At 43.9% G+C, this 144179-nt stretch overlaps 1 protein-coding gene across 1 annotated transcript; it reads right to left on the bottom strand.

The window, feature by feature from the left end:
- Nucleotides 1-41319: 41319 nt before the first annotated feature.
- On the bottom strand, nucleotides 41320-77670 carry SMLR1 (small leucine rich protein 1). The gene is made up of 2 exons (XM_073576116.1): nucleotides 77456-77670; nucleotides 41320-42053 (listed from the first exon to the last, which is right to left on the bottom strand). Exons 1-2 carry the CDS (start codon nucleotides 77580-77582, stop codon nucleotides 41941-41943), a joined length of 240 nt encoding a protein of 79 aa, XP_073432217.1. The 5' UTR covers nucleotides 77583-77670; the 3' UTR covers nucleotides 41320-41940.
- Nucleotides 77671-144179: the final 66509 nt, after the last annotated feature.

Raw genomic sequence — 144179 nt, 5'->3', positions numbered from 1 at the left:
TCCAGTACGCAGCAGTCCCCATTTCTACTGATGTTGGACCCCACTCCCGGAGCTTCCCCATCTCCAACGGTCACAAATTCTTGTTCGTCTACCCGCGTCAACCTGTCTTCACCTTGTGGAGCACTGTCATTATCATTCACACTGTGGTACCTATCAGGTGACATCATGTCTGTAAGTTGGGCAAAGGTACCCTTCCCTCTGGTCACTCTATCTGACCTGTCACGGTTGGAAGATGTCACTGCCTTTATGTATGCACCCCCCTCAGCCAAGAGCCCTTCATCCTCCTGCTGTAGAGCCGCTCCCCTCTCCCACAAGTAAGAGAACAGCCCAGAGTCCTGGCCTATGACTACCAGACAACATAAATTCGGGACTATAGCGACATCCTGTCCGGTACTGTCCCAGATCGTCTCAAGGATCACCCTGGCCACTGGATAGTCCCTAGTGCTCCCATAGAATCATAGAATCGTAGAGTTGGAAGGGGCCATCTGGTTGAACCCCCTGCTCAAAGCAGGATTTGCTAAATCATCCCAGACAGATGTCTGTCCAGCCTCTGTTTGTTGACTTCTATTGAAGGAGAACTCACCACCTCTCGTGGCAGCCTGCTCCACTCATTGATCACTCTAACTGTCAAAATGCTTTTTCTAATATCTAATATGTGTCTCCTCCCATTCAGTTTCATCCCATTGCTTCTAGTTTTTCCTTGTGCAAATGAGAATAAAGATGATCCTTCTACAATGTGACAGCCCTTGAGATATTTGTAGACAGCTATTAAGTCTCCTATCAGTCTTCTCTTCTGCAAGCTAAACATTCCCAAATCCTGCAACCTTTCCTCATAAGACAGGGTTTGCAGACCAGTCACCATTCTAGTCGCTCTTTTCTGAACTTGCTCCAGTTTGTTGATGTCTTTTTTAAAATGTGGCGCCCAAAAGTGGACACAGTATTCCAGTTGAGGTCTGACCAAAGAGAAGTAGAGGGCAATAATGACTTCACGTGAGCTAGACTGTATGCTTCTGTTAATACATCCTAGAATTGCATTTGCCTTTTTGCTGCTGCATCACACTGTTGACTCATTCGGTCTGTGATCAATTAGTATACCCAAGTCTTTTTCACATGTGCTGTTGCTTAGCCCTATTCCTCCCATTTTGTATATGTTTTTTTCATTTTTATTGCCAAGATGTAGTACTTTGCATTTTTCCCTGTTAAAAACCAATTCTGTTTGTTGCCCACTGCTCCAGTTTATTTATATCTTTTTGAAACCTTTCTCTCACTTCTCTAGTATTAGCTATCCCTCCTAGCTTTGTGTCATCAGCAAATTTAATCAGTTTACCCTCAATTCCTTCATCTAAATCGTTGATAAAGATGTTGAACAATACAGGGCCCAAGAGAGAGCCCTGTGGTACCCCACTTGAGACATTCTTCCAACTGGATGTGCAGCTATTTATGACCACTCTTTGGGTCCGTTCACTAAGCCAGTTATGAATCCACCTAACAGTTGCCTTGTCCATTCTATACTTAGCCATTTTTTCAATAAGGATTGTGTGAGATACTTTGTCAAATGCTTTGCTGAAGTCAAGATATACAATATCTACAGCATTTCCCTGATCCACCCAATCAGTGATTGTGTCATAAAAGGAAATTAAGTTAGTATGACATGACTTATTAGTTACAAACCCATGCTGACTCTGTTTAATCACTTCATTCTTGTCCAGGTACTTACATACATGTTGTTTAATAATTTGTTCAAAGATCTTTCCTGGTATAGAAGTCAGACTCACCGGCCTATAGTTGCCTGGGTCCACCTTCTTCCCCTTTTTGAAGATAGAAACAACATTTGCTCTTCTCCAGTCTTCTGGAACTTCTGTTCTCCAAGAATTTTCAAAGATTAAGGAGAGGGGTTCAAAAATTTCTTCTGCTATCTCCTTCAGAACTCTGGGGTGTAATTCATCTGGTCCTGAAGACTTGAATTCATTTAGGTTAGCTAAGTGTTTCCTCACTAACTTTCTGTTTATAGATATCCTGGATTCCTCTATTCCCTTAATAGGACAGTGAAGAATAGTTGATGTTACATTTCCTTTCTGAGAGAAAACAGATGCAAAATAGGAATTTAAAAGTTCGGCCTTCTTAACATCCTGTCTTACCATTTCATCATTTTCATCCTGTAAAAATTCTATAGCATCTTTGAATTTTCTTTTACTTTTGACATATCCCCAAAATCCTTTATTATTGCTTTTGACATCTCTTGCATGCCTCAATTCATTGTCCGCTTTAGATTATCTGATTTGTGCCCTGCAAGTTCTGCAGACAGCATTATATTCTTCTTTAGATATACCTCCCTCTTTCCATTTTGTAAACATTTCTTTCTTCCTTTTTAGCATGTGCTTAAGTTCTGTGTTCACCCATCCTGGTTTCCTTAAACGCTTCCTATTCTTCCCTCTTTTCAGAATTGTTAACGATTGTGCTTTGAGAATTTCATTTTTCAAGATTTCCCATCCTTCCTGGACATTTTTGTCCTTAACCCCTTCGCACCCGAGCCTGTTTTTGCCTTCGTGACCGGGCCAATTTTTTCAATTCTGACCAGTGTCACTTTATGAGGTCATAACTCTAGAACGCTTCAACGGATCCTACTGATTCTGACATTGTTTTCTCATGACATATTGTACTTCATGATGGTGGTAAAAAATTTTAGATATGATCTGCGCTTATTTGTTAAAAAAATCAAAATTTGGCGAAAATGTAGAAAATTTTGCAATTTTCAAACTTTTAATTTTTATGCCCTTAAATCAGAGAGTGATATCGCATAAAATAGTTAATAAATAACATTTTCCACATGTCTACTTTACATCTGCACAATTTTGGAAACATAATTTTTTTTTTTTAGGAAGTTATAAGGGTTAAAAGTTGACCAGCGATTTGTCATTTTTACAACAAAATTTGCAACACCATTTTTTTTAGGGACCACCTCACATTTGAAGTGAGTTTGGGGGATCAATATGACAGAAAATACCCAAAAGTGACACCATTCTAAAAACTGCACCTCTCAATGTACTCAAAACCACATTCAAGAAGTTTATTAACCCTTCAGGTGCTTCACATGAATGAATGGAATATGGAAGGAAAAAAAAAACATTTAACTTTTTTTCACAAACATTTTACTTCAAAACCATTTTTTTTATTTTCACAAGTGTAAAAAGAGAAAATGAACCACAAAATTTTTTGTGCAATTTCTCCCGAATACGCCAATACCCCGTATGTGGGGCTAAACCACTGTTTGAGCACACGGCAAAGCTCAGAACGGAAGGAGTGCCGTTTGACTTTTTCAATGCAGAATTGGCTAGAATTGAGATCGGATGCCATGTCGCATTTGGAGAGCCCCTGATGTACCTAAACAGTGGAAACCCCCCATAAGTGACCCCATTTTGGAAATTAGACCCCCCCAAGGGACTTATCTAGATGTGTGGTGAGCACTTTGAACCCCCAAGTGTTTCACTAAAGTTTATAATGTAGAGCCGTGAAAATAAAAAAAATCATTTTTTTTTCCACAAAAATGATCTTTTAGCCTCCAATTTTTTTTTTCCTAAGGGTAACAGGAGAAATTGGACCCCAAAAGTTGTTGTCCAATTTGTCCTGAGTACGTTGGTACCCTATATGTGGGAGAAAACTACTGTTTGGGCACACGGTGGGGCTCGGAAGGGAAGTAGTGACGTTCTGAAATGCAGACTTTGATGGAATGGTCTGCGGGTGTCATGTCGCGTTTGCAGAGCCCCTGATGTACCTAAACAGTGGAAATCCCCCACAAGTGACCCCATTTTGGAAACTAGACCCCCCAAGGAACTTATCTAGATGTGTGGTGAGCACTTTGAACCCCCAAGTGTTTCAGTAAAGTTTATAATGTAGAGGCGTGAAAATAAAAAAATAATTTTTTTTCCACAAAAATGATCTTTTAGCCCCCAATTTTTATTTTCACAAGGGTAACAGGAGAAATTGGACCCTAAGAGTTGTTGTCCAATTTGTCCTGAGTACGCTGGTACCCCATATGTGGGAGAAAACTACTGTTTGGGCACACGGTGGGGCTCGGAAGGGAAGTAGTGACGTTCTGAAATGCAGACTGATGGAATGGTCTGCGGGTGTCATGTCGCGTTTGCAGAGCCCCTGATGTACCTAAACAGTGGAAACCCCCCACAATTGACCCCATTTTGGAAACTAGACCCCCCAAGGAACTTATCTAGATGTGTGGTGAGCACTTTGAACCCCCAAGTGTTTCAGTAAAGTTTATAATGTAGAGGCGTGAAAATAAAAAAATCATTTTTTTTCCACAAAAATGATCTTTTAGCCCCCAATTTTTATTTTCACAAGGGTAACAGGAGAAATTGGACCCTAAGAGTTGTTGTCCAATTTGTCCTGAGTACGCTGGTACCCCATATGTGGGAGAAAACTACTGTTTGGGCACACGGTGGAGCTCGGAAGGGAAGTAGTGACGTTCTGAAATGCAGACTTTGATAGAATGGTCTGTGGGCGTCATATTGCATTTACAGAACCCCTGATGTACCTAAACAGTGGAAACCCCCAATTCTAATTCCAACCCTAACCCCAACACACCCCTAACCCTAATCTCAGCCCTAACCATAACCCTAACCACAAACCTAACACCAACACACCCATAACCTTAATCCCAGCCCTAACCCTAGCCCTAACCTGTGTACCTGCTTTTTTTTTCTTTACTTTTTTTTATTTTTGTGACAAGATCGCTGCCCTGCGATCTGACTCATAGTAACGCCACTTCTCCTCTGATCTCACACTGACAGATGATCAGAGGTGAAGCAGCTTTACTATGTGACAAGATCGCTGCCTGGCACATAATAACGCGACTTCTCCTCTGATCTCACAATGACAGATGATCAGAGGTGAAGCAGCGTTACTGTGTGACAAGATCGCTGCCTGGCACAGCTGTGCCAGGCAGCGATCAGCTGTGCCAGGCAGCGATCTAGTCACACAGTAACGCTGCTTCACCTCTGATCATCTGTCAGTGTTAGATCAGAGGAGAAGCCGCGTTACAATGAGTGAGATCGCCGGGAAACAAGCAGCTTTCCCAGCGATCGCTCCCATTGGCTGCTGTGACGCTGACGTCATCAGGACCTGAACCAATCAGGTCTCGATGACGTCGGGGGTCCCAGCATGCATTGTGCACTGGGATCCCCGCGTTGTAAGGTATGTGGGGGTCCCGGGGGGCACAAAACCGCCGACAGTAGATAAACGTCGGCGCTGCACAAAGCCCAGCAAGCGCCAACGTTTATCTACTGTGGGCGGTCGGGAAGAGGTTAAGGATATCAAGCCACTGGATCCCTCCAATTCTCTTTCTGAATCCCTTAAAATCTGCCTTTCTGAAATCTAACCTTGACGTCTGAGTCTTCACAGGTCTTCCTCCTCTAGTTATCCAAAATTCTAAAATAGCATGGTCGCTTCCTCTTAGGGTCCCAGCCACTTTTACCTCCTCAACCATTTCCTCCCTGTTTATAAGGATTAGATCCAAGGTAGCAGTTCCCCTTGTTTTCTCCCCTACCTTTTGGAAGATAAAGTTGTCAGCAAGAGAGGATAAGAATTTCCTTGACCTGTTAGTTTTGCCTGAGAGAGACTCCCAACAAATGTTAGGATAGTTGAAATCTACCATGACAACTATGTCATAGTTTTTTGGAGAACTTGGCCATTTGATGCATAAAGAGTTCATCCATATCTTCAGCTTGCACAGGCGGCCTGTAGTAAATGCCTACAATGGTGTCCTTTCCATTGTTCTGTCCTTGTATTCTTACCCAAACAGTTTACACAGAACTCCCATTTTTCTGAAGCTTCAATCTCTGTGCAGATATACGCGTTTCTAACACACAATGCGACATTTCCTCCTCGTTTATCAAGTCTGTTTCTAGCAAATAAGTTGTATCCTTCTAGCCTTGTATTCCAATCATGTGTATCATCCCACCAAGTTTCAGTGATTCCAATGACATCATATTTCTTTTCCTGCGTTAGTAGTTCCAATTCTCCTTGTTTGTTGCCCATGCTTTGTGCATTAGTATAGAAACATTTTAGTTTGTGATTGGTTTCTCTTTCTCCAATATTTGTATTAATTAGATTCTTTTGTCTTTGTTCTTCCTTTCCACTTCTAATAGCAGAGTTCTCAATAGCATTTGTCAGGCGTATGGCTTTTTCTGGCCTTTTGCTTCCCTTCCCACATTGTTCTAGTTTAAATCTCTCCTGATGAGTTTAGCAAGGCGACTTCCAAATACATGTTTTCCAGTCTTTGTAAGGTGCACCCCATCTCTAGCAAGTAGTCCATTATATAGGTAATTCACTCCGTGATTCAGAAATCCAAATCCTTGCTGATGGCACCATTGACGTAGCCAGTTGTTCACCTGCAGAATCTTATTCCATCTCCTTGTTCCATGGCCATCCACTGGGAGGATGGAAGAGAAGACCACCTGCGCTCCCAGTTCTTTCACTTTCTTACCAAGTTTTCAAAGTCATTGCAGATGGTTTCCAGGTCGTTTCTTGCTGTGTCATTTGTCCCCACAGGTATTAGCAGCAATGGGTAGTCATCTGTAGGTCTGAAGAGTCCTGATATCCTGTCAGACACATCTTTAATTTTTGCACCTGGAAGACAGCACATTTCTCTTGAGGTTATATCCGGTCTGCAGATAGCGGCCTCTGTTCCTCTCAACAGGGAATCCCCCATTACCACCACTCTCCGTTTCTTCTTCATAACATTTTTCTTTCTCCATCCAGGAGGATTCTGAAGGCAAGTGACCCCGACCTTCCTGTTGGGTATTACAAATCCCTGGGGAACCACCCTCACTAGAGTCACCGGGGGCCCAGAATCGACCAGTCCATACATTTTCTCCTTGTTCACCTGCAGGGCACACCCCTGTAGCCTCTTGCCGGGTGGGTAGTTCACCAAGCAGACTGGACACCTATTGTACATTTGCCGCTGGCAACAATTTGTCTGCACCACCCCTTTTACGTCGGGATGCTCCTCCCCCTTTTGGGCCACTATCCCCTTTTGGGACTCCGCCTCCCTCTGGGACTCCACCCCTTTCTGGGTCACCACCCCGATTTGGGCCACCGCCACCTTTCTGGATTTCCCCATGTCTACAGGCCTTAGGCCAGAGTTCACTCTGTACAGTTTGTCTTTTGGGCTTATACTGGCCCTTTAAGAAGACAAATACTCTGATGTCCTCTTATGATACCACACCAGCTCCTGCTGGCATTGCCACTTCTCCTGCTGTAGCCGCAAATCACGGCACCTCCGGCTGCCACTCACAAACAGCTGCTGGCGTCACTGCAGCTCCTGCTCTGCCGTATTCGTGGACCCGCCGATCCACAGCAACCTTCGTAACCCCGCCGAGTTACAGCCAGCCGCTTGTCACCTTCGTAACCCCGCTGAGTTACAGGCTAGAGGCTTGTCACCTTCGTGACCCCACTGAGTCACCGCAAGCTGACTTGAGAGGGAGAAAAAAAAACAACACACAAAAAAACACGTGGCCTGTCCGTGTGCTATTCAGGACGTCCGTCCCAACTTTGGAACCGTCCAACACACAGGCCTCACCGGGTGCTATTCAGGGATCCAACCCTCCTCCCAGGGTTTCCCAACACACCGGCCACCAGGTCCAGGGACTCAGCGGGTGCTATTCAGGACGTCCATCTCCACCTGAGACCGTCCAACACTCACGCCTCACCAGGTGCTATTCAGGGATCCACCCTCCTCCCAGGGTTTCCCAACACACCAGTCACCAGGTTCAGGGCCTCAGCGGGTGCTATTCAGGGCGTCCATCCTCCTGAGACCGTCCAACCCTCACGCCTCACCAAGTCAATGGTCGTAGCATGTGCTCCAGGGATCTGATTCTTCTCCCAGAATTTCCCAACACTGACCCTCCAGGACCTGGCACCCTGAACCATTCAGGTACATAGTCTTTCTCACTGACCCCGGTCAGTACAACACGGACTCCTGTCCATTACCTGCTGGTGTCGGCCACACAGGTTTCCGGGTACCTCTTATCCACAGAGGCACCCTATATCGACTTCTCAAACAGTCTTTTCGCTGACCCCGGTCAGCATACCACAGACTCCTGTCTGTTACCTGGCTCAGAGTCGCCAGCACTGCAACATGTGCTTCTTGAAACCGTTGCCCCTAGCAACCGATTTTGTAGTCCTCGTCTGTTGCTCCTAGCATCAAGGCTACAGCAGTGCCCTTAGCATTCTCCACCATATGTAAGGTAGCACTCACTGAGTGTATTGGGGGACACTCACTTGGCTGCAGATAAACCAGGTCCGGCACAGGCTCTTCACATAATATAGTCCATACGGTTTATTGTACACAGCATAAACCATAGCAGCATGAAGAAAACGGTAACAGTCTTACACCAGACCAAGCGAAAGTTCACAAAGGAGCTCCGCTTTCTTAGCCCTGTGTTCACACAGGCTGTGCATTGTCCAGCAAACAGGCTCTAAAGTCTCACTGTTAATTCCCCCTTGTTCGGGGTTACCTCTTAGTTGCTTCTCACTCCATACATCCATTCCCTCCTGGGAACTGTCATACACTCGCAGGCCATTATACATAGGCCTCCCAGGGTCAGTGGCCTCCACATGTGCTCATCAGGAAGGCAGCTCGCCTTCCAGCACGTCGACCTTCTGGGACTTTCCACACGGACCAATCAGATCCATGCAATCTCCCCCATGTGACCTACCCTGGTCACCTTATATGGTCCGTAGCCACGCCCACCGGTGAGATACGGATCACATGGCTATGACCTCACCGCAGGTCCTATTTCACACAGCCACACAAAGGCTTTATCCTGGGCGTTCAGACCCACGCCCCTGGGTGGGTTTGTAGGTGACTGGTTCCGCCCATCTCACCAAGCCACCTGAAAGCCTTCCCTGATACATAGTAACAAACACTCAGCATTACCTCTGCTGATTACCACATATTTCAGCTTCCATCCCAGGGCCAACCACCCTGAGATACATAACAATCATTTACCATCCTGCCGTTCATCCTTTCTCCATCACAATAATGGAGATGCCTGTGTGCATGACCCAGACAGCGCCCCCTGCTGTCACAGGGGTCACTGCATCACAGTGTATATATATATATACTAGCTGAAGAGCCCGGCGCTGCCCGGGCATAGTAACTAACTGTGGTTAGTTATAGCAAATTATAATTATCCTCCATCCCATAGTCCCGTGCCCATATTCCCATCATACATATCCACGATCCCATAGGCCCGTGCCCATATACCAATCATACATATCCACGATCCCATAGGCCCTTGCCCATATACCCATCATACATATCCTCCATCCCATAGTCGAGTGCCCATATACCCATCACACATCCTCCATCCCATAGTCCCATGCCCATATACCCATCATACATATTCGCCATCCCATAGTCCCATGCCATATACCCATCATACATATCCGCCATCCCATAGTCCCTTGCCCATATACCCATCATTCATATCCTCCTTCCCATAGTCCAGTGCCCATATACCCATCACACATCCTCCATCCCATAGTCCCGTGCCCATATACCCGTCATACATATCCTCCATCCCATAGTCCAGTGTCCATATACCCATCACATCCTCCATCCCATAGTCAACCATTATGACATCATAGTGAGCGGCGGGGCTTGCAACCTATGATGACATCAGCGTCACCATGGCAACCATTATGACATCATAATGATGGGCGGGGCTTGATACACACACACTTTTTCCCCATTATGTAGATAGGGGTAAAATTGTTTGGTGATTTGTAACGCGCAGGGTTAAAATTTCACCTCACAACATAGCCTAGGACAATCTCGGGGTCCATACGTGTGACTGTGCCAAATTTTGTGGCTGTAGCTGCGACAGTGGGGATGCCAATCCCGGACATACACGCATACATACATACATACACACACTTGAGCTTTATATATTAGATATATATATAGTCCTCACGATGAAAGCAGCACACCAAGAAGATTCCAGTTAAAGTGCTATTTATTAGCCCATCTGGCTATTTGCCCATACAGCGACGTTTCAGTCCTAAAGGTTGTGGACCTTTTTCAAGCAGTACAATAGTGCAAAGTGAATGCTTTTCAAAGCTCACCAATTATACAGGTATTTTACAACAATTAGATGATAATTATCGTGCATATCAAAAATTCACAAATCATGAATAATGATTACAAAGTGCATATACAGTGCAATGTGCAAAAGTGCATTTACTAACAAACAGATGTTTTTCTTAAAATTCATTAATACACAATAATTATTGGTCAGCGGCAGCTGTATTAACATGCAAATAGACATGACTCACCCCATAGAAATCATTATTATCGCGCCGTATGTCGGCGTCCCAAGCTCCAGAATGCAGGACCGGAAGTCCAACATAAAAACATCAGCTTATTGCCGTTCATGCGCAATGACATACTGTCATGTCAGCGCCATTTTAGATGAGTTTTAAGCTAAGAAAAACATCTGTTTGTTAGTAAATGCACTTTTGCACATTGCACTGTATATGCACTTTGTAATCATTATTCATGATTTGTGAATTTTTTATATGCACGAAATGTATCATCTTGTTGTAAAATACCTGTATAATTGGTGAGCTTTAAAAAGCATTCACTTTGCACTATTGTACTGCTTGAAAAAGGTCCACAACCTTTAGGAACGAAACGTCGCTGTATGGGCAAATAGCCAGATGGGCTAATAAATAGCACTTTAACTGGAATCTTCTTGGTGTGCTGCTTTCATCTTGAGGACTATTTTTGAGGTTTGGTATATGCCTGGAAGGCCTGCACCAGCATTGTTAATAATTTTTGTGCTCCTTTTTATATATATATATATATATATATATATTATATAAAGCTCAAGTGCGTGTATGTATGTGTGTGTGTGTATGTCCGGGATTGGCATCCGCACCGTCGCAGCTACAGCTACAAAATTTGGCACAGTCACACGTCTGGACCCCGAGAGCAGATCCAGGGTGGGGGCTGTAGAATTCCATGGCATATCATGGTTGTCTTTCTCGCAGTCTATGATATTCGCTCACATACCGTGCTGCTATCTCCATAGCTCTCTCTTCTTCCCCCAGCAGGATATATGTTTTCTCTTCCTCCTTCATGGTGATGAAATCTGGGAAAAGATGTGAGAGTCTCATGAAGTGAGTTTCCCTCACTGCTGAGTATTTGGGGCAGTGTAGCAGGAAGTGGGTTTTGTCCTGCAGGGCCTCTTAGTCACAGTGTTGGCACAGTATTTCCTCACTGGGCTTGCAGCTCTGCCTGTGTTGGCCGTACTCGATGGCCAGACTGTGGGCACTGAGTCTATACCGGCTCAGGATCTTGCGGTCTCTGGGGTCTGGGAGTTTCTCCAGGTAAGGGGCCAGTCTATAGTCTCTCTGTAGACTACGGTACACGGTCAGTTTCTGTGAGCTGTTGATGTCGTTCTTCCAGTCACTGACATACCTCTCCTGGCCTTAGTCTACCATCTTCCTGATTCCGGCTTTTGTCAGGTTGTTGTGATTGGTGTTCTGGTCAGGTTGGGTTTGGGTTGGCTGTTCCTAGGGTCCTGGCTTTTCTGTTTCAACTACATGTGTCATGGCTTTATGGTGATGGGAGCTTGGATTGCTCCTATGTAGGTGAGCCCGGAATGACAGTGCCCGCTTTAGAACCATTAGGTGTAGAGGGAATCTGCCCTGCTCAGCCCGGCAAGCACTGTTCGAGGTGCTCCAATGGACTTGGAGAAGGTGCTTGCAGAATTCCAGGTGGAATATTTCTGTTGGGCTGGAATCCCCACCTTGACCAGTCTGGGTAGGTGTAAGAACCCAAGACTTCACTGCTATACAGGAGGATTGAGGCGATGATAGAGTCGAAGATTTTTAACCAGACCCTCACTGGTGGCTTCAGGTGGTAGAGTTTTCTTCGGATGCCATAGAAGGTTTTGCAGGCCTTGTCTTTCAGGGTCTCTATGGCTTGTTTGAAGCTCCCTGACCGGTGAATCTCTAGGCCCAGGTAGGTATATTTGTCCGTTCCTGTAAGGGCGCAGTTGTTGAGGACAAATGAAGGGTGCTGGTCTGATTTTCCCTTTCTCCTCTGGAACACCGTGATGTTAGTTTTCTTTAGGTTGACTGGTAGTGCTCAGGTGGAGCTGAATTTCTCTAAGATTTTCAGGTTGTCTTGGAGGCCTTTCTCGGTTGGTGACAGAAGCAGCAGGTCATCTGCATACAGCAGAAATTTTACCTGGGAGTCGTGGAGGGTGAGACCTGGTGCTGTGGAAGATTCCAGAGCGGTAGCCAGCTCGTTGATTTAAATGTTGAAGAGCGTTGGACTTAGGCTGCAGCCTTGTCTGACTCTACAGCTCTGCTGGAAATAAGCCGTTCTTTTACCGTTCACACTCACACTGCAGAGGTTCTCGGTGTAGGAGCTTTTGAAGACATCATAGATCTTTCCTCCTATTCCGCTCTCCGCTGGGTGCCACACCGAATCAATGGCCTTTTTAAAGTCCATGAAATAGGCGTATATCTTCCTATTCTTTGTATTGTGGACGTGTCTCTGAATGAGGCTGTGCAGGGTGTGCACAGCTCTGGCAAAAATTAAGAGACCACTGCACGGTTTTATAAAAATCAGCTTCTCTACATGTCTGACAGCCATTCCATTCCAGTGTCAGTTGAATTCCAACCAGAGTACACCTCATTCTACTTAATGTGCTTCTGATTAGGTGATCACCTGAACCAAATCTTATTTAACAAAGGAAAGTATAAAAAAAATCCCTGCTGTGGTGTTCACAATCCTCTTGCAATAGGACAAGCTGGATAGCAAAACAAGTGCTAGTAATATCTCAAAAGTAATGGGAATGAAAAAATAACTTTTAACCATGCCAAAGGAGTTGAAAAGAAAAGTCTTGCGTGAGGAAAAGAAGGGCTCGATTCATGTTGCCTCCATCCTTAAAATTTCTAAGACGGCAGTCCATTACAACAAGGTCACGCAGCAGACATTGGGGACAACAAAGCTGCAGACCACAAGAGGGTGAAAACAACTCTCCACTGACCAGGATGACCGGTTCGTAACAGGCTCCTGGAGGCAGGGCTCAAGTTATGCAAAGGTAGAAAAAAGCCTTTCATCAATAAGAAGCAAAGGAGAGCCAGGCTAAAGTTTGCCAAAGACATTAAGGATTGGACCATAGAGGACTGGAGTAGGGTATCCAGCCCATAATTTAGGCATGCGTCCTCTGCCTAAAGCGGTACACACCGCACGCCTGAAGGGGCCACCATCACAGCGCCATACCTCAGCGACGTAGGTCGCAATACATTAGCGCTATAATAATATATAGCTCATTCAGCAGCATTCAGTAAATCTTGTGACAATTCTCTGATGAAGGTCCTGTGTTGGACCGAAAACGTTTAGAATACATGTTATCTGGATGCCAATAAAATGGAATTTGATTTTTCACGCATTTGAGTGCCAAGTTCATCATTGTTATTGGTCAGAGTGCAATCCAATTTTTTTCTCGGATTGCACTCACAAATGAGTATGAGCCCTGAAGGATGTACTTGTGGTCCGCTAAAACAATGTATAAAAAAGACATTTGTCTGATGCAATTATTAAAAAATGTTTAATTCTGGCTGTTTAATGTAATTGTACATGAAGTTCATGCAGTCAACACCAAAAGTCAGGCGACTGTATAACTCGGATGGGTATCACAACGCAATGCTCGGACTGGCCATCGGCTTTCCCGACCCAAGTGTGACAGCCATTATTTATAAAAACATCACTGAAAGAGTGCAAAAGCAGCCATACGTGCAATTCCATGTCCAGAAACAATGTCCTCATTATCTTGCGAGTACATGCACTAAATTAAATTGCAATTAACTGAAAAAAGGGCTAAAAATCAACACCCTATGCTAGCCTGTGGGCTACTAGACTAGCAGCCACCCCACAGATATTTGGTGGGTTAGTAAGTGGTAGTTTTATTAGTATTTTGCCCCTGTGCAGCCTCCTTTATCATTAGGGACCTTGTTGTGAGTTCATTCTCTGGTTCACCAGTTGTGAGTTCTCCTTCCAGACTCCCTCTGGTGGTAACAGGAGGTAGTGAGGCTGATTTGATCGGTGGAGATCTGCCACCTGAGAATGAGGATGACGATTGGACCTCAGGAATCTCAGATTGGATTTAAGACAGCCGATGCCCTATTCAGTTGCTGGTGATTCCTTCTGGTTTGTCAGCTCTTGGTTTTCAGCTCTGTTCCAGTCATCTAAAGCTAAGTTTTCTGCTAATGTTCACACTTGATTTTGCTGGTCTATTCAGTTTTTTGGTGTGATCAGCCAGCCCCGGCTGGGGGCTGTGCTGAATTTCCACTCTTATTTATCAGTTTTTTGCCAATTTGCTTTTTGTCCCTTACTAGTTTGGTCTCTTTTTGCTCTGTCTCAGAATATTTCAGAGTGCTGATATAGTGGGAGAAGTCTAGTGACTTCAGGGTTTATTTTGCTATCAGAAGTGTTGAACATTATTTTTGTAGGGTTTTTTGCAGGTTGCAGACAGTGTCTTTCCTTTCCTTTCCTCTCTAGTTAGTTTGGGCCCCATCGTTTGCTCAGCCTATTTTCCTGCCTGTGTTTGTGCCTTCATCTTGTTTCACCATCAATACATGTGTGGGGGCTATCTATTCCTTTGGGGTCTGCTCTGGGGCAGTTCGTTTTCCCCTTTTCATGCTTCAGGCTTATTTAGTCCTCCGGCTGTGACGAAGCGTCTAGGAACATCATAGGTAGGCTCCACGGCTGCTGCTAGTTGTGTGGTAGGATCAGGGATCTGCAATCTGCATAATTACCAACCTCTCTGGTTTTCTGTGACTTAGCTTGTTTTGCTTTTTTCTCCTCGGTGACCCATTCATAACAGGACCTGCTGCGCATTTGTGTCTGGACATGGTATTGCAAGCATGGCTGTTTTTCCTCTCTTTCAGTGACATTTTACTGATTTTTTTTAGTCCTTTATCAGTTAATTCTTTTCTAATTTAGTGCAGGTACTTCCAACATAATGAGGACCCTTAGCGTGGGTTGTGATCTTGTGTATTTTGGCCACAATATCGACCAATACCTCGTGCATCATATACATCTTTTTTTTTTTTACTTTTTTTATGTAAGGTACAGTTCGGGTCCCTCCAGTTGTGGCTGGGTAATGTGGGGTGTCTGGCCTGTGGATGCACATATCGTATTAGCAGCCCACCTGATGTAATGATAGGCGTTGGTAATAGTCTGTTACACAGATGGAGGTGTATCTCACGTAATGGTGTGAACGGCACCCTATGCAAGCCTGTGTGCAATTAGAATACTAGGACGCCACCCCATGGATGTTTGGGGGGTAAGTAAGTGGTTGTTTTTAGTAAGTTTTGTAAATTGCCTTGAAAACATGAAAAATTACTGCTACATTGTTAAAGTTTCTATCATTCTAACAAAATAAAATAACATTTTACAGATGGTGCTGATTATTGATGAGTGCAAGTGCTCGTTACTCAAGTTTGTTGATGGTGCTTGGGTATGCACTGAGTATCGCGGGTGTTCGAGTGAGATGTTCATGTCCTCGTTGCCGCATGTTCCAGGACTGTGAGGCAGCCACACAACATGCGGAGATTTCCTGACAAACACGCTCAATTCCAGCATGTTTTGTGGCTGTCTAACAGCCACTAAACATGCGCCCGCGGGGACACGAACATCTCACTCGAACACTAGTGCTACTCAATGCATACCTGTGCACCCTTGGCAAACTTGAATGATGAGCACTTGTGCTCATCACTAGTGCTGATGTAAGGCAGACAAGAGCTAAATGTTTTTTATTAACTGTTTTGTGTGATATGACTATCTGGACTAAAGGGATAATTCACAGTTTCAAAATTGCTATTTTGTTTTTAGAAAGTTTTGTCAAATTTCTGATATTTTTAAGAATAAACGCAAAACATGTCTACCTAAATTTATAAAATATAAGGTTACGACAAAACAGTCTCAAAATCACTGGGACATGTTGAAACATTACAGAGCTATTGCTACATAAAGTGACACATATCAGATTTGGAAATTTTGGCCTGGTCACTGAGGGGCTAAAATGTTAGATTGTTGCCACCAGAAAAGATCTGTGCAGCTTAAAATCACCTCTGTGAAAAGCCCTGCCCAATACTGAGGGGGAGCCTGACTAGTAAGGCAAGCATTATAATTTGAGAAGCACTAGTATTTTTCTAATTTATTGTGAAGTTTCTGTATAGTAAAGATTTTTGATGGCTGGACAGGCTGTTTTCTCCCAGCCCTCTGAGGCTTGTCATACATTTATGAGAACGACATTCTTCCGAAGGCCGATATTTGTCGTTAAGTTGATCTGCCATGTTGAATTTTTTTCAGGTGATTGTCAAGTTAAAGTTTTTTATGTCCAACAGATCTACATTTAATCAATGGAAGTCCAAACTGATCATAGCAGAGATCAATGTTATTTTAAAAGGAACTTGTCATGTGAAAAAATGCTATTAACCTACTGATGTGAGGTAAATCTGCAGGTTATTAGCATTCTGAAGTCGTGCGCTCGTCCTACTGAAAGCTCGGCTTCAGGGAGAAAATGAACGTTATTCCTCCCGCCTTGGGCTTTCAGTCATAGAGATGAGGCTGATGCTGTTTCAGTCACCGCACAGTATATAGTGAACGACAGCTGTAACCATGCTTCGGCACTGATAGACAGCCAACTCAACAGTGCATCAGTTTAGAGCTGGCTGTCAGTCAGTGCCAAGGCGTGGTTATAGCCACCACTGACTATGTATTGACTGAAGCCATGTCTGTATGACAGAAAGCTAGAGGCTGTCTGGAGGAATAAAGTTAATTTCCTCCCTGCAGCTTCGGGCTTTCAGTCATAGAGATGCAGCTGCTTCGGCTTCAGTCAGAATGTACTGAGCGTTGGTTGGTTCAGCAGTACAGAGCTGAGGCATGGTTACAGTCGCTCCTCACTATGTACTAAGTGGTGACTGAAGCCGTGCCTCTATAAATGAAAGCTAGAGGTTGATGAGAGAAATAGTTTATTTCCTCCTGGAAGCAGGGCTTTCAGTGTGGCTACCAGGGAGCTTAAGAAGACTATTAAGCTGCAGATTAAACTCATATCTGCATGTTAATGTTTTTTAACATGACAGGTTCCCTTTAACCCGTTCGCGACATTGGACATACTGGTACATTCGGGTGATTGTGTAGACACAGGAGCGGTGTAAGCAATGTAAAATGGGGGTTCTGCCAATGTGACATTGCACTCTCAAACCATTCCAATAAAATCTGAACTCCTATATGGCGCCTATTCCCTTCTGAGCTTTGCACTGTGCCTCAAAAGTGGTTTCCGACCACATTTGGGGTTTTGGCGTACTCAGGAGAAATTATGTAATAAATTTTACAATTCATTTTCTCTTATTATCCCTTTTGAAAATTAAAAACTTTGGGACAAAGGAAACTTTTTTTCTTGGAAAAAAAATTGTAATTTTCCATTTACTCAGCCTAATGTTATACAATTCAGTGAATTGTCTTAGGGTTCAAAATGCTCTTTACACCCCTAGATGAATTCCTCAAGAAATATAGTTTTCAAAATGGGGTCACTTGTAGGGACTTCTGCTATTGTGGCATGTCAGGGGTTCTTTAAGTGTGACATGGCATCCACAATCTATTCCACACAAATTGTGAACCAGAATTCAACTGGCGCTCCTTCCCTGCTGTGTGCCCAAGCAGTAGCTTTCCACAACATATGCGCTTTCATCAGCGTACTCAGGAGAAATTGTGCAACAAATTGTATGATCCATTTTCTTCTATTACCCTTGTGGAAATGAAAAATTTGGGGCTAAAGCAAGATTTTTGTGGGAAAAAGTGTGTAGTTCAACAGGGATCCTCACATTACGCAATTTCTTGTTATAATGCAGATTTATTTTCATGACTATTCCATATATCAAACCTGCATATACCGTAAATGCATATGGAAATTATGCAGCCATTTTCAGTAACCGAGGTATGAAGAGAAAAGTGCACATGTCAAACCACACTTTATTAACAATGTACTTTCATGTTTAACATTTCTAGCAATTGTGTCCATTATACCAATTTACAAAAGTGGCTCTTCTAAAATAGCACTTTGCCAATAAAGCACTTATGCTGCTGCAAAACATTTTTTTTTGCAGCTTGTTTTTCTGGATAGAAACAATTTATTTTTTTTTTTAGTCCTGGATTACATCACCATAAACTATATTTATAATTTACACATCTTATCCTTAGCAATAGAATCATTAAATCAGAATGGGAGTTACATAGATCTTGAGATAGTGACAGCTGTTAAGAGGAGCAATGAACGCACCTTCCCCTAGCGTGATTGATGGCACTACAAGGAGCACTGTCTGTACTGAATCCATGACCCTGCATACACTGGCATTGCAGGTGTGGAGCGCATGGACACATAGTGTCAGTGTGCACAGGGGCCAAGTTCTCATTTCTCTTCTGAATATAACAGAAGCATACAGTCTAGATCACGTGAAGTCATTATTTCCCTCTACTCCTCTTTGGTCAGACCTCATCTGGAATACTGTGTCCAGTTTTGGGCACCACATTTTAAAAAAGACATCAACAAACTGGAGCAAGTTCAGAAAAGAGCGACCAGAATGGTGACCGGTCTGCAAACCCTGTCTTATGAGGAAAGGCTGCAGGATTTGAGAATGTTTAGTTTGCAAAAGAGAAGACTGAGAGGAGACTTAATAGCTGTCTACAAATATCTAAAGAGCTGTCACATTGTAGAAGGATCATCTTTATTCTCATTTGCACAAGGAAAGACTAGAAGCAATGGGATGAAACTGAATGGGAGGAGACACAGATTAGATATTAGAAAAAACAATTTGACAGTTAGAGTGATCAATAAGTAGAACAGGCTGACACAAGAGGTGGTGAGTTCTCCTTCAATAGAAGTCTTCAAACAGAGGCTGGACAGACATCTGACTGGGATGATTTAGTGAATCCTGCTTTGAGCAGGGGGTTTGACCAGATGGCCCAGGAGGTCCCTTCCAACTCTACGATTCTATGATTTCTATGATCTAATACACTGCATACAGAACCACAAAGCAGCGCTGCCACAGCTGAGAGGAGAGGGATGTGAGAGCATGCACAATGCCAGTGTGAGCGCATGTCCTCATCTCTCTCTGTGTAGTGGTCGCTCACTGCTCTGTGAGCCTGTGTGTGGCCACTACACATGAGAGGGCGGTAGCACCATGTGCACACACACTGATAAGCAGAGGTCAAGTGTGTGCACACTGCCACTGTGTGTTTGTTCTCATTGCTCTCTGGTCTACATCGGCCGCCCACTGCTTTGTGATCCTGTGTGCAGCGAGCAGCCGTTACACACAGGACAGAGTGATGAGGGCACATACACACTTCCGTTGTGTGGGATGAGAACTTGGCCCCTGCATACACTGAGGTTTTTTTCAGTCGCTCATTGTTACTGTGTGCAGGGCTGAAAATTTGAATACAAATCATCATAAAGATAAGGCCAGAGGATGGTAATTGAGGAAAAAAATGCATCGAGCCCTTGGCCACGGCACACCACGCTGACTGTGATAGACAGGTGAGAGAACACACAGTACATTGCAGCTTTCTGCATACTGTATAGTACTACAGTCATGGCCAAAAGTTTTGAGAATGACACAAATATTAATTTTTACAAAGTCTACTGCTTCATTTTATCTAATGGCAATTTGCATATACTTCAGAATGTTATAAAGAGTGATCAGCTTAACAGCAATTACTTGCAAAGTCAATATTTGCCTAGAAAATGAACTTTATCCCCCAAAACACATTTCAACATCATTGCAGCCCTGCCTTAAAAGGACCAGCTAACATCGTTTCAGTGATTGCTCCATTAACACAGGTGTGGGTGTTGATGAGGACAGGGCTGGAGATCAATCTGTCATGATTTAGTAAGAATGACACCACTGGACACTTTAAAAGGAGGCTGGTGCTTGGCATCATTGTTTCTCTTCTGTTAACCATGGTTATCTCTAAAGAAACACGTGCAGTCATCATTGCACTGCACAAAAATGGCCTAACAGGGAAGAGTATCGCAGCTAGAAAGATTGCACCTCAGTCAACAATCTATCGCATCATCAAGAACTTCAAGGAGAGAGGTTCCCTTGTTGCCAAAAAGGCTCCAGGGCGCCCAAGCAAGACCAACAAGCGCCAGGACCGTCCCTTAAAAGTGTTTCAGCTGCGGGATCGGGCTACCAGCAGTGCAGAGCTTGCTCAGGAATGGCAGCAGGCAGGTGTGAGTGCATCTGCACGCACTGTGAGGCGGAGACTCTTGGAGCAAGGCCTGGTCTCAAGGAGGGCAGCAAAGAAGCCACTTCTCTCCAGGAAAAACATCATGGACAGACTGATATTCTGCAAGAGGTACAGGGCGTGGACTGCTGAGGACTGGGGTAAAGTCATTTTCTCTGATGAATCCCCTTTTCGATTGTTTGGGACATCTGGAAAACGGCTTATTCGGAGAAGACCAGGTGAGCGCTACCACCAGTCTTGTCTCATGCCAACTGTCAAGCATCCTGAAACCATTCATGTGTGGGGTTGCTTCTCAGCCAAGGGAATGGGCTCTCTCTCAGTCTTGCCTAAAAACACAGCCATGAATAAAGAATGGTACCAGAATGTCCTCCAAGAGCAACTTCTCCCAACCGTCCAAGAGCAGTTTGGCGATCAACAATGCCTTTTTCAACATGATGGAGCACCTTGCCATAAAGCAAAGGTGATAACTAAATGGCTCAGGGAACAAAACATAGAGATTTTGGGACCATGGCCTGGAAACTCCCCAGATCTTAATCCCATTGAGAACTTGTGGTCAATCATCAAGAGATGGGTGGACAAACAAAAACCTTCAAATTCAGACAAAATAAAAGCATTGATTTTGCAAGAATGGACTGCTATCAGTCAGGATTTGATCCAGAAGTTGATTGAGAGCATGCCAGGGAGAATTGCTGAGGTCCTGAAGAAGAAGGGTCAACACTGCAAATATTGACTTGCTGCATTAACTCATTCTAACTGTCAATATAGCCTTTTGCTACTCATAATATGATTGCAATTATATTTCTGTATGTGATAAAAACATCTGACAAACACACATAAAAACCAGAGGCCAGCAGATCATGTGAAAATATATTTGTGTCATTCTCAAAACTTTTGGCCATGACTGTACATAGCTGGAAACTGGTGAATATTTTCATGTTGATTCCTATCCACTGCTCGGAGAGCACATGAGCATCAGAACTGGTCCGCTGAGTAACCCCCCTCTGCGGGTTTTTCATTTTAGACCAGACAACCCCTTTAATGCCTCGCCACTGCCCTCTTGCTTTGATCCCCTGAATGTTTTTTCTTGCGCCCCATACCGCTCTATTGAGCCATAGTAGTTTTCTCTATTTCCTAGCTTTTTTTTAAATTCCCATAGAGTATATGTTGTGGACAAGTCCTAATTAGGATGTTTATAAAAGTTTCCCATTTGATTTATGTAGTTTTTTTTTTAAAGCACAAATGTCCCAGTTTATGGCACTAAAATAATGTCAGACTTTGGAAATTTGCCTTCCTGAAGTTTAGTGTCCTTGTAGCCCCTCGACAAAACCTCTTATTAAAGGATAAGTTAAAACGTATTATATTTTGTGATCACTGTTACCCAAGTGACCCCGACTTTAACATCTGATATTCTATAGGTCTAGAAGTGCACCTCAATCCCCACTTGTTGGTCCCTGCACCAGTTTGAGAGGTAATTGCCTTATTTTTTTAATTACAAAAAAACTGTTTCCTTTGCTGGACCTGCAGGTTTCTGCACCCCAATTTGTATCAGGTCTTCCATAATTTCTTGTACACTATTTGCTAGCACCCATTGTGGATGTTTAACCCTTCTGATATCGCTGTCAATAATGACATTGCGGAGGATTGCGCATGGAGGGGGCTCCCTGTGTCAGAACAATGAGATGCGATCAAGTTGTTCTGATGGTCTCCATGTAGATGGCTGCCGGCTCCATTAGGGTCCTGCAGGGAAGGTGGCTTGTGAGCGCCTTCTAAGAGCAGGAGCTGACATGCCTTCTTCCCTGTCTGTCAGATGCTGATCTGATACTTTGCAGTGCAGAGTATCAGATCAATGATCTGTGACAATACAGTGATGTACTATCATGGGACAATGTTAACAAAAATATATATATAATAATAAAAAGTGTACAAATATTTTTAAAAAAGCCCCTAAATAAAGAACAAAAAAATAAATATTATCCCAATAAATGCATTTATTTATGTAAAATACAATTCGAAAAGTACATATTTGGTATCGCCATGTCCATAACTTACCCGCTCTATAAAACTGTCCCACTAGTTAACCCTTTCAGTGAACACCGTAGAAAAGAAACAAAAAACAAGGCAAAAAAACAATGCTTTATCATACAGCTGAACAAAAAATGTAATAACACACAATAAAAAAAAATGTAAATAAAAAGGGTACTGCTGAAAATGTAATCTTGTCCTGCAGAAAACAATCCATCATACAGCTCCATCAGCAGAAAAATAAAAAAGTTATAGCTCTCAGAATAAAGTACTGCAAAAATAATTTTTTCTATAAAACTTTTTATTGTGTAAAAGCGCCAAAACATAAAAAAATACAAATTTGGTATTGCTGTAATCGTACTGACCCAAAGAATAAAGCTGCCTTGTCAATTTTACCACATGCTGAACGGTATTAAGAAAAAAAAAATAAAGCAGTTGCTGAATTCTTGGTTTTGTTCATTCTTCCTTCCAAAAATCGGAATAGAAATTGATCAAAACAAGTCATGTGTCTGAAAATGATATTAAAAAAATTTCAACTCGTCTCGCAAGAAACAAGCCATCAAATTACTCGGCTGGCAGAAATATGGAAAAATTATAGCTCTCAAAATATGGGCAATTAAAAGCATCTTTTAGTGTGTAAGAGCAGCCAAACATAGAAACCCGATATAATTCTGGCATCGCTGTAATCACCCCGAAACAAAGAATAAAGTCATCTAATCACTTACACTATATGATGAACGGCGTAAAAAAATAAATAAAACCAATTCTTCACCTGCTGTTGATTTTTCCATTCTGCCTCCCAAAGATCACAGTAATGTTCTGCGCACATTTATCCTGTGTTGAGCACTTACTTTGGGGTTTCTGTGTAAATCTCTGAAATATGTGATTCAGTCGGAACTTCTTGAGGAAGATTCCCTATAATAAGGCAATTGGAGGCACTGTAGAATGCCGTCTGACCTGTGATTCAGCAGTGTCCATCTTTTTAGGCGAGTAAAAGAATGTGTACTTCTGAAAAGAATGACACCGTTGAACAGAGGCAAGACAGAGACCAGAATAACTCTGCTGCCTCATTATAGTGAATAATCTGAATCATGGTACTTGGAGAATTAGATGTAAACCCCAAAGTAAGTGCTCAGCATAGAACGTCGGATAAATGCGATCATAAATGTTATGTAAAATGTTCCCAATAAAAGTTTCAACTCAATCCGCAAAAAAAGCAAGTCCCCACTCAGATCTGTCATCTGTTAGCGGAATCATAGGGGGCTTCCACGTTACTGGTAGCACAAAGGCTCTGGAAAAGCAAAATGTCTCCTCGCGCCTCAAAAGAAATTCAGCAAATGCTGCGCACCCAAATCCAAATGCCCCCCCTCCTTCTGAGCCCGGTGTGTCTAAACCACATATAACGCCCACATGTTTGGCATTTCTGTAGTGATGAGAGCCCACCTAATTTACAGGTGTGTGTCTCCAGAAGCATGAGCTGGGCATAATGTACTGGTCACTACAACGTACTGGTCACTACAATGGCAGTTTGCAATTTTCACTCAGCAACATCCATTGCTGCTTGTTTGTGGAAACCAACCATGGGGTCAAAATCATCACTACACCTGTAGATAAATTCCCAAAGGGGTTAAATTTCCAAAATGGGGTAACTTGAGGGGGGTTTGTGCTTTTCTAGCACTTAGGGGCTCTGTATATGGAGTTTGCAAACTATTCTAGAAAAATCTGCGCTCCAGGAGGCTAAAAAATATTTTTGTGGGAAAAATGTAATTTTTTTTTATCACGACTCAACATTATAAACTTCTATGAAGCACCTGTGGTTTCAAGGTGCTCACCACACATCTAGATAAGTTCCCTGAGCAGTCTAGTTTCCAAAATGGTGTCACTTGTGGGGGTTTTCCGCTGTTTAGGCACATCATGGTTTATCCAAATGCAACATGGCGTCCGATAATTATTCCGGCAAATTTTACATTCAAACAGTCAAATGGGACTCCTTCCCTTCTGAGCCCGGCCATGCACCCAAACAGTGATTTTTACCCACATATGGGATATCGGCATGCTCAGGAGAAATTGCACCACAAATTGTATGGTGCAATTTCTCCAGTTACCCATATGAAAATAAAATAATTGGGTTAAAGGAACATTTTTGTTAAAAAAAGTTAAATGTTTAATCTTTCCTTCCACATTCCATTAATTCCTGTGAAGCTCCTGAAGTGTTAATAAACTTCTTGAATGTGATTTTGAGTACCTTGAGAGGTGCAGTTTTTAGAATAGTGACACTTTTGGGTGTTTTCTGTCATATAGGGCCCCCCAAAGTCACTTCAAATGTGAAGTGGTCTCTAAAAAAAGAATTTTGTTGTAAAAATGGGAAATTGCTGGTCAACTTTTAACTAGAGATGAGCGACTTTGCCTTTTTTAGGGTTGAGTCGGGTTTCATGAAACCCGACGTTCTCAAAAGTCGAGTCGAACGAAATCGGCCGACTATCGGGAAAAGTCTGAGGTCCGAGTGAAACGCGAAACCCAATGCATGTCAATGGGGAAGCAAAGTCGGCAGGGAGTGGAGGACACCTACATGCCGGACCGCTTTTTTAAAGTGGGCAAAATCTCTCTCTCCCCAGACGCTGCACATGTCATCTCGTTGCCCACAGTGTACGTCCTTGCTCATTGGCTGAAAAAAAAGTCACGTGCAAGAATTCCGTGAAATCCGACTTTGGTGCTTGGGTCGACGACCGCATGGCCGACCTCACGCTATGGTCGGGTTTTGCTTGGAGAAACCCGACTTTGGCGAAAGTCGGCGACTTTTGAATCTGACTGACCTATTTCGCTCAACTCAACTTTTAACCCTTACAACTTCCTATAAAAAAAGTTTCAAAAATTTTGCTGATGTAAAGCAGACATGGGAAATGTTATTTATTTACTATTTTGTGTTTCATATCTCTGATTTAAGGGCACAAAAATTAATTTTGAAAATTGCAAAATTTTAGCCAAATTTCCAATTTTTTCACAAATAGATGTAAATCTTATCAAAGAAATTTTACTACTATCATGAAGAACAATATGTCACAAAAAACAATCTCAGAATCAGTGGGATCCATTAAAGCGTTCCAGAGTTATGACTTCATAAAGCTACAGTGGTCAGAATTGAAAAAACTGGCCTGGTCAGGAAGGTGAAAACAAGCTTCAGGGTGATGGGGATAAAGGATAGCATTAATGTGATAAAATGTACAGGAGAAACATTTTCAAAAATACAGCACATTATATTATTGGGGACTGCACATGGAAGAAATATAACAAGTAAATATTCAAATAACTCCCTTCTATGTTCCCTGAATCCAAGCCATAGGCCGGGGTCACACTTGCGTGTGTAATGCGAGAAACCCGCATCAATACTCGGCACTGCCGCCCATCACTCGGGACAGGAGTGTATTTCTGTGCAGCTGCACACTCTGGTCCCGAGTGCCGATGGCAGTACCTTGTATTGATGCGAGAGACTCACGCTACACACACAAGTATGACCCTGGCCTTCGAATCACAAACCACATTTAAGACAAACCAAACTTAAAGCATCCACTAGACAGATCATTCACTCACTATTTAAAATAAACTTTAAAAAATATATTTGCTTTTCCTTAGCTGCAATAAATCATGCAACTCACCACAAAGTGTACAGCAGATTAAGGCATACTGCCACACTGCAGTGTTAAAGGTCTTGACTTTAACCTTTATCTCAGGTTTATATTTTACTAGCTGAAGAGCCCGGCGCTGCCCGGGCATAGTAACTAACTATGGTTAGTTATAACAAATTATAATGATTATATCTATATATAAAGCTGAGTGTAGAGCCCCACCCACTCCGCATAGCCACATTCACTATAATATCCCACATCATCCTGTCAGCCAGAGCTAACGGATTACTACCCCTAATATCCCACACCATCCCGTCAGAGCCAGTAAAAGTAGAATAGTGAAATTCCACAGAAACATGGTTCACTAAGATCCCAGGTTTTCTACTGATCAGGCTGATATTCTCACTTATCTGCCACCATAAATATCACAGTCATGCTTTTCACCAATGGACAGGGACAAACCTTATACATTAGTATAGTATAGAAACCTTTACAAACATTTTCATGCACCGTCAACTTGTAATTTGTCCGGCTGAATTGCTCATGGATGTACAGCATCTGTATGCAGTATAGTATCATATTTAATGGGTTGTTATGGGAAAAGCATTAGGTGTTATATGGGTATATTCATGTGAATTATGGGGAAAGTAGCACTTTAAAAAACTCACAGCATCAGAGCACAGTAACACATCAATAATGCATAAAAGTGTCTGTGAGAAAATATTAAATCCACATGACATTTAATATGTGCACTTTCCTACATTCATGTGTGTCACTTAATGATACCACACGGGAGGGGGGATTCATTTCTGTCATGTACTCACTGCTCCTTTCTGGGGGACAGATGATGGCTGGGAGCTTATGTTCCCAGGGATGCTAGATTTCTCCCACCATGTCAGTGTCTGCTGAAGTGTTGTCAAGTGGGAAAACTTGCGCATATCAACCAATCACAGCTCAGCTACTTTTAACCAGCTCTGGTGAAATGAGAGATGCTTAGTGATTGGTTGCAAGGAAAACTGTTGGTCATAGCAACCAATCACAGCTTAGCTTCTTTTGAACAGCTCTGGTGAAATGAAAGATGCTTCGTGATTGGTTGGTGATACACACACATTCATTTTTATACATAGAGATCAATGGAATGTGCTAAAAGTCTGATCGATGAAGACAAAACCTTCCAATTAACAGAGCTTTAAAGATCTAATGTTAATGTTTTTGGGTCAGATGCTACAGAACACTGTTGGTTGTCTAGTGTGGTCCATACCATGACAAGTCATAGATTTTTTTGGTGATACAAGGGGCCCTTAAAAATATTGAGCAGTTGATTTTTAAGCTGTGGCTGATCACTACATGTCATCAGCACATTCAGAGAATACATCATACAAGGATTCTCCCTAAATAAATTCTATATACTGTTCACAATTTTAGATATTTAGGTTTATATGGAAGTTTTGTACCAACAATTTAAGCATTAAATAAATGTTGGCCAGAGCAAGCATCACTTTCCATCAAGTTATTTGCTGTGAAATGAAGGCAGTGTTTTCAATAAACAATGGAAGATGTGAGTATATCATTTCTCATGAGCAAAGAGATCAAGGAGAGAGAGGTCACATTATTGTAAGAAGGTGACTAGGGCAGTAGAGAGAAGGTTGTCACTGATGTAGTGGAGCCAACATGCAGTGTGGTATCCATGAATTACAGAAGTTGGGATTTTTACTTAATTGGCTCCTTTGGTGTGATGGACATACAGTAGATGAGTTAGTCCGATCATTATTAGACCACAAAGGAGGAGCTGGGATTCTAGAAGCTCAATATACTTGCAATTTGATAGTCTCTTGTGTAAGGAAAATACAGACATCACACATGTTTTTCAGATGGATATGTCTTGATGACGTAAGAGTGTGCCTATGCACTTTAAGTAGGAAAGACATATTCATTGTATCCCCTTGGTAATGTTCTTAAAGAAGTACCCCCATCAAAATTTTTATTTTCTTAATATATTGCAATGATAATATTATATAGCACTGTGTACTTACAATTGCTCATTTTTCCATTCTACTCAGTTAATTATCTTATTCGATAGGTCTATGACATCACTTGATTAAAAACAGACTAGCTGAATCCTTCTAAGCTCTATGTAGAAACAGGATGTCAACTTTCCCTGTATGAGTCATGAGTCACCACAAATTCCCTGACATTCCGCTCTGCATCCATTACTACATTCCTTGTTCAGTTCAAAATGAAAAATTTGGTGAAAGATCCTCTTTGAAAGATAGGGCGATGGTGAACTGATGTTGGCAGAGAAGTACAGTATGGTAATGGGAGAAGACCGCGAAATGATGAAAAAGCTAAGTCCTCTCCATATTTAGTTTACGGAAGTGGGCAGACGTGTAGAGGAAGATGGCTTAGAGACCAAGAAATGAGGTGTTTGGCAGTGAAGAGAAAAATGTGGTCTTGTCTGTATATTGATGATGTTGTGCACTGAAATTTAGAAAGGTGAAAAATGAAGTAGTGCAGTGAAGCACTTGTGTATTAATGCTGATTGCAGGAGGAAGAAAGAGCTAAAGGTACTAAGTAATCTCACCTTGCAGAGTTGTAGCGATGGTCTGACATGTTGGACTTTATACAGAAAATAGTCCACTAGATAACATTTTTGGTGTGATATGTGTCAGCTAACTAGGATGTTGGGGAAATGGCTATTTCTATCTTATCTCTTAGTTGGTCCATTGATGTGCATTATAGTGGTTCATTATATCTTCTTTTTAATCTGGCCAACTCATAGTATTCTTACATAGAACGCCCTTTTGCAAACTGATTGAAAACTATTGACTGAGTTGCCCCAAGCAATACATATAGCTTGAGGAGTCGGCTGAGAACTGAGTATTGTGTTACGTTAACTGAAGAAGGGTGTAGAGAAGAGGTGAAATGAAAGGTACCGCGTTACAGATAAAAGGCTGGCTCTATTAAATGATGCTGATGTCCCTAATAAGTCTACTGGTAGTTAGACAAGCTGCTCCACCACTACAGTGCACATAATCAAGATTGATGTTTAAATAAGGGAACAATCAAGTAATATAGTAAAATGAATAAGTGCTTACCCAGCTTCAGATCAAGTCGCTGGATCCTGATTATCGTGTCATTCATGCGGGTGAACTGCCGTTACTAACGTGAAAACACATGCTGGTGGAGCGTGTGCTGTAATGGTTAGACACTCCGGTGTCAGAGTAGGAGCATTTAGACAAGCCGTGCAGAGCCAGAGACACCCCGGATGGTGGCATCGCTGGATGCTCTGTGAAAAATGGCCGACAATGGTTGACAGCGTGTGACGTCACTAAACTGCAGAGCCTCGCTGAGGCCGAAAAGCAACCCAACGCGTTTAAAAGGAATACGACCTCCTTCGTCAGGATTACCGCCCCCCCTCTAAATGCTGCCAAATATACTGTGTGCCCATTGTTGGTTGTCTAATTAACCCCTGGTGTGCCAAACCCACACGCAACTGGTGTTAGATAGTCAAGAAACCAGCTCATAAGTGTGAAAAGACCTCTAACGGGGTGACAAGTGTTGAATGTTGGGATTAATGAGTATTGCATGTTTTTATGAATGGAAGATAGTGGATACATAAAAGCATACTCCATGAATAAATAAATACATAGGTAAATAAAAAGGGAGGAGTATTTTGTCTCATACACATTTTACCTGTCAAGGACCGCTGAATAGATGTCAATTAACAAAGAAATAAGAAAATGAGATATTAAACAGATTTATAAAAATATATAAATTTTTATTAGAGCAAAAAGTAAAAATTAAAATATAAAAATTGTTCCCTTATTTGAACATCAATCCTGATTATGTGTACTGTAGTGGTGGACCAGCTTGTCTAACTACCAGTAGACTTATTAGGGACACCAGCATCATTTAATAGAGCCAGCCTTTTATCGGTAGCGTGGTACCTTTCATTTCACCTCTTGCATATCTAGTTGCTTGACAGGGTTGGCACAGCTTTTGTCTAGGTACCAGCAGCTTCTATACGCTCTCTACTTTCTTGGGCAGCGCCAGTGTGTTTTACCCCGGGTGTAGAGAAGAGTTTGTCTGGAAGTGGGAAATGCTAAACATACTGTTTGCGAAAGATAGGAAAAGATCTAAAAGAAAACCATATGTTGGATTCCTAGTAAGGAAAGCATCTAAAGGAGTAGAGTGTGATTGAAGATTATGCCATATCAATCTGTTACATCTTATTCTTCAGCTTTTTTAAATTAAAGACTGTGACAGAGTGGAAATAACTTTCTTTGCGAGATTTTCAGTGATGTTTTCCTTAAACGATTTCTTTTCCTTGACTGCAATATGAGAAATGTACGAGGGATATGCATTGTTTAGCTTTGAGCTTCTTACATTCATCAGCTATTCAGCATTTTATATAGTAGGGATATATATTTTCAGAAGATCTTGTTGGGCTGTGGTAATACCTAAAGTGGAAATAGAGCCAACATAGAATTCTCTTTACTTAAACAGGATCAAGAGAATATCTATTGGATAGGGGATAACTTGATGATTAGAGTTGAGCGACTTTTGTTTTTTTAGGGTCGAGTTTCGTTTCGTGAAACCCGACTTTTCCAAAAGTCGGGTCGAGCAAGATCGGCCAATTATAGGGAAAAGTCGGGGTCGTCCCGAAACACGAAACCCAATGTAAGTCAATGGGGAATAAAAGTCAGCAGTGAGAGGACAGGAAACACACCTACAGTGCTCATTTGAATGCCAAAAGCATCAATTCTTCTTACTTAAGCTTGTCAACCTTAATTAACTTCATAATACAATTTACGCACTGAAAAATGGGGGTTATTTGGCTAAAGTTGTGGGGGGGTAGGGCTGGCTCCAGGTTTTCATGTGCCCTGGGCGAAAGAGCGCCCCTTTAACACATACCACAACTCATCATGCTCCGATACGGCAGAGAAATAGCGGTATAGTACAATGAAAAATACTTCACTTTTTACATCTCATGACGAGGCCCATCTATTTCTCCATACAGAATCATTGGTCCCATATAATGTTTGAAACAGTATATGATGAGCTCCACATAATGCTACAGTATATGTTGGTCCCCATGGATGAAGCTCCACTGTCTTATGGGCCCAAATAATGCTCCAAACATAATGGGCCCCATTTCTAATGCTCTAGTGTATAATGGGCCCTGTAAATGCTGCTCCAGTGTCTGATGTCCACCTTTGGAATGTTCCAGTGTATGGTGGGCCCCATCTATCATTCTCCAGAGTATAGTGCTCCCCAAAAATTGCTGTCCCAACATTGAAAACAATCAAATATGTCTCCTCGCTAAGGAATCCCTGTACTAGTCTGGACTCCTCGTCGTCCCCATCTTCCATCTCACTGCACAGTATTTCAACCTTGCAAGTGCTGTGATCCTGAGCAAGCAGGGGGGGCCCACTCGTTGGCGACGGCACTGGCACAGGGCCCCTGATAGTACGGTGGTGTGTCTGATGGCGGGTGGGCCGAACCTGCACTTTCATCTGCAGCTTCCTCTTTGTCACCGTGTAAGATGGAACTGTATATGGGAAGGGTAACCTGAGTTTCATCAGGGTCAGATTCAGGCCGTGTAGCGTGCGAGGGGAATGTAGTGGTCTGGGTCAAAGTACCAGCAGATTCATCGAGCAGTGGCTGGGCATCAGTGCACTTGTGTCGCCCCCAGGAGTACGGTCGCCACAGTGGCATTACCTTCCTCCTAGGGAGTGTGATGTCATGCTTGGGAGCAACGAAGGATCTCTCTAGCAGGTTAACTGATTGGGCGGCGTTATTCCCACGAGTCATGACCCTCCAAACAGCGTTCATGAAGGCAAAGTGTTTGTTTTACGTGGGCAGTATGGTTGCAAAGCTGAACCTTAAAGGAATGTCCAGAAGGGCACCACCAGGAGTGGAGCCTATGGTTAAATTCGACTCCACCTGGGAAACCTCAACCATGCCAGCTACAGAAAAGATGCACATATTGCAAGCTTAATTCCGTTAACGAACGAGACTCCGTCATGCCCCGCGGTCCGAGTCCGGCTTACTAGAGGGACACGTGAGGCTCTGGCACATGAGATTGGCCAATAACTGGTGTGTCATGCCCTTACATGTCCGTGGCTGCATGTGCGCTACACTGAAAAGGCCAGCGTTTGTCGCTTACAGGTGCAGATAACCCGCTGAACAACGTTAGTGATGGGGATCACTGATTACAATTATTACCAGCGAACGATGATTTCCCAGTAAGTGCAGGTCAACCGCAGTTCCGGAATTAGGCCTAACCGTCATTCCTGAAAAAATGAAAAACTTACGTGTGCAAACCACAGGTGCTGTAGCTTGCTTAACAGCTCGCCAGCCGTTCTCACGCCCAGTATGGATTACACGTGATTGCACAAAGGTGAGAAAGGGTACCGTATCCCCAGATAACATGTATGGATAGCGTACACATTCAAAATATATGTCTATACATCAGGAGGCAGGCTCAGACGGTGTTAGGCCCAGTATGGCTTGCACGTGATTGCACAAAGGTGAGAAAGGGTACTGTATCCCCGGATAACATGTATGGATAGCGTACACATTCAAAATATATGTCTATACATCAGGAGGCAGGCTCAGACGGTGTTAGGCCCAGTATGGCTTGCACGTGATTGCACAAAGGTGAGAAAGGGTACCGTATCCCCGGATAACATGTATGGATAGCGTACACATTCAAAATATATGTCTATACATCAGGAGGCAGGCTCAGACGGTGTTAGGCCCAGTATGGCTTGCACGTGATTGCACAAAGGTGAGAAAGGGTACCGTATCCCCGGATAACATGTATGGATAGCGTACACATTCAAAATATATGTCTATACATCAGGAGGCAGGCTCAGACGATGTTAGGCCCAGTATGGATTGCACGTGATTGCACAAAGGTGAGAAAGGGTACCGTATCCCCGGATAACATGTATGGATAGCGTACACATTCAAAATATATGTCTATACATCAGGAGGCAGGCTCAGACGGTGTTAGGCCCAGTATGGCTTGCACGTGATTGCACAAAGGTGAGAAAGGGTACCGTATCCCCGGATAACATGTATGGATAGCGTACCCATTCAAAATATATGTCTATACATCAGGAGACAGGCTCAGATGGTGTCAGGCACAGTATGGATTTGACGGCCCAGACTACACAGCGGAGGAGCAGGGAGAGGTAAAGATTGCAAATGCTGGGGCCCTGCCCAAGCAAGGGGGGCCCACTCGTGGGCGTCGGTACTGGCACTGAGCCCCTCATAGTACGGCGGTGTGTCTGACGGCGGGTGTGCACCACCACCGTCAGAGACACTTGATTGCACTATGAGGGACCCTGTGCCAGTGCCCGCGCCCAAGAGTCGGCCTACCCACCTGTCCAGGGCAACGGCACTCGCACGGTGTCGTGCGCTAGGTGGTGACCCCGGCCATGGGGGGGAGGCAGCATAGTTAGGGAGTTTTAGAAAGTGGCATATGTTGATGTTGGACATTCAGCTGATGCAAAAGGCGAAATAGGTCAAGTCCCAGGAAGAGGTGGACCAAAGCAAGCCATTTTTCTGTCACCCTATGTGTCATCAGGGGAAGGTGGGACAAAATCCTTGGAAACCCATGCATGGTTCATTTTAATGAAGGTTAGATCATCCACATTTTGGGTTGACAGACGGGTCCTTTTTTCTGTCAGGATTGATCCAGCTGCACTGAAGACTCTTTCCGATAGCACACTTGCAGCTGGGCAAGCGAGCTCCTGTAAGGCATATTGTGCCAATTCAGGCCAGGTGTCCAGTTTAGCGGCCCAATAGTCAAAGGGGAATGACCTGTGTGGGAGAACATCGATATGGGAGGAAAAGTAGTTGGTAACCATAGTTGACAACTGCTGTCTCCTGTCACTTTCCATCGATGCAGTATTACCAGTTGTGTGAGCGGTACTTGAAAAATCAGTCCACAACATTGTCATGAAACCCCTGTCTCCAACGCCACTTCTGCTGTGTGCACCATGAACACCTCTGCCAAGCTGCCCCCGGCCCGTACGGCTCGTGTGAGAACCATCACCGCTGCTGTGTGCTGGGAATGCCTCAAGCAACCGATTTACCAGAGTTGCTTGTTTATTAGCCAATATTAGGTCAAGGTTCTCCTGTGGCATGATGTTTTGTAATTTGCCTTTATACCGAGGATCCAGGATGCTGGCCAACCAGTAGTCGTCATCGTTCATCATTTTGGCAATGCGGGGGTCCCTTTTTAGGATCTGCAAGGCATAATCTGACATGTGGGCCAATGTTCCCGGTGTCAATGATGCACTGCGAGTGCTGGTTGGAGGAGCACTTTCTGGCAAATCCACATCCCTCCAGTCACGCACAAACCCTGTACCAGACCTTGCCACGCCAACATTTTCACTTGCCCCACGAGATGCATCCTCCTCCTCTAAGTAATCATCCCCATCATCATCTTCCTCCTCCTCTTCTTCCTCCACCTCGTCCAGGAGAGGTCCCTGAGCAGACAATGGCTGAATGTCATCAAGGATTCCCTCCTCCTCTTCCTCCTCATCAACATTGGCTGCAGACGCCTGCTCCTTAAGGTGCGTCAAAGTTTGCATGAGCAGACGCATAAGTGGGATGCTCATGCTTAGGATGGCGTCGTCTGCGCTTACCGGCCGTGTGCATTCCTCAAAACACTGAAGGACTTTACAGAGGTCTTTGAGCTTCGACCACTGCACACCTGTCAATTCCATGTCTGCTCTCAAAGTGCCTGGCCGTGTATCCTCCCACAAATGCATTATGGTCTGCCTCTGCTCGCACAGCCGCTCCACCATGTGCAGGGTGGAGTTCCACCTTGTTGCAATGTCGATAATGAGGCGGTGGTTGGGAAGGTGGAGCAATCGCTGCAGCTTCTGCATACGAATGGAGTGTACAGGCGACCGGCGGATGTGCGAGCACAGTCTTCGCACCTTCTGGAGCAGGTCTGTTAACTCCGGATAATTTTTGAGGAAGCACTGCACCACCAGGTTCAAGGTGTGAGCCAAGCAAGGTATGTGGCTGAGTTTTGAAAGGGCTATGGCTGCCACAAAATTACGGCCGTTATCACTAACTACCTTGCCTGCCTCAAGATGTACACTGCCCAGCCATGACTCAGTTTGTCGCTTCAAGTACTCGGCCAGCACCTCGGCGGTGTGTCTGTCGCCCAAACACATCATCTGCAACACAGCCTGCTGACGCTTTCCACTAGCTGCTCGATAGGGGGACACCTCGTGTGCAACAGTGGCAGCTGCAGATGGAGTGCTTGTACGACTGCGCTCTGTGGACGAGCTTTCGCTTCTGGAGGAGGAGGAGGAGGATCAAACGTCTACAGCCAACTGTTTCCTATACCGTGGGCTAGGCAGCACTGTCCCACCACCGCTGTCCCCTGTGGACCCTGCATCCACCACATTAACCCAGTGCGCAGTGATGGACACGTAACGGCCCTGGCCATGCCGACTGGACCATGCATCAGTTGTGAGGTGCACCTTTCCACTCACTGACTGCTTGAGTGCATGGACAATGCGGTCTTTTACATGATGGTGGAGGGCTGGGATGGCTTTGCGAGAGAAGAAGTGGCGACTGGGTAGGTCATAGCGTGGTACTGCATAGGCCATGAGTTCGCGGAAAGCTGCGCTTTCCACCAACCGATAGGGCATCATCTCAAACGAGATTAGTTTGGCAATGTGGGCGTTCAAACCCAGTGTACGCGGATGAGAGATTGAGTACTTTCTTGACCTACTCATAGTGTCTGGGAGGGTGAGCTGGATTTGAGAGCTGCATATGGTGGAAGTAGTGGTGGACAGGGCGGACTGAGAGAGGGTTGATGATGGTGATGGAGTTGGTGTTCTTTCTGATGGCCTAGATTCAGTATTTCGTTGATATAACAGTGGGATTCCCTGACTGCTGTGGCCTTGCAACGAAACCTCAACATTTGCTGCTGTGCTAACCGGTGGGCTTACAGTGGGGGAAACAATGTAGCGTTGCTGACTACCTTCTTTGTGATCAGTTGCACATGTGGCACTTGAGGTTTGGTGTTGTGTCCACGCTTGCAAGTGCATGCTGGTTAAATGTCTAAGCATGCAACTGGTATTCAAATTTTTCAGATTTTTCCCTCGGCTAAAGGTCTTTGCGCACTTCTTACAGATAACCTTGGCCTGATCATGAGGATTTTGTTCAAAAAAGTGCCACACTGCACTCTTCCTACTTTGGCAGACATTTTGCGGCCTAGCACGCTGTGATCTTTTGACCCTCTGGACAAGCTGTCCAGCAACTCTTTTGATTTTTGGAACCTGTCTTTGGAGTGCTCCGGGCCTGCCAGATAACAGCTGTTGCGATGTCGATGTCTGCTGTGGATGCTCCTCATCTGAGCTATTGGAAGCAGCACCCTCTTCCCCCAATGGATGCCAATCTGGGTCAACAACTGGGTCATCCATCACCTCCTCTTCAATGTCATGTGCACCTTCCTCTGTGTCACCGTGTATGGTGGTATAGTGTGCGGGAAGGGGCACCTGAGTCTCATCAGGGTCAGAATCTGGCTCTGTACACTTCGAGGACAATGTAGTGCTCTGAGTGAATGTACCAGCAGAATCATCTATCAGCGGCTGTGCATCAGTGCACTCCATATCAGATTCATCTTGGCCTGGGTAATTCACCATTTCACTTGATAAGCCAGGCATGGTATGTGAAAACAGCTCCATGGAGTAATCAGTAGTATGGCCTGTGTCATCCTTCAATCTTGGTGGGGGTGAAGGACACAAGGAAAGGTGTGGTTCATGAACATGAGCCTCCAATGACGACTCAGTAATTTTATTTTTTACAACTTCAGAAGAGGAGGCGATAGAGCTGGAGGCTGAGTCAGCAATGTAAGACAAAACTTTTTCCTGAAGCTCTGGCTTTAAAAGCGGTTTGCCAACCCCTAGAAAACTAAGCCTTCGAGGCCTTGTGGAGCCAGACGATGACGCAGGCTCAACACCTCCTGCATTCGTTCCTATTTTGCTTTTGCCACCACCATCAGATCCACCACCAACACCATCATTACCAGCTGCCAACCCCCGCCCAATTCCACGGCCTCTTCCACCAGCCTTCCTCATTTTTGGTAGAAATGTAGACAAAATCCAACAAACTATATAGTAATGTAAAACAAGGTACAAGGTGTCTATAGGACAGGGGAGATTTTGAATTTCTGCAGACACTTGTGGACACTGGACACTTTTGGATTGTGTGAGGCCCACTGAATATCAGAGCGCTATGTCACAGGCTCGATGGCACAGGTGTGAAAAAAGTGACTACAGGATAAGGGAGATTTTGAATTTCTGCACACACTAGTGGACACTGGACATTTTTGGATTGTGTGAGGCCCACTGAATATCAGAGTGCTATGTCACAGGCTCAATGGCACAGGTGTGAAAAAAGTGACTACATGATAAGGGAGATTTTGAATTTCTGCACACACTAGTAGACACTGGACACTTTTGGATTGTGTGAGGCCCACTGAATATCAGAGCGCTATGTCACAGGCAGAAATTGGCTAGTGTATCACAAACTACAAGGTGTATGTAGAATTGGGCAGAATAGGAATCTCCCTAGAGTGTAGGTCTGTAAGAACGGAACAAGTCCTCCACTTATCCTTCCACAGTGACACACCAATAGCTTCACTGTGGCTGTGATAACAGCCGTTACACGGTACTGTGTGAGGAGTGTACACCGCTGTATGGTGTGAAAAAATGCACGCTCAGTACCTCAGCAGGACAAAAAAAAAATTGGGATTGCTTTTAAAAAAGCAGTTTGCAGAGCAGTGGGTAAACAGCAATGCAGCTGTCAGGAAGCCTTAGAAGGCAGCCTAACAACCAACACCGCTGATCCACCACAATATAGCCTCCCCTTGCACTGCACACACAGTGACTGGTGTGTTGTACAGGCAAAATCGCTAGCAGCAGAAGCAGTTTTTTTTTCTTCTTCCCTGCCTAACGCTCTCCCTACAGAATCAGCAACCTCTCCCTATGCCAAGATCGGCAGAAGTAAGATGGCGGTCGGCGTGCATGCTCTTTTATAACCCCTGTGACGCCCACCAAAGCAAGCCAATCACTTGCATGCCCTTCTGAAAGATGGTGGTGACCCCTGCCTATGTCATCACGTTGCCCACAGTGTCCGTGGATCCTGATTGCCTGAAAAAGAGCGCAAAACAAACTTTTGAAACGCGACTTTGGCGCGTAAGTCGCCGACCTCGTGGCCGACCTCATCCTAGGGTCGGGTTTCGTTTCATGAAACCCGACTTTGCCAAAAGTCGGCGACTTTTGAAATTTTTCGACCCGTTTCGCTCAACTCTATTGATGATTGCTGTTCGACCGCTGGAACCTCCAGTGATCCTAAGAGCAAAGCCCCGGTCATAAAAAAGGAAAACATGTTTTTGAGAGTAGTCTAGCCCTTTATTCCCTTTCCCTTTGGTGCCATGCTGTTGTAAAGGTACTTTTAAACACTTTTGTATTATCTGTTGATGCTTAAGTATAATGCCCCTAAATAACCTCATATACATTTTCTACCAAGTTTCATGTTGTTTTAAGCCGGTCTGATTTGCTTCCTGTGCCCTGGTACCAGATCTGTTGTCATAGCGATCACTTTCTGTTCAGAATTCTCCCTTCTTACTACATTTCCCATCATTCCTTGAGCTTGGCTGCAAGCCAGCAGTGAGGACAGCCTTGTAACTCCGCTTAACCCCCCCCAATCCTCCCCCATAGTCACACACCGTCCCAGCCTGATGCCCTGCTCAGGACAATACAGTGAATAGAAGTAATGGACAAAGCACCATTACACCAGCCCAAAAAAAATAAAGATACCCTACTCCCCTCAATAAAGATTATCGCCTACTCCCCTCACTGACATGGATGATAGGTCACAATGTAAAATAGACAGGTAAACATTATTTATCCATGATGCACAATACTACAAACTATGTCCTTATTCCTAATAACATAAAGCAGTTTGCATGGCTTTGGTTAAGGAGGTAAATTTATTTTTCTACTCAATATTGCTTACTGAACATACAGATTGCAAATGTATCTTTGTGTACATATCTAGAATTTTCTGTACCAAAAAAATTTGCCACTTAGAGATTACTAAGAGACAGGTCACGTTTTTTCACCCAAAATCAGGTTGGATAAGTTTAGGAGACACTCCAGGGTTTTGGCAACATAGAAAAGTCAATGAAAAAAAGTGTCATTCCTAATAAAATACATTTATAGAGGAAGGAAAAACAAATATTGTAATTGCTTAGCTTTGCTCAATTATTTAGTTGGGGTGGTGGAAATACACAGGAGCCCTTCAGTCACTAATGAGAGGAGCAGGATTAGGTGGTAGTGTACTTCCCTTGTAAATATAGCAGACATAACTATGTTTTCTGGCAATTGTCCTTCTTGTAACAATGTGCCCCATCAGTACTATTGTATTCAGTGGTTAAATTGTTTACATCAAATCAAAAGTTTATAATTGAATAACAAGGTAGATTTTTTTTTATCTTTATATACTTGATTCTGGATATCTAAATTGCTTTAGAATAATTGAACAGAATTTCACAGCTATATGTTAATTTCAAAACATTTTCCCATCATTAAAATAAACATTATGCTTTTGTATCCCCTTACACCACTATAACCCCTTGATAAAACGCACTACACAGTTAAAATATAAAAAAAATGTCAGAACAGTCTGAGTCTAATAGCAGCTATTAAGAGATAAAATGTTACCTTGTTGGTAAAGATTTTTAGAATATACAAGATGGGCTATTTATATTTATCAGGATACATCTAAATAAAATGGGAATGGTTGTTGATATCGCCTTCCTGTTTGTGGCACATTAGTATATGGGAGGGGGGAAACTTTTCAAGATCAGTGGTGACCATGGTGGACATTTTGAAGTCAACCATTTTGGATTCAACTTTATTTCTTTCATGGGAAGAGGGTCATGTGACACATCAAACTCATTGAGAATTTCACAAGAAAAACAATGGTGTGCTTGGTTTTAACATAACTTTATTTTTTCATGAGTTATTTACAAGTTTATGACCACTTATAAAATGTGTTCAAAGTGCTGCCCATTGAGTTGGATTGTCAATGCAACCCTCTTCTCCCACTCTTGACATACTGATAGCAACACCGCAGAAGAAATGCTAGCACAGGCTTCCAGTATCCGTTGTTTCAGATGCTGCACATCTCGTATCTTCACTGCAAAGACAATTGCCTTCAGATGACCCCAAAGATAAAAGTCTAAGGGGGTCAGATCGGGAGACCTTGGTGGCCATTCAACTGGCCCATGATGACCAATCCACTTTTCAGGAAACTGCTCATGTAGGAATGCTCGGATCTGACACCCATAATTGATGGTATGGTGTGGTATTTGGGGTACAAAGATAGTGGGGCCATTCTTCATCAATAGAAACTTCAATGCAACTGGATATCTGAAATTGCTACATGATGATGTGTTGCCCTCTTTATGCACTGAAGATGGCACGTTCCCTGAGTTTTTCCAGCAAGATGGTGCACGACCACATTATGGGTGTCAGGTCCGAGCATTCCTACAAGGAATCTGACCCCCTTAGTCTAGCATTTCTTCTGTGGTGTTGCTATCAGTGTGTCAAGAGTGGGAGAAGAGGGTTGCATTGACAATCCAACACAATGGGCAGCACTTTGAACACATTTTATAAGTGGTCATAAACTTGTAAATAACTCATGATAAAGTTATGTTAAAACCAAGCACATCGTTTTTCTTGTGAAATTCTCAATAAGTTTGATGTGTCACATGACTCTCTTCCCATTGGAAAAAATAAAGCTGGATCCAAAATGGCCAACTTCAAAATGGCCGCCATGGTCACCACTCATCTTGAAAAGTTCCCCCCTCCCATATACTAATGTGCCACAAACAGGAAGTTGATATCTCCAAACATATCTATATAAATGGCCCACCCTGTATTCTATCTATTCTATGTTGTCGGGTCAGGCTGTGGTTTTACTGTACACGGCAGATGAATTGCCGACATTTTAAAGGGACATGAGTTTTTATCACACCCAGTGACTTGCATTGGCAAGCTGTGATTTTTTTTCTCATCCCGATCTGAGCAGAGAAAAAAAATCGCAGATGAGCAAGGACTCATAGATTAACAATGGTCAGAGTGCAATCGGATTTTTTATTCGATTGCACTCGTTTTCCTCGCAGATGAGTATGAGCTCTAACATAAAAAACACGTCATCAATTCTGAATTTTTCACCCACTCCTGGTTTTTGCTTACAAATTACTAATGTAAAATACTGACCAAATACTGATTGTGTGAACGTGGTCTAAAAGTAATCATACTGCTATATTTCATATTTCCTAGGTTAGTGTTTGTGACACTCACATGCCAGATCATTGTTTCTCCTCCCACTCTTTGCTTTTATGATGTGATCCTAGGATAATACTGTTAGATCTGAAATAGGTAAGTGTGTCATGAAATCCATCGGGCTGCTTTACCAGCACATGAACGCTGGAAAAATACATGACGATCACTATAAACTATTACTAAAAATAACCCTGATGCTGTCCTTAGACTGAGGACGTAGCTTATAATAGCTTTGTTTTGTTCCTGTCTTCCAGCTATGGATAGTCTTATGTAACTGCAAAGAAGCCGATTTCAAATGACTTCAGCATGTCCTGGTCCACAGGCATCGCTAGTAACCTCGGAAAAATCACCATGTGTTCTGTTTCAGACAGATCCAGCTTTCAAGTCTCATGTGAGCAGAGTTTTTCCAGGAAAGACATCCTAATTGGCAACACCTTTTACTTTCCCTTGTTGATCTGAGCAGTCATTTTTAGATTCTTTTTTCCCCCAGTGATTTGTGATGTCTTAACAGCTTTACATTAGATATGCTGTCTTTCTGTATGAAGTAAAATCTGGATTAAGAAGTCTTCTTGAGACGTTGGCTCTTGGTTGACTTTAATCGCTTGTACTGAAGGTAGTAATCCCGCAGAGAATCTCTTGGGGCACGGACTTGAGCAAGCTCTTCATTAACTGTGGGGACAAAAAAATAATTTATGAGGCAGTTTGTAAATTAATATTCTGATCATAGAGAAATTACTTTTTCCTTGACTTATTTTACCAGGTGAAACAAATATCATCAAATATTTTTCTGATGGGCAAATGGTACAATAAGTATCCAGACGTCTATAGAACGCTTCCCTAGAAGCCTCCACAAACTCTCCCACCTAGCTGCACTTATCTGGAGAGCAGTTGGGAACATGATATCCAAAATCAGACTGTAATCATAAATATTATTAATCCTTGTAGTTGTTCCCTAACCTACTCAAAAGAATCAAGCCGTATGGCCCATTGGAAAATATTAATATTCAGCTTAAAATGGTTAACCAGGTTTGAAAGCAAAGTTTGCAGTCACTGTACAGCAGCAACCAAAAGTTTAGCATTTTTAAAAAAAATTGTGATTACTTCTGTCTGGTTGTTGTAATGCCATTTTCATGGTGATTTTAGTAAACCATAAGCAATTGTTTGTCAGATATAAGGATGAAAACTGTGTTTGACATTGTTTTATCTCTTTATGTGTTAGTTTTCAACATTTGCTAGTCTAAATGTTTTGCATATTTCATCATGGGTAGTCAAATTTTGCCTATTTTTTTTTGTTTGTGTATTTTTTTGTTAAAGCGTGGCAAAGACAATGACAAATTTATCACCAGATATCAAGAACCTTCTTATTCTGAGAGTGAAGTCAGGCAAAAGCCAAAAAAGAGGTAGCAATGGAACTCAACTGATCTCAAAATCTAGTGTCCCGTGTTATATGAATTAAGGTTTGCAAGAGATGTCAAGAGCAATAAAAAGGATTTTGGGAATATGTCAAAAGTAAAAGAAAAGTCAAAGATGCTATAGGACTTTTGCAGGATTAAAATGATGAAATGGTAAGAAAGAACGTTCAGAAGGTCGAACTTTTAAATTCCTATTTTGCATCTGTTTTCTCTCAGAAAGGAAATGTAACATCAACTGATCTTCACTGTCCTATTAAAGGAATAGAAGAATCCAGGATATCTATAAACAGAAAGATAGTGAGGAAACACTTAGCTAACATAAATGAATTCAAGTCTCCAGGTCCAGATGAATTACTCCTCAGAGTACTGAAGGAGATAGCAGAAGAAATTTTAGAACCACTCTCCATAATCTTTCAAAATTCTTGGAGAACAGGAGAAGTCCCAGAAGACTTGAGAGAGCAAATGTTCCCATCTTCGAAAAGGGGAAGAAGGTGGACGCAGGGAACTAAGGCCGTTGAGTCTGACTTCTATACCAGGAAAGATCTTTGAACAAATTATTAAACAACATGTATGTTAGTACCTGGATAAGAATGAAGTGATTAACCAGAGTCAGCATGGGTTTGTAACTAATAAGTCATGTGGGCAGCACCATGGCTCAGTGGATAGCACTGCAGCCTTGCAGCGCTGGAGTCCTGGGTTCGAATCCCAACAAGGACAACATCTGCAAGGAGTTTGTGTGGGTGTCCTCCGGGTACTCCGGTTTCCTCCCACATTCCAAAGACATACAGATAGGAAGATTAGATTGTGAGCCCCACAATGATGATGATAATGTGTGCAAACTGTAAAGCGCTGCAGAATATGTTAGCGCTATATAAAGATTATTTATTTAATAACTTAACTTCCTTCTGGACAGAATCACTGAGTGGGTGGATCAGGGAAATTCTGTAGATATAGTTTATCTTGACTTCAGAAAAGCATTTGAAAAAGTATCTCACACCATCCTTATTGAAAAAAAATGACTAAGTATGGAATGGCACAACAATATAATGTCCTAGAAAAAGTACAATTGGCACTTCAACTACAATGTTTATCACTTATGGGTAAAAAAAAATATAACTATTTTTTACCCAAAACGAAGTGAACCAAACAATATATATAGTAAAATGACATAATTTTATTAGGTACTCAAGAAAACAAATACAAGACTACACAGAGCACAGAGGTCAGACAAAACAAGTGAACAAGCAGGATCGGTAACAGGAGAGTCAAAACAAACATACACCTAGACATATTACTAGAGATAAACTAACCTTAGGGACCTATGTTCAGGCAAGTTGTGGTGGGAGGAGCTGCCTATTATATCTCATGCTGGCAGGGGATAGACCAGGAAAGCAAAACTCTGCAGGACACAGGGGGTTAAATTCCTTCAGAGTCTGGCCGTTTGTTCATAGCCAGGTGGAGACTTTGCAGCAGTGCTAGGAGAGTGCTAGGAGAGGTGTAAGAGGCAGTACACTGGGAGGAGCAGATCAGTGAATGCAGTGAGTAGAACTGAGCTGAGAAGTGTGTGAGTTACAGGCGTGACATCTGTAATGTCCCCAAAAGGACTCTAGCAAAAGTCGAGTCAAACTTCCAGGTTGCAGGATCCCAAAACTATCTGCAAACCCTCTCACAGTGAAAGATCAAGATCGCTGACTCTTTGCACTAACCAAGTGCTGCCGCATTCTTCACTAAGCTGTTAATGTTAATAGCTTAGTAATGTATGTGGCATCACTTGCTTTGTTTATTTGTGTTATTTAGATATACCACCAATCTGGTGCTTCTCACTCTTTGATTAACCCCTTAACGATCGCCGATACGCCTTTTAACGGCAGCAGTTAAGGGTACCTATTCCTCAGCGCTGCTTTTTAACAGCACTGAGAAATAAGGTTATATCACACCTCAGTGTTGGAAAATGATCCTTGTTGGTTTTTACCATCCCCAGTGATATGATCACCGTTTTTCACTGAATAACGGCGACCGCAAAAAAAAAAGAAAAAGTCTGGTTTCCCATTTATTTCTCTCTCCTCTGATATGATCTAGTACATCAGAGGAGAGAGAAATGGGGTCCCCCTAGCCCCCCCGGTACGTCCGATGTCCCCCAATCCTTGGCATCTTCTTTCAGGAAGAAAATGGCGGGTGCATGCGCACTGCACCCGCCGAGATCTGCCATCTGGCATCCAGCAACAATAGATTTTTCCTATTTGTTTATTTTGAGCACCGTGATAGTTGGCATTAGGGTTAGGGGTGTGTTGGGGTTAGGGTTATGGTTAGGGCTATGGTTGGGATAAGGGTTAGGGGTGAGTTGGTGATAGGGTTGTGTTAGGGTTGAAGTTAGAATTGGGGGGTTCCACTGTTTAAGTACATCAGGAGGTCTCCAAACGTGACATGGCGCCAACCATTAATTCCAGCCAATTTTGTGTTCAAAAAGTCAAACGGTGCTCCCTCCCTTTTGAGCCCTGCCATGCATCCAAACAATGGCTTTCCCCCACATACAGTGTATTGGCGTACTCAGGAGAAATTGCACAACAGATTTTGTGGTCCATTTTCTTCTGATACCCCTGTGAAAATAAAAAAGTTTGGTTCCAAAGTACATTTTTTTTGTGAAAAAAGTAAAATGTTCATTTTTTCTTTCCACATTGCTTTAGTTCTCGTGAAGCACCTGAAGGGTTAATGAACTTCTTGAATGTGGTTTTGCGCACCTTGAGGAGTGCAGTTTTTGGAATGGTGTCACTGTTGGGTATTTTCTGTTATATTGACCCCACAAACTCACTTCAAATGTGAGGTGGTCCCTAAAAAAATGGTTTTGTATATGTTGTTGAAAAAATGAGAAATCGCCGGTCAACTTTTAACCCTTATAACGTCCTAACAAAAAAAATGTTTCCAAAATTATGCTGTAAAGTTGACATGTGGGAAATGTTGTTTATTAACTATTTTGTGTGCACCACTCTCTGACTTAAGGGTACAAAAATTAAAAGTTTGAAAATTGCAAAACTTTCAAAATTTTGGCCAAATAAACGCAAGTTATGTCAAATAAATTTTGCCACTAACATGAAGTACAATATATCACAAAAGGATAATCTCAGAATTAGTGGGATATGTTGATGCGTTCCAGAGCTATAACTTCATAAAGTGACAGTGGTCAGAATTGTAAAAATTAGATTGGTCATTAAGTACCAAATTGGCTCTGTCACATGGGCAGACATACCGCCGGTTCAACCGGTGCGGCTGCACCGGGGCCCAGAGGCTCCAGGGGGCCCCTGCAGGGCTGTTAAAGGGAAGGTGCCATCCAAAAATTTTTTTCTCAGCAATTGAAAAAATGTGAAGAATTAATGTTTACATTTTCTTAAAAAATATTATCATTTGTTTTTAATTTTGTAAAATATGAAAAATAATTTTAAAAAGTTTGGCATTTCCACTTGTTAACACTAGGGGGAGCAGCTACTGAAATTTGGCACAAAAACCTAGTGTACAACTAGCTCACATTACTGCACTGCAGTAATTATGGGCGGAATCTGCTGACATGGGTGTGGTGTCACTCCTCTCCTCCCCTTCTGGGTGTTTGCTAAGAGATAGAGAGGATGACATCTAGGAACACAGTGAGCAGCCATTTTGATGGGGCCTGCAAAGTTACTGACTGTCTTTGCATGCAAAGTCTGGATCAGAACAGGTAATCAATCAGCAGAAATGTTTCCTGGATTTCTGTGGAGCAGACAAGCAGACGGTCCATCCATGTGTATATAACACAGCGCTCTATGTACAATTCCTGGCACCGAACAGGGCGCCCCCCCATAGACCAGCACACTGTTCTCCTGAAATACTCTGTGCTGCTGTCGCCCTGCTCCTTCCACCATATATCAGGCCCCTGTCGCCTCGCTTTCACACATCGCCAGGACGTGATCTGAGGAGAGGAATGGGGTCTTCGGTCACCGAGGATGGCAGGAAGCAAGGATTCTGGGAGTAGGGTGACAGCAGCACAGAGTATTTCAGGAGAGCAGTGTGCTGGTCTATGGGGGAGGTCACAGAGGGAGATATATGGCGGAGGAGCAGGGTGACAGCAGCACAGAGTATTTCAGGAGAGCAGTGTACTGGTCTATGGGGGGCACAGAGGGAGATATATGGTGGAGGAGCAGGGTGACAGCAGCACAGAGTATTTCAGGAGAGCAGTATCACACGGGATAGGATTAGATACACGGCTCAGCAGTCAGTATTACACAGGATAGGATTAGATACACGGCTCAGCAGTCAGTAGAACACAGAAGATTAGACACATGGCTCAGCAGTCAGTATCACACAGGATAGGATTAGATACACAGCTCAGCAGACAGTATCACACAGGATAGGATTAGATACTTGGCTCAGCAGTCAGTATCACACAGGATAGGATTAGATACACGGCTCAGCAGTCAGTATCACACAGGATAGGATTAGATACACGGCTCAGCAGTCAGTATCACACAGGAGAGGGTTAGATACACGGCTCAGCAGACAGTATCACATAGGATAGGATTAGATACATGGCTCAGCACACAGTATCACACAGGAGAGGATTAGATACACGGCTCAGCAGGCAGTATCACACAGGATAGGATTAGATACACGTCTCAGCACACAGTATCACACAGGAGATGATTAGATACAGGGCTCAGCAGTCAGTATCACACATGAGAGGATTAGATGTCCAGCAGATGGCCAAGTGTTTTGAAACAGCAGGGAGCAGCTCCTCCTATATTTTGCAAGAGCAGGGGCAGCAGCTGGTCGAGTGTTTTGGAAAGAGCAGCTCGGTCTCCAGGAGCTCGTCCTGGTTCTTCTCCTGCAGCTGGTATGTGCAGAGTGAACATCCAAGCCCCGTTATGCTGGAACAGTACAGCATCCAGGGCTTGCAATAGAGTGTAAATGAAGCTAAAAGAAAAGCAATGGGCTCTAATAAGATGGCGCCTGGCCACACCTACAGCTGTGAATTGAGCTGACCACAGAGGCGTGATCAGTTCACTCCTGATGCAGCTGCAATGAAAGAGATAGGGTCGGCAGCCGACTGTTCTCTCTTATGCCCAGGGACTGCCGTAAATGAGCATGGAAAGTGTCGTTCAGCAGCCAGAGAGGCAAGATGGCAGCCCCCAGTGGCTGCATTACTACAGAAAAAAAAAATCCATACACACCACTGAGTCAAGCTTAGGGGACAATATCTTTTTATACTATTTTCTTTTTTACATTAAATTATGAAAAAACACGGCACCTTCCCTTTAAGGCTTACCTCCCAACTGTCACAGGTGAGAGCTTATTTTTCCCACATTGCACTGAGCCGCCACACCCCTCCATGCACCGATCCCATCCTCGCCCTCCCAGAGACCCACCGGCCACCACAGCCCCTCACTGATAAATCCCAGCAATGATGTCACTGGGCTTCTTTGTGCACACACGACCTGTTATGAGGTCACAGGAGGGGAGGAGTCAGAGGTCACATGATCAAGGGCCTCTGTTTGAGGCCCCTGATCATGTGACCCCTGACACCTCCCCTCCTGTGACCTCATTACAGGTCCTGTACTCACAGTCCTGGGTGTATGCAGGACTCTGCTGTGCTGGTTGTCATGGTGCTGGATGAGGGCAAGTTTATGTGTGGGGTCAGGAGGCGGGGTTTACAGGGTGGATGTAGCAGAGCCGCACGTGTACAAGGTGGGTGGAGCGGAGACGCGCGTGTATGAGGTGAACGGAGCGGAGTCGCGCGTGTACGAGGTGAACGGAGCGGAGTCGCGCATGTACGAGGTGAACGGAGCGGAGCCGTGTGTGTATGAGGTGTACGGAGCGGAACCGCACGTGTGTGATGCGTACGGAGCGGAGCCGTGCATGTACTGGGTGTGCGGAGCGAAGCCATGTGTAGGGAGCGGAGCCGCATGTGTACGAGGTGTACGGAGCAGAGCCTCGTGAGTATGAGGTGTACAGAATGGAGCTGTGCATGTACAGAGCGGAGCCGTGTGTGTACGGAACGGAGAGGTGTACGGAGCGGAGCCATTGTGTAATGAGTGGAGCCGTGTGTGTACGAGGCATACAAAGCGAAACTGTGTGTGTGAGGTGTGCAAGGTGTATGGTGGAGAGAATTCGTACCGCCCAACCATCCCAGATCCAGTGGGACAGTCCAGAATTTGAGAGAGAGTCTGCCCCACTGCCCCGACTGGGAGCTTACTTTTCCCACAGACACAGGAGTACACGGCGGAGCCCTGAGGAGCACTTTAAAACTCGCACATGATGGTCCACCAGAAGTGACGTGCTAGAAGCTGACCGGGAATGAGGTAATTTCTGGAGGAGATTGTGACGGAACCAAGGAGGAACTACAGGGAATGCTTCAGATCCATCACGTGTCCTCCTCCGACAGCACGGACAGCTGAATCGCCTTGGACTCGGGGATGTCGGCCATGTGAGTGGATCATGATATGTCCTGCATTGGGAGGCTCAGGTGGGCACTACAATGGGAGCCAGGCTGCTATACTATCTTTATAGACTCTTTCTTTCTCTCTCTGTTTCTTTCTCTGTCTCTGTTCTTTCTTTCCCCTCTTTCTTTCTCTCTCCCTCTCTGTTCTTTCTTTCTTCCCCTCTTTCTTTTTCTTCTCTCTCTGTTCTTTTTTTTCTGTCCCCTTTTTCTTTCTTTCTTTTTCTCTGTTCTTTCTTTCTTTCCCCTCTTTCTTTCTCTGTTATTTCTCTTATTTCTCTCTCGCTCTCCTTTCTTTCTCTCTCTGTTTTTGATTTTTTTCTCTATCTGTTCTTTCTTTCTTTTCCACAGTACCAGCCACTGTGCCCATAATGCCAGGCACTGTGCCCTCAGTACCAGTCAGTGTGATCAGCAGTGCTAAATGGGTGTGGTTGAGGCATGGACATGGATGTGACCAGTTGTAAAATGGGTGTGGTCAGGGCATGGCGGCGCCATCGCTTCCTGTCTCTGACACAGAGAGCAGTGCCGCTGGATGACATTATCATTCAGTGGCCAGCTAGCCGCTGTGCCAGAGTGAGAAAGCGCGGGCTCCGGTGATGCTGCGGACAGGTGAGAAGTGCTGTGTGTGTGTGTGTGTGTGTATGTATGTGTGTGTGTGTGTGTGGGTGGGTGGAGGAGAAGGCAACGATGAGGTGATGGGGAGAAGGCAATTATGGAGGTGGTAAGGGCAAAGATGGGGTGGTGGGGGAAAAAGAAATGATGTGAGTGGTGGGGGAGAATGCAATGATGGGGGTGGTGGAGGAAAAGGAAATGATGGAGGTGGTGGAATGGGCAATGATGGGAGTAGTGGGGGATATAACAAAGATAGTGGTGGGGGAGAAGAAAATGATGGAGGTGGTGAAGAGGGCAATGATCGGGTGGGGGAGGACAATGAGGGGTGTGGGGGATTGGGATGGGAGTAAGGGGGACTTATAATGGCCTAAGCAACAGGGGAGGTGGAGGAAGATATTATCACTTATTATGTCTAACACAGTCCCTTAGTATATAGTATACTCACTTATGTCCAACACAGTCCCTTAGTATATAGTGTACTTACTTTGTCTAACACAGTCCCTTAGTATATAGTGTACATACTTATTATGTATAACACAGTCCCTTAGCATATAGTATACGTACTTATTATGTATAACACAGTCCCTTAGCATATAGTGTACTCACTAATTCTGTATAACACCATCCTTAGTTACATAGTAATATATGTAAGACAGGTTTCACTGTAATTGTAGTGACCCAAAGAATAAAGTAATCTTATCACTTATACCGGAAGGTGAAAGGTGTAATAAAATAAATAAAACAAATTCTTGAACTGCTGTTGATTTCTTCATCCTGCCTCTCAACGATTGCAGTAGAGCTAGATTCAAATTTATCCTCTACGCTCAGCACTTACATTGGGATTTCTGTGTAACTTTCAAATACATGATTCACACACCCCCAACGGCACATTCCCTATAATGAGGCATATGGAGTCATTTTGAATGCTGTCTGGCCTATGATCTTGCATGCAAAAAAGTACAGCCAGCCACAAATTTGAGTCCGGAGTAACTCTGTCTGACTCATTATAGTGAATGGATCCATCGGGGGTTTCATCTGAATCATGTATTTCAGAGATTTAGATGAAAACCCTAATGTAAGTGCTCAGCAAAATGTTCTGCATGCCAAAATGCCACCAATAAAAGCTTCAATGCAACCCACAAAAACAAGTCTCCACTCGGGTCTGTGTAGTGTAGGTGTCCATGTACGCTTGACCCTATTCCCCGACAGAGATGCAGTCTGACTCACTGCCGCGGCCCCTCCTATTATGTATAACACCGTCTCTTATTACGTACCATCCTCTCTAGTTATATATGGTGCCGTCCCTTATTATATAGCTTCCTCTGCTGTTATGTATATTGCTGTCTCTTAAATAGTGTATTCTTGTTAATTTTGTTATTCACAGTGCCCTCTTTTATTACATAGTCCCCTCTCTTTTTAGATATAAAATGACTGCTGATCAAGGAGCCGGTGACCAGACGACCAGTCCATCAGCTCCTCCATTAGAAAGGAAGCTTTCCCATGCTCCATCAGCCATCAGTGCATTATACAGCTAGCAAGACAGGGCGGTATGTAATAAATAACAGGGCTCTATATAATCCAATATGTAAGGGACGGTACTGTACATAATAAGAGAAGGCACTGTGTAAGGGACAGCAATATACATAATAAAGGAGACTATGTAATATATATACATGTATGTGTGTTTGGCTATATATATATGTAGCTTTGTCGCCATAAAAGGAAAGGGGCCCAGACACATTTCTTGCACAGGGGCCCAAAGCTGTCAGTGTCCACCCCTGCTCTGTCACTAAGGGGTTAAATAAAAAGAGCTTCCCAGATTGGGTAATCTTTAAAATTTGAAATAAATGCACTAAAATTAATGGGATTGTTTGTAAATCCACTCCAAAGAAGAAGAAGGTTATCATCGGTTGATTGCTAACCACAAATGCCTAAAGAAATATTAATAAAGGACATTCACAGATATCTAGTCCCACACCTCTAGCACTGGCATTCAGCTATTACAGAAAGTCTTCAGCTGCTCCCATAGGATCAATGGTACAAAACAAATAGAATAACCGAGGGGCTCAAAAAATAGGCTTCACTTAGTACATGCAAAATATAAAAAGGTAGAAGTATATTTAGTACAGTGTTGAGGGAATGGCTTATGGACAAAAACACAAGAGAATTTGGAATTTTGCTTCTTTACCTCTCCAGCTCCTCTTGGCAATGATCAGGCTTATTTATACCTGGCAACGTTAACATGATGGCATCAGTGCTGAGCAGCCGTTCTAAGGGTAGTGTAGAGCTGATGAGACCTCACATAGAAAAATTGTAAAAGCAGGAATGGATGGGTCTAAAAACCTATTTAATCTCAATAAACACTACATTTTCTTTACTATTGTCAATTAATAAGTGCAGATTACATTTATCCTTCTGATGTCTAATTACCTTGGGGGAAAAAATGTACAGTAATTCGATAATTGCTTGTTTCTCTTTTTGTTCCCTGGCTGATGTACACCGATCGATCGGCTATAACATTAACCCCTTCCTGCTGTGCTCTTTTTTTCTCCTTTCTTATTTCATCTCCTCTGTACATCAACAAGGCTGTATGTCGGCTTGATATTGGTGGAGCAAGGTGATTTTTAATGACACCATTAAATTCATGATATAATTTATAGGACAACAGAAATAAAATTATTTAAGGGGGGAAATTGGGAAAAATAAAAAATAATCCTACTATTCTTTTGTGGGTTATTCTTTTTATGGAGATCACTGTGTGGTAAAAAAGACAATTAAACCTCACAACTTTTTGATGGCTATTAAGTTTTTTTTTATCTTTTGGAGTCCAAAGTTGATCATAAAACAGCAATTCTGGCTATTTGAGTTTTTTTTATAACATTTTCAGTCAAGCCTATTAAATGTCTGAGTGCTTTCTGTATACAAAACAGGGTACCCTATGGATAGAACATTTACCAATGTAAGTCAAATGAACGTTTTTTCACACACGGACCTATGGTCTGCATGTAAAAATTGCTGACTGTGCTACTTTGATCCATGTATCCAATCAGACTTGCCAAGTCAAAAAAAGGATCACACATGGATTACCACCCAAATAGCATCCGATTTTATGGATCTTTTGCAATTATTAACATAGGAAACTGAAACTGTATTTTGTCTTTTATTATTTATTAAATTGTTGATGTAAAAAATGCACAAATGGATGGCATAGGTATGACGATATAAATGAAAAATTGTCTGAATTTTTCTGAATGTAAAACTGACTATTTTGCATACGCTTGTGTGAACCTGGTCTGACAGGAAGCAGAACAGAAAAATGTCTTATTATAAATATCTTATATTTTCACATACTGAGTAGCCAGCATCTTAAAGGAGATGTCCCCCATCAGAAAATGTTGGTTCTCAGGTGCAGTTTAATATTAAAAAAAAAACAAAAAAAAGGCTACTTACATCTCCCCATGTCCCCACCATTGCTCCCGCTGTCTGATACTGACTGCAGTGCTAATGTCATGTGCACAGTGCTGCAGCCAATCAGTGAGCTCAGCAGCTCTGCCCATGTAATTAGAACACCCCACTCAGAGCTGCAGAGCTCACTGATTGGCTGGCATGCTACTGTGATGTCAGTTCTGCAAATAATATCGGGCCCTGGGAGCAGTGGCAGAGTCTCCGTGCTGGACCCTGGAATGGTGAGCACAGCACAGTTTAGATGTTTTTAGAACACACTACAGGGGTGCAAGATTTTTTGAAAGGAGAGAACCCCTTTAAATTTCTTTTTCAGGTGGAACTTTCCTTTAATTCAGGCAGATGCTTTCTTTTTTCTGAAAGTTTGAACAGATGATCCATTTATATCAACCCTCAGCCTCCTTAATTTGACGTGGATGACTTTGGTTGTAACAATTGGAGTGTAATTACAGATTGTGGCTGAAGCACAGAAGAGCTTGATTACAAGTATAGATTGTTGTCCAGCAAAATCCCACTGCAAATGGCATCTTCTTTATGTACAATGCTCTCTGATTAAGGTCAGCAACTATTGATGAATGATCTTATACTAGAGCCAGAAGCTCGGAGCTTCATACACAGAATACTATGTCCTGTCATTTATGCTCTCTCTTTAGACAGTTTACATGCAGTCTAACCCTTTTAAACTGACAAACCGCTATTCTTCCGACCTCCCAAACACCTACATGCTCAGTATGCATGTTTCCATGCTCATTAATCTCTCAGACAACCACCTGATGGTGCCGCCAGTTCTTGTACTAAATCTTGTATCTTCTTCCTAAGATACTGTGTGGTATACTGATGCACATTGTGATATGTAGAATTACCCCGTATATAGCTAGTTGTTTTTTGTTGCAACAGCTCAGAAAACGTTTTTTCTGAAATAACTTACAAGATATAACCATGTGAGCTTTTCACTTTAAATAGGTTGTCCACTACTTTATCATTAATGACCTATCCTTGAGATAGGTCATCAATGTCTGATTGGTCGCGGTCCAACACCCGGAACCCCCCCCCCCCCGATTGGCTGTTCTCAGTGTCGGCAACCTCCTTCTGGAAATGCTCAATTGAGGAGTTGCTCTACCTTCAGACAGTGGCTGCAGCTGACTACTGCACATTCATCTCCCAAATCAGTGGAGGAGGACAGGCAGTACCCGACAGTGGACACTATCAGAAGGCGATGCAACTCCACAATTGGGCATTTACAGCCGGCAGCCACCGACGATGACACAGAGAGCAACTGATTGGTGAGGGAGCCAAGTGTCAGACCAGGACCGATCAGACATTGATGACCTATCCCATATGTGCAATGTTTAAAGAAAAAAAACAGAAAAATAATACCGGCAACAGTCAACATATAGAAATTCCCTGGAAGGCGGAATAGACATCCCATACGTAAAGCTACTGCGGTTAATCGAACAGTGTTTGATGCCCTGCATAAAGTGCTTAACAGTAGAGTTGAGCGACTTTTGGTTTTTTAGGGTCGCGTTTCGTTTCGTGAAACCCGACTTTTCCAAAAGTCGGGTCGAGCAAGATCGTCCGATTATAGGGAAAAGTCGGGGTCGTCCCGAAACACGAAACCCAATGTAAGTCAATGGGGAATAAAAGTCGGCAGTGAGAGGAGGACAGGAAACACACCTACAGTGCCCATTTGAATGCCAAAAGCATCAATTCTTCTTACTTAAGCTTGTCAACCTTAATTAACTTCATAATACAAGTTACGCACTGAAAAATGGGGGTTATTTGGCTAAAGTTGTGGGGGGGAGGGCTGGCTGCAGGTTTTCATGTGCCCTGGGCGAAAGAGCACCCCTTTAACACATACCACAACTCATCAATGATCATGCTCCGATACGGCAGAGAAATAGCGGTATAGTACAATGAAAAATACTTCACTTTTTACATCTCATGACGAGGCCCATCTATTTCTCCATACAGAATCATTGGTCCCATATAATGTTTGAAACAGTATATGATGAGCTCCACATAATGCTACAGTATATGTTGGTCCCCATGGATGAAGCTCCACTGTCTTATGAGCCCAAATAATGCTCCAAACATAATGGGCCCCTTTTCTAATGCTCTAGTGTATAATGGGCCCTGTAAATGCTGCTCCAGTGTCTGATGTCCACCTTTGGAATGTTCCAGTGTATGGTGGGCCCCATCTATCATTCTCCAGAGTATAGTGCTCCCCAAAAATTGCTGTCCCAACATTGAAAACAATCAAATAAGTCTCCTCGCTAGGGAATCCCTGTACTTGTCTGGACTCCTCGTCGTCCCCATCTTCCATCTCACTGCACAGTATTTCAACCTTGCAAGTGCTGTGATCCTGAGCAAGCAGGGGGGGCCCACTCATTGGCGACGGCACTGGCACAGGGCCCCTGATAGTACGGTGGTGTGTCTGATGGCGGGTGGGCCGAACCTGCACTTTCATCTGCAGCTTCCTCTTTGTCACCGTGTAAGATGGAACTGTATATGGGAAGGGTAACCTGAGTTTCATCAGGGTCAGATTCAGGCCGTGTAGCGTGCGAGGGGAATGTAGTGGTCTGGGTCAATGTACCAGCAGATTCATCGAGCAGTGGCTGGGCATCAGTGCACTTGTGTCGCCCCCAGGAGTACGGTCGCCACAGTGGCATTACCTTCCTCCTAGGGAGTGTGATGTCATGCTTGGGAGCAACGAAGGATCTCTCTAGCAGGTTAACTGATTGGGCGGCGTTATTCCCACGAGTCATGAGCCTCCAAACAGCGTTCATGAAGGCAAAGTGTTTGTTTTACGTGGGCAGTATGGTTGCAAAGCTGAACCTTAAAGGAATGTCCAGAAGGGCACCACCAGGAGTGGAGCCTACGGTTTAAATTCGACTCCACCTGGGAAACCTCAACCATGCCAGCTACAGAACAGATGCACACATTGCAAGCTTAATTCCGTTAACGAACGAGACTCCGTCATGCCCCGCGGTCCGAGTCCGGCTTACTAGAGGGACACGTGAGGCTCTGGCACATGAGATTGGCCAATAACTGGTGTGTCATGCCCTTACATGTCCGTGGCTGCATGTGCGCTACACTGAAAAGGCCAGCGTTTGTCGCTTACAGGTGCAGATAACCCGCTGAACAACGTTAGTGATGGGGATCACTGATTACAATTATTACCCGCGAACAATGATTTCCCAGTAAGTGCAGGTCAACTGCAGTTCCGGAATTAGGCCTAACCGTCATTCCTGAAAAAATGAAAAACTTACGTGTGCAAACCACAGGTGATGTAGCTTGCTTAACAGCTCGCCAGCCGTTCTCACGCCCAGTATGGATTACACGTGATTGCACAAAGGTTAGAAAGGGTACCGTATCCCCAGATAACATGTATGGATAGCGTACACATTAAAAATATATGTCTCAGGAGGCAGGCTCAGACGGTGTTAGGCCCAGTATGGCTTGCACGTGATTGCACAAAGGTTAGAAAGGGTACCGTATCCCCGGATAACATGTATGGATAGCGTACACATTCAAAATATATGTCTCAGGAGGCAGGCTCAGACGGTGTTAGGCCCAGTATGGATTGCACGTGATTGCACAAAGGTTAGAAAGGGTACCGTATCCCCGGATAACATGTATGGATAGCGTACACATTCAAAATATATGTCTCAGGAGGCAGGCTCAGACGGTGTTAGGCCCAGTATGGATTGCACGTGATTGCACAAAGGTTAGAAAGGGTACCGTATCCACGGATAACATGTATGGATAGCATACACATTCAAAATATGTGTCTCAGGAGGCAGGCTCAGACGGTGTCAGGCACAGTATGGATTTGACGGCCCAGATTACACAGCGGAGGAGCAGGGAGAGGTAAAGATTGCAAATGCTGGGGCCCTGCCCAAGCAAGGGGGGCCCACTCGTGGGCGTCGGTACTGGCACTGGGCCCCTCATAGTACAGCGGTGTGTCTGACGGCGGGTGTGCACCACCACCGTCAGAGACACTTGATTGCACTATGAGGGACCCTGTGCCAGTGCCCGCGCCCAAGAGTCGGCCTACCCACCTGTCCAGGGCAACGGCACTCGCACGGTGTCGTGCGCTAGGTGGTGACCCCGGCCATGGGGGGGAGGCAGCACAGTTAGGGAGTTTTAGAAAGTGGCATATGTTGATGTTGGACATTCAGCTGATGCAAAAGGCGAAATAGGTGAAGTACCAGGAAGAGATGGACCAAAGCAAGCCATTTTTCTGTCACCCTATGTGTCATCAGGGGAAGGTGGGACAAAATCCTTGGAAACCCATGCATGGTTCATTTTAATGAAGGTTAGATCAACCACATTTTGGGTTGACAGACGGGTCCTTTTTTCTGTCAGGATTGATCCAGCTGCACTGAAGACTCTTTCCGATAGCACACTTGCAGCTGGGCAAGTGAGCTCCTGTAAGGCATATTGTGCCAATTCAGGCCAGGTGTCCAGTTTAGCGGCCCAATAGTCAAAGGGGAATGACCTGTGTGGGAGAACATCGATATGGGAGGAAAAGTAGTTTGTAACCATGGTTGACAACTGCTGTCTCCTGTCACTTTCCATCGATGCAGTATTACCAGTTGTGTGAGCGGTATTTGAAAAATCAGTCCACAACATTGTCATGAAACCCCTGTCTCCAACGCCACTTCTGCTGTGTGCACCACGAACACCTCTGCCAAGCTGCCCCCGGCCCGTACGGCTCGTGTGAGAACCATCACCGCTGCTATGTGCTGGGAATGCCTCAAGCAACCGATTTACCAGAGTTGCTTGTTTATTAGCCAATATTAGGTCAAGGTTCTCCTGTGGCATGATGTTTTGTAATTTGCCTTTATATTGTGGATCCAGGATGCTGGCCAACCAGTAGTCATCATCGTTCATCATTTTGGCAATGCGGGGGTCCCTTTTTAGGATCCGCAAGGCATAATCTGACATGTGGGCCAATGTTCCCGGTGTCAATGATGCACTGCGAGTGCTGGTTGGAGGAGCACTTTCTGGCAAATCCACATCCCTCCAGTCACGCACAAACCCTGTACCAGACCTTGCCACGCCAACATTTTCACTTGCCCCATGAGATGCATCCTCCTCCCCTAAGTAATCATCCCCATCATCATCCTCCTCCTCCTCTTCTTCCTCCACCTCGTCCAGGAGAGGTCCCTGAGCAGACAATGGCTGAATGTCATCAAGGATTCCCTCCTCCTCTTCCTCCTCATCAACATTGGCTTAAGACGCCTGCTCCTTAAGGTGCGTCAAAGTTTGCATGAGCAGACGCATAAGTGGGATGCTCATGCTTAGGATGGCGTCGTCTGCGCTTACCAGCCGTGTGCATTCCTCAAAACACTGAAGGACTTTACAGAGGTCTTTCAGCTTCGACCACTGCACACCTGTCAACTCCATGTCTGCTCTCAAAGTGCCTGGCCGTGTATCCTCCCACAAATGCATTATGGCCTGCCTCTGCTCGCACAGCCGCTCCACCATGTGCAGGGTGGAGTTCCACCTTGTTGCAATATCGATAATGAGGCGGTGGTTGGGAAGGTGGAGCAATCGCTGCAGCTTCTGCATACGAACGGAGTGTACAGGCGACCGGCGGATGTGCGCGCACAGTCTTCGCACCTTCTGGAGCAGGGCTGTTAACTCCGGATAATTTTTGAGGAAGCACTGCACAACCAGGTTCAAGGTGTGAGCCAAGCAAGGTATGTGGCTGAGTTTTGAAAGGGCTATGGCTGCCACAAAATTACGGCCGTTATCACTAACTACCTTGCCTGCCTCAAGATGTACACTGCCCAGCCATGACTCAGTTTGTCGCTTCAAGTACTCGGCCAGCACTTCGGCGGTATGTCTGTCGCCCAAACACATCATCTGCAACACAGCCTGCTGACGCTTTCCACTAGCTGCTCGATAGGGGGACACATCGTGTGCAACAGTGGCAGCTGCAGATGGAGTGCTCGTACGACTGCGCTCTGTGGACGAGCTTTCGCTTCTGGAGGAGGAGGAGGAGGGTGGAACGCCTACAGCCAACTGTTTCCTATACCGTGGGCTAGGCAGCACTGTCCCACCACCGCTGTCCCCTGTGGACCCTGCATCCACCACATTAACCCAGTGCGCAGTGATGGACACGTAACGGCCCTGGCCATGCCGACTGGACCATGCATCAGTTGTGAGGTGCACCTTTCCGCTCACTGACTGCTTGAGTGCATGGACAATGCGGTCTTTCACATGATGGTGGAGGGCTGGGATGGCTTTGCGAGAGAAGAAGTGGCGACTGGGTAGGTCATAGCGTGGTACTGCATAGGCCATGAGTTCGCGGAAAGCTGTGCTTTCCACCAACCGAAAGGGCATCATCTCAAACGAGATTAGTTTGGCAATGTGGGCGTTCAAACCCAGTGTACGCGGATGAGAGACTGAGTACTTTCTTGACCTACTCATAGTGTCTGGGAGGGTGAGCTGGACTTGAGAGCTGCATATAGTGGAAGTAGCGGTGGACAGGGCGGACTGAGAGAGGGTTGATGATGGTGATGGAGTTGGTGTTCTTTCTGATGGCCTAGAATCAGTCTTTCGTTGATATAACAGTGGGATTCCCTGACTGCTGTGGCCTTGCAACGACACCTCAACATTTGCTGCTGTGCTAACCGGTGGGCTTACAGTGGGGGAAACAATGTAGCGTTGCTGACTACCTTCGTTGTGATCAGTTGCACATGTGGCACTTGAGGTTTGGTGTTGTGTCCACGCTTGCAAGTGCATGCTGGTTAAATGTCTAAGCATGCAACTGGTATTCAAATTTTTCAGATTTTTCCCTCGGCTAAAGGTCTTTGCGCACTTCTTACAGATAACCTTGGCCTGATCATGAGGATTTTGTTCAAAAAAGTGCCACACTGCACTCTTCCTACTTTGGCAGACATTTTGCGGCCTAGCACGCTGTGATCTTTTGACCCTCTGGACAAGCTGTCCAGCAACTCTTTTGATGTTTGGAACCTGTCTTTGGAGTGCTCCGGGCCTGCCAGATAACAGCTGTTGCGATGTCGATGTCTGCTGTGGATGCTCCTCATCTGAGCTATTGGAAGCAGCACCCTCTTCCCCCAATGGATGCCAATCTGGGTCAACAACTGGGTCATCCATCACCTCCTCTTCTATGTCATGTGCACCTTCCTCTGTGTCACCGTGTATGGTGGTATAGTGTGCGGGAAGGGGCACCTGAGTCTCATCAGGGTCAGAATCTGGCTCTGTACACTGCGAGGACAATGTAGTGCTCTGAGTGAATGTACCAGCAGAATCATCCATCAGCGGCTGTGCATCGGTGCACTCCATGTCAGATTCATCTTGGCCTGGGTAATTCACCATTTCACTTGATAATCCAGGCATGGTATGTGAAAACAGCTCCATGGAGTAATCAGTAGTATGGCCTGCGTCATCCTTCAATCTTGGTTGGGGTGAAGGACACAAGGAAAGGTGTGGTTCATTAACATGAGCCTCCAATGACGACTCAGTGCTTTTACTTTTTACAACTGAAGAAGAGGAGGCGATAGAGCTGGAGGCTGAGTTAGCAATGTAAGACAAAACTTTTTCCTGATGCTCTGGCTTTAAAAGCGGTTTGCTAACTCCTAGAAAACTAAACGTTTGAGGCCTTATGTAGCCAGACGATGACGCAGGCTCAACACCTCCTGCATTCGGTCCTATTTTGCTCTTGCCACTACCATCAGATCCACCACCAACACCATCATTACCAGCTGCCAACCCCCGCCCAATTCCACGGCCTCTTCCACCAGCCTTCCTCATTTTTGGTAGAAATGTAGACAAAATCCAACAAACTATATAGTATGTAAAACAAGGTACAAGGTGTCTATAGGACAGGGGAGATTTTGAATTTCTGCACACACTTTTGGACACTGGACACTTTTGGATTGTGTGAGGCCCACTGATATCTGAGCGCTATGTGACAGGCTCGATGGCACAGCTGTGACCTAAGTGACTAGAGAATAAGTGAGATTTTGAATCTCTGCACACACTTTTGGACACTGGACACTTTTGGATTGTGTGAGGCCCAATGAATATCTGAGCGCTATGTGACAGGCTCGATGGCACAGCTGTGACCTAAGTGACTAGAGGATAAGTGAGAGTTTGAATCTCTGCACACACTTTTGGACACTGGACACTTTTGGATGGTGTGAGGCCCAATGAATATCTGAGCGCTATGTGACAGGCTCGATGGCACAGCTGTGACCTAAGTGACTAGAGGATAAGTGAGAGTTTGAATCTCTGCACACACTTTTGGACACTGGACACTTTTGGATTGTGTGAGGCCCAATGAATATCTGAGCGCTATGTGACAGGCTCGATGGCACAGCTGTGACCTAAGTGACTAGAGGATAAGTGAGAGTTTGAATCTCTGCACACACTTTTGGACACTGGACACTTTTGGATTGTGTGAGGCCCAATGAATATCTGAGCGCTATGTGACAGGCTCGATGGCACAGCTGTGACCTAAGTGACTAGAGGATAAGTGAGAGTTTGAATCTCTGCACACACTTTTGGACACTGGACACTTTTGGATTGTGTGAGGCCCAATGAATATCTGAGCGCTATGTGACAGGCTCGATGGCACAGCTGTGACCTAAGTGACTAGAGGATAAGTGAGAGTTTGAATCTCTGCACACACTTTTGGACACTGGACACTTTTGGATTGTGTGAGGCCCAATGAATATCTGAGCGCTATGTGACAGGCTCGATGGCACAGCTGTGACCTAAGTGACTAGAGGATAAGTGAGAGTTTGAATCTCTGCACACACTTTTGGACACTGGACACTTTTGGATTGTGTGAGGCCCAATGAATATCTGAGAGCTATGTGACAGGCTCGATGGCACAGCTGTGACCTAAGTGACTAGAGGATAAGTGAGAGTTTGAATCTCTGCACACACTTTTGGACACTGGACACTTTTGGATTGTGTGAGTCCCAATGAATATCTGAGCGCTATGTGACAGGCTCGATGGCACAGCTGTGACCTAAGTGACTAGAGGATAAGTGAGAGTTTGAATCTCTGCACACACTTTTGAACACTGGACACTTTTGGATTGTGTGAGGCCCAATGAATATCTGAGCGCTATGTGACAGGCTCGATGGCACAGCTGTGACCAAAGTGACTAGAGGATAAGTGAGAGTTTGAATCTCTGCACACACTTTTGGACACTGGACACTTTTGGATTGTGTGAGGCCCAATGAATATCTGAGCGCTATGTGACAGGCTCGATGGCACAGCTGTGACCTAAGTGACTAGAGAATAAGTGAGAGTTTGAATCTCTGCACACACTTTTGGACACTGGACACTTTTGGATTGTGTGAGGCCCAATGAATATCTGAGCGCTATGTGACAGGCTCGATGGCACAGCTGTGACCAAAGTGACTAGAGGATAAGGGAGATTGGATTGCTTTTAAAAAAGCAGTTTGCGGAGCAGTGGGTAAACAGCAATGCCAGCCTGTCAGGAAGCCTTAGAAGGCAGCCCAACAACCAACACCACTGATACACCACTATATAGCCTCCCCTTGCACTGCACACACAGTGACTGGTGTGTTGTGCAGGCCAAATCGCTAGCAGCAGAAGCAGTTTTTTGGTCTTCTTCCCTGCCTAACGCTCTCCCTACAGAATCAGCAGCAACCTCTCCCTATGCTAAGATCGGCAGAAGTAAGATGGCGGTCGGCGTGCACGCCCTTTTATACCCCCTGTGACGCCCACCAAAGCAAGCCAATCACTTGCATGCCCTTCTGAAAGATGGTGGTGACCCGTGCCTATGTCATCACGTTGCCCACAGTGTCCGTGGATCCTGATTGGCTGAAAAAGAGCGCAAAACAAACTTTTGAAACGCGACTTTGGCGCGTAAGTCGCCGACCTCGTGGCCGACCTCATCCTAGGGTCGGGTTTCGTTTCATGAAACCCGACTTTGCCAAAAGTCGGCGACTTTTGAATTTTTTCGACCCGTTTCGCTCAACTCTACTTAACAGTGTAAAATTGAAGAAAAAAAAGATGCGGCACTCACCAGTTTGAATCAATGTAAAAAAGTCCCTTATTCCATATATATATATATAGTACAGACCAAAGTTTGGACACACCTTCTCATTCGAAGACTTTTCTTTATTTTCATGACTATGAAAATTGTAGATTCACTCTGAAGGCATGAAGCCTATGAATTAACACATGTGGAATTATATAATTAACAAAAAAGTGTGAAACAACTGAAAATACTGTATGTCTTATATTCTAGGTCCTGTCCAGAAAATGCCAGAGAATAAAAAAAAATCTGCGAAAATGACAAGAAAAAACAAAAAGGGGGTTAAAAAGACGCTTATCGCAAGGTATCTCAACAGTTTGAGCCTGTTGGTGATTTTGAATGGACCAGGAGTGATACTTTCTTGACCGATGCCCGATTTGCAGCCCCCCATAAGGTCCAAAAAGTATTTGATACATTTGCGTTTGCATAGAAAATCTCTGATGGCACTAAATTCACTACAGAGACAAAAAAAAATTCTTGCTGGCTATACCTGAATGCATTTTTCAATATTCTCCTAGGATCGGCCCGATTTTCATCAGACCTGGTTACACACTTCTTAGTTACTTCATCTGAACCATGAAACTTTGTCTAATGTACATATCCATCTTAAAGGCAATCAGCAGAACCCACCCTTGTAAGTCTAGATGGGCACTTAAGGTCCTAAAACGTTGAATAAAGTGATACCTCGATATCTGTGATCCGATGTCTTATTCCAGAGAGACACTTTTTTTTATGCTAATGAGCTGTTAAGATCTATGGGCAGTACATAGATTTCCTTGAAAATCTACCTCCAGAGCTTATTTTAAATGAAAGGACCAATGTAATGACTGGCAGCTCTCCTGATCTACATGTCTCACACTGGTAAACATCACTTTACATATAAAATAAGCTCTAGGGGCAGATTCTCATGCAGATCTACTGTATATATATTATATATGTATATATACACACAGTATATTACATAAATACTTTATATATATATGTATGGTACCTATAAATTTGTATTGTTATGTAAAAAAAAAAATGCATGTTTGGTATCGTCGCATCTGGAATGACCAGCCCCATAAAACAGTCACATTAATTAACCCCTTCAGGGACCATTGTAAATAAAATAAATATAAAACAGGGCAAAAAATATGATTTCTCATCGTACCATCTAACAAAATGTGGAATAAAACGCGATCAAAAAGACAAATGTAAACAAAAAGTAGTATTGCTGAAAATGGGGGTATGTCAAATGCAAAAGAAAAGTCAAAGATGCTATAAGATTTTTACAGGATGAAAAGGATGAAGTGGTCAAAAATGAAGTTGAGCAGGCTGAACGTTTAAATTCCTATTTTGCATCTGTGTTCTCTAAGAAAGCAAATGTAACATCAACTGATCTTCACAGTGCCATTGAAGGAAAAAAAAATCCACACCATCTATAAACACTGAGATGGTGAGGAAACACTTAGCTAATTTAAATGAATTTAAATCACCTGGTCCAGCTGAATTACATCCTAGGGTACTGAAAGAGTTAGGAGAGGAATTTGCAGACCTAATAGCCAGAATCTTTGAAAAATCCTGGAAAACAGGGGAAGTCCCAGAAGATTGTAGAAGGGCAAATATTGTGCCTATCTTCAAAAAAGGAAAGATAGGGCACCCTTACAAAAGGGTGTCTTGCATTGAAATCTGCTGCAATGACCCGGGTACTGCATTCACCAGACATCAACACAATTTCCATCCGCTCCTCACGTGTTAACCTCTGTGACATGTCAATGGCTGTAAACAAAGAGAAACTTGTAAATAACTCATGAAAGAATAAAGATACATAAAAACCAAGCACACCATTGTTTTTCTTGTGAAATTCTCAATAAGTTTGATCACATGACCCTCTTCCCATTGGAAAAATTAAAGTTGGATACAAAATGGCTGACTTCAAAATGTCCATCATGGTCACCACCCATCTTGAAAAGTTTCCCCCTCCCATATACTAATGCCACAAACAGGAAGTTGATATCACCAACTATTCCCATTTTATTTAGGTGTATATACTGTATATATATATGGCCCACTCTGTAGAATGGTATTTAACAGGGAGAAATGCAAGATTCTACATTTGGGCAAGAAAAGCAAAAATTATATCTATAGATTGGGAGGAAAAGAACTAAGAAATAGCACATGTTAAAAGGAACCTGTCCCCCGTTTTGGCTGCTGTAAGATGCGGCCACTGCCTTTCAGGACTTATCTACAGCATTCTATAATGCAGTAGGTAAGCCCCCGATCCGACCTGCAAGTGAAGAAAAATAAGCTTCATTATATTCACCTGGGAGGGGGTGGTCCAGTCCGATGGGTGTCGCAGGTCTGGGTCCGGCACCTCCCATCTTTTTGCGATGCCGCCCTGCTTCTTCATCGCTCCTCGATATCGCACTCCTGCGCAGGAGTACATCACAAGAAGATGGGAGGCACCAGACCGGACCGCACCCCCAGGTGAGTATAATAAAACTTATTTTTCTTATATTTCAGGTCAGATCAGGGACTTATCTACAGCATTATAGAATGAGACAGATGGAGTCACTGTGGACACTGCCTGGCCTATGATCTGGTGATGTCCATGCTTTTAAGCATGCATTAAAGTGCCATCGGCCACAGTTTTGTGCACTTCTAAAAATAAGAACAACTGTCATGATCCATGCTGGATCAGGACTGATAAAAAGCACAGGTAACCTATTTTTTTTCTTAAGCTGTGCTTAAGTTTAGTTTTTGCCCCTGGTGGCCATTAGGATTATTGCACTGTGGTGTCTTTTGTTCTAAGTTTGCCCCCGGTGGTGGTGAGCGTCATTGCACTCTGGTTTCTTTAGTTAAGTGCACATGATTATAATGCAGGTGTGATTGCTCTGGCTCTGCTTTAAAAGAGTCACAGGTGTTGCAATCAGTGTTGGTGATAGTGTTCATTTCAACTATCCTTGGTGGAGGAAGCAGCTGGAGAACGTTCCTTGCAGCACTGTCTTAGCCATGGTGTGGAAGGAGTCAGAGTGGATTTCCTTGTAGCTCTGACAGAGCTTGGTGGCAGCTATTCAGGAGGAGAGCTGCATTCTGGTGGTGGACTCTGTTGCCAGGAGCAAGAGCAACAGAGTAAAGCTAAGTGGTGTTTCCCTGTTTGTGTTTTTCCTTAGTGTGTATTAGTACAGCGGTGGGGCCAGTGCCTGCACCACCCAGCTCCCTAGCAAGGGATAGGTGTAGGGTGTGCTAGGGTGACAGGTTCCTGATCGGCGCCCGGTGCGGAACCGGCAAAGGGAACGTTAGGAGCGTTAGGGACACTGACTCAGGGGACTGCAGGAGTTCTCCACGTCCCCTTCACCTATCGCAGGGCCCACCATTGTAACTGTTTCCCCTTTCCCCATGTCTTGTTGTTTTAGTTACCGGCCTGTGGGTCACGTCACACAGGACGGGTTATCGTGACAACAACACTGAACAGAGGCCAGATGGAGTTCAGAGTATCTCTGCTGCCTCATTATAGTGATTGGATTCCTCGAGGGTTTTATCTAAATAATGTCACTCAGAGATTTAGATGGAAACCCCAAAGTAAATGCTCAGAGGAGAATGCAGGATAAATGTGATGCAAAATGTTATGCAAAGTTCCCAACAAAAGTTTCAACTCAATCTACAAAAAAAACAAGTACCCACTCAGGTCCGACATCTGTTAAATATAAGGGGCTTCCATGTTACTGGTGGTACAAAAAGCTCTGGAAAATCGAAATGGCTCCTCGCCCCTCAAAAGAAATTCTGAAAATTCTACGCTCCTAAACCTAAATGCCCCCCTCCCTTCTGAACTCCAGCATGCATGAGCGACATTTAGCATCCATATTTTTGGCATTTTGTAGCAATAAGAGCCCGCTTAATTTATGGATTTGTATCTCCAGAAGCATGTGCTGGGCGTTACAATGTACTAAGGATTACAACGTACTACAACATATTACAATGGAAGATTCCAATTTTCACACAGCAACATCCACTGCTGCTTGTTTCTGGAAAACACACATGGAGTCAAAACCATGACTATACCTGTAGATTCATGCACAAAGGGGTAGAATTTCCAAAATGGGGTCATTTGATGGGGAATTCTGCTATTCTACCACTTAGGGACTCTGAATATGTAGTCTGCAAACAATTCTAGGAAAATCTGTGCTCCAGAAGGCAAATTGTGCTCTGTCCCTCTTGAGTCTTGCCGTATGGCTAAGTAGTACAGTACAGCCACATGAGGGCAATTTCTACATTCAGCTGACATTGTGGGACAAAATTTGCTGCAATTTTTCCCCATTTCCTCATGTGAAAATGTAAAATCTGAGGTTAAAAAAAAATTTTGGTTGTAAAAAGTTATTTTTCTTCACTGCCCAATTATCTAAAATTCTGTGACACACCCATGGATTCAACATGATTACTGCACCCCGAGATCAATTCAATGAAAGATGTAGCTTGAAAAATAGGGTCACTCGCGGTTTTGGCACCTTAGGGGTTCTCCCAATGGGTCATGGAACCAACAAACCCTAACAGTAAAATTTGCACTTCAATATGGCTCGCTTTGCCTTCTGAGCTTTGCAGTGTGCCTGAAAAGAATTTCCTGATTACATGTAGGGTATTGCTGCACTCAGGAGAAATATTTACAACAAACTGAGGTCCATTTTTTCCTAATAGCCCTTAGAAAAATTAAAAACTTGGGGCTAAAACAATATTTTAGTGGTGGAAATGTAACTATCATTTCTTCACTGCCCAATGGTATAAAATTCTGTGAGGAACATGTAGTGTCAATATGATCATTGCATCCCTAGATGGATGAATGTGACATGCATCTCTATTCTCTTCATACAGGTAACCAGCTCAATTGCTGCTCTGAATCAACTCCTGTGTGTCTCCACTCCATTCAATGTCAGCAAGCAATTAATCCTGAATGCTATATATGTGTTTTCAACTATGCAAGCTTATATCTGGTATATAGTTATTTCAACTTACTCTGCTGGTCCACTTATGTTGTGAGATCAAGAAACTTTTCAAAGTGCTTTATGATCCATGTAGTGCTGGACATTTGTTTATCTGACCACAACATTGATTGGGTCCTGCTGTCTCAATTTAGTTTGATTGATTAACGAGAAGAGAGTGAGCAAAAAAAAAAGGAGATCTAAGCCTTAGCCTTCTATATATTCAGACATAGCTTGGGGAAGGCATTAATGCACATTTAATCGAAGTATGAGGCAGATATAACATGGCAGTTAGACAGGGCAGGAGACAGGTAAGACATTTATATACATCTACTCCCTGTACATTTGTATTACAACAAATATATACCATATGCATTTGTGTAATTTATATTCTGGCAGCTGCATTCACACACATTCACCGCCCTGGCATTAACTCTCTACACTCCATCCATATTGGCCCCTCAATCCTTTCCTCTACTATGTATAGTACTCATGCTCTTTTCACATTGCTAAATTGCACAGATCCATTCAGTCCCACCATTCAACATCAGAGACGGTCTCACAAATCACTTAACCATCTGCTCACTCTTTCTATCCTCCTTCTCCTAGTTGCAGGAGACATTGCTCCCAACCCTGGTCCCCCATGTTATAGAAAGTCAAACCCCCCAACTGCTACACTCAGAAACCCCTCTAATCTTATTAATATTCCCTGCATGCCATCTGTCTCTCTTAATTGTGCCCTTTGGAATTCTCACTCAGTGTGTAACAAACTCTCCTTCATTCATGACTTTTTCCTTTCTAATTCTCTTAACCTTCTGGCTCTTACTGAAACCTGGATACCGCAGTCAGACACTACCGCTGCTGCTGCTCTTTCATATGGTGGACTACACTTCTCTCATACCCCAAGATCAGACAGTAGAGCAGGTGGAGGCGTTGGTCTGCTCCTATCACCAAAATGTAACTTTCAGGTTATCCCTCAACTACCCTCACTTGTCTTCCCTTCTTTTGAGGTCCATGCCGTCAGACTATACACCCCATTCTCCATGCGAGTGGTGGTGGCGTATCGTCCTCCTGGCCCCTCCCATCAGTTCCTGGATCATTTTGCTACTTGGCTTCCACATTTTGTCTCCTGTGACATCCCTACCCTCATCATGGGCAATTTCAACATCCCCATTGCTCTTCCTCTCTCTCCATCTGCTACCCACCTTTTATCTCTAACCTCCTCGCTTGGCCTTTCGCAGCTTACTAATTCTCCAACGCATGAAGACGGAAACTCCCTCAACTTGGTCTTCTCTCGGCTTTGTGTAGTGGATGATTTTGCAAACTCCCCTCTCCTGCTCTCTGACCACAACCTTCTTTCATTCTCTATCAAGAACTGCCAGGCCGCTCAGGTCACCCCCACTGTCCATACTTATAGAAACATACAGGCCATTAACACCCAGAAACTTATGAAGAACTTGCAGTCTTGGCCCCTATCTCCTCCCTCTCATGTCCAGATTCTGTACTGAAGCATTACAATGAAACACTTCAAAGTGCCCTGGATGAATTTGCACCTCCTATAAATAGAACACCACAACACAGACGGCGACCACCCTGGCACACTCTGCAAACACGTTTCCTGCAGCTGTGCTCCAGGTGCGCCGAACGTCTGTGAGAAAATCCAATCTACATGAAGATTTAATCCATTATAAATTTATGCTTAGAACATACAACACTGCCCTTCACCTCTCAAAACAAACCTATTTCAACACCCTCATCTCCCCACTGTCCAATAACCCTAAATGTCTCTTTGACACATTTTTCTTTCTCTACTCAACCCAAGAGTACAGGCCCCAACCACGGAGCTTCGAGCTGACGATCTGGCCAATTGCTTCAAAGAAAAAATTGACCAGATCCGACAGGAAATTATCTCCCAATCAGCTCATATCATGCAATGTCCTCCCTCCCCCACTGAATCTAGCTCACTCCCTGATTTTGAACCAGTCACAGAAGAAGTAAGCAGGCTCCTTGCATCTTCTAGCCCAACCACTTGCACCAGTGACCCATTTCCATCACATCTCCTCCAGTCACTTTCCCCTGCTGTCACCCCTCACCTAACTAAAATATTTAACCTCTCTCTCTTCTGGTATCTTTCCCTCCTCATTTAAGCATGCCATCATACATCCACTACTTAAAAAACCATCCCTCGACGAAAACTGTGCCGCTAACTATAGACCTGTCTCTAATCTTCCCTTCATCTCTAAACTCCTGGAAAACCTGGTCCACTCCCGTCTTATCCACTATCTCTTTGATAACTCTCTTCTCGACCCTCTCCAATCCGGTTTCAGCTCTTTACACTCTACTGAAACTGCCTTCACTAAAGTCTCTAATGATCTACTAACAGCTAAATCAAATGGTCATTATTCCATGCTAATTCTCTTGGATCTCTCTGCAGCATTCGACACTGTGGATCATCAGCTCCTCCTCACTATGCTCCATTCCATTGGCCTCAAGGACACCATTCTCTCCTGGTTCTCCTCCTATCTCTCTGACCGCTCCTTTACTGTATCTTTTGCTGGTTCCTCCTCCTCTCATCTTCCCCTTACTGTTGGGGTTCCTCAAGGATCAGCCCTAGGCCACCTCCTCTTCTCTTTGTACACTGCCCCTATTGGTCAAACAATCAATAGATTTGGTTTCCATCTCTATGCTGATGACACCCAATTATACGCTTCTTCTCCTGACATCACGCCAGCCTTTCTAGAAAACACAAGCGATTGTCTAAATGCTGTGTCTAGCATCATGTCCTCACTATATCTGAAACTGAACCTGTCGAAGACTGAACTCTTTGTGTTTCCTCCCGCTACTAATGTACCTATACCCGACATTGCCATTTCCGTGTGTGGTTCCACTATTACTCCCCAGCAACATGCCCGCTGTCTTGGGGTCATACTTGACTCCGAGCTTTCCTTTGCCCCCCCACACCAGATCACTGGCTCGCTCTTGTTATCTGCACCTCAAAAACATTTCTAGAATTCAACCTTTTCTTACTTTTGACTCCGCAAAAACTCTTATTGGTGCTATATAAATAAAAATTATTATTATTATTACTGTTTCTCTTATTCATTTTCGTCTTGACTATTGTAACTCTCTTCTAATCGGTCTCCCTCTTACCAAACTCTCCCCTCTCCAATCTGTCTTGAATGCTGCAGCCAGGATCATATTCATCACCAATCGTTACACCAATGCCTCTACCTTGTGCCAGTCATTACCCTGGCTACCCATCCACTCCAGAATTCAGTATAAACTTATTACCCTCACCCACAAAGCCCTCCATGGCTCAGCACCACCCTACATCTCCTCCCTTGTTTCAGTATACCACCCTACCCGTGCCCTCCGTTCTGCTGATGACCTGAGGTTAGCATCTTCAATAATCAGAACCTCCCACTCCCGTCTCCAAGACTTTACACGTGCTGCGACAATTCTTTGGAATGCACTTCCCAGGTCAATACGATTAGTCCCCAATCCCCACAATTTTAAGCGTGCCCTGAAAATGCATTTATTCAGACTGGCCTACCGCCTCAACACATTAACCTAATCTATCCCTGTGTGGCACAGCCAAAAGTTTTACCATAACCAGGTTCCCCGCATCATGTTCCCACATGCTTTATGCATCCATTAGCCCTCTGTGTCTGTACTGTTACACACTTAACATTATGGCTGGTCCATACAATCAGGGCAATTGTTACCACCCACCTTTCGTGTCTACCTTTTTCCTCATAGATTGTAAACTTGCAAGCAAGGCCCTCATTCCTCTTGGTATCTGTTATGATCTATGTGTTTATTGTTATGCTGTAATGTCTATCGTCTGTACATGTCCCCACTGAAATGTAAAGTGCTGCGGAATATGTCGGTGCTATAGAAATAAAATTTATTATATTATTATTATTATAGATGAATTCATTGGGAGGTGTAGTTTGTAAAATGAGGTCACTTATGATGGATTTCTTCTGTTCTGGTACCTCAGGGGCTCTGCTAATGTGACATTGCTCCCTCAAGCTATTCCATCAAAATCTGAACTCCAATATGGCGTTTCTTCTCTTCTGAGCTTTGCACTGTGCCTCATAAGCAGTTTCCCCATATCCATGCTCTCTGCAGATATTCATAAACAAATTTTGTGGTCAATTTCTCCTGCTATCCTTGTTAAAATAAAAAAAAAATTGGGGCTAAAACATAATTTTTGAGAGAAATTTTTCTTTTTTTTCATTTTCACAGATCAACTCTGTAAAATTCTATGAAGCACCTGCGGGTTCAAGGTGCTCACCACAAATATAGATAAATTCCTTGAGGGATCTAGTTACCAAAATGGGGTCACTTGTGAGGCATTTCCACTGTTTAGGCACATCAGGGGCTCTCCAAACACAATATGACATCTGCAGAACATTCTATCAAAGTCTGCATTTCAAAACGACACTTCCTTCCTTTCTTGGCCTGCCGTGCACCCAAACAGTAGTTTTCCCCCACATTTGGGGGTATCAGCATACTAAAGAGAAATTGCTCAGCATATTTTGGGGTCCATTTTCTACTGTTGCTCGTGTGAAATTTTAAAAATGGAGCTAAAAGAACATTGTTATGGGAAAATTTTTTTTTTTTTTTGCACGGCTCTACATTATAAACTTTTGTGAAGCACCTGGGCATTTAAGGTTCTCACCACACATCTAGGTAAATTCCTTGAGGGGCTTAGTTTCCAAATGGGGTCACTTGTGGCTGGTTTCCAATGTTTAGGCATATCAGGGCGTCTCCAAACGTGACATGGCATTCGCTAACGATTAAAGCCGATTTTGCTTTCAAAAAGTCAAACCGTGCTCCTTCCTTCCGAGCCCTGCTGTGAGCCAAAACAGTACTTTTCCCCTGCATATGGGGTATCTGTGTGCTCAGGAGAATTGCACAACAAATTCTGGGGTCTACTTTTTCCTGTTACCCTTGTAAAAATAAAACAAATTTGGTCTAAAATAAAATTTTTGAGAAAAAAAAGTTAAATGCACATTTTTTCCTTCCACATTCCTTCACTTACTGTACAGCACCTGAAGGTAAATAAACTTCTTGAATTTGTTTTTGAGTACCTTTAGGGATACAGTTTTAAGACTGGTGTCAATTTTGGTTGTTTTATATCATATAAACTCCTCAAAATCACTTCAAATGTGATGTGTTCCCTAAAAAAAAAGGTTTTGTAAATTTTGTTGAAAACTCAAGAAAGCGTTGGTCAACTTCTAACTTTCTAACAAAGGAAATATGTTTCAAAAGTTATGCTTATGTAATGTAGACATGTGGGAAATGTTATTTATTAACTATTTTGTGTGACATAACTCTCTGGTTTAAGGGCATAAAAATTAAAAGTTTGGAAATTGCAAAAGTTTCCAAATTTTTGCCAAATTTGGGATTTTCTCACAAATAAACGCAAGTCAAATAGAAGAAATTTTACCACTATCCCGATGCACAATATCTTATGAAGAAACATTCTCAGAATGATTGGGATCCATTGAAGCATTCAAGAGTTATTACCACATAAAGTGACACTAGTCAGAATTGTTAAATTTGACCTGGTCACGAAGGTGAAAACAGGTTTGGGGGTTAAAGAAGAAATCTATTCTTATGGTGCAGTGCAAAATTTAGAGTTACCTACATGCAGGGTAGAATTTCCCTCAACAGATTGCACATTGGATATAATGCAAATAGTCATGGCAAAATCAGCTGTAAAATCTACATACAGATTTTTGGGGAAAATACCGTAGATGTGGATTTTACTGCAGTTTTTATGCTTCTGCATCGAAGTGGCCAAAATGCCCATTTCAAATGAAAGAATCTTCACTGCATGCAAATTTTCACTCAAAAAATTCCTGCAACATATCAATGACTTTTTTAAAATCTCAATTGCAGTATTCTTGCATTAACTTTACGGGGCATATCTGCTGCAGAATATTCTACAACTGCAAATTCCACACCAAGTTGTGCAGTTTCTTCTACAAAAATGTGGGGGGTTTTAAACCAGATTTTACTGTCTGCAACTCAATGACTACAGCATAAATTGGGATGTAGCAGATGTGGACATCGCAACTACTATAAATTTATGATGCAATTTTTTGTGCACCGTGTGGATGACATTTTATGAAGTCTCATCCACATTGCAGTTAATGTAATATGTTGTGGATTTTTCGTTCATATTCCAGAGCATACCTGCAGGGCTGCCACTAGGAATGTTGGGGCCTCATACTGGCAACATTTTTTGGGCCCCCTTGAGACTCCACCCAGGCTCCACCCCAGCCCCGCCTCCACACCTCGAACTGTCCACAGTCAAAAGATTTTTTAAGCTGCCACCATGACAAGGTAGACTCTTTTGGCCAGGCCCTACTCTACTCTAACCTAATAAACATTTGTTAAAATATCCAATACAACATAGGTATATTTTTATTTATTTTTCAATTTTTAAAATGACCAATAATATCACAAGGGGACAAATACCACCGCACCATGAACAGACACCATATTACCACCACATAGTGACCTATAATACCACATACAAGGAATAAATACCACTGCACCATGTCCAGACCACATAAAATTACCACCACATGATGACCAATAATACCACATACAAGGAACAAATACCACCACACCATGACCAGACCACATATTACCACCACATAGTGACCAAATAATAGCACATACAGGAGCAAATACAGCAACAGCATGGCCGGACAACATATTACCACCACCTAGTGACTGAATACTACAATATTGATCAGTAATTTAAAAAAAACACAATACTAATATCACCATAAGTGCTATTATACACAGGAGATCTATACTTAGTATGCAGTGTCTGAGTACAGGTAATACAGTGATTACCAGTGACATTATACACAGGAGTTCTGTATATAGTGTATAGTGTAAAGGTAATACAGTGATCACTGGTGACATTGTACACAGGACCGCTGTATATAGTATTCAATGTATAGTGTCAGTGTACAGGTAACACACTGAGTCACCAGTGACGTCTTTAGGTGAAGTTCTTCATCTTTACTTTTCATTTCATCCAGCACAGACCGCCATCACTTCTTCCAGCCAGGGATAGTCTCTGCAGGAAATAGCAGTTATCTAGAACACCACTTGCAGAACACATTACTTATTTTTTTCCCGAACTCTAAACTACACCAGATGAAGAAAAAAAGGTGACAGTGTTGCTTTGCACAGTAACAGGATCACCTCCCCCATTTAAAACAGCATCCTCAAAAATAAAATAAACACATAATTTCAGTAATATAATCCCTTAATTAGCCCCTATGGTGATAATATCCCCCATCCTGGCCCCCATGTGTCTCATTCCTGACTCCAGCCATATGTTTTCCCATCCTGCCCCCATGTGATGTCCCATCCTGCCCTATCTGCCCATGATCCTGCCCCATCTGCTCCATGATCCTGCCCCATCTGTCCCATGATCCTGTCCCATCTGTCTCCATCGTATTCTTCCTGCCCCATGATCCTGCACAATCTGTCTCCATCCTGCCTCATGATCCTGCACCATGTGCCTCCATCCTGCCCCATGATCTTGCCCCATCTGTCTCCATCCTGCCCCATGATCCTGCACCATCTGTCTCCATCCTACCCCATATCCCTGCCCCATCTGTCTCCATCCTGCACCATATCTCCATCCTGCCCCTGTGTCTCCATCCTGCCCCTGTGTCTCCGATCCTGCCTCTGTGTCTCTATCCTGCCCCGTGTCTCCATCCTGCCCCCATGTCTCCCATCCTGCCCCGTGTCTCCATCCTGCCCTCGTGTCTCATCTCGGATGCAGGTTCAGTTACTGCACCAGCAGAATCCTACCACTGGGGCCCGATGCAGGCCCCCTCTGCTGATCGGGTCCCATACACTAGTTAGGTCAGTAATGCCCTGATTGCGGCCCTGCATACCTGACATCATGTGTGAACAAGCCTTAAAGGTTTCTGGTTTCTGTTAATAACAAATAAACTCAAAAGAATTTCCTTGCAGAAATAACAATTGCTGGTGAGCTTTTGGTACAAATATTTAGTTGCAATTTTTCTGTCATCAAATCCATGTTGCCCTCTCTGAAGTCAGCATTAAAGGAGTTGTCTAAGAAGCTTAGTCTGCAGTCAATTAGTCTGACACTGTTATGATTCCTCTATGTGCCCCAATGAGCCAATAGTCAAGTACCCTTATATACAGACTATGATTTGCATACTTATGGTCATGCTTTGACTAGACTCCTGCTCTATTATAAATTCTCTTCCATTGAAAGAAGCTGGATGAGACTAGTCAGCACGGGACCACATGTATGCAAATCACATACCAGGGTACGTGACTATTGACTCGGATGGGGAGTACAGAGGAATCGTAAAAGTGTACACCACGTATTGTAATGATTCGGCAGTCAGTAGTCACATAGACTGACTGCAGACTTGCTTCCCAGAGAGGACAACCACTTACGTACAAAAAATCCCAATAATCTAAATATCATTTTATGAATAAAATCTGTCCCATTTTGTCAAACTTATTTTATTAGTTATTAGTGCCTACACGAATGGGTAACTTGAAGCCACTGGGCCCCAATACAAAATATGTAACAGGGTTCCCACCACCTATATGCCATTTATAATACTTATGTCTACTTACTGACAAAGAGGCCTCGGACCCCCTGAGGCGTCAGGGCCTAGGAAGGACTGCTACCTCTGCACCCCTTATATAGAGGCCCTGCTTCTATACAAAAAGGAGTTCAAAAGGCAAATACCTTAAATAAATAAAGTATCATAAAATTCAAGTAACAAGTTAAAAGTTTCATTATACAGAATAATCACATGCATAGTATACAAGTAAGGGTAGATAATAAGCAGCAATAATGAGATCTGAATACTGTACAGAAAAAAAGTCACAATTTCTAGATTTTGAGCTTAATACCATTTCATGCTGCTCTCAGAGGGGTCAAAATAACCTTTCCTGACAGACTGACTTCAAAACATCCCTCATAATGAAAGACCGACAGGCTGAAAATGTGCACTTGACCCATCATTTCTGTATTCCTCTTCTCTGATTATCTATGGCTATTGCAAAGTTTCTCAGTTACTTACCTTCCTCAAGTTTTATCCTGAGATATAAAATGAGGCTAAGCAGCAGCAAGGCAACAGGTAGAAAGATGCCACCAAATATGTATATAATAGGCATCTCCCTGACAAACACAGATATAATGTGTCCCATGGTGATCTTTGCAGGAGAGACGGGACCAAGTAAAGACTGAACCCTTCTTACTGCTTGCTATGAGGATAGCTCAATATATTGTGTTGAAAATCTTTTTAGCGGCCTTTGGTCCCACAATTGAAGCCTTGTATTAGGACTTTGTACTATTTGTCCTGTGATTTGTAAGAGGATTGAAACAAGGTTGTAAAATAACCTGACTGAATTTCTCAGCAAATCTGTAACCAAGTGTTTACTTCATTTATTACATGTTTTCTTCGTGGTAATCCAGTATATTAATCAGTAACTTCACGTTACTCAATATGCATAAATGCACACACACATTATAAATATGTATATATACTGCTCAAAAAAATAAAGGGAACACAAACAGCCTGTTGCAAATGGAATACTGTTCCCTTTATTTTTTTGAGCAGTATATACAGTATATACACTCACTGGCCACTTTATTAGGTACACCTGTCCAACTGTGTGTTAAGACTTAATTTCTAATCAGCCAATCACATGGCGGCAACTCAGTGCATTTAGGCATGTAGACATGGTCAAGACAATCTCCTGCAGTTCAAACCGAGCATCAGTATGGGGAAGAAAGGTGATTTGAGTGCCTTTGAACGTGGCATGATTGTTGGTGCCAGAAGGGCTGGTCTGAGTATTTCAGAAACTGCTGATCTACTGGGATTTTCACGCACAACCATCTCTAGGGTTTACAGAGAATGGTCCGAAAAAGAAAAAAAAATCCAGTGAGCGGCAGTTCTGTGGCCGGAAATGCCTTGTTGATGCCAGAGGTCAGAGGAGAATGGGCATACTGGTTCGAGCTGATAGAAAGGCAACAGTGACTCAAATTGCCACCCGTTACAACCAAGGTAGGCAGAAGAGCATCTCTGAACGCACAGTGCGACGAACTTTGAGGCAGATGGGCTACAGCAGCAGAAGACCACACTGGGTACCACTCCTCTCAGCTAAGAACAGGAAACTGAGGCTACAATTTGCACAAGCTCATCGAAATTGGACAGTAGAAGATTGGAAAAACGTTGCCTGGTCTGATGAGTCTCGATTTCTGCTGCGACATTCGGATGGTAGGGTCAGAATTTGGCGTAAACAACATGAAAGCATGGATCCATCCAGCCTTGTATCAACGGTTCAGGCTGGTGGTGGTGGTGTCATGGTGTGGGGAATTTTTTCTTGGCACTCTTTGGGCCCCTTGGTACCAATTGAGCATCGTTGCAACGCCACAGCCTACCTGAGTATTGTTGCTGACCATGTCCATCCCTTTATGACCACAATGTACCCAACATCTGATGGCTACTTTCAGCAGGATAATGCGCCATGTCATAAAGCTCGAATCATCTCAGATTGGTTTCTTGAACATGACAATGAGTTCACTGTACTCAAATGGCCTCCTCAGTCACCAGATCTCAATCCAATAGAGCATCTTTGGGATGTGGTGGAACGGGAGATTCGCATCAGGGATGTGCAGCCGACAAATCTGCGCCAACTGTGTGATGCCATCATGTCAATATGGTCCAAAATCTCTGAGGAATGCTTCCAGCACCTTGTTGAATCTCTGCCACGAAGAATTGAGGCAGTTCTGAAGGCAAAAGGGGGTCCAACCCGTTACTAGCATGGTGTACCTAATAAAGTGGCCAGTGAGTGTATATGTATATATACAGTTATGGCTGAAAGTTTTGGCACACTTGAAATTGTACCAGAAAATGAATTTTGTCTCCCAGAAAATTATAGCAATTGCACGTTTTGTTATACACATGTTTATTTCCTTTGTGTGTCTTTGTGTGTACTGGAACAATACACAATAGAGAAAAAAAGGCAAATTGGTCATCATTTCACACAAAACACCAAAAATGGGCAGGAAAAAATTGTTGGGACCCTCAACTTAATATTTGGTTGCATATCCTTTGCAATAAATAACTGCAATCAATCGCTTCCTATAACCATCAACAAGCTTCTTTCACTGGAATTTTTGACTAATCGTCTTTTGCAAACTGCTCCAGGTCTCATCTTTGAAGGGTGCCTTCTCCCATCAGTAATTTTAAGATCTCTCCACAGGTGTGCAATGGGATTTAGATCCAGACTGTGTGAAATTATGTGCAATTTGACATTATTTGCTCATTTTTTGTTGTGCTGTTCCAATACACACAAAGGAAATAAATATGTATATAACAAAACATGTGCAATTGCAGTAATTTTTTGGGAGAAGAATTTCAAAGGTCCCAACACTTTCAGCCTTGACTGTATGTATGCAGGGGTGGATTAAGGGTAGCCAGGGCCCGGGGCAGTTCAGACACTGTGGGCCCCCCTCGTCACGTGACGGGGGTCACGAATCGTAGAGCCACACTCTACATAGAGAATAATGGGGCCTCCAGCACCGACCTCCACCCGCAGAGCCACACTCTACATAGAGAATAATGGGGCCTCCAGCACGGACCTCCACCCGCAGAGCCGCACTCCACATAGAGAATAATGGAGCCTCCAGCACCGACCTCCACCTGCAGAGCCCCACTCCACATAGAGAATAATGGAGCCTCCAGCACCGACCTCCACCCGCAGAGCCCCACTCCACATAGAGAATAATGGAGCCTCCAGCACCGACCTCCACCCGCACTCCACATAGAGAATAATGGAGCCTCCAGCACCGACCTCCACCCACAGAGCCCCACTCCACATAGAGAATAATGGAGCCTCCAGCACCGACCTCCACCCGCAGAGCCCCACTCCACATAGAGAATAATGGAGCCTCCAGCACCGACCTCCACCCGCAGAGCCCCACTCCACATAGAGAATAATGGAGCCTCCAGCACCGACCTCCACCCGCAGAGCCCCACTCCACATAGAGAATAATGGAGCCTCCAGCACCGACCTCCACCCGCAGAGCCGCACTCCACATAGAGAATAATGGAGCCTCCAGCACCGACCTCCACCCGCAGAGCCGCACTCCACATACATGGCTGCTCTCAGTGCTCTGTGCTATGCGCACAGGACCTGTGATGAGGTCACAGGAGGGGAGGAGACAGGGGTCACATGATTGGGGGCCCTGACACCTTACCTCCTGTGATCTCATCACAAGCCTTTGCACGCTACCAGCAGCATCAGCGTTCACGCTACTTGTAGATGCTGCTGGTATCAGAGCACATAATGCCGCCCCCACGGTCACTCACTTTTAGGTGGGGAGAAGATGGAGTGCCATTGCAGCAGCCAGCAGGAATGTGGTGGGGGCCCCCTTAGAAGCTCTTGTGGTGGGGGCCCCGGGGCTGAAGCCCCGCCTGCCCTGCCTATAATCCGGCCCTGCGCGGTGGCGGATTATAATGGGGCAATTTACTGGCCTGGGCTGTGGGCCCCTTAACCCCACTGGGCCCGGGGCAACTGCCCAAATTGACCTCATTATAATCCGCCACTGTATGCATGTATCTATCTATTTTTTTAAATCCAGAACTTTGATATATGAAAGATGGGAATAAGAGCAAATATTAACACTTGTTTAGCTACTTAGTGGTCGAGAATTGATTCTTGCCACAGATTAAAAGGCAACAATCACAATGGCATCAATGTTGTTTTTTGTTTCAGACCTATATAAATAGTTCATACACAATAAACTGCTATAGTCAGAGGAGTAGCTAGATTTTGCACTTGGGCAAAAATTCAGTTTTGTGCCCACTTCTTAGGCATAGCCTAAGGCCTGTTTCACACTTCAGTTTTTTGTGTCAGTTAAAATCCGCCAAAATGGCGGAAAGCGGATCCGCTGCTAAACTGATGTGAAAGGATGCCACCGGACCGTTTTTTGACGCATCCGATGAATGAAGAATTTTAAAGGAACCGCAGCCCGGGGGGAGAGAGAGAGAATGAGAGAATTTTTCTGGCCGCCGGAGATGATTTCAGGGTTAAATTTCCGGCTGACTTCTTTCCTCCGGGCATGCGCACTATAACATACGGATCCTGAAGCACAAAAAAAGTTGCATGGTCCATCCGGGCATGTTGGCGGACGCAAAAAATTTGGCGGATCCGCAAAAAAGCTGATCCACCGGATGGCCATCCGTCAAGATCCGCCAGTAATCCAACTCAATGGGAAAAAAAACGGATCCGCAAAACAAAATGGCGGATCCGTTTTTTTTGCAAAATGGCGGATTTTGACTGATGGTCACAAACGGAAGTGTGAATCAGGCCTAAGTCAGAGGTCTGAAACAAGCGGCCCTTGACGTTGCTTCATGCACCTCGCATGCATTGTAGCTCCTCATGACCATCGCGGCCTGGACTAGGGGTCGTTGATGTCAGTGATTCGATTCAGCTGAATGTACGCCCTTGGGCGCACATTCAATTGAAATTTATTATGCCCCAAAGACCATCTCTCTGCACCATAATTACCAATACCGACCAATCAGAGGCGGGCATCTGACATCAGCATGCCAGCATAGACAGCGTATGATGTCACAGCCATGTGCTGTCCAAACTGTGCTGACGGAAGAAGTCGCTCTTCACCAAGGGAGTGAGGTCAGGTGAGAAGAATTTTTTTATGTGTATTTGAAGAGCCATGATATTTGAGAAGGTGACCAGGATGGGGACATTTGCTACAACAAGGTGACCAGGATTGGGACATTGCTACAACAAGTTAATCAGTATGGGAACATTGCTACATCAAAGTGAGCAGCTATAAAATTTTACCATACGATGAATGGCATTAAGAAAAAAAAACGCCAACAATGATCAAAACGTTGGGTGGGAAAAAAAATGCTGTCACTGAAAATGTTATCTCACCCTGCAAAGAATGCAGTCTGTCAAATTCAAATGTTTTCTATGTGCCGCCCATATGTCCAGTCGAGTTTGAGACACCTGGCCTAAGTGGTTTGAGTGGACTGCTCATATTCTATTTGCATACTACAGTCACATACTTATGAACTACAACTGCTGCACTGTCTGCTCTTATTAGCTATAACTACCACATTTTCCCTATCTTTAGTGTCTTCCCAATGCTGTCTTCTTTCTAAACAGGGTCCCTCTTCACACTGTATTCTCACACTGTCCCCCATGCTTCCCCTTCTCTATCTTGTTTCCCATCCTGTCCCAGCACACTGTGTCCCCACTTACTGCCCAGTCTTTACACTTTCCCCCTCTCTTTACACTTTTCCCCATTTAGCATACTTTCCAACATACAGTGCTGTCACAGTGTCCTCCCCATGCTGCTTTTTCTTTATACTGTACTCCATACTGCCCCTCATAATGTGTCCCTCCACATTGCTCAGTCTCTATACTGTGACCCCTCCTCCCTTTACTTTTTTCCCCATCTAAATACTTTCTCATATACTATACCTTAACACTGCCCTGCTCCATGCTACCTTTTTGATACACCTTCCCCCATACTGTCTTTTACCATTGTGACCTCCTCACACTGCCCAGTTTCAATACTGTGTCACCGCCTCAAACTTCCCCCCATACTGTCCCCTCATACTAAAACTCCCTTGTTTCATGTCATCTTGAGTCTGGAAATGGTGGTGCTCAGTACTTCAACTGTATTCACATTTGAAACCTGGAAACTGACAGCAAGGGACTGGTTTTGAATTTGTTTTCTGAGCTATCAGCTTAACAACCGATTGGAAGAATGCTGTCCCTTGGACATACCTCAGACCTACATCTGACTTTAGATGAACATGGTAGAACCAGCCCAACTGTATACCCATGCTTACTGTGCCCAGGGCACATGCCTCTCATGCCCTCCCCTACCTATGCCACTGATGTGTTAGATTCTGTAGCTCCCTTGTCCTCACCTATGGCCTCGGGTCCATTGCTTCAGCGTGGTGCACGAGGGGAAGCCGGTCTCCTGGGTCTCCCGTCCCATGTCCCACGCTGTCTGATCCTCCTTTTGCTTCTGGGACCCTGCACGTGCCCTGCAGGTTTCTGGGCATGTCGCTGAGGGCGTGCGCACCTCCGGTGTCTTAAAAAGATGGCGCACCATTTTCAAAATAGGTCTCAGCCACTGGCTGAGCATCTCGTGTTATCTCAGGCACCTCTGCCCTTAGGGAGGTGCCTGAGCAACAAGTGCTTCCTGTTGCTAGTTCTCAGGTTCCTGTACCTGCATGTCAGTGCTCTGCTACACCTCGCTAATACTGGTTTGTCTCCTCAGAGTATTCTACGACTCTTCCCACGCCTTCCGGAATTACGCCAGCATCTCCCGCATCTCCTCATTCCTGCAGCTGTCTGTTACCTGCTTCTGCAGCTCATCTCCTGCCAGTTTCTCTGTTACTTGCAGTACTTGCCTGCTCACGAGACTGGTCGAGTCAGCTTCCACCTACCCAGTGGCTAACTGGAGGAAGGTACGGACTGGGACTAAAATTCAGCCCTGGCATTTGAAATCACACAGGCCCATGCTGTCACTGTTCCCAAGCACCAGATGGGATATATTACTAATATTACCCTGGATGGAGGAAAGTAAGATTTACTACAAGACCAATATTTCTAATAATACCAGAGGCCTGCTGTGGTAAGTGATGGACTCAGCAACTTTGTGCTTCATCACAACTTTTAATAGTATGGGTGTCTTGAGAACAGCAACTCTGTTAACAACGTAGCAGGCAAGACAGCCCATGAAGAGACAGGCCCTTCTGGCATTTGCCAGAATAGCCAGTTGGCCAGTCCGGCCCTGACTGGAGGTAGCGACTTGCGTCTCCTGCACTTTCCATTCTGGCCCTGTTTGAGGGGTCTTACTATGGAGATCTGGGACTGGCTTAGTCATGCCCACTTCGGAGCCCCCGGGGCAGTGGTCCCGTGGTTCCACAAAAATTTCAATAAACAAATGCGCAGTTCACCATCTATGCCTCCGTTTCCGTTCATTACAGATTCAGTGGCACGTAAAAGTTTGGGCACTCCTGGTCAAAATTACTGTTATTGTGAACAGTTGAATCAAGTTGAAGTGATGTCTAAAAGGCCTAAAATTAATTACACATTTCCCTTGTTTTTTTAGGCAAAAAAAATATTATCATCTTTTGCATTTTAATAGTTACTAAAAGGAAAATGGGTCATTGCAAAAGTTTGGCCACCCTGCAATATTATTACCTAGCGGCACCCCCTTTTGAAAGTATCACATAGAAGTGCTTTTTGTAGCCAGCTAACAGTCTTTCAATTCTTGTTTGAGAGATTTTCATCCATTGTTTCTTGGAAATTCTACCAGTTCTGTGAGATTTCTGGGTCGTGTTGCATGCACTGCTATTTTGAAGTCTAGCCACAGATTTTCAATGATGTTCAGATCAAGTGACTATGAGGGCCATTTGAGGTAGTGTATTGTGGATTTTGATGTGTCATCACTAGTGTTGAGCATTCCGATACTGCAAATATCGGGTATCGGCCGATATTCGCTGTATCGGAATTCCGATACCGAGTACCGATATTTTTTCAATATCGGAATCGGAAGTTCCCATAATGCAATGAGCCACTGTTGTGGCTCTGATTGGCTGCCGAAATGATGTCATCATGATGTGCGGTCTGTGCGCATAATGATGCGCCGTCAGTTCGGGCCTTCTGGGGGGTCTGTGCCGACTGCCCGGGGGTCTGTACCAGCCTGCCCGGGGGTCTGTGTCGGCCTGTTGGGGGTCTGTGCCGACTGCCCGGGGGTCTGTGCAGACTGCCGGGGGTCTGTACCGGCCTGCCGGGGGGCTGTGCCGACTGTCCGGGGGTCTGTGCAGGCTGCGGGGGTCTGTGCAGGCATCGTCCGATAGGACTACAAGTCCCATCGGTCGATGCCTGCTACCATGACGGTGATTGACACATTAGCCAATGATGGGATAGTAGTAGTCCCATCATCTGGCTAATGTGTTGAATGTGTAAAAAAAAAAAAATATATACTACATACATACTACATGCTACATACATACTACATACATGCAACATACATACTACATACATACTACATGCAGGCAACATACATACATACTACATATATACCACATGCATGCAACATGCATACTACATATATACCACATATATACTACATGCATGCAACATACATACAACATATATACTACATGCATACAACATGCATACTACATATATACCACATAAATACTACATGCATGCTACATATATATTACATATATACTACATACATGCAACATACATACAACATATATACCACATATATACTACATGCATACTACATATATACCACATGCATGCAACATACATATATACAACATATATACTACATGCATGCAACATACATATATACAACAAATATACTACATGCAACATACATACTACATATATACTACATATATACTACATGCATGCAACATACATATATACTACATGCAACATACATACTACATATATACTACATGCATGCAACATACATATATACTACATGCAACATACATGCTACATATATACTACATGCATGCAACATACATACATACTACATACATACTACATACATACTACACATATACTACATGCATACTACATATATACCACATGCATGCAACATACATATATACAACATATATACTACATGCATGCAACATACATATATACAACAAATATACTACATGCAACATACATACTACATACACTCACTGGCCACTTTATTAGGTACACCATGCTAGTAAGGGGTTGGACCCCCTTTTGCCTTCAGAACTGCCTCAATTCTTCGTGGCAGAGATTCAACAAGGTGCTGGAAGCATTCCTCAGAGATTTTGGACCATATTGACATGATGGCATCACACAGTTGGCGCAGATTTGTCGGCTGCACATCCCTGATGCGAATCTCCCGTTCCACCACATCCCAAAGATGCTCTATTGGATTGAGATCTGGTGACTGAGGAGGCCATTTGAGTACAGTGAACTCATTGTCATGTTCAAGAAACCAATCTGAGATGATTCGAGCTTTATGACATGGCGCATTATCCTGCTGAAAGTAGCCATGAGATGTTGGGTACATTGTGGTCATAAAGGGATGGACATGGTCAGCAACAATACTCAGGTAGGCTGTGGCGTTGCAACGATGCTCAATTGGTACCAAGGGGCCCAAAGAGTGCCAAGAAAAAATTCCCCACACCATGACACCACCACCACCAGCCTGAACCGTTGATACAAGGCAGGATGGATCCATGCTTTCATGTTGTTTACGCCAAATTCTGACCCTACCATCCGAATGTCGCAGCAGAAATCGAGACTCATCAGACCAGGCAACGTTTTTCCAATCTTCTACTGTCCAATTTCGATGAGCTTGTGCAAATTGTAGCCTCAGTTTCCTGTTCTTAGCTGAGAGGAGTGGTACCCAGTGTGGTCTTCTGCTGCTGTAGCCCATCTGCCTCAAAGTTCGACGCACTGTGCGTTCAGAGATGCTCTTATGCCTACCTTGGTTGTAACGGGTGGCAATTTGAGTCACTGTTGCCTTTCTATCAGCTCGAACCAGTCTGCCCATTCTCCTCTGACCTCTGGCATCAACAAGGCATTTCCGGCCACAGAACTGCCGCTCACTGGATTTTTTTTCTTTTTCGGACCATTCTCTGTAAACCCTAGAGATGGTTGTGCGTGAAAATCCCAGTAGATCAGCAGTTTCTGAAATACTCAGACCAGCCCTTCTGGCACCAACAATCATGCCACGTTCAAAGGCACTCAAATCACCTTTCTTCCCCATACTGATGCTCGGTTTGAACTGCAGGAGATTGTCTTGACCATGTCTACATGCCTAAATGCACTGAGTTGCCGCCATGTGATTGGCTGATTAGAAATTAAGTCTTAACACACAGTTGGACAGGTGTACCTAATAAAGTGGCCAGTGAGTGTATATACTACATGCATGCAACATACATATATACTACATATATACTACATGCAACATACATACTACATGCATGCAACATACATACATACTACATATATACTACATGCATGCAACATACATATATACAACATATATACTACATGCATGCAACATGCATACTACATATATACCACATGCATGCAACATACATATATACAACATATATACTACATGCATGCAACATGCATACTACATATATACCACATATATACTACATGCATGCAACATACATATACACTCACTGGCCACTTTATTAGGTACACCATGCTAGTAACGGGTTGGACCCCCTTTTGCCTTCAGAACTGCCTCAATTCTTCGTGGCAGAGATTCAAGAAGGTGCTGGAAGCATTCCTCAGAGATTTTGGACCATATTGACATGATGGCATCACACAGTTGGCGCAGATTTGTCGGCTGCACATCCCTGATGCGAATCTCCCGTTCCACCACATCCCAAAGATGCTCTATTGGATTGAGATCTGGTGACTGAGGAGGCCATTTGAGTACAGTGAACTCATTGTCATGTTCAAGAAACCAATCTGAGATGATTCGAGCTTTATGACATGGCGCATTATCCTGCTGAAAGTAGCCATGAGATGTTGGGTACATTGTGGTCATAAAGGGATGGACATGGTCAGCAACAATACTCAGGTAGGCTGTGGCGTTGCAACGATGCTCAATTGGTACCAAGGGGCCCAAAGAGTGCCAAGAAAAAATTCCCCACACCATGACACCACCACCACCAGCCTGAACCGTTGATACAAGGATGGATGGATCCATGCTTTCATGTTGTTTACGCCAAATTCTGACCCTACCATCCGAATGTCGCAGCAGAAATCGAGACTCATCAGACCAGGCAACGTTTTTCCAATCTTCTACTGTCCAATTTCGATGAGCTTGTGCAAATTGTAGCCTCAGTTTCCTGTTCTTAGCTGAGAGGAGTGGTACCCAGTGTGGTCTTCTGCTGCTGTAGCCCATCTGCCTCAAAGTTCGACGCACTGTGCGTTCAGAGATGCTCTTCTGCCTACCTTGGTTGTAACGGGTGGCAATTTGAGTCACTGTTGCCTTTCTATCAGCTCGAACCAGTATGCCCATTCTCCTCTGACCTCTGGCATCAACAAGGCATTTCCGGCCACAGAACTGCCGCTCACTGGATTTTTTTTTCTTTTTCGGACCATTCTCTGTAAACCCTAGAGATGGTTGTGCGTGAAAATCCCAGTAGATCAGCAGTTTCTGAAATACTCAGACCAGCCCTTCTGGCACCAACAATCATGCCACGTTCAAAGGCACTCAAATCACCTTTCTTCCCCATACTGATGCTCGGTTTGAACTGCAGGAGATTGTCTTGACCATGTCTACATGCCTAAATGCACTGAGTTGCCGCCATGTGATTGGCTGATTAGAAATTAAGTCTTAACACACAGTTGGACAGGTGTACCTAATAAAGTGGCCAGTGAGTGTATACTACATATATACTACATGCAACATACATACTACATATATACTACATGCATGCAACATGCATACTACATATATACTACATGCATGCAACATACATACTACATATATACCACATATATACTACATGCATACTACATATATACCACATGCATGCAACATACATATATACAACATATATACTACATGCATGCAACATGCATACTACATATATACTACATATATACTACATGCATTCAACATACATATATACTACATACAATACATTCATACAATACATACATATAGACATACAGTACATATAGCATAGAATACATACTCACCATCACTTGTCACTTTGATCCCCGAAGCCATTGTCATCTGTGGAATAAATATTAAAATAACAAACCACCAATATATTTACCCCTGATCCGCAGAAGTCCACAAGTGTCCCACGACGATCTTGCATGGAGAACAGCAGCATCAGCTGATGCTACCGTTCTCTACGGGCTCCAGGAATCCAATGACGGGAGGTAGGTATCCTTCCGCACTGTATTCCTCCTCCACTGTAAAAAAAAAGTCCCTAGTCTCACTTTATGGCAAAAGTTTTCAACTTCAGCTTTATTTTTTACAGATAATGTTATGTTTAAATCAAGAATTTGTTTAAATGACATAGAATTAATTCTTCCCTCTACCTGTGAAATGTTTGCCATCATATTGGCTGCAGCACAACCCCAAGGCATGATTGATCCACCCCCATGCTTAATGGTTAGCAAGATGTTCTTTTCCTGAAATTCTGTGCCCTTTTTTCTCCACACAAATCTTTTGATCATTGTGGCCAAAGAGTTCTATTTTAACCTCATTGGCCTACAGGACTTGTTTCCAAAATGCAAAAACATGCAAAACACAAGCCGCGGAGACACCATCACATGTTTCTCAACACAAGCATGACTAGCCAGGTCTTTCCCCGGGAAGGAACAACCACAGGAAGGGCAGTCTCCAATGAAGGAAACCACCTATGCCAAAACATGGTATCCATCCACAGACAGCTGTTTCGGGGTATTGCCCCTCATCAGTGTGGAGTAGGAAACTGGCTAGTAGGAGCAATGCCTAGTAAAAGACTGTGAAAAATGAGGATGAATGAACTCATGGAGATCAACATCCAACACTGCGGAGACACCATCACATGTTTCTCAACGCAGTGATTCTAGAGCAATGCCCCCATCCCTTATGGGAAATATGCAAAAACATGCAAAACACAAGCCGCGGAGACACCATCACATGTTTCTCAACGCAAGCATGACTAGCCAGGTCTTTCCCCGGGAAGGAACAACCACGGGAAGGGCAGTCTCCAATGAAGGAAACCCACCTCTGCCAAAACATGGTATCCGAAAACAGCTGTCTGTTTATACCATGTTTTGGCATAGGTGGTTTCCTTCATTGGAGACTGCCCTTACCGTGGTTGTTCCTTCCCGGGGAAAGACCTGGCTAGTCATGCTTGCGCTGAGAAACATGTGATGGTGTCTCCGCGGCTTGTGTTTTGCATGTTTTTGCATATTTCCCATAAGGGATGGGGGCATTGCTCTAGAATCACTGCGTTGAGAAACATGTGATGGTGTCTCCGCAGTGTTGGATGTTGATCTCCATGAGTTCATTCATCCTCATTTTTCACAGTCTTTTACTAGGCATTGCTCCTACTAGCCAGTTTCCTACTCCACAATGATGAGGGGTAATACCCCGAAACAGCTGTCTGTGGATGGATACCATGTTTTGGCATAGGTAGTTTCCTTCATTGGAGACTGCCCTTCCCGTGGTTGTTCCTTCCCGGGAAAGACCTGGCTAGTCATGCTTGCATTGAGAAACATGTGATGGTGTCTCCGCGGCTTGTGTTTTGCATGTTTTTGCATATTTCCCATAAGGGATGGGGGCATTGCTCTAGAATTCTAGAATCACTGCATTGAGAAACATGTGATGGTGTCTCCGCAGTGTTGGATGTTGATCTCCATGAGTTCATTCATCCTCATTTTTCACATTGTTTCCAAAATGCATCATGCTTGTTTAGATGTTTTTTTTGCATACTTCTGATGCTGAATGTTATGGGAAAGACGCAGTAGTTTTCTTCTGATGACTCTTCCATGAAGGCCATATTTGTGCAGGTGTCTCTGAACAGTAGAATAATATACCACAACTCCAGAGTCTGTTAAAACTTTCTGAAGGTCTTTTGCAGTCAAGCGGGGGTTCTGATTGCCTCTCTAGCAATCCTATGAGCAGCTCTAACTGAAATTTTGCTTGGTCTTCCAGATGTTATCTTGACCTCTTCTGTTCCTGTTAACTGCCTTTTTTTGACTGAGGAAACAGCAACTTGAAAACACTTTGCTATCTTCATTTTCATTTTCAGAATGCTAAGCAGCTGCTTTGAAGAACCCATGGCTGCTGTTTTTTGGCACAAGGTTGGAGGAGGCTGGGTTTTTATAAAGCTGGGAAATTTGTATCACTTGGCCTTTCCTAACGATGATGGTGAACAAGCCATAACTCTAGCAGGCTAATAAAGGTCTGAAACCTTGCACAAAGTTATCTGAGCAAACAAATCTCCAAGGGTGCCTAGACTTTTGCAAGAGCCCATTTTCCTTTTTGTAATTTTTAAATTGTAAAAAATGACTCTCTCTCTCTCTATATACAGCTCTGGGAAAAATTAAGAGACCACTGTAAAATTTTCAGTTTGTCTGATTTTTCTCTTTATAGGTATATTTTTGAGTAAAATGTAAATTGCTCTTTTATTCTATAAACTACTGACAACATGTCTTCAAATATCCAAGCACTAAATTTTGTATTTATTTTCAGAAAATGAGAAATGGTCAAAATAACAAAAAAAAATGCAGTGCTTGCAGACCTCAAATAATGGTAAGAAAAGAAGTTCATAATCATTTAGAAACAACAATACTAATGTTTTAACTCAGGAAGAGTTCAGAAATCAATATTTTGTGGAATAACCATGATTTTTAGTCACAGCTTTAATGCATCTTGGCATGCTTTCCACCAGTCTGTCACACTGCTTTTGGGTGACCTTATGCCACTCCTGGTACATAAATTTAAGCAGTTCTTCTTTGTTTGATGGCTTGTGACTTTCCATCGTCCTCTTGATTATATCTTAGAAGTTTTCAATGGGGTTCAAGTCTGGAGATTGGGCTGGACATGACAGGGATTTGATGTGGTGTTCCTTTATCCACACATTGACCTAGCTGTGTGTCATGGCGCATTGTCCTGCTGGAAAAACCAGTCCTCAAAGTTGGGGAACATTGCCTGAGCAGAAGGAATCAACTGTTTTTTCCAGGATAACCTTGTATGCGACTTGATTTATATGTCCTTCGCAAAGATTAACCTGCCCAATTACAGCTTTGCTGAAGCATCCCCAGATCATCACCGATTCTCCACCAAATTTCACAGTGGGTGCAAGACACTGTGGCTTGTATGCCACTCCAGGTCTCTGTCTAACCATTAGATCAGTGGTTTTCAACCAGTGTTCCGCGGCACACTAGTGTGCCGCGACACATGGTCGGGTGTGCCGCGTGTCCGCATGGCTAATTTACATGCGATGCAAATTAGCCATGTGGAGGCAAGCAGGGCGGCGGGTCGGAGAGGCAGCAGTCCCGTGTTCCTGTGTCGCTTCCTCCCTGACACAGCAGTCAGCGGCGCGGCTGGATGACATCATCATTCAGCCCCGCGGCTGCTGTGCCAGTGAGATGAAGCTGCCGGTGAGGAGAGGTGAGGGGTGTGTGTGTGTGTGTGTGTGTGTGTGTGCCTAGGTGAGAGGTGTGTGTTTGTGTGCGTGTGTAGGTGAGTTGATGGATGTGATGAGAAGCAATGATGGGAGTCATGGAGAAGGCGGTGATGGGGAGAGGGCAATGGAGAAGGCGGTGATGGGGGTGATAAGAAGGCGGTGGTGGGGAGAGGGCAATGATGGGGTTGTCGAAAGGGCAATAATGGGGTGGTGGGGAGAAGGAAATGATGGAGGTAGTGGAATGGGCAATTTCTACATGAAGGGGATTATGATGGGGCATATTACTAAAAGAAGGGGATAATGATGGGGCATATTACTAAAAGAAAGGGATAATTATATGGCTCATATACTGCAATATAAAGGGGTACAATGAGAAATACTATGGCCATGAGGCTGGAGTACATTTTGGTTGGTGGTGTGCCCCGGGATTTTTTACGTATAAAAAGTGTGCCGCGGCTCAAAAAAGGTTGAAAATCACTGCATTAGATGACAAGGTGTTGGGCAAAGCTGAAAATTAGACTCGTCAGAGAAGATTACCTTACTCCAGTCCTCTATGGTCCAATCCTTATGATCTTTGGCAAACTTCAGCCTGGCTCTCCTTTGCTTCTCATTGATGAAAGGCTTTTTTCTAGCTTTACATGACTTGAGCCCTGCCTCTAGAAGTCTGTTACGAACTGTTCTTGCCATGCACTTCACCCAAGTTGCCATTTGCTATTTTTTTTGTAGGTCACTTGATGTCATCCTGTGTTTGCTGAGTCACATTCAAATAAGATGACGGTCATCCCAGTCAGTGGAGAGTCAGTTTTGCCCTCTGCCGGTCTGTAGCTTTGTTGTCCCCAAAGTCTGCTGCTTGACCTTGTTGTAATGGACTGCCGTCTTAAAAATTTTAAGGATGGAGGCAACATGACGCTCACTATATCCCTCTGCTAGTAAAGCCAGAATTGAGCCCTTCTTTTCCTCACTCAAGACTTTTCTTTTTAACTCCTTTGGAATGGTTAAAAGTTATTTTTTCATTCCTATTACTTTGGGGATATTATTAGCAATTGTTTTGCCATCCAGCTTGTCCTATTGCAAGAGGATTGTGAACACCACAGCAGGGTTTTTTTACACTTTCCTTCGTTAAATAAGATTTGGTTCAGGTGATCACCTAATCAGAAGCACATTAATTAGAATGAGGTGTACTCTGGTTGGAATTCAACTGACACTGGAATGGAATGACTGTCAGACATGTAGAGAAGCTGATTTTTATAAAACTGTGCAGTGGTCTTTTAATATTTGCCAGAGCTGTATAATTGTGGAAGGTCATCTCACATAACTGTTCCTTGAGGTAGATACAGGCATACATGGGGTTAAAGTCTCTGGATAGTTTATTATATCATAAACAAAAAAAAAACAAAATGGTAACAGAAAAACAGCCTTTCTGGCTAAAAAGAAAATAAACAATTCATGCACAGTCCTGCCCAGCACTTCTGGGACAACCAATATGGCAGCTCTCATAGGAGCTCCAGTATGGAGACTTCCTGGTCTCCACACAACACAGACAGAGGAAATAAAACTAGCTGGACATTTATTTCCCCAGCCACACCCTTGAGGTGGAGATATGGTGATTAACCCGTTAACCCCCCCTAGGGTGGTTTGCACGTTAATGACAGGCCAATTTTTACAATTCTGACCACAGTCCCTTTGTGAGGTTATAACTCTGGAACGCTTCCATGGATCCCGGTGATTCTGACAATGTTTTCTCGCGAATATTGTACTTCATGTTAATGGTAAAATTTCATTGATATAACTTGCGATTATTTGTGAAAAAAATGGAAATTTGGCTAAAATTTTGAAAATTTAGCAATTTTCCAACTTTGAATTTTCATGCCCTTAAATCACAGAGATATATTTTTTTTTGTTAGGAAGTTATAAGGGTTAAAATTTGACCAGCGATTTCTCATTTTTACAACACCATTTTTTTAAGGACCACATGACATTTGAAGTCACTTTGAGGGGTCTATATGATAGAAAATACCCAAAAGTGACACAATTATAAAAACTGCACCCCTCAAGGTGCTCAAAACCACACTCAAGAAGTTTATTAACCCTTCAGGTGCTTCACAGGAATTTTTTGAATGTTTAAAAAAATGAACATTTAACTTTTTTTCACAAAAAAATTACTTTAGGTCCAATCATTTTTATTTTACTAAGGCTCACAGGAGAAATTGGACCATAAACGTTATTGTGCAATTTGTCATGATTACGCTGATACTTGATATGTGGGGGGGACCACTGTTTGGGCGCATGGCAGAGCTTGGAAGGGAAGGAGCACCGTTTCACTTTTTCCATGCATAATTGTCTGGAATTGAGATCAGATGCCATGTTGCGCTTGGAGAGCCCGTGATGTGCCTGAACAGTGGAACCCCACCAATTCTAACTCCAACCCTAACCCCAACACACCCCTAACCCTAATCCCAACCCTAACCCTAACCTTAACCCTAGCCCTAATCCTAGCCCTAACCCTAATGGGAAAATGGAAATAAACACATATTTTCATTTTATTATTTTTCCCTAACTAAATGGTTGATAACGGGGGTTTGATTTGCTATTTATAGCAGGTTTTTATGTTTGGCAGCTGTGTGTAAAAAGACGCTTTTTATTGCAAAAAATAGTTTTTGCATCACCACATTTTGAGAGCTATAATTTTTCCATATTTTGGCCCACAGAGTCATGTGAAGTTGGTCTTATTTTTTGCGGGACGTGTTGACATTTTTATTGGTACAATTTTTGGGCACATGACTTTTTTTGATCGCTTTTTATTCCTATTTTTGGGACACAGAATGAACAAAAACCAGGGTTAGTACGATTACAGTGATACCTCATTTATCTTTTTTTATGCTTTTGGCGCTTTTTTGCAATAAAAACAAATTTATATAAAAAATAATTATTTTGCATAACTTTTTAATTTTTTTGCTGATGATGCTGTATGGCGGCTCTTTTTTTGCAGGACAAGATGACGTTTTCAGTGGTATCATGTTTATTAAATCAATATCCGTATTTTTGATTGCGTGCTATTGCACCTTTTGTTCGGTGGTATGATAATAAAGCATTGTTTTTGCCTTGTTTTTTCTTAAAGAGTTCACTAAAGGGGTTAACTAGTGGGACAGTTTTATATGGCGGGTCGTTACGGACGCGGAGATACTAAATATGTGTACTTTTATTGTTTTTTTATTTACAAAAAAAAGAGAATTTATTAGGGAATATATTTTTTTCTAAATTTATTTAGTAATTTTTTAAAAATTATTTTTACACTTTTTTTTTTTTACTTTATTACATTGTCCCAGGGGGGGACATTACTATATAGTGTCAGATCTCTGATCTGACACTTTGCACTGCACTGTGTCAGATCATCGATCTGACAGGCAGAGCAGGTGGCTTCTCAGCGCCAGCTCTCAGCAGGCACTGAGAAAGCCACCTCCCTGAAGGACCCAGAAGGCCCCCGTGGCCATCTTGGATCTAGGGGCCTGCAGGGAGGAGGCCCTCGGAACAATGCGAACACATCGCGTTGTTCTGAGGGTCTCAGGGAAGAATGCAGGGAGCCCCCTCCCTGAGTAATTCTTCCCTATGCGTCCAGAACACTGAGATCATGTTTGATCGCAGTGTGCCGGGGTTAATGTGCCGGGAGCGGTTCGTGACCACTCCTGGCACATAGTGACGGGTGTCAGCGTTGATAATTCATTTTTTTAATTGTATGGCTGTACGTTATAAACTTCTGTGAAGCCCTTGGGGGCTCAAAGCTCTCACCACATATCTAGATAAGTTCCTTGGGGGGGTCTAGTTTCCAAAATGGGGTCACTTGTGGGGGATTTCCACTGTTTAGGCACATCAGGGGCTCTCCAAATGCGATATGGCGTCAAGCCAATTCTGCGTTGAAAAAGTCAAACGGCGCTCATTCCCTTCCGAGCTCTGTCATGCGCCCAATCAGTGGTTTACCCCCACATATAGGGTATCGGCGTACTCAGGACAAATTGCACAATAACTTTTGGGGTCCAATTTCTCCTGTTACCCTTGGTAAAATAAAAAAAATATTTTTCAAATTTGAAATTTTATGCCCCTAAATCAGAGCATTATATCAAACAAAATAGTTAATAAATAACATTTCCCACTTGTCTACTTTACATCAGAACAATTTTTGAAACACAATTTTTTTTTTGTTAGAAAGTTATGAGGGATAAAATTTGACCAGCGAGTTCTAATTTTTACAAAAAAAATTAGAAAACCATTCTTTTAGAGACCACATCACATTTGCACCCCGCAAGCTGTTCAACACCACATTTAAGAAGTTTATTAACCCTTCAGGTTCTTCACAGGAACTGAAGATATGTGAGATGAAAAAATGAACATTTAACTATTTTTCACAAAAATTTTAATTTGGACCCAATTTTTTTTAATTTTCTCAAGGGTATGAGGAGAAAATGAACCACAATATTTGTTGAGCAATTTCTACTGAATATGCCGATACCCTCTGTGTGGAGGAAAACCACTCTTTAGGCGCAAGGCAAGGCTAAGAAGGGAAGGACCATCATTTCACATTTTAAACGTAAAATTGGCTGGAATAGAGAGCAGACGTCATGTCGTGTTTGGAGAGTCCTTGATGTGCCTAAACAGTGGAAACATCCTCACAAGTGACCCCATTTTGGAAACTAGACCCCTCAGGTTCTTATCTAGATGTTTGGTGAGCGCCTTGAACCCCCAGGTGCTTCAGATAAGTATATAACGTAGAGCCATAAAAATAAAAAAAATCACGTAGAGACGTGAAAATTAAAAATTAATTTTTTTCTACAAAAATCATATTTTTGCCCCAATTTTTTTAATTTAACAAAGGTAGCGGGAGAAAATGGATCCCAAAAATTGTTGTGAAATTTCTTCTGAGTACGGTGATATCCCATGTGGGGAGGAAGACCACTGTTTGGGTGCACGGCACCTGGAAGGGAAGGAGCATGGTTTGACTTTTTGAACACAAAATTGGCTGAAATTGAAAGCAGATGCCATGTCACTTTTGGAGGGCCCCTGATGTGCCTAAACAGTGGAAACCCCCCCACAAATGATACCATTTTGGAAACTAGACCTCTCAAGGAACTTACAGTTGTGCTCAAAACTTTACATACCTTGGCAGAATTTTTGCTCTCTTGGCCTTTTTCCAGAGAATATGAATGATAACACCAAAACTTTTTCTGCACTCATGGTTAGTGGTTGGGTGAAGCCATTTATTGTCAAACTACTGTGTTTTCTCATTTTAAATCATAATGAAAACTCAAAACATCCAAATGACCAGATCAAAAGTTCACATACCATGGTGATTTTGGCCTGATAACATGTACAGAAATTGACACAAATGGGTTTGAATGGCTATTAAACTACAGGTGAAAAATGTTGAAAACTACTTTTGAGGCACAGTGCAAAGCTCAAAAGGGAAGAAGCACCACATTATAGTGTACATTTTACTATTATGGTTTGAGGATGCCATGGCCCACTGGGAAAGCCCTTGCTGTACTAGAACAACAGAACTCCTCATAAATGACCCCATTTTACAAAATATACCTCTTGATGAATTAATCTAGGGGTGCAGTGATTATTTAGACACCACCAGTGGGTCACAATTTATACCATTGGGCAATTGGGCAGTAAAGAAAAAATTATTACATTTTTACCACAAAAATTTAGTTTTAGCCCCAAATTTTACATTTTCATGCAAGAAGTGCGGAAATTGGCACCACAATTTGTCCCTGTCATGATCTCCACTCTGTTTCTGTCTTTTTGTTACTTTGTGTCAGGGCTGTCAGTGTGTGCTGGATCATTTTCCTTAATCAGATTTCTACTTAAGCATGCTAGTTCCTTCCCCCAGTGTCAGTCGTACACTTGCTGTTGCCTGTGTAACACTGATCCCTCTGCGCTCTGTGCCTGACCCAGCTTGACTTGATTCTCTTCCCAGACTCAGACCCTTTGCTTGTGACCTGACAGGCTGACTCTTATAAATATCAACAAAGGCTGGACCGGGCCAGACTTCTCTACACCACCGCATGATAACAGCAAAACATAACCTCAAATACAGTATGTTTTTTTTGGGGAGGTATAATCCGATGCATCTCTTCACACCCACACATGGGTATACGCTTGATTTTGGCTATTTGCTGTTATCCTCCTCCTTCTCCTCATCCACCACCACTAGATCACCACGGTGATCATGTTCCGTAATGCAACAGTCACGTTATTGTTTTCAAGGGTGTTTATCAGAGGCGTATCTAGGCTTTCTGGCACCCGGGGCAAGAATTCGTTTCGGTGCCCCCCCCCGCTCAAGTACATATGCGACTTGCACACTTAGCCATGTACCTGCGAGCTGCACTTCCTAATGCTCTCAATGTTCAGTAAAAAACTGAAAGCAGGAAGAGAAGCTCGTTGTCACAGGACCATACCTATGAAAATCGCATATGAGTGTAGTGTCCATGTGATGACTACTGCAACCTGCAGAGCTGAATCCTGACATTGCAGCTTCTGAATTCTCACAACGAATGCAATGCACACTTTTAGGATTCTCCCTTGCCGATGTACAGTCATGTCAGCACAAGCATGTGATTTATATACTTCTGGCCACATTCCGACTAGATGTGCCCGGCCTCGCTCCGTTAATTTTCATTGAGTGAGGCCACACACGTCTAGTCAGCATGTGACCGCATGTATGTAAATTACCGGCACGAGAGAATCCTAACAGCGTTCAGTGAGCACTATGAGAATTCAGAAGTCTGCAGTCACATAGAATGACTGCAGACTCAGCACAAACCTGGACAACCCCTTTAATGTTCCTAACAAATAAAAATATGAGAATAAGTCAGTAGCACAAATAACATTTACATCCAGGTACCTTATAGATGACGTCGTCTCTGCAGTCAGTCACCTTTTCTTCTAGACCCCATGATGAGTTTTCTCATCCACATCTCGTCTCTGTAGACGTCCATCTTCTCCGGTCTTCTGCAGCAAATCTCCACACGACGCCCTTAAAGATAGAAGTGTCATTATAATGCCCCTAAATAAAAATATCTTCAATATACTGTCTCCTCACACTATTCCCCTCTAGCATCCCACCTGTTCACCATACTGTCTCTTCATATATTTACCCCCTCACTCTCTATACTGTCTGCTCACACATATCCCTGACTCCCCATACTGTGTCCACATACATTAACCCGTTCGCTCCCCATACTGTCTGCACCAATCCCCCATACTGTTTCCTCATACATACTCTTTATTTTGTGTCCTCAAATCTCCCCACACATTAAATCCCCCCATCCCCAATCCCCCACACACATTAAGTACCCCCCATCCCCACTCCAAATCCCCCCACACATTAACCCAATCCCCACTCATTAACCCCCATCAGCACTCCAAATCCCCCCACTCCCACTCCAAATACCCCCACACATTAACCCCAACCCCACTCATTAACGCCCCCACACATTAACCCCCATCCCCATTCATTAACCCCCGCACACATTAACCCAATCCCCACTCATTAACCCCATCACCACTCCAAATCCCCCCACACATTAAATAACCATCTCCACTCCAAATACCCCCACACATTAACCCCCATCCCCATTCATTAACTCCCACACACATTAACCCCCATCCCCACTCATTAACCCCATCCCCACATTAACCCCCATCCCCACTCATTAACCCCCATCCCCACATTAACCCCCATCCCCACTCATTAACGCCCCCACACATTAACCCCCATCCCCATTCATTAACCCAATCCCCACTTATTAACCCCCAACACATTAAATAACCCCCATCTCCACTCCTAATCCTCCCACACATTAACCCCATGGCATCCCCACTCATTAACCCCCACACACATTAACCCCATCCCCACTCATTAACCCCATCCCCACTCTAAATACCCCTACACATTAACCGCCATCCCCTCTACAAATCCCCCCCATCTCCACTCATTAACTCCCCCTCATCTCCCATCTTCGGTGGTTCTTCAGCTCCACAGAGGAGCACACTTACCACCAGTGTTTGCTTTGGGCGCCGGGGAGTGACGTCAGCAGCGTGATCACATGACCTGATCACGATGCTGACGTCGCTCTGGCCCAGCGGTCAGAGCTTCATTTGTACTGGCGTCTGTATAGACGCCAGTACAATTGTTCCCTGGGAGCCGGCACACGCTCCTTTTCTGCGTCGGCTGTCAGCTTGACAGCCGACACAGAGAACCGCCGACTCCCAGGCCGGGGGGGCGGCAGAACGCAGCCGCCAAGGAGGACACTGCAGACCGCAGCATTAGGCGGCCCGACTGCGCCCCCCTGCTGGCTGCGCCCGGGGCAACTGCCCCGGCTGCCCCCCCCCTAGATACGCCCCTGGTGTTTATGATGCCCGTTCAAAAATTTTTTACACAGTATGTTGAGGTGTACCCCCCAGGGGGAAATGTTTGTCAGCCCATACAAAAGTGTATGGGCATTACAAGTATAGGAGAACCGCTCCTTTAAACTGGAAAAACATTTTTCGAAGGCCATCCTCCATATTTATTCCAAGGGGGATTGGGGTGCGTGCAAATTTGGGGCAGGCCTTGCATTCACTTCATGGGCAAACTTTATGGGAGTACCATATGAGTAATAATGCAAACTTTGTTTTCATGTGGCCATTCAAGACATCGGTTCAAAGACTTATTGGGCTGCGTGCAACTTTGGGGCAGGGCAGGCCTTGCATTCAATGCATAAGAAAACAGTATGGCAGTACAAAATTAATAATGGGAACTTTGGTTGCATGTGGCCATCCAGGACGTCAGTTCAAAAGGTTATTCGGGTGCATGTTACTTTGGGGCAGGGCAGGCCTTCATTCAATATATAAGCAAACAGTATGGGAGTACCAAATGAATAATGGGAACTTCGGTTTCATGTGGACATCCAGGACGTTGTTTCAAAAGGTTATTCTGGTGCGTGTAACTGTGGGTAGGGCAGGCCTTGCATTCAATGCATAAGCAAACAGTAGGGGAGTACCAAATGAATAATGGGAACTTTGTTTTCATGTGGCCATCCAGTACCTCGGTTCAAAAGCTTATTGGAGTGCATGTAACTTTGGTGCAGGACAGGCCTTGCATTCAATGCATAAGCAAACAGTCTGGGAGTACCAAATGAATAATGGGAACTTTGGTTTCATGTGGCCATCCAGGACGTCTGTTCAATGGGTTATTGGGGTGCGTCCAAATTTTGGGCAGCCCTGCCACTCACGGCATACACAATAGCAGTATAAGAGACCCACTGTTTAATAATGGGAACAACAAAGCATAACCAGATGATGGCTCTAAGAATACTGAGGGCTGACTGCTGGCCCTATAAAAAAAGACTTTGTGACTTTCAGAGTCCCTCTTTCATAAATTAAACAGAATGTGTCTGAGGTTGTAAAATGTCCAAATTACATTTCCCAGTGAATGCATTTGCATTGGTTGAAAGCAATGCTAAAGTTGAAAAACATCAAAAACCCTATGTGTGAACATAGCCCATGTTTCATTTTTGTATGTTTTATTGTGCGCCTGTAAAAGTGGTGTAAGACTCTGACAACATTGTTCACAGATGTGACCTAGTAGTCAGGAATGCTTCCAGGGGTCTTCCCCATGATGTTCCCATGTCATTGGAGCACTGTTCCCATCGATTTCAGAAGTTTCCCATAGACTTACATTGGGCTCATAGCTCGGGTCGAGCATCCGAGCATTCCAATTTGCTCAAACCGAGCAACGAGCACCCGAGCATTTTAGTGCTCGCTCATCACTAGTCACAAAAAGACAAGGAGAATACGTCTTTTTCTGCGCACCAACGGATGCTTCCGATATGTCTGGATGCCGTTTGGACTGCAGAGAGCTCTGACTACCTTCCAGAGGGCCATGGACCTGATCCTTGCACTCCATAAGAATTACGCCACAGCATACCTAGTAATCTTCAATCCAGATTGAGGAAGTCAACTGGGAAAGCTCCAGGTGGTGTTTGATGCTCTCAGGAAGGCAGGGTTTTCTATGAGTCAAAAAAAAAGTGCGACGAGGAAAGAAGAGGCCAAATAAATAGGATATGTAGTGGGTAGAGGCAAGATCAAACCACAGCTCAGGAAACTGGATGCAATCCAGAACTGGACAAGACCACTCTGAAAGAAGCAAGTTCAGGCAATTCTGGGAATTGTGGGGTATAACAGAAGGTTCCTCCCAAACTTTGCCATGATGGTTGTCTTATTTGGTGCTACTTTTTATGGTCTTTGCCAAGGGGATGTGGCTCAGAGGATAATAATGCAGGGAAGCCTAAACACATGCCTCCAGAGAATCCTGTGAGCCACACCATCTTTGTGAAGAACATAAAGATTGGCACTAAATAAAAGGGCAAATAACTTTGCGCCATATGTTGTATTTAAAACAAAACAAGCAAAAAAAAAACAAACAAAAAAAGCAACAAATGAATACCCAGAAAGCAGCAGGAGCAAATACTTCTCATTTTAGCCTGGAGACATGTCCTCTTCAAGCATAACGATATTACTACAGTGTTCATACTTTTCAACCAAATTATGTTTGCTTTGTATGGCACTGTAATTTCAGTCTCTGAACATAAAAGGAGATGATCCTGGCAGTTTGACATACAAAATACTGAACACAACACAGCGGGCACCGTACAACAGTAGCTGTACAAACATGGTTTTGGGTTGATAACATAAACGTATTTTGCACTCAGATACCCTTGTAAAAGGGAAAATGTAAGTATAAAAACTAATATTACAACAGTAGAATGCCAATATACTGGTCAGCCAAAATTAAAATAGACCAAATAGCCTCAAGATGGTAACTAATAGGTGAAAACACTGTAGGAATCTTGGCTTAAAAATAAAAGTGAATTCACAATGCACTAAAGAGCAATAATGCCTCTTAATAAATAGCTCATAAACAATGATATCCACAATGCATAAAAGTACTATAATGCCTCCAGACACAAGATTCATATAATGATGTCCACAATGCACTAAAGTGCCGTAGTGCCTCTGAATGAAAAGTCTCATATATTTATAAGACAATAGAATCCTAAAGATATTTTCAAATCATAGATAAAAAATGGAGAATTACCTCATATGATATAATGATTTGAAGGCAAATTCTTTTTGTTTAGTGATCCATATGATGTATAGAAAACGGCGAATCTTCTGGATGAAACAAATCCGGCAATCACAGTGAGTGAAATAGTAGCCAGTCGCAGCGCTGCCCCGGCCGGAGGCTGCAGCCGCTGAAGAGTCCTAAAAAGGTGGTCAATGGAAAAAAACTCAGGCCATAAACTCGCTATGTTAGACTGAGACGCTAGTGCTCGTCAGCACAGGACCTGTGTGACGTCAGAGAACACGTGATACCGCTGGGCTGCAGCCGCTACGGAGCGCAAGAAGGACGAAAAAACTTTCCTACGCATTTCTGAGGCGTCTGTCTCCTTGCTCAGGGAATGGTCCTGCTTGCGATCATGAAATATTTATAGGATCTTTGAGAATAAGTTAATGCAGCAATGCAGGTTATCCTTCAATCAATAAAATCCAAAAAGTTCGTTCTCCCTGTTGAGTCCTCTTGGCATGAGTGTCCAAAGTAAATATCCAACGGGATTCAGCGCATGACATTAATTTAATATGATTACCCTTCCGTGTTTTTGTGGTTGAACATATTCCACACCTGTTACCGTCATATTTGATACAGACCCCTCATGGTAATTGGCAGAGTGCTTAGATAACGGATGCCCCATATATTTCTTTTTAATATTACGTATGTGTTCATTCACCCTAATTTTCAATGGATATTTGGTGCACCCCACATATAGTTTATTGCAGGGGCATCTAATCGTATAAATAACACTTTCAGTACTGCAAGTGATGTAATCACAAATTATATGTTTTTTTATTACCTCCTATGAGTACTAGTTGTTTGGAAGTTTTAGTTTGTTGATACATGCAGTATTTCCTACATGGAAAAAATCCTTTCAGATCATTTGAAAAGGGCAATGATGTTTTTTTAATGTATTTCAAGCGTACAGTTGGGGCAATAATATTCCCAAGGTTACATGCTTTTTTGGATACAAATCTCGGACCTCGGGCAATTAGCGGCCCTATAATCTTATCCTCCCTTAGGATGTCCCAATGTTTTCTCACTATTCTGGACAGGATATGAGAATTGGAGTTGTATTCCAAAATAATAGGAATGAAATGCTCTTGGATTTCAAAGCTTCTTTCATTCCTAGTGATATTAATTACAGTGGCGGAATTGTCCCTCAAAAAATCTTTAACAAGTTTATTTCTCACAGCATTCTTAGCTTGCTCTAAGATGCCATTATCATATCCTATCTCTAAAAATTGATTTGTAAGAAAAACAGCTTCTAAATCAAAATCTTGAATTTTTGAGCAATTCCGTCAGATTCTAGTGAATTGACTTTTTGGTACTTTCAATAACCAGCTGTCTATCGGAATGAAGCTGTTTGAATCCGTAGGTTTCCGGAAGGTACGAGTTTGGATTTTATTATCTTCAATAAAGGTCTAAAAAATTAATACTATGTGTGCTAGTTGTAGAAATTTTTTTTTAAAAATACTTATTTTTATTATTGTCAATTAAAAACTGGTTGAATGCCTCCTGGCCCCCTGACTAAATAAAAATGACATCATCAATAAACCGTTGCCAAAGCACCAGGCCCGCGCAGCACACCTGCTGGATAGATGGTGTCATATTCCCATACTCCGACATACAGGTTAGCGTAACTGGGGGCGAACCTGGTACCCACAGCGGTACCCCACTGCTGGAAGTAGTAGTCCGCCTGATATTTAAAATAGTTGTGTGTTAGTATAAAAAACATGCCATGTTTTAAAAAATCAATTTGTCTGTCTGGAAGCAGTTTATATTTATCCAAAAAATACATGGCTGAGTCACATCCTTTTTCATGTTGTATCACTGTATAAAGAGAAGTGATATCAAGAGTATCCCAGATGTAATGATCTTGCCAAACGATGTTTTCTAGTAGTTTCAGTATGTGGGTGCTGCCCTTAAGGTATGCCGGTAATAGAGGAACTACTTTTTGGAGATGACAATCAGTATATCTAGATAAATTAGCTGTGAGGCATTAAATACTGGAGATGATAGGTCGGCCTGGTGGATTCACCATACTTTTGTGAATTTTAGGTAGATAGTAAAAAATGTCTATCCTCGGGTAATGTGTGTAAATAAAATCAAATTCGTTCTTTGATAAATACCGCATGTTAAACCCTCTATCTATGAGTATTTTCAATTCTACTAGAAACCTATCCGTGGGGTCCGTGGTTAGTTTGGTATATGTATGAGTATCATTCAACAAATGAAGAGCTTCTTTATAGTAGTTCGCTTCATCCAATATAACAATCCCACCCCCTTTATCGGCTGGGCGAATTATGATTTTCTTATTACTTTGTAAAGACTTAATTGCGTTGCGTTAGAACATCTTTTATCGCTAGTTTCATGGATATCCGCTTTAACATTTTTTAAAAATGTTTCCATAGGCTCAGAATATTCGTTTAGAGGGTGGAAGTTTGATTTATTGCGCAAATTGGTATGTACAAAAGTGTTAGTAACACTGGTTGCATCACTAACAGGATTTTTCAAAAAATCTTTCTTTATAGCCAATATCCGCATAAATAATTTACTGTATATACTCGTGTATAAGCCGAGATTTTCAGCCCATTTATTGGGGCTGAAAGTCCCCCTCTCGGCTTATACACAAGTCATATACCAGGGGTGGGCAGGGTAGGGGGAGCGGGGGTGTCAGAGATCATACTGACCCCTCCTGGCACATCTCTGCAGACCCTGCTTCTTCCTTGGTCATCTGCTTCCTGCGTTCAGCGGTCACTTGGTAGCGCTCATTAAACTCATGAATATGCGCATATTTATGAGTTTAATGAGCGGTGCCACGTGAACGCTGAATGCAGGAAGCAGACAACGGATGGAGAAGCAGGGGCTGCAGAGAAGACTGTGCGCCAGGAGGGCGTGAGTATGACGGGGACAGAGCAATATTCACCTGTCCCCGTTCCATCACCATGCACAGCTGTGTGTTATGATTGGGTCACCGAGGAGGAAAACAAGACCAAGCTAAGCCACAGAAAACCAGAGAGGTTGGTAACTAAGCGGATTGCAGACCCCTGGTCCTATCCACACAACTAGCAGTAGCCATGGAGCATACCTATGATGATTCTAGATGCCTCGACACAGCCAGAGGACTAAATAAGCCTAAAGCAAGAAAAGGGGAAAACTAAACTGCCCCAGAGCAGACCCCAAAGGAATAGATAGCCCCCAAACATATATTGTCAGTGAGACAAGATGAAAACACAAACACAGGTAGGAAAATAGGCTGAGCAAACGATGGGGCCCACACAAACTAGAAAGGACAGGAAAGGAAAGACTCTGCAATCACACCAAAAAACCCTGCAAAAATGTCCAACACTTCTGAAGTCACTAGACTTCACCCACTATATCAGCACTCTGGCATATTCTGAAAGCAGAGGAAAAAGAGGCCAATCTAATAAGGGACAAAAAGCAAACTGGCACAAACAGTAACATAAGGATGGAAATTCAGCACAGCCCCAGCCGGGGCAGGCTGACCACACAAAACTGAATAGACAAAACCAAATAAAATGTGAACAATAGCAAAAAACACTTATCTTGAGAATACAGGGACTGAACTGGAAACTAAGACCTCAGGAGGCAGATAAAAATCACCAGCAGGGATAGAGGGAGTCGGCTGTCTTAAATCCAGTCAGAGACTCCAGATGTCCAGTCGTCGCCCTCATTATCAGGTAGCAGGTCTCTGCTAATTAGATCAGCTTCATTACCTCCTGCAACCACCAGAGGGAGCCCGGAAAGAGAACTCACGACTCCTCTATCAATACAACCAGCTCCACCACCCTCGCCAGCAACCAGAGGTAGACCAGAAAGTGAATTCACAACAGCTGTGTCTCCGGGTCCTCCTGCTGTGACATTCAGGTCAGAGGGCACGATGACGTAGTCAGTGCGTGCCATCTGGTGAACGTTACTGCAAAGACCAGGGAGACACAGCGGTGGACGGCGATAGAACAAGGACCGGTAAATATCGCTGGTGCTGGGGGCTCAGGACACTGGCACCTGGCCCCCAGCGATGGAGAGGTTAGTATGTCATTTTTTTTAACTGCAGCAGCAGCGGCAGCAGCAGAAAATAAGGGGTATTTATGGAGCATCTTATGGGGCAGCATTAATTCTTGTGCAGCAGCATATTACAGGGGGTATTTATGGATCATTTTGTGGGGCAGCATTAGCCCTTGTGCAGCAGCATATTATGGGAGTTATTTATGGAGCATCTTATGGAGCAGCATTAACCCTTGTTCAGCAGCATATGGGGGGTATTTATGGAGCATCTTATGGGGCAGCATTAACCCTTGTGCAGCAGCATATGGGGGTTTTATGGAGCATCTTATGGGGCAGCATTAACCCTTATGCAGCAGCATATTATGGGGGATATTTATGGAGCATCTTATGGAGCAGCATTAACCCTTGTTCAGCAGCATATGGAGGGTATTTATGGAGCATCTTATGGGGCAGCATTAACCCTTGTGCAGCAGCATATGGGGGTTTTATGGAGCATCTTATGGGGCAGCATTAACCCTTGTGCAGCAGCATATTGGGGGTATTTATGGAGCATCTTCTTGGGCCAGCATTAACCCTTGTGCAGCAGCATATGGGGGCAAGGTTTATCTATGGAGCATCTTCTTGGACCACCATTAACCCTAGGCTTATACGCGAGTCAATAAGTTTTCCCAGTTTTTTGTGGCAAAATTAGTGGGGTCGGCTTATTCACGGATTGGCTTATACACGGATATATACGGTAATACCTATGGATTACTAAACAAGAAGAATTTGCCTTCACATCGTCATATCATATGAGGTAATTCTCCTTAGTGCATTCCCCTATTTTATCTATGATTTGCAAGTATCTTTAGGATTTTATTGTCTTATAAATATATGAGACTTTTCATTCACAGGCACTACGACACTTTAGTGCATTGTGGCCATCATTATATGAATCTTGTGTCTGGAGGCATTATAGCACTTTTATGCATTGTGGATATCATTGTTTATGAGCTATTTATTAAGAGGCATTATTGCCCTTTAGTGTATTGTGAATTCACTTTTATTTTTAAGCCAAGATTCCTACAGTGTTTTACCTATTAGTTACCATCTTGAGACTATTTGGTCTATTTTACTTTTGGTTGACCAGTATATTGGCATTCTACTGTTGTAATATTAGTTTTTATACTTATAGTCTCCCTTTTACAAGGGTATCTGACTGCAAAATATGTCTATGTTATCATTTAATATTTAACACTGACATTGTAGTGACCATTGTCTTTTATTTTTTGCTGCTGGATCTCTTGTGCACCTTAGCGCCACTATATCATTGTTTAATCCCAGTATTTTGGGTTGGTCTAGGCAGACATATACCGTACTTTCTTTCTCCTTAAAGTTACCTCGTAAAAGATGGAAAAGATCAACCTTAAGGTCCATTAAAACTGGAAGATTATTATAAATGGGTGTTCTTAAAAATAATCTTATAATTTCATCAGGCACCCTAAGAATGAGCAAAATGTTCATTCATTGGGTGAGATTATCTTTTCTGCTGCACAAAAGATCATTGTCCTCAGTAGCACATTATGTTGTGTAAAGAGGACAATGAACTGTCGAGAACAGTGACAACCTGCATAGTTAAGTGCAATCTTCCTCTGTATGTACTGAAAAATAGCAGCTTGCTTTTAATCACCCTGTGAGGCTGGAGGGGAGAAGTGATGGGAGCGCTCTGCTCTGGCATACTCTTTAAAAACAAACAAAAAAAAACAGTTGCCTTTCAGCAACATGGCTGCTAGGCGTGGATGTGTCCAGCGTGGTCACTGTGTCGCATGCCCTAACATTGAGCGATATGATGTCTTTTCTAATGCTGATGGATCTCAAGAATATAAAATAAGAAAGCACATCACATGCACAAGTAACAATGTTATTTACTATGCCACCTGTCCTTGTGCAAAAACTTATGTAGGTCTTACTACGCGTCAATTAAAGGTTCACACAAGGGAGCATGTTCTGGGCATTGTGGCAGCGGCGTCACATGAGGACTCATTCACGCTTAAAACGATTCCTCGCCACTTTAAGTCCCATCATGTTTGTGACGGCAGCCTTCTAAGGGTAAGAGGGATTGACATTATCAAGGCTGACATCCGTGGAGATGGTGTCTTGAGGAGACTCGCACAAATGGAGTCCAGATGGATTTTGACATTGGCACTCTTCATCCATCTGGACTCAATGAAAACCTTAGGTATGCCCCTTTCTTGTGATCTGCCTGAATGTGGCAATGATTTACCACATCTTGCTATGTTTCTTTATTCTGTATTTTTTATTTTTAATGCAGTTTATTTTAAACAATTTTTCATGATTATATCTCTTGTGCAGTATTCTTGAACAAATCTCCCATGGTCTCGCACTTTACACCAGACAACTATTAAACACATTGGAATTGGATCATATGATGCCCACAACTTCTGGCAATATCTACAATGATTGAATCTCTCCATCTATACTATTCTTAATAAGTTTTATATTTTTGCATTATTATGTGTTACTTGCATGCATAAGTTTTGTTAGCGTGGCTGGTCTGGAGCCGGAATCTCCAGGAGTGGACCCTCTGGGCAGTGGCTCAGAGGGGCCCCGGCGAGCTGCCAGGTGGAACCGACCCCTATACAGGGACCGTTAGGAGCAGGCCCAGGGGTTTGAGTACCACGGTAGCTGGTACCGAGAGGGGCGACTCAGGATGGACTGGAGTAGGAGTGTGGGACTGAAGTGTAGATGACAGGACAGAGCTGGAACACAGGAGACAGGAGTGGCGTAAGACTGTAGACTGGAACGTGGAGGGACTGAAGTGTTGATGACAGGACAGAGCTGGAACACAGTAGACAGGAGTGGAGTAAGACTGTGGACTGGAACGTGGAGACTGGAGTAGGATGGAGTACAGCAGGGGACACGGATAGCAGGACTGCGAGGCTGCTGCAGGGAGCACACGAGAACGGGACTGTGAGACTGCAGAGAGCACACGAAGAAGCGAGGCCCAGTGTGCTAGGAAACACAACGATCAGGCGCCTCCCTCAGGGAGAAGCGGCTTGATATGCCCCTGTCTGGCCTGCCATTGGTCAGGGGGTGCTTCCGGGTCAGGGCATAGCTGGAGCACAAGAAGCAGAAGGGAGGCGCAGCCGCGGCCTATGGAGCATGCGCATTGCATGCGGCGACACCGTCGGCCGTGCGCCTGTCAGAGGTGACCGCCGTGGCGGTCAAGTGGCGAGGGGCTGCAGCGTGGGGGCGATGGCCGGGTGAGTATGCAGAGACAGCGTGGGAGCGGAGGCCTGGTGAGTATGTCGGACAAGATTTTTGCCATGTTTGTGGGGATCTGGGTTTATACATTTATTTTCTTGTTTATTTCTCACGTTTATTGCCTGTGAATTTTACCCTCTACTTTCCCAAGCACTAGTGATGGGCGAGTAGCATCATTGCTCGGGTGATCTCCGAATATTTTGGCGCGCTCAGAGATTTAGTTTTCGGCGTCTCAGCTGTATGATTTGCGACTTGTAGACAGGCTGAATACTTGTGGGAATTCTCTAACAAACAGGCATGCCTCACATGCATTCAGCCTGTCCAGCAGTCGCAAATCGTGCAGCTGAGGCGACGAAAACGAAATCTCCGAGCACACCAAAATACTCGGAGATCACCCAAGCATGCCCGGGGAGACCTGAGCAATGACTATACTCGCTCATCACTAGTGCTTGGTAGTGTTGAGAGCATATACTCGTTGCTTGGGTCTCCCCGAGCATGCTCGGGTGGTCTCTGAATGTTTTGGCGTGCTTGGAGATTTAGTTTTTGTCGCCTCAGCTGCATAGAATCATAGAATCGTAGAGTTGGAAGGGGCCTCCTGGGCCATCTGGTCCAACCCCCTGCTCAAAGCAGGATTCGCTAAATCATCCCAGTCAGATGTCTGTCCAGCCTCTGTTCGAAGACTTCCATTGAAGGAGAACTCACCACTTCTCGTGGCAGCCTGTTCCACTCATTGATCACTCTAACTGTCAAAAAGTTTTTTCTAATATCTAATCTGTGTCTCCTCCCATTCAGTTTCATCCCATTGCTTCTAGTCTTTCCTTGTGCAAATGAGAATAAAGTTGATCCTTCTACAATGTGACAGCCCTTGAGATATTTGTAGACAGCTATTAAGTCTCATGTTGTTTAATAATTTGTTCAAAGATCTTTCCTGGTATAGAAGTCAGACTCACCGGCCTATAGTTGCCTGGGTCCACCTTCTTCCCCTTTTTGAAGATAGGAACAACATTTGTTCTTCTCCAGTCTTCTGGCACTTCTCCTGTTCTGCAAGAATTTTCAAAAATTATGGAGAGGGGTTCAAAAATTTCTTCTGCTATCTCCTTCAGTACTTTGCGTGCTCAGAGATTTTGTTTTCGTTGTCTCAGCTGTATGATGTGTGACTGCTAGACAGCTTGAATACATGTGTGGAATGCCTGTTAGGGAATTCCCAAATGTATTCAGCCTGTCTACAAGTCGCAAATCATACAGCTGAGACGACGAAAACAAAATCTCTGAGCACGCAAAAATACTCGATCACCCGAGCATGCTCTGGGAGACCCGAGCAATGATGCTACATGCCCATCACTACCAAGCACCTTTTTCCTAGCAGTGAAGTCTATTTTAGCAATAGTGGAGGTGTTGCTATATGGTGGTTACTGATTCCTCACCTGCATGCGCGTTATTTCTGTGTGACTCTGGCTTTCGGCATCTATATGCGGTGGTTGGTGTTGGTGATGCTGCTCATCATTCGGCGCCATGGGGCATCAGTCATTACAAAATCTGCACTAGGAAGAGCTTGTGTGTGCCCCCTGACAAAGGTACCACCGAAACGCACGTTGGGGCGGGCACACACACCTGTTTTGGCCACTTTCTGGAGCTGCGCACTCTTCCTTGATTAGTAAGGTACAGTATAATTAAGGTTGACTTATAATGTCTTTAGCAATGTTATCAGCATTTATTTTTTTGTAACCCTTAATGCACATGCTGAGTGCCCACTTTTCACATATATGATTATGGTCTATTATCATATTATATTATGTTGCATTCATAAGTGACAATATCTTTGCTCCATTAGGTGGTATCCTATTGAGTGTATTGTGCTCCTTTTTTGCAGCACTTTGCACATATTTTTCATTTTTTATTTTTATCTGTTTTTTTTTGTTATTTTCTCCCTCCCCTATTTCCTTAGCCTGTGTTTTTCTGATATGTTTTTTTGCCATGATTGTTAACTACTAAAGTTTACAATGTTGATATTTTTGGATAGGTACATCTTTTTTATTGCCTTTGGCAACTGTGTTTTGTTATGTTTTTGATGTGTCCAATATGACGATGCATTGCACTGGTGGCACAACCCCATAATTTTATAATAATTATAATTCCTATTTGGGAGCTATATCATGTGTGTCTGTTGGTGAAGTGTACTGTATCTGGCATACTCTTGAATTATAAAATATGTATTGGGTGTACGTGACATTAGTTTATAGGTAACCTGAGAGTGGAGTGACTCCTGGTCTATGATGCTTTTACATAAGGCAGCAATCTGACGACAATTCCTCTTTATTACATGTATGATATTGCTCTAGATAGTTTATGGTTCCTTACTGCTTAGTAGACCACTATCTGTATGTTTGAGATAATCTATGTTGATTTCCTTCCATGCAATTCAATGATGCTAAAGAGCATACCGTAAACAGATTTATCTTTTTTTCTCTTTGCAAACCTTCCCCATATGGGAACCCAAATTTTTGGAATAGTGTTACATATTACATTTCTTTGATGCAACTTAAAAGAAGGTACAATTGTATCTAACACCTAAAAATTGATTATGTGAGCCGTAAAGCATTTGAGCATCCACTCGCATCACTTCTTTTTCTTGCACGGATCAGAAGTCGGAATAGCAAGTGACCCACCGTTACAATGACGTCTAGGACTATCCAATTTTTGATAGAATTTTCTTATGAAATGAACTTGAAATGGACTAGATTGCACACGTTTCCCAATGGATAACATGTTAGAATTTCAGTTTATGGGTGATATTTCAAGACCATGTTTGCTGTGGTTTCTGGTTCTCGCCTTTATCTCTTTTTGCAAGGATTTACTTGATTTTCTCTTTAGCTGGCAGAAGTAAGTCAGGCTGCAGATTACTATTCATAAATCCATTCATGCAGTTCTATCCACACACTGCTTGGTGACAGGAAATTGCTGGTTTTCACATACATTTTCATCAGTGAATTAGACAGGAGTGACAGTCACAGTTTCTATAAAGAATCAGGTTTCAGCTTTATTAAGAGTCTCAAAAAGAGGAACAAGCTTTGCTATTTCACAGATCTGGAACTAGAATAAAGAATGTTATTATTAAGTGTCACAAGGAATGCGACACTTGTAGCCCATGTCCTGGATACATCTGTGCGTGGTGGCTCTTGAAACAATGACTCCAGCAGCAGTCCACTACTTGTCAATCTCTCCCAAATTTCCAAATTTTTGAATGGCCTTTTCTCAACAGTCTTCTCAAGGCTGCGGTTATCCCGGCTGCTTGTGCACCTTTTTCTACCACACTTTTTCCTTCCACTCAACTATCCATTAATATGGTTGGATACAGCAGCTTCTTTAGCAATGACCTTTTGTGGATTGCCCTCCTTGTGGAGTGTGTCAATGACTGCCTTCTGGTCATCTATCAAGTCAGCAGTCTTCCCCATGATTGTGGAGACTATTGTAACAAACTAAGGGACTTTTTAACAGTTAGGAAGCCTCTGTAGGTGTTTTTTGTTCATTATTGTATTTTACTTAGATAATTACTTTTGGGATTTCATTGGCTGTAAGCCATAATCATCAACATTAACAGAAATAAACACTTGAAAAAGATCACGATGTTTGTAATGGCTCTATATAATATGAGTTTCACTTTTTGTATTGAAGAACTGAAATAAATTAAATATAAACTTTTTGATGATATTCTAATTTTGTGAGAAGCACCTGTATAACAGGATGTCACAATCCATTTTTGGATCTGTATCAGAGTCGGGATTCTCTTTTATAAACCTTTTTCCTTTCAGGCCCTCGGGGGTTAATATGGGTTTTTGCCCCCGGTCGCCGCTGGTGTTACTACAGGTTTAGTGAGTCTGCTGATGGGTTTCCCCTCCGGTAGCCGCTGGTGTTACTACATGTTTAATTAGTCACCATGTGGTGACCATCCCCCCTCCTTCCTATAAAAGGTCATCAGGTGCTGTAGCTCACTATTGGTAATACTGGTCATTTGCAAGCCATCCGTGCTGAAGAGAGAAGCTATCTTGAGCAGTGCTGTTTGCAGCTGATCTGGAACAGTGGTTATCCTGCTGGAAGCAGTGTTCGGGTGCCTTACTCTGCGGTCCGGTGCATGACTGCAGAGCAAGCTAAGTGTTGTTGTTTTTCCCTGTCTGTTATTTTCCTTGGTGTCTTATTAGTACAGCGGTGGGACCAGTGTCCGCACTTGCCAGTTCCCTAGTAAGGAATAGGTGCAGGTAACTGAGGGACCTAGGTATCCAGGTCAGCGATAGGTTGAAAGAACCTGTATAAGGAACGTGGAGAGTTCAGGGCTCTTCCTTAGGAGAGTGCAGGAGGTGTCCACTTCCCTGTTCCCTATTGAAAGGCCCACTGTAGCAATTGTTTCCCTGGTGTCCCTTTGTTTTGTCTTGTTGTTTTGTGACCGACCGATCGTCGGGTCGTGTCACGCAGTGCCAGTTGCCCTGTGACATTATTACCAACCAACCATCATGGCCCTAATGCATACCTTTGTCCAATTGCTGCAGACCCTCACTGAGGAGCGTGGGGTGCTACGTGGTGTGGTGGAGCAGCAGCTGCAGTAGTTGGTGGGGTTCAAGGCCTCAGCTCAGGTTCAGGCTCAACCAGAACCTAAGTTATCTCTCCCAGACAGGTTTTCTGGAGGGAGATAATTTTTTGTTTTTTCAGGAGGTCTGCAAGCTACACTTCAGGCTCCGCCCTCGTTCATTAGGGAGCGAGGAACCGCAGGTGGGATTCATCATATCCTTCCTTAAAGGTGATCCCCAATGCTGGGCCTTCTCCCTGCCGGCCGATTCACCATCTCTACGGTCGGTGGACGAGTTTTTTGTGGCTTTGGTGAATATGCCCCCTGTAGTCCTTGCTAGGGAAGAGGACTCATTGGTGCAGTCGGGCAAGCCCAGGCATGTGGGAGGAGTTGGTTCCCCAACGGTGTTGCCTGCGGTTCGTTGTGGTTTGGGGGCATGTTTTTGCTGTGGGCAGACTGGCCATTTTTTCAGGGTCTGTCCGGCTCGCGCCAAAACTTCTGTACCACCCAAGAAGCTGTGTCCCCTTGGTCGTGTGTAGGGAGGCGACCAGGGAGTGTATATTTCCTCCGCTTTGCCCTCTCAGTGTACTATGTCAGCAAAAGTGTTGGTTGGCGAGGTACCTGAGGGCATACCAGTGTTTGTAGACAGTGGAGCGGGAGTCAATCTGGTGGACGCTCACTTTGTCCTGACCCATGGCCTGAGGTGTAGGACGCTGGCCAAACCGCTAAGCGTCCAGGCCATTGACTTTGTCCCACTGAGCCAGGGGAGGTTGACCCAAGTCATGGAAAATATACATCTGCATATGGGAACTCATCATGTAGAGTCCCTGTCATGCTACGTCTTGGGGGAATGCCATCACCAATCATTTTAGGCCTCCCTTGGCTGGAAAGACACAATTCGGTCATAGATTGGCGGTCTAAGGAAGTAGTCAGCTGGGATCAGTCATGTGAGGGCTGCTGCCTGGGGGCTACTGTCTCTGCCATCTTTCTACAACTGTCCCCTTCTTCTTCAGTGGGGGCAGCAAAGGTGCTGCCAGGGAGTAGGGGCAAGTCTCAACCCTCACCATTAGCCAACCCTGAGAGGTGGAGTCTTCGTAGGAGGAGGGGTCAGAGGAATTGTGGGGGTGTGAGTGTTGTGACACAGGTGGACACCTCTGTTGTCAGTTCCGTGAACATTTCACCATCTTGTGGCAAACGTGTGTTTGGCAATAAACGTTCAGGTCCGGACCTGTGTGTGAATGAGTACGTATGGGTGTCCACCAAAAACATCCAGTGTAAGTGTGCTGCTGGGGTCTCGAGTTCTCGGGTGATCGGGCCGTATCGGGTGTCGGCCATTCTCGGCCCGAGGACTTACCAGCTGGAGTTACCATTTTCCTGTTCCCTATTGAAGGGCCCACTGTTGTAATTGTGTCCCCGGTGTCCCCTTGTTTTGTCTTGTTGTTTGGTGACCGACCGATTGTCGGGTCGCGTCACGCAGGGCCAATCGCCCCGTGACACAGGACTCCAAAGTGTTTCAGATTCATTGGTACAGTTCTGAATCCAATCCAAGTCTTAACGCCAAGAATACATTTTCCATACACTATATGTACCTTCATGTTGTTTTGAAAATAGTTTTTAAAGTTTTGCATTGATCAGCCCCCTCTTTAGAATACCACAAATCATCCTCCTTGATAACAAGGCTTTCTAGTTCTTGTAATACAAATTGTCACAGTATTATCTGTCTCCTACCTGGTTTGGCTCAGTGAAGCAGCTTCCCATTCAAATGCTTGCCTAAGAATGCCACAGCTCTTTTACAGCCATGTAACAAATCTCTAGGTTCCTAGCCCACACCAACCACTAGAAGGCAAACTGCTCCAAGTCTACTATTATTGATTTCCAGCACACCACAATCTTCCAAGGAAGACAAGGTATTTGGCTTATCTTTTTTACAGGCCAACTATGGCTCCAATAGACACTGCATGCAAACTTTTTTTAGAAATCTGTACCATCCCTTCCACAGCTACAAGCCAAAAAAGATTTATTTTCCAATCTGTCAAAAACATCATTGTGTTCAAAACATAACTTAAAGTGCAAATGCTTGTAAAATTAGCAACTTTGCAAATGTATCCCTTATTAAAAATCGTCTCCGTTTTTAAGTTATTCTCAGAGAAGCGGCACTGTGTTCTCTATGAGAGCGCCACTTCTCCCCAATGAGCAAAAATATGGAGAGATTGATTTCCAACTTCCCCATCCTGATGTACCACTGCGCTGAAATTGACAGCTTCAGCTAACTTTTATCTAATGTGTAAAGAGGCTCTGTCACGATTCTGTTGTCAGATAACCAGGGCAATGAGCTCCTTCCCTGTCCCTGATGCTAGGGACGCCCTAGCTATCCCTGCTCCTCAGGTTACTGCTGATAGTGAAAATGCTGGGGCCACGTACCTTGCTATACTCCTGAATCAGCCCTTACCCATCCTCCACCCAGGGAAGTGGAGAGGAATAGTTTATATACACAAACCAGACAAACAAGGAATGACGTACAGGGATAAATGAATTTAGCAATCATACAAATATGCACTCACAGACAACAGAGGGGAACAAGGCCTCTACAGAACACCACATCCCCACTCCTTCACAATGCAGTACAAGACTTATCACTGGCAATCCAGATTACCAGAGGTGAGAATATATAAGAGAGGGGAGTGGCTGATGCTTCACAGCTGAGATTTTCAAAAGTGGAAGCTCCAGGAACTCCAAGCTAAAGAGTTTAACCCCTGCAAGGCTGAAAGAAACCTACACTGCTTAATATGAGGGGGAAGTGCTTCTATTCAGTGCAAGAGTAAGAGAACGCAGACTCTGCGGTTTTCTGACTCCTCTCTGTCATGGCAAACCTGTGACAGGCATTTATGTGTGTGTACATTGGTGCTATTCTGCCTTATTTAGACCTTTAGCAGTACAATAATACTTCCCATTAAATACGCTCCCCCTAATGATAATGAAATTACTTGTTCTGTCCCAGTTTATATAGCAAAGCTGTTAAGTGACCTACCGATAGCAGGAAGTGTCAACCTATTGTGACTGGTATAGATTTCAGTATGAAATTTTACAAAATAGCAATAGACAAATGAAAAAAGCACTAAAGTTGTTTGAAATATACATTTGTAATATAAAAAAGATTAATATAATATGTCATCATTTAACAGTGAATGGACTATCCCGGGCTCTTAGCGTACTTTATATTTGCAAAACTATATCCCTGGATATAAATAGATGATTGAATAATTTTATAAAAACCAAAGCAATCAATCACAAAAATGTGTAATTCTATTCTTTCACATTAATATAGTATGCAAAAAAAAAATCATCATTTACACTTGAAATGTTGCATCGATCAAGCCTACATTACAGATAATGCTTTCATGAAACTTCATCACTGCTTTTTCAAACCCCAGGAAAAAACAAATTACTGGCGAGTGTACAGAAATGGAAGGATTTGTAATGTTCTTTATGCAAAGTACAATTACGCAAGTTTAGTCCCCAGGCAAATCTTAACCCTGGGCAATAATCGTCTGCATCTCTAATGCATGTGTTGCTATGTAATGAGCTCTCTATATGTTTGTTTAGTCTGTTTTTATGTTATCAATATATTCCACTTAGCAAAATCAGAGGAGTATTGAGTCAAGGCCTAATTACAGCACAGTAGGCAATTACTTGGAGTTTCAGTGGTATCAAAATGTCATATTTGTTAGTAAGATCAATGAAATGAAGCAAGTAGGAAATCAATTTGCTTAATTGTACATTTTATTTTTTTAAATTTTCTATATAATAATGATCCAAAATTCTTAGAATAAAAAAGTCATAGACACCATAAGTAAACTATGTATTGCAAACAATAAATCTTCTTAGAATTACAAATAAATTTGTAAAAAATAAAAGCAACCAAAAGCAAAAATCATGCAGTGATGTTATAATTGAGAAAATGGGATGACAGATGATCACACTTCTTTCAATGCGGGTTGGAAGGTTATAAAAGAAGTGCTTCCCACAGCATCATATCATGAACCTAACTTACAGCACCACAGATTCACTAGTGATGGGTAGTTTGCAAACAACGTGGCATAATGGTAACTGAATCCCCACTGAGAGCCACTTGCACTTGATAAATGTCTTTCATTGTTTCCCTGCTTATGTGACCAAAATCCCACCAACCCACCAAGGAGCTCAAGTCAAAACCTTGAAAAAGACTCAGCCATTGGCAAACTGCAGGTGGCCAGGGTCTTGATTGAATCGGGATGGGCTAATTTTACCAGAAATATTGTGCTGTTAAAGAAAAACGATAATGATGAAAGCATGTTATAGAACAGGGAGAGCTGAGTAGGTTAATATATTCTTTTGTGAGAAAAGATTCAGTATTACCTGTGGTTAAATCATAGAATCGTAGAGTTGGAAGGGACCTCCTGGGCCATCTGGTCCAACCCCCTGCTCAAAGCAGGATTCGGTAAATCATCCCAGACATATGTCTGTCCAGCCTCTGTTTGAAGACTTCTATTGAACGAGAACTCACCACCTCTCGTGGCAGCCTGTTCCACTCATTGATCACTCTGACTGTCAAAAAGTTTTTTCTAATATCTAATCTGTGTCTCCTCCCATTCAGTTTCATCCCATTGCTTCTAGTCTTTCCTTGTGCAAATGAGAATAAAGATGATCCTTCTACAATGTGACAGCCCTTGAGATATTTGTAGACAGCTATTAAGTCTCCTCTCAGTCTTCTCTTCTGCAAGCTAAACATTCCCAAATCCTGCAACTCTTCCTCATAAGACAGGGTTTGCAGACCGGTCACCATTCTGGTCGCTCTTTTCTGAACTTGCTCCAGTTTGTTGATGTCTTTTTTAAAATGTGGTGCCCAAAACTGGACACAGTATTCCAGATGAGGTCTGACCAAAGAGGAGTAGAGGGCAATAATGACTTCACATGATCTAGACTGTATGCTTCTGTTAATACATCCTAGAATTGCATTTGCCTTTTTTGCTGCTGCATCACACTGTTGACTCATATTCAGTCTGTGATCTATTAGTATACCCAAGTCTTTTTCACATGTGCTGTTGCTTAGCTCTATTCCCCCTTTCTGTATATGCTTTTTTCATTTTTATTGCCCAGATATAGTACTTTGCATTTTTCCCTGTTAAAAACCAATTCTGTTAGTTGCTGCCCACTGCTCCAGTTTATTTATATCTTTTTGAATCCTCTCTCTCTCTTCTCTAGTATTAGCTATCCCTCCAAGCTTTGTGTAATCAGCAAATTTAATCAGTTTTCCCTCAATTCCTTCATCTAAATCGTTGATAAAGATGTTGAACAATACAGGGCCCAGGACAGATCCCTGTGGCACCCCACTTGAGACATTCTTCCAACTGGATATGCAGCCATTTATGACCACTCTTTGGGTCTGATCACTAAGTCAGTTATGAATCCACCTAACAGTTGCCTTGTCCATTCCATACTTAGCCATTTTTTCAATAAGGATTGTGTGAGATACTTTGTCAAATGCTTTGCTGAAGTCAAGATATACTATATCTTCAGCATCCACCCAATCAGTGATTCTGTCATAGAAGGAAATTAAGTTAGTCTGACATGACTTATTAGTTACAAACCCATGCTGACTCTGTTTAATCACTTCATTCTTATCCAGGTAGTTACATACATGTTGCTTAGTAATTTGTTCAAAGATCTTTCCTGGTATAGAAGTCAGACTCACCGGCCTATAGTTGCCTGGGTCCACCTTCTTCCCCTTTTTGAAGATAGGAACAACATTTGCTCTTCTCCAGTCTTCTGGGACTTCTGTTCTCCAAGAATTTTCAAAGATTATGGAGAGGGGTTCAAAAATTTTGGCTGCTATCTCCTGCAGTACACTGGGGTGTAATTCAATAATCAATAAAAAGTTCTGCTAAATCTGGGATTTTTGGTCCAATGGGTGGTCCTATTAGTGACTTACAGTTTCTGATCCTTCTCTGTATGCTCATTTATACACTTATAGATAGCTGTCAGTCACTGACATAACCTCCCTCTGGACCAAAAATCCCAGAAAAACAGAGGTTTAAATGATTAAATCACTGGTTACCTTGGATCTTTCCTGACATCATCTACCCCTGCTCTATAATATGGTGACTGCAGATTGGACTATATTTTCATGGTGACAGGTTCTCTCTATCATTTATCCATTTTCGATCCAAAAGAGCCAGACTGTCCATCACTAAGTTTCAAATGGAGCAAGATGGCTTTCAAGCAGAGGTAATCTTCCATATTTGAGAACTTAGTTGTTCTTTTCAGATACTTCATGGTTTAGACTCTTTGAGCCTACAGGAGAAGGCAATACATACTGTATTTAATCAAGGGAAAGCATGTTGCTATAAAATACAGTTGTATCTTTATTTTACATGAAAGATTCTCACATAGTAATAAAAGACATACAGTATAAAATAAATAAGTTACAAAAACACTGCTGTCATAATTGACCTTATCGCAAACTAATTGTTAATCCAATCCTTACAAAGAGCACCATATCAGATATATGCACCTAACAGAGTATATAGAGTGAATCATTACTAAGCTGCAACTCACACACTTTCCAACTCCATCAACCATAGTGGCTGAGTAGTGAATGTCATAACTAATAGCATAGTCATGCAGTGCTTAACTTCTTTCCAAGAGAATAACTTGACATGCCTTTTGCAGGCTAAGGGATCATACACATCTGCATTAAAAATGTACGAGTGCAATCCGATAAAAAGTTGAATTGCAATCTAACTAATGTTATTCAAAAATTCAGAGCTCATCAGTAGAGTTGAGCGATACCGTCCGATACTTCAAAGTATCGTATCGGATGGTATCGGCCGATCTTTAAAAAAAGTATCGGTATCGCCGATTCCGATACCGGAAGTCCCATTCAAGTCTATGGGACTTCCGGTATCGGAATAAGAAAAACCCTTTCCTGCCCTTGTACAGCCTCTCTGGGGTCTGTATGGGCCTTTCGGGGGGCTGTGCCGGCCTGCCAGGGGGTCTGTGCAGGCTCCGGTGGTCTGTGCCGGCCTGCCGGTGGTCTGTGCAGGCTCCGGGGGGCTGTGCCGGCCTGCCGGGGGGCTGTGCAGGCTCCGGGGGGCTGTGCAGGCTCCGGGGGGCTGTGCCGGCCTGCCGGGGGGCTGTGCCGGCCTGCCGGGGGGCTGTGCAGGCTCCGGGGGTCTGTGCAGGCATCGTCCGATGGGACTACAAGTCCCATCGGGCGATGCCTGCTACCATGACAGTGATTGACACATTAGCCAATGATGGGACAGTAGTAGTCCCATCATCCGGCTAATGTGTTAAATGTAAAAAAAAAAAAAAAAAAAAAAAATTACATGCTACATACATACAACATGCATACTACATACATGCTACATTCATACTACATACTACATACATGCTACATTCATACTACATAAATACTACATGCAACATACATACTACATATATACTACATGCATGCTACATACATACTACATGCTACATACTACATGCATGCTACATACATACTACATGCTACATACTACATATATACTACATGCATGCTACATACATACTACATACATACTACATATATACTACATGCATGCTACATACATACTACATACATACTACATACATACCACATATATACTACATACATACAATACATTCATACAATACATACATAGACATACAGTACATATAACATAGAGTAACATACTTACCAATACTTGTCACATTGTTCCCCAAAGCCATTGTCTTTTCCGGGATAAATATTAACATAACAAACCACAAAAATACTCACCCACGATCCGAAGAAGTCCACGAGTGTGTCCCACGACGATCTTGGGTAGAGAACTGCAGCATCAGATGATGCTGCCGTTCTCTACGGGCTGCAGGAATCCAATGACGGAAGGTAGGTATCCTTCCGCACTGTATTCCTCCGCCACTTAAAAAAAAAAAGTCCCTAGTCTCACTTTATGCCATTGCTGTGTGGGAAATTCCCACACAGCAATGGCATAAAGTGAGACTAGGGACTTTTTTTTTTTAAGTGGCGGAGGAATACAGTGCGGAAGGATACCTACCTTCCGTCATTGGATTCCTGCAGCCCGTAGAGAACGGCAGCATCATCTGATGCTGCAGTTCTCTACCCAAGATCGTCGTGGGACACACTCGTGGACTGCTTCGGATCGTGGGTGAGTATTTTTGTGGTTTGTTATGTTAATATTTATCCCGGAATAGACAATGGCTTCGGGGAACAATGTGACAAGTATTGGTAAGTATGTTACTCTATGTTATATGTACTGTATGTCTATGTATGTATTGTATGAATGTATTGTATGTATGTAGTATATATGTGGTATGTATGTAGCATGTAGTATGTATGTAGCATGCATGTAGTATGTATGTAGCATGCATGTAGTATGTATGTAGTATGTATGTAGTATGTATGTAGCATGTATGTAGCATGCAGTATGTATGTAGCATGTATGTAGTATGTATGTAGTATATATGTAGTATGTATGTAGCATGTAGTATGTATGTAGCATGCATGTAGTATATATGTAGTATGTATGTAGCATGCATGTAGCATGTATGTAGTATGTATGTAGTATGTATGTAGCATGCAGCATGTATGTAGTATATATGTAGTATGTATGTAGCATGCATGTAGTATGTATGTAGTATGTATGTATGTAGCATGCAGTATGTATGTAGCATGTATGTAGTATGTATGTAGTATATATGTAGTATGTATGTAGCATGCATGTAGTATGTATGTAGCATGCATGTAGTATGTATGTAGTATGTATGTAGCATGTATGTAGCATGCAGTATGTATGTAGCATGTATGTAGTATGTATGTAGTATATATGTAGTATGTATGTAGCATGTAGTATGTATGTAGCATGCATGTAGTATATATGTAGTATGTATGTAGCATGCATGTAGCATGTATGTAGTATGTATGTAGTATGTATGTAGCATGCAGCATGTATGTAGTATATATGTAGTATGTATGTAGCATGCATGTAGTATGTATGTAGTATGTATGTATGTAGCATGCAGTATGTATGTAGCATGTATGTAGTATGTATGTAGTATATATGTAGTATGTATGTAGCATGCATGTAGTATGTATGTAGTATGTATGTAGTATTTTATTTTTTTTTTTTTTTATTTTTTTTTTTTAACATTTAACACATTAGCCGGATGATGGGACTACTACTGTCCCATCATTGGCTAATGTGTCAATCACTGTCATGGTAGCAGGCATCGCCCGATGGGACTTGTAGTCCCATCGGACGATGCTTGCACAGACCCCCGGACATCAGCACAGCCCCCCGGCAGGCCGGCACAACCCCCCGGCAGGCCGGTACAGACCCCCACAGGGTGCACAGACCACCGGCAGGCCGGCACAGCCCCCCGGCAGTCCGGTACAGACCCCGGGCAGTCCACACAGCCCCCCGGCAGGCCGGCACAGCCCCCCGGCAGGCCGGCAGAGACCCCCGGAAGGCCCGAAATGACGGCGCATCATGATGCGCACACACCGCGCATCATGATGACGTCAGGCCGTCAATCAACTGAACTTCCGATTCCGATGCCGAATTCCGATATTGAAAAAATATCGGAAGTCGGTATCGGAATTCCGATACAGCAAGTATCGGCCGATACCCGATACTTGCGGTATCGGAATGCTCAACACTACTCATCAGTGATTTTTTTCTCAGTTCAGACTGGACTGAGAAAAAAAATCACAGCATACTGCGAGTGGCCGCATTTATCAGACAAGACTTGCCAAAGCAAGTCAATGGGTGCAACAAAAAAAAAATTATTCACTCATCTCACAGGAAACCCAACATTTCATCAGCTGAGTACAGTAAATTCACAAACACTCAGAATAGAATAGAAGTGATATATAAAGAATAAAAAAAGCATGGTCCCCTAAATTTTTAATAACCAGCTGATGGAAAGCTGACACCTGGGGGCTGATATTTATTGCCTAGGAAGGGAGTAATAAACATGAAACTTCCCAGGCTACTAATATCAGCTTACAGTTGTCTACTTAGCCTTTACTGGTTATTAAAATGAGGACCATTTAAAAAAAAAAATGATGTGGGGTCCCCCTTTAATTAATAACCAGCAAAGGCTAGGCAGGTGTCACGTTGCTGTCAGACTCGGGGCCTGCTGTCCCGGCCTCGGCCACTAGGAGGCGCTGGACTGTCACGTCGCCGTCAGACTCGGGGCCTGCTGTCCCGGCCTCGGCCACTAGGAGGCGCCGGACTGTCACTTCGCCGTCAGACTCGGGGCCTGCTGTTCCTGCCTCAGCCACTGGGAGGCGCCGTGGTTTGCCCCCGAGTGATGGCGGTCACAGAGAAGGGGCATGGACTGTCGACTCTGCCACTGCCTGCCATTTCTGTACCTCCGCTGCTCTCCAGGTTTCTGACTACGTTTTTGCTTCCCCACCTTCTTCCCTATTGGCGACTGTCCTGCTCTGGCGCACTGCTCCACCAGACAGCCACTCCCTGGGCCTTGCTACAATTCCAGATCCCTGTATAGGGGATAAGGGTCTCGGGGTTTCTCGGGGTGCTGTCCCTACTGCAGTCCAGATCCACGGACAGACGTCATTATATCCGGCCATAAAAAAAATAACTGCTTCTTGTGTATATATCCAATATATACAAAAGCAGTCTCCCTGAACTTTTTTTTTTTCCTTCTCCTGCCTGAGCTGATTTTTGGCCTGAACACCTGTTACTTGCTTCAGTGCACAGTCTGGAGGATCACTCTCATTTTCCTGCATAAACATGCTGCAGTCTAGAGACTTCAGGGATAAAGCTGAACGTTAGAGATCCACACTCTTGGGACATCGGCCCCTGGGCAGGTCTGGCCAGGGTTGCCCAGGGGCTCAGGTACTGCCCGCAGATGCGGCTAAAGTTTTATTACCTATCTCTCTTTCATTTGGTCAGAAATCTCTGTGTTTAAAAGCTTATGTGGATAGTGGATCTGAAGGAAATGTTATGGATTCTTTGGCTGCTAGGGATCTTGGTGTACTGTTACTAAGACTTAATGCCCCTATTAAAACCACGGCTATTAATGGCACATCCATTATTCAGGAGGGGGTTAAATTTGTTACTGACAAAATTGCTATGTCTGTGGGAGCATTACATACCGAGCTTATGTCATTTTTTGTGATGGATAATTTATCTTCTGCAGTTATTTTGGGAATGCCGTGGTTATGCCAGCACAATCCTGTAATTGACTGGCACCTGGCGGATGTTGTGTGCTGGAGCTCGCAGTGTCAGGATAACTGTATATCATTAGCAGTAAACCAAGTTAAGGTTAAAAACCCCCTCATACCGTTTGCTTTCAGAGACTATGAGGATATTTTTTCTATTGTAGAATCTGAGAAATTACCCCCACACAGAGAGTATGATTGCCCTATAGATCTGATTCCGGATGCCCGTCTCCCAAAAGGGAGAATATTTAATCTCTTCGGTCCAGAGCGTCAGGCCATGAATGACTATATAGCAGACAGCTTAAAAAAAGGGTTTATTAGACCATCCATTTCACCAGTTGGGGCCGGATTCTTCTTTGTAGAGAAGAAAGATGGTGGTCTCAGACCCTTTTTAATCAGCTAATGGGAGCCCGTTGGTTTACTAAACTTGACCTCCGGGGGGCATATAATCTGGTCCGCATAAGAGACGGCGATGAGTGGAAAACCGCGTTTAATACACCTCGTGGCCACTCTGAGTACCGTGTAATGCCGTTTGGACTCAGTAACGCACCTGCCGTATTTCAGAACTTTGTTAATGATATTTTCAGAGACATTTGTGGGGTGTATGTCGTCGTGTATTTAGATGACATTTTGATTTACTCTAATGATCCTGTGACACACACTTAACACGTCTGTTCTGTGCTGCAGAGACTGCGAAAATACTCCTTGTTTGCTAAAATGGAGAAATGTGCTTTTTTTTGTTGAGGAGGTACAGTTTTTAGGGTACATGGTCTCAGGCAAAGGGTTCCGCATGGATCCTGCCAAGATTCAACCTATTAAAGCTTGGGTACAACCCAAATTGCTAAAAGCGCTGCAGCAATTTTTAGGGTTTGCTAATTACTACCGCAAGTTCATCCGGGGTTTCTCAGAAATTGCCAAACCACTCACGGATTTGACCCGGAAAGGGGCAGACATGGCCAATTGGAACCCTGAGGCAATTCAGGCATTTTCTACGCTAAAGGAGTGCTTTGTGGCCAACCCGGTTTTGGTTCAGCCTGATCTGGACCGCCCATTTATTGTAGAAGTAGATGCCTCTGAAGTCGGAGTGGGAGCAGTGCTATCACAAGGCACTGCATCCCTCACTCAGCTTCGCCCATGTGCTTTTTTTTCCCACAAATTCTCTGCCACTGAGAAAAACTATGATATAGGTAATCGGGAATTATTGGCAATCAAATGGGCCTTCGAGGAATGGCGCCTTCGAGGAAGTGGCGCCAAACATAAGATCACTGTAATTACTGATCACAAGAACCTGACCTACCTGGAGTGAGCTAAAAGACTAAATCCTAGACAGGCAAGGTGGGCCTTGTTCTTCTCTAGGTTTGATTTTTTTAATCACCTTTCGCCCTAGTACTAAAAATGTGAGGGCCGATGCCCTCTCTTGCAGTTTTGCCCCTCACAAGCCGAGGACTATGAGCCAGTCCCGATATTGGCCAATGGGATCGTTGTGTCGGCAGTGTCTTTGGACCTTCTGGAGGAGATTCGTAGGTCCCCAGAACAAGCTCCAAACACTACACCCCTTCGTCCCGGCTACGTTTCGCCCACAAGTTCTTAAAGAATCGCATGACTCTGTTCTGGTAGGCCATCCTGGTCTCAATGATACCACCAGATTGGTAACTAGAAACTTTTGGTGGCCGACGGTGGTTAAGGACTGTAAAGACTATGTTTTAGCGTGTGAAGTCTGTGCCCGCACCAAGTCCCCCCATAATCACCTTGCCGGCTGGCTCCAGTCCTTGCCCACCCCTGAGAGTCCATGGACCCACATCTCCATGGACTTCATTATGGACCTGCCGCCCTCAGATGGAAAAACGTGTATCTGGGTGGTGGTGGACAGGTTCAGCAAACAATGTCATTTTGTCCTCCTGTCTGGGTTACCTAACTCCGAAACCTTGAGTAAACTGTTCATTGTGCATGTTGCACGTCTTCATGGTGCTCCGGTGAATATTGTGTCCGACAGAGGTACCCAGTTCGTCTCAAAATTCTGGAGGGCGTTCTGCAAACGCATTGGTATTGAGTTGTCCTTCTCCTCTGCCTACCACCTCAAAACCAATGGTCAAACCGAGCGTACCAACCAGGCTCTGGAGCAATACCTCCGCTGTTATGTGTCAGAACATCAGTCCGATTGGGTGGAACATCTGCCATTAGCTGAGTTTGCCCTAAATAATCGATACCAGGACTCCATTAAGACTATCCCCTTTTTCTGCAACCATGGACTGCATCCTCGCTTTGGTTAATTCTCGGCCAGGATGTCGGAGCTCCCTGGGGTCGAGAATAATATACATCGCTTAAAAACGATTTGGTCTGAGGTAAACTCGAACTTGAAAGGGGCCCAGGTTAGACAGGCTTCGGCTGCGAACAAACGGCGATCTAAGGGGCCACACCTGGGAGTTGGAGACAAGGTTTTGCTCTCTACCAAAAACATCTACCGTCTGCCAAACTGGGTCCCAGATTTATTGGCCCATACGAAATTATAGAAGTGATTAACCCGGTAGCCTTCCGTTTAAAACTTCCTCAGTCATTTAAGTTGCCCAACGTGTTCCACAAGTCTCTCCTCAAGCTGTATCGCTCCCCAATTCACCCTGTCCAGTCCCCTCCTCCTGTTTCGGTCAGGGGTACCTTGGAGTATGAAGTCCAGGGGATCCTTGACTCCCGCCTTGTGAGAGGCTCCGTACAGTATCTTGTACACTGGAAGGGCTACGGCCCGGAGGAAAGGTCCTGGGTCCCCGCGGGGAATATCCATGCCAAAGCATTAATTAGGAGATTTCATCTCCTTCACCCTGACAAACTGGGTTTTGAGGGTCCGAAGGCCCCTCTTAGAGAGGGAGTACTGTCATGTTGCCGTCAGACTCGGGGCCTGCTGTCCCGGCCTCGGCCACTAGGAGGCGCCAGACTGTCACATCGCCGTCAGACTCGGGGCCTGCTGTCCCGGCCTCGGCCACTAGGAGGCGCCGGACTGTCACATCGCTGTCAGACTCGGGGCCTGCTGTTCCTGCCTCGGCCACTGGGAGGCGCCGTGGTTCGCCCCCGAGTGATGGCGGCGGCAGAGAAGGGGCTCCTGTGCAGGCATCTGATGGACGCAGGCTCCGCTCCTCTGTCAATCATGAAGGGGTTGGTGCATCACCATCTGGCCTGGTCCTGGGGGCGCTCCTGATGACATCATCAGTCCGGGAGTCTGTGAAGGATGACCTGATCCCTCAAATAGCTCGGGACTGGTCTTGCAAGCCACCGGATATATTCTTGATTCCCCTATGTGCTACTATGTGATTTGCTATTGTTTGACTCTGACCTCAGCCTGGATATTCGACTCTGCTACTGCATGCCGTTTTTGTACCTTGCCGCTCTCCTGTTTTGTGACCTTGGCCTGGACTGTCGACTCTGCCACTGCCTGCCGTTTCTGTACCTCCGCTGCTCTCCCGGTCTCTGACTATGTTTTTGGTTCCCCGCCTTCTTCCCTATTGGCGATGGTCCTGCTCTGGCGCACTGCTCCACCAGACAGCCACTCCCTGGGCCTTGCTACAATTCCAGATCCCTGTATAGGGGTTAAGGGTCTCGGGGTTTCTCGGGGTGCTGTCCCTACTGCAGTCCAGATCCGCGGACGGACGTCACAGCAGGCAACTGTGGGCTGATATTAATAGGCTAGGAAGGGACCTTGGGTACTGACTTCCTCCCATACTGAGAACATCAGCCCTCAGCCTCCCCAGAAATGCTGCATCCATAAGATGCACCAAATCTGGCAATTAGCCTCACTTTTCTCACTTGCTCTGGTGCGGTGACAAGTGGGGTAATAGGTTTGGGGTTTATGCCAGCTGTTTTTTGGCCACTGACATCAAGCCCAGAGGTTAGTAATGGGTTAGTAATGGAGAGGCTTCTATAAGACTCCCTCATTACTAACCCCATGGTCATATTATAAAAATTACACAGCCAGAATGAAGACGTATAATTGAAAGAAACACACAGACTCCCTTATTTTAAATAAATACTCTCCATCACTCGCTTTCCAATTTATTACTGTAGAATAAAATAATAATAGACCATCGTATTCCTCACCTGTATACCGAGAATCCCTATGTGATGCTGTCCCACAAAGAACTCCAGCTCTGCTACATCCAAGTGGTTTGTTGCGCGGTGGCATGATATGACTGCTCATCAAGCCAGCCAGAACACACTGAGATAGAAGCGTGATTATGCTCCTGCAGTGTGTAGCAGTGACATGAGAAAGGTCACCGGAGTTCATATCTGATGAACCCCGATCACCTCACTGACATCACCACTTGCTGCACGAGAAAAGGGAAAAAAAATCATCCTACTCTTCAGGAACAACATTGAAACGATTTTATTTACGCTGATGAGTGTGAGCCATTAATCAGGTTATGCTGTCTTAGATATTTTGGCTGTTAAAGAGACCAAGTAAGTCAAATTGTCCTAAGGCACATGCCAGTGTAGGTGGAAGGTCATGTCAGAGGGCAGTAGACTGCTGAGAAACATAGTGCGTTTCATTTCTGACTTCTGCCCCTTCTGTTCATTTGAAGACTGGTGTGATTATTATCCACTCCATACACATATGCAGGTAATAAGATGGATTTTTAAAGGAATTGTGGAAAAAGGACCTACCTTAATGCTATCGTTAAGGGAAATGTGGCAGAAACTGTAGGCTTGCCAAACTACCGTAATTACATTTCTGTGTACAGTAGTAAAAAACAATTGGATGTTCCATTTTTTGAGAAATGAAACAACGGTGCACTATGACTGATTGATGATCAGTGCACTGATTCTTTGCATTACTCAGATATATGTAGAATGAAAATTATTCAACATTGCTATTTCACTTTTATCAGCAGTGCTTAACAGATGTCAAGTGAGCCAATGAGGGAGGTGATTGGTGGAGAAGGAAAATGGAGGATCAATGTGCTAAATGGGGATCATCCAGTCTTTGTTACACTTGCTGTTTCATTTACAGAAAGCTTCAGTCCACCAGTGATGAAATATACATTTGTCGCCAGGAAGTTATAGGTGACCTTGGTTTTATTACTCCACCCAGCAATGTAGTTATTATGCTGCTGACCATAAAACTCCTACAGGATTATTTTAGGTGAAGCTGCTGGGTCAGTCAGTCAAGAAAGTCTTATGGACTCATTACAGTAGTCTAACCTAATGATCATTAGTTAATGACAAATGTATAAGTGAGGAAACCTGAAAAATGTAACTGTTTGCTATGTAAGAAAGAAATAAACCTACTTGAGGACAATTTTAAAGGAAACCTGTCAGCTTATTTATGCTGGCAGAACCACTGGTAGCAGTAATTGGAGACCATCCCCAATATTTCAGATATGTTTCATTATGAAATGCTGAAGCATATAACAGAGTAAGTACTTTAAGGCATCTGCTAAGAATCAGGTGACTGCGATGACTAGTCAAAGAGGTATAATCTTAGGATTTCAGCCAGCCCCGTTCCCAGGGCCGGTTTTAGAGAAAGTGAGACCCTGGGCAAAAGTTTAAAGTGGGGCCCCAAATGCTCACATATTCCACATCACACGAACATTTCGGCTGTATTTACAGGTGCAGAGTTCAGGCCATTGAACTAGAGTGATCGACAGCATTGAAGTTGTTCGGCACTTGTTCCTGAGTTTCTTTACACCGGCTGAGGAAGAATGATAGTGACAGATAGTTCTCGATACAGTATAATGCACTCCCCATGGTCCTTGATAGACTATAAAGCAGCCCCTCTCACAGAGTATACTGCAGCTACACACACACTATAGTGCATCTTCCCCCAATACACAGTATAGTGTAGCCCCCAACACACAGTATAGGGCAGCTCCCCCAACACACAGTATAGTGCAGCTCCTCAACACACAGTATTGTACAGCTCCCACCACACACAATATAGTGCAGCTCCCCCCACACACAGTACAGTACAGCTCCCACCAACACACAGTATAGTGCATTTCCCCCAACACACAGTATAGTGCGGCTCCCCCTCAAAACACAGTATAGTACAGCTCCCCTCAAACACACAGTATAGAGTTGCTCCCTCCCCACCACACAGTATAGTGCAGCTCTCCCAACACACAGTATAGTACGGACACGCACGCATAACACACATACACAGGTGCAATACTCACCCCTCCTCCTTGTTCCCCCCACTGTTCCAGGCTCTGCTGCTCCGGTCTCATCAGCTCCACTGCTGGCATAGCGTGGCTCATGATGATGTGATGTCATTGCATGCCTGCTGAGTCACAAACAGGGAGAGTGATGGGAGAGGGAGCGTCACATGACACTCTCTCCTCCATCACTGCTTTCAACGGTATCGACGTATATGATGCCGATAAGTTGAATCAGCGAAGGAGGGGGCGACGATGGGACCCTCAGCGGCATAACTCTGCAGGAGCGGAGGCCATAGGCAGCTGCCTGGTATGGCTGCCCTTAATGCTGGCCCAGCCCGTTCCCCTAGATTGTAAGGCCTATCCCTATGTGTGAATAAGTAGAGACCTGTCACTCTATGTGGGTGGAAAGAGGAGAAGATGACAGGGATGTACTTCTGGTACTAGTCATCCTAGTCACCAAGTTCTTTGCTCGGACAATGTTTGAAACATATATGTCTAAAATGACAAAGCCAGTCTCGCAGTTATGCTGCCCGTGGTTTGAGCAGTGTGACTCAGCTGACAAGTTCCCTTTAAACATAATCCATTATTGGAATGACAGATCCTCATATGACCTCTTACCCAGAAGATGGCATTCCCATCAGATAATTAACCTAAGGATTGTAATTTGTAACATCTCATATTCGTCTTGACTTTTTTTGACACAAGATATTGACACACTCTGCATTTCATGTGACATTTTGTACTTTTGAATGTTTCTATCTTGTCCTTTGATATGTATTTTCCTTGGCTACATTACTATTTAATATATTTATAAACAACTCACTTGTGAAATAGCTTCTGGGAAATGAAGGTTATGATGAAGAAGAGGCAATTGTACTCATTCTGTTGGTTTCCATCAATCAATGTGCTCAAAACTTGTTGCTCCTACACCTTTGCAATGCTTTTAGAGTAGTGGTTTTAGATTAGAGAAAGTTTACCACCATTACCTCCTTGGATATTGGGTTATAAAATCATAACACAAAGACTCAGGGGATAAAGTGTACAATATTACCGTCATTCTTACTTGTATATACGTTTCTATTATGATATACAGTTGTGTTCAAAAGTTTACATACCCCGCCAAAATTTTTGTTTTCTTGGTCTTTATTCAGAGAATATGAATGATAACACTAAACTTTTTTCTCCACTCAAGGTTAGTGGTTGGATGAAGCCATTTATTGTCAAACTACTGTGTTTTCTCTTTTTAAATCATAATGATAACCCAAAACATCCAAATGACCCTGATCAAAAGTTCTCATACCTCACTTCTTCATACCGTGTATTGCCCCCTCAAACATGAATGACAGCTTGAAGTCTTTTGTGGTAGTTGTGGAGTTGTGGTCCAGTTCCTGTAAATTCCTGGGCTATCTAGCATGAATTGCGTGCTTGAGATCTCCCCAGAGTGGCTCAATGATACTGAGGTCAGGAGACTGTGATGGCCACTCCAGAACCTTCACTTTGTTCTGCTTTAGCCAATGACAGGTCGACTTGGCCTTATGTTTTGGATCGTTGTCATGTTGGAATATCCAAGTACGCCCAATGCGCAGCTTCTGGGCTGATGACTGCAAATTTTTCTCCAGTATTTGCTGATAAAATGCTGCATTCATTTTCCTTCAATGTTGACTAAGCTTCCTGTGCCTTTGTAGCTCACACATCCCCAAAACAACAGAAATCCATCTCCGTGCATTACAGTAGGAACGGTGTTACATTCTTCATAGGCTTTGTTGACCTCTCTCCAAATGTATCAGTTATGGTTGTGGTCAAAAAGTCCAATTTTGGTTTCCTCACTCCAAATTACCTTGTTCCAGAAGTTTTGAGGCTTGTCTCTGTGCTGTTTTGCATATTGTAGGTGAGATACTTTGTGGTATTTGCGCAGTAATGGCTTTCTTCTGGTGACTCAACCGTGCAGCCTATTTTTCTTTAAGTGGCTCATTATTGTGCATCTTGGAACAGCCACACCGCTAGTTTTCAGAAAGTCCAGTATTTCAGCTGATGTTATTTGTGGGTTTGCATCCCGAACAATTTTTCTGGCAGTTGTGGATGAAATTTTTGTTGGTCTACCTGACCGTGGTTTTGTTTTTAAAGAGCCCCTGATTTTCCATTTGTTATTCACAGTTTGAACACCGCTGACTGGCATTATCAATTCCTTGAATATCTTTTTGCATCCCTTTCCTGTTTTATACAGTTCAACTACCTTTTCCTGTAGATCCGTTGACAATTCTTTTGTTTTTCCCATGACGCACAATCCAGAAATGTCAGTGGCAGGATGAAAGATGCAAGAGTCTGTCTGGATCCCAGAAACTCACTCAGCTTTTATGCATACACACTGATTACAAGCAAACAGGTCACAGGTGAGGATGTTTCCTTTAGTAGTTATTCAAACCCATTTGTGTCAACTTCTGTGCATGCTATCAGGCCAAAATCACCTGGGTATGTGAACTTCTGATCAGGGTCATTTGGATGTTTTGGGTTGTCATTATGATTTAGAAACAGAAAACAATGTAGTTTGACAATAAATTGCTTCACCCAACCACTGACCATGCGTGGAGAAAAAGTTTTGGTGTTATCATTCATATTCTCTGAAAAAAGGCCAAGAAAGCAAAAATTTTTCTGGGGTATGTAAAATTTTGAGCACAACTGTAGGACGTTTATATGGGATTTCTATGATTTCCCCCTATGTAAATTCCCACTTGGTTTGTTACAGAAATTTTTGTGACCGTTCCATTGTGTGAATGAGGCTTACTGCCAAAGCAAACCTATCCAGATAAATGTAATTGATTTCCAGTTGCGTAAATCTCTGCAACAAATATTAATAAACCCTTGGATGGATATGTTATATGTAAAAAAAAACCCTATACTACCCCTATTTTTATTATTTCAGGTGTATGGAGAGGACTCAGGAGCTGAGGAGAACTGCACCTATATTACATAGCTGGTATCTGCTTTTAACCGCCACAATCTGTGCTAACAGAGATCACTGCTCTTATTCTCTTAAAAGCACTTATCAGAAGGGGCGTAACTACCATTGTCGCAGGAGTCGCCACTGCGACCAGACCCGGGGGGAGTCTGGGGCCTGGCAGGCATATCTCCCAATCATCCCGATTCTCGCGGGACAGTCTCATTTTTGACCCCCCACCGGCGTCCCGCACTGCACTGAGCAGCCACGCCCCCCCATGCACCCCATCCTCGCCCTCCCACAGAGACCCACCGCACTGACAGCAGCCGTCGCTAGACTGTTTTCTCCAATGTGCGCACAGGCCCTGTGATGAGTCAGGGGTCACATGATCAGGGGCCTCAGTGTCTGCAGGACTCTGGCGTGCTGGTTGTCATGGTGCTGGGTGAGGTAAAGTTTATGTATGGGGTCAGGAGGGGTTTACAGTGTGGATGTAGCAGAGCTGTGTGTGTATAATTTTGGACGGAGCAGAGCCGTGTGTGTGTGCAAGGTGTACGGAGTGGAGCTGTGTGTGTACGAAGTGTATGGAGCAGAGCCATGTGTGTACAAGGTTTACGGAGCGGAGCCATGTGTGTACGAGGTGTAAGGAGCTGAGCCGTGTGTGTACGAGGTGTACAGAGCAGAGCCGTGTGTGTACGAGGTGTACAGAGCAGAGCCGTGTGTGTACGAGGTGTACAGAGCAGAGCCGTGTGTGTACGAGGTGAGCGGAGCAGTGTGTGTACGAGGTGAGCGGAGCGGAGCAGTGTGTGTACGAGGTGTACGGATCGGAGCCGTGTGTGTACGAGGTATACGGAGCGGAGCCGTGTGTGTACGAGGTGTACGGAGCGGAGCAGTGTGTGTACGAGGTGTACGGAGCGGAGCAGTGTGTGTACGGAGCAGAGCAGGGTGTGTACGAGGTGTATGGAGCGGAGCAGTGTGTGTACGGAGCAGAGCAGGGTGTGTACGAGGTGTACGGAGCGGAGCAGTTTGTGTACGAGATGTATGGTGCGGAGCAGTGTGTGTACGAGGTATACGGAGCGAAGATGTGCGTGTATTTTGGCATGGCGGGACCCCCATTTGAAAGTTCGCACCGGGGCCCATAACTTTGTAGTTACGCCACTGCTTATCAGTCATTGACAGCAGTGTTTAGGCACCATGAAGAAATAACCTGATTAGTAAATACAGTAAAGAGGAGAGAAATAGAAAGTACAGAATTTCAGTTCTTTGGTGGTGACAACATTGGAAAAAATGCATTAAGAAGCAATCAAAACATGGCATGTTCCCCAAAGTGATGTAAATACCGTAAAAACACCAGCTTGTCATGCAAAAGTAAATCCTTACATTGCTCTATTAATGGAAAAGTAAAAAACTTATGATTCTCGGAATGTGGGGAACAATTTTTTTTCTTTACAATGCTCAGATTTTTTAAACACTAAAATAACAAAATAACCATGTATGTTTGGTATCAATGTAACAGCAGAAAAAACGCAGCACTGCTTACCTGCCCAGATCTTAGAAAAAATGTACTACAGGGTGCATCCTGCCCATATAGCAAGATGTTGGCAACACAGGTGCAAAATACTAGATCAACAGCCAGTTTCCACCTACCCATTCCTGGAGGGCCCACCTTATCGAATAGTAGGGGTGTGACCAGTGGCGTAACTACAAAGTTATCTGCCCCAGTGCGAACTTTCAAATGGGGCCCCCCATGCCAAAATACACGCACATCTCTGCTCCGTACACCTCGTACACATGTGGCTCGGCTCCGCACACCACGTACACATGGTTCTCCTCTCCGTACACACGAGGCTCTGCTCCATACACCTCATACACACGCGGTTCTGCTCCGTAAACCTCGTACACACGCAGCTCTGCTCCGTACATCTCGTACACATGAGGCTCGGTTCCTTACACATCGTACACACACGGTTCCGCTCCTTACACCTCGTACACACGCGGCTCCACTCCATACACCTCGTACACACACGGCTCTGCTCCATACACACACGGCTCCACTCGCCCCGTACACACACTGCTCCACTCTGTACACCTCGTACACACGCGACTCTGCTCTGTACACCTCGTACACACACGGCTCTGCCCTGTACACCTCTTACACACACGGCTCTGCCCTGTACACCTCTTACACACATGGCTCTGCTCCGTACACCTCGTACACACATGGCTCTGCTCCGTACACTTCGTGCACACACGGCTCCGCTCCGTACACCTCGTGCACACACGGCTCCACTCTGTACACCTCGTGCACATGTGGCTCCGCTTCATACACCTCATACACACACGGCTCCGCTTCGCACACCTCGTACACACACCTCGTACACACACGGCTCTGCTCCGTACACCACGTGAACATGCGGCTCCACTCCGTACACCTCGTACACATACGGTTCTTCTCCATACACCTTGTGCACTCAAGGCTCTCCTCCGTACATCTTGTACACACATGGCTCCATTCTGTACACCTCATACACACACGGCTCCGCTCACCTCGTACACACATGGCTCTGCTCCATACACCTCATACACACGTGGCTCCACTCCATACACCTTGTACACATGGCTCCGCCCCCGTACACCTCGTACACACGGGACTCTGCTCCGTACACCTCGTACACACATGGCTCTGCTCCGTACACTTCGTGCACACACGGCTCCGCTCCGTACACCTCGTGCACACACGGCTCCACTCTGTACACCTCGTGCACATGTGGCTCCGCTTCATACACCTCATACACACACGGCTCCGCTTCGCACACCTCGTACACACACCTCGTACACACACGGCTCTGCTCCGTACACCACGTGAACATGCGGCTCCACTCCGTACACCTCGTACACATACGGTTCTTCTCCATACACCTTGTGCACACAAGGCTCTCCTCCGTACATCTTGTACACACATGGCTCCATTCTGTACACCTCATACACACACGGCTCCGCTCACCTCGTACACACATGGCTCTGCTCCATACACCTCATACACACGTGGCTCCACTCCATACACCTTGTATACATGGCTCCGCCCCCGTACACCTCGTACACACGGGACTCTGCTCCGTACACCTTGTACACACGCGACTCCGCTCTGTACACCTCGCACACACACAGCTCTGCTCCGTACACCTCGTACACACACGGCTCCACTCACCTCATACACACACGGCTCCGCTCCGTACACCTTGTACACACACAATCCGCTCTGTACACCTTGTACACATATGGCTCCGCTCTGTACACCTCGTACACACACAGCTCTGCTCCGTACACCTCGTACACACACGGCTCCACTCACCTCATACATACATGGCTCCGCTCCGTACACCTTGTACACACACGGCTCCGCTCTGTACACCTCGTACACATGTGGCTCCGCTTCGTACACCTCGCACACACACGGCTCCGCTCCGCACACCTCATACACACACGGCTCCGCTCCGTACACCTCGTACACATGTGGCTCCACTCCGTACACCTCGTACACACACGGTTCTGCTCCTTACACCTTGTACACACAGCTCCGTTCCGTACACCCTGTGCACACAAGGCTCTGCTCCGTACATCTCGTACACACACAGCTCCAATCTGTACACCTCGTACACACACGGCTCCGCTTACCTTGTGCACGCCTAATTTATATCCCCCCGTTCCATGTACTGTTATGTTCACAATTTTCTATGTAATTTTCAATAAAATTATCTATTTATGGATTTTTGGACTGCTTGCTCTTTTGGTATTTTTCTAGTAAATGTGCAGTCACTCTGCTTAGTCCTGTGGCTTATACATATATGTGGGTATATATGGGAATATCATTATTGATCCATTGATGATCCAATTGGCCAGATTGATTCCATGTTAATTTTGGCCTCCACATATAATATGTCTGTTACCTGCTTATTCTATAACGTTTTTAATGTGTTATGCACAGGTATCTTGGTTGAGAACAGAATGGACTTTCGAGCGAGAGATAAAGCCTGGCTCGATCAAGTGGACCAGGTTTTTGGTTCTGGGGGGAGTGATGCTTCACAGATGGGTGATTCCAGTTGGGATACAAAGTTGCAACATGTCAAAACATTACTTCTTGGGCCTGTTTCACACATCATTTTTTTGTGTCAGTTAAAAGAGAGAGAGAGAGATTTTCTGTCTAAATGATTTCAGAGTTAAATTTCCTCCTGACTTCATTCCTCCGGGCATGCGCTCTATAAAAATGCGGATCCTGCAGTACAAAAAAGTTACATGGTCCGTCTAGGCATCTCGGCGGAAGCAAAAAAATTGACGGATCCGCAAAAAAACGGATCCAACGGATGGCCATCCGTCAAGATCCGCTGGTAATGCAAGTCAATGGGGAAAAAAACGGATCTGCCAAAAAAAATGGCGGATCCGTTTTTTTGCAAAAACAGCGGATTTTGACTGATGGTCAAAAACGGAAGTGTGAAACAGGCCTTAAGAGATCTAGATTGTGGTGGAACAGGTTATTCCTGGAGAAATATATATCAAACAAAATGATCCCTAGGGGAATAAGAGTGAAGGTCATCCCCACGTTTCCCATTGAAGATGAAGTGCAATGCTACACTTTTGAAAGTTCGTGGGATTGATGTTCTTAATATCAATATAAGGGGTGGGAAATTGTTTAATCATTTAGCCAGATCAGCAACGAGATGGATCTGGACTTTAGGTACCATTCACCCATATGGGTTAAATTAAAACATCTCATATGCCCCGTTCTTGTAGCTTTGTCGTGATAAGCATCAGCGTGCTCATTGTGTTTTTCATTTTTTTCTCTTTTTATGTATTTTTTACAGTGTTATAGATATGATCGATGATTCTTAGAGTTTATGGATGAAGTCTGAAGGTCTTCCGAAAATGTTGAAGAAAACTGGTTGCAATGGACTTATATATCTACGATGATATGATGCATCTCTATGATGTGTCACACACTATGCTCAATGAATCATTTCTAATCTAGATTGTATTATATTTGTGAATTTAATGCCGTGTGTTAAGTGTCACCATCCACATTTGTACTTGGCAGATATGTGGCAGTGTAGCATTCGTACTTGCTATGTATTTGCCAATTTTAGCATTTGTGCTTCAGGGTTCCATATATATTGATGCGTTGCCTTGGTTGGTTGCGCATGCGCATACAGTATATATGGATTTGGATGTTTGCGTTTGCATATGTGTTTCTATATGGTTTAGTCATATGCACTTTGTTTTGGTTGCAGTATTGGACTGTGGGCATATTCAAATTTGCATATTAAGGCACTTGTATATATGCTTTTATGTCTTTTGCTTTTTTGTTATATACCTGAGTCTGTCTGATTGTATCGGTTTTATGGTGTTCTCAATATATACGTCATCTAAACTTTGGTAGGGTATTTACCCTGCAATGTATCTGTTATGACGGGATTTGGTATATTTATGTACATCTGTCTTGACACAATATTATGTATGTGCCTATAGTATTTTGTATTTCATTGTTTGGCCCATTTTTGCCTATAGGATTTCTTGTGGTGCTATGACGCTATATTTCCATCTATATTACACACAGCATTGTATTATCATGTTTTGTTTTAGATTGTCTACTCTTGTCCTGTTATTTGCCCTTATTTAAGATGGCAGTGTTCACATGTAATGACCAAAGCGCACACGCGCTGCTTGTCGGGCAGATAGTTGACTCCTATTGCCTAGCGACGCCTGATCACGTGGGCCCGCGTGTTTCCGGCGTCGCCGCAGTAGTGACTCGGCCGATGAATGACGGGCAGCCCGCGCGCCTACATGACTTCCGGTGGGTGCATTATTTAAACATGGTGATAGCGCCCATTTTCCTTGCCCCCTGATGAAGGAGCTGCGGTTCCAAAACGGGCGTCGGGGACATGACCAACCGCACCACTCCCACTGCTTCCAGGTAATTTATACTGATGTAGTGATGTTTAACCGTGTATGGCACTTACTCTGAGCACCAGTTCTGTACTGGTTCCTTCCTATTATATTAGGGAGTATGTAAAACAATTCTATCGTATGCAATAGCACTTGCTATGTGATTTCCTATATATATTTGCATATGCTTATGTACAAATGTACTTACAGTATGATTTTTTTGACCCTATGTTAAGGGTATGTAGCCATTACCTTGCATATTTGTTTATTTTTCCTGGCGCTGTGTATACGGTGTGCTTGGTCTTTTTTACCTTGTGCACGCCTAATTTATATCCCCCCCATTCCATGTACTGTTATGTCCACAATTTTATATGTAATTTTCAATAAAATTATCTATGGATTTTTGGACTGCTTGCTCTTTTGGTATTTTTCTAGTAAATGTGCAGTCACTCTGCTTAGTCCTGTGGCTTATACATATATGTGGGTATATATGGGAATATCATTATTGATCCATTGATGATCCAATTGGCCAGATTGATTCCATGTTAATTTTGGCCTCCACATATAATATGTCTATTACCTGCTTATTCTACCTCGTACACACTCTGCTCCGTACACCTCGTACACACACGGCTCCACTCTGTACACCTCGTACACACACGGCTCTGCTCCGTACACCTCGTACACACATGGCTCCACTCTGTACACCTCGTACACATGTGACTCCGCTCCGTACACCTCGTACACACAAGGTTCCGCTCTGTACACCTCGTACACACATGGCTCCGCTTCGTACACCTTGTACACACACAGCTCTGCTACATCCACCCTGTAAACCCCTCCTGACCCCACACAGAAACTTTACCTCATCCTGCACCATGACAACCCGCACAGCAGAGTCCTGCAGATAATGAGGCCCCTGATCATGTGACCCCTGACTCCTCCCCTCTTGTGACCTCATCACAGGTCCTGTGCGCACAGAAAAGAACAGCCTAGGACATCATTGCAGGCTGCGGTGGGCCTATCTGGGAGGGCGAATATGAGGTGCATGGGGGGGTGTGGCGGCTCAGTGCAGGGCAGGAAGACGCAGGGGGGGTCAAAAACGGGACTGTCCCATGAGAATCGGGACGGTTGGGAGATATCATGGTCTGACCTGCAGGGCCCCTGACTCCCCCCGGGCCCGGTCACAGAGGTGACTGCTGCGACTGTGATAGTTTCTCCCCTGGGTGTGACTAATAGGCTATGAACCAGACACTATGCAGTACCCTTATGATTTGTCCTGCAAAAACAAACCCACGTCTATGTCTGTGGAAAAATGAAGGACTATTTACCTTTCCTTAGAAATTGGAGAAAAATAATTTATTGCTGATATCTGATCTACAGTATATGTACATTAATGTAAAGGGATCTGGCGCTGCTCCCATTCACACTCTACACTATCCAATGGTAATGTTTAATAGATGACTTGCAGCAAAAAAAAATATAATCTGATGGTGCTCACCACGAGACAATACAATATATGGGGCACTCACCACTTTTGCGTGTTAATCACTTAGGCTTAGAGGAAGCATGATTTTCATGGGAAACAGCTGTCAGCAAATTTTAGTTTCTACATTCTCTTTTATGGAACCACAATAAAGAGCTAGTTTAACGTGAAGTGGTGAGTGCCCCATTTTCATCTTGCACTGTATATGTACAGGGATTGACTGGTCTGGTGGGGTATTGGGCCGCCCTCTCAGAGCTGTGGGGTACTCGGTACCGGGCCCGATGAACCTCAATGGGAGATGTCACGGCAGCTGGGACCCGGCCCGTGGCCCTGGGCGCCCATTGTTCAAGGGGAAAATGTTCAGTGTGCTTATGATGATTTGAATGAGTCGTGACGCCACCTGTGGTGTTCGGCAATGAAGATGTTAAGCCGACGCTGCAGACAGATCCTCTGGGACAGATGGTGTGGTGCAGCAGTGATGTTATAGCCCTCCACAGGCAGGTCTGTAGTCCCAGGGCAGAGTAGTTGAAGTGACACTTAGATGGCGTAGTGTCGGGCGCAGGGGATGTAGCAGTGCCGGGCAGGTTGACGCAGGAATAAGTGGAGGACACCAGGGCATGTAGTACCAAAGCTTTGCTCACAGTGTGTTGTAGCACAAGTGCCTGCATCCGTGCCGTGTCCTCCGGGTCAGGTGCTCAGCCAACTTCCAGGCAAGATGAAGTACTCCTTTCCAACACTCCGCCAACATATGTGCCTTTTCTGAACGTCTCCCTTTTGCGCCTATAGTGACGTACTCTCAGTACTGAGTTACACTGG

Source organism: Dendrobates tinctorius, unplaced genomic scaffold (assembly GCF_039654945.1).
Source record: "Dendrobates tinctorius isolate UK_male_01 unplaced genomic scaffold, ASM3965494v1 ptg000046l, whole genome shotgun sequence".
Taxonomy (NCBI): Eukaryota; Metazoa; Chordata; class Amphibia; order Anura; family Dendrobatidae; genus Dendrobates; species Dendrobates tinctorius.
The sequence above is the reverse complement of the archived record's forward strand: the minus strand, read 5'-3'. Positions and strand labels throughout refer to the sequence as shown.

What these genes read in the sequence shown, in the direction of transcription:
- SMLR1 (XM_073576116.1), bottom strand. Translation starts at nt 77,582, where the DNA reads ATGGGACACATTATATCTGTGTTTGTCAGGGAGATGCCTATTATATAC. An exon ending in CAGGATAAAACTTGAGGAAG is followed by an intron (nt 42,054 to 77,455) that starts GTAAGTAACTGA and finishes TTGTCCCCACAG; the next exon opens with TTAATGAAGAGCTTGCTCAA.